This window comes from Brienomyrus brachyistius, chromosome 10 (assembly GCF_023856365.1).
Source record: "Brienomyrus brachyistius isolate T26 chromosome 10, BBRACH_0.4, whole genome shotgun sequence".
Classification (NCBI taxonomy): domain Eukaryota; kingdom Metazoa; phylum Chordata; class Actinopteri; order Osteoglossiformes; family Mormyridae; genus Brienomyrus; species Brienomyrus brachyistius.
In genome coordinates, this window is record NC_064542.1 from 28326276 (window position 1) to 28435226 (window position 108951).

Consider the following 108951-nt stretch of genomic DNA (forward strand, 5'->3'; position numbering starts at 1 on the left):
GAGCTAATTCTGGCAATCAGTTGTTTGCGGAGGAAACACAGTAGTTTAAAATCGACAGAGTAGCCGAGGACAGGAGGTTGCTTGCGTGCAGCTAGGGGAATGTCAGCCTGTTGCTTATACCAGGTACTAGAAGCTTTTATGATTAAGACCTTAATTTCTATTAAGATGTGAATGAAGTATTCCCTCCATTTTCTGAAACCGCTTGTCATATATCAGGAAATGGAACTGGAGATCCACGGGAAAAAAAATTTGTGAGGAACAGAATTAGAATCGAATTTGAATTTCTGGGAGATTTAAATTCCAACTCCAGTTCCATTTTCTGGCCCCAACCCTGTTAAACACATACGGTTCTCCCACAATACAGTTAAGGACACGTCCCTATGGCCCAAAACCAAATCTATAACCTTGTATATTACTATATTTTAATTGCAGAGATGAAAAAGAATGAATGAAACTGTCAGCCTCCGGAATACTGTGTGCAGCAAAATAAAATGGGCATTATCTGAGACAGGCAAAGGGCTGTCACACACTGTGAGAGGGTGAACTTGAACATCACATTCGCCTTCATTACATTACAATTCATTACATTAACCTTCATTACATTACCCTCTGCCTGCCCCTCCAGTCTCCGTGTGGGATTCCCCGCCGTCCTGTGTCACGCTCCGCATCGCCACGATCCTAATTGCGTAATTGGTGAAAACGCTCAGCTTGATGTTATGCTTTTAAATAACGCTCGTATCTAGAGTGGCTTGGTGGTATTTATTTTCGTAACAGATGCCTTCGTCCAGCACAGAGTGCAGAGTGAACGTTTTAACGTGTTTATACAGCTGGACGCCGTCTTAATGCGACACAAATGAAAGGGCTTCTGGTCTAGAGGATTCAATCTGGAGCCCGCAGAGAGATTCACAAATAAAAACCAATGAATACGCTCCCTGAAATAATTAAGCTATTTTCCCCCCAACAATAACGTCTACAGTACAGGGAGAGTAACAGATATTTGCCAAGGTAGCTTAAAACGCATGATACTTTGATGCGAAATGCTAGGGACTCGACTGAATACATCGTAAGGTTATTGTGCGCTTGAGTGTGTTGGGGGAAATGAGTCTCACGTCACTATATGATGGAAATCCTATAGCGCAAGAGCAGTCATAGAAAATAGACATGTAATGCCAGTGCCAATACAAAAACTCCATTGTAAGTGTGTGTCCACCAATCAGGCATCCCTTATGTCATACGGTTGACATGGAAACCAAATACAGTGTTTTGTAGAGAAGAAATAATCATCCAAGAAAAACATTGCGCAGGAAACGCTGTGTTTTACCTTCTTGCTGGTGCACTCAGGTGATGCAGACATGGTGTTTTTAGAAGTGGAGATAAATGAGACACATAAATGGGCAGAATGCCTGTTACATGCAGGGGCATCAGAAGAGCATGGATTTCTGGGGCCCAGTAATGGGGCCCCAAAGCCTGCTGAGATAAGACATAGCAGCAGCTAAAAGATTGCTGATAATGAGTATGAGAGACTTTTCCATTCTTTCTCAGAGTAGCAATGCTACTTCCTGTTAGCAATACTACTTCCTGTTAGCAATACTACTTCCTGTTCACTGAGCCCTGTCCCTTTTCAATTCTCATACAAAGTGTCTTATTGAAAGCATGTGGTCCTTCTGATTAAAACTCGCTGGAAAATTTCGCAGGAGGTTATTTCTGTGTTGCTTATAATCATGTGTTGCTTTCAAAATCCCAGATGTGGTCCTGAAGGCTAGAGACTCGAAATGAAATGAAACGATGACGGTCCACATTAATGCTTTAATTACCGTCATTTATTAGAGCTGTCACATAGCAACAGAAAAAGTCATACATATAGCTCCTTGAAAAAGAAGCTGTACATGAAATACTCATCTTATTCCAACAAATAAATACTGAGCACTTTACAAAAGTTCCTGTACAATTTCTTGGGTTTTTTTTTACAAGGCGTTAACGCTGTGGAATCTTGCCTTCTGGACCATGAGATTGGGGGGGGGGGTGCGGATCACGAGTGGGGTGAGGACGGACGGGCATGATGTCCATGGACAGGTCTGACCACGCTCACATTCATATCTGTGAACATGGCTGTGCTCACCAACCAAGACCAGCAACGTCTGAAGGGTCATGTCAGGCTGGCGAACACACCCTCCCACCTGCTCACGGCTCGACTGCATGGCTGCACTTTGTTGGTAACGACAGAAGAACCAGTTACCCACTGAAGTGTTATTTCACTTGCATTTTAGTGCGGAAAATGTTTGAGCTTTAATTTGAAAAGATCTGATTTCTACAGCAGTCTTCAGTTTCCCTTCTAAGCCTGTCTGCCATCTGGTACCCGGTTGTGGGGGTCTTCACCCAAAAGTACTACAGAAGACCCCCAGGATGGGGCACCGGAGGTACCCTGAGCTAAAGTCTGCATCCCGTTCAGCACGAGGGAAAAGATGCACCGTGAGAAACTTCTGAATATACTCTGGGTAACCACTGTCAGACCCCCCCACCCCCCGCAGATGCAATGGAGACAGGGGGCTGGTATGCCATAATCTGGAATTCCACAGAGCACAAGAAACAACAGTTTTACCAGATTCATTTAACTTGGCACAGCACAAAAAATACTGATTGGAAGGAGTGTGCGACGATGTGGCTTCTTCTGATCTGTTTTGGGATTTTTTTTTCAGAGAACAATTACTGCAAAAAAGTCAAGGAGAATAAGATAGCTCTGTGCAGCCACGGATTCAGCTCGCTGGAGTATATTGCATCGCATATTGTCGATATTTCTTATCATAATCCAGAAGGATGTTAAATGAACATAGTTGCTGGTTAAGATCTACTGATAAAACACAAGACTCATATTACTGCTTGGAATAAAAATATTTCAGTATGTACAGAGAAAATACCAACAATTCTTATATGGAGTACTTTGATTTTATACAGCATTAAAACAATTAAATGGCATATTGAAGGCTTTCAGTTCAAACGGACAGAAGTCAGTAAGGAAAGAAGTGATCGGAACATCTGGAAACCTTTGCATTTCTATGGTGTTCGCAGACAAAAGTGTGGCACTGTGTTGCCAGGGAAACACAAGCCTTTCTGCTGGCTTCTTTTGCCTCATCGGGCTGCGCTTATCACAGGAAGGAAAGTCCACGCTGTTTACAGAGGTCTACTGACAGGAGCGATCATGTGACCAGACCAATCTGAGCACTTCAGCTCGAATACCGGATGGGGGGGTGAGGCGTGGTGTCGTCTTGTCGGTCAAATCACAAATCAAATTGTAGGAAAAAAGTTCACAATTTGTACAGAGGAGTGTGGAATCCTCTGGCAAGTGCAATAAGTGAAGAGCCGCTAGAAAAGGCTTATCTGAATTGTGGGATTATGGTTTAAATGAAAGATCAACACAGACCAACAGATAAAAATAGAAAAATGGGATGGCTTCACAACATAAGATCAGGGCTTATGTTTAGGTATCAAACCAGGAATTGCAGTCGAGAATCACACAACACACCAAAAGCACCTACTTCCCAAAAGTCATTTTAATTATGAAATTAGACCCTTTGTCTAAAAATGCAGCTATGTTGGGACTAACAGCAACCTCTTATTTCCAGATCTCTGTCTCAGAAATGGAAACTATTCATTTTGCTTTAACTTAATAAGTCGGTTATTTGCATAACCTGCAAATATAAGTGGACTTATTATTAAGCAGTGAATTGTAATTAACCAGCTGGAGTTTATCCATAATTTTTAAATGGAAATGTTGGCAGGGGACGAGGACTTGAAAGCAGCCATGTCACACCAGCCTGTGTGATAAAGGAACGAGAAGATTAATGCTGAAGACCGCTGGCCCATACAGCAGATCTCAGCAAGCGGACATCATCTGCCCAGATTCCATGATTGTCCCTGAATTGTAGATTGATTTGACCCAAAATGATTAACTAATTATAATATTGACGCCAATTTCCCCACACAAATGTGTTCAGGAGAGGAATATAATGGGCCATCGATTATGCAAAAAAAAAATAAAAAATGAAGCCATGTGTAATTAAGTCTAATCACTGCTGAGAGAAACTGTGAAATTGCCTCAGAGTTGAAATTTGGTAACTATTTATGGTAAGCTGACAGTTAGCTCCCCGCGTTCGGGGGAAGTTCAAGCAGAGACTGCCGACAGACTGACAGCCCCGTGCTGCTCGCGTGCACGCAGTGAGCCAGGTCTGCCTGCAGGGGGCGCCCAGCGGGGCGCCTGCAGCTCTGCTGGCGTGTTCGCAGGTGGAACGGTCTCCCCAGAGAGGCGGCACACAGCCACTGATCATCCTCCATATGGCGCTGTGGGAAGGTGGGGGGGTGGCCGGGGGGGCTGCTATGTCAGACTCGGATTTGACTGACAGTAACACACATTGGGCCATTTCCAGAGAGTGCTCTTGTTTATTTGTTTGTCATTGTCTGGATGCTGCATGGAGTCCTTACTGGCACCATATTTCTGCCGCATTGATTATAAACAAAATCAGCCCTTTCACTCGGCTTTCTAACTGTCCTCCAAGCCGGCTGTCCCACAAGGCCACTGTCTCACTGGATTTCAGCATCACTTCAGTGTGAGATTTACCTTCCTTTGCTGCCAGCTGCTTTTTCGGAAAGAGATCCACAATATCGAGTACATCATCCCCCCCACCTCCCCCCCCCCCGCAGTTTCCATTGGCTCTATAGCTAATCTCTATCCGTCCTTCTGAATCTGAGCTCGTGTTTAAAGGGATCAAATGAAGTATTTCATAACTAAGGAGATGCGCTGAATCTTGGAAGAAGATGAGTTGGGCTGAGTTATGAGTTCAGTGAACAGCTCTTCCATAATATTGATTTTCTCTGGGCTTATATGAGATAAAAATGGTGGCATTTGCAGAGGGAGTTCAACCCGTAAGCCGTCATACTCTGCCGTAATAGCAGCTGGCTCTAGGTGATAATACCCGGCACCCACAGTGGGTGCTGTTTGAAGTGACAGTCACATGGGCTTCCCCTGTGGGTCACGTGACACGCGGAGGGATAACAGCTACCGCAGAGACCTGTGAGGCACCTAGCTGGGGAGTTCCGACTGAAGGAACAGCAGAGAGCATTAAGCTGCTGCAGGGCAAAGTGGGAGGATGTTCCCGTGGATGGGCAGCACCCAAATGCATGATGGGAAGGGCTCTTCCATTGTGCCGAGAGGGTCTGCAGAAGGAGGAGAATCAGCAGAGCCTCCTTTAAAAAGCCACACACACAGAAACATCATTTCACGGATATTAAAATACTGTAATACAGGAATGCGGGTCAGTATGGCATTATTTCCCTGAAACCTCCTGGAGATACATCCTGTCTGCTGAAATGGACCATGGCACATGGAATAAAAGGAACAAAACCAGGAAAAAGAAACAAAATAAGTCCCATAATTGTTCTGACACCGAGCTTCTTTGTAATATGAAATGCACCAGTACTTTTCTCCAGGAGCTGTTATCACATGTGACCTCCCACCTACCGGGCTATAGTCTGATCCCCCCCCCCCCTTCCCGGTTAGATCGATACACTCCTTCTTCACATATCTGAGGTTGAGTCATCTGAGATGCGAGGTGTCACACATCAGTCTGTCTGAGACAGCAGGAACTGAAATAGGCAAACCAATGGGCGTGGCTTCTGAGCGTCGCTCCAGACACGAGGGCCGCAGCAATGTCTCCCGGGGCCAGACGTGGCAGCCGTTCTGCCTTTGATCAGTTTGGCTCATTCGTGTCACGTGTCTTTTACTTGGTACTAGGTAGCGGTGGCTGGCTGGCTATGGGCAGAGGAAGTGACCCGTCCCCAGGTCTGCCCAGCTGGCCTCTCAGTCCAGCTTCCTTCATGAAGCAAATCTTTGTGCCTCACGAGCTGCCTGAGTCGCCTGAAAGTCGGCTTACAGGGGCGAGTAGCTTTGGCAACGTGACGCACCCTCCAGCTCAGATCTCCTCAGCGCTGGGCTGCCTCGTCCAGGGAGACATTTCTTTGGGGATGAGTGATGGTCCTGACCCGGTGTCCACTTCTCCAGGGTCAGAAGCAGGACTCCTGAGACTCTGTGTCATTCTGCACTGAAAGGCCCTCATGTTCTGGGTGGTTCCCATTGTGCAGGACAGAGTACCTGCAATCAGACACAGATAGGGAGGGGTCACACCTGCAAACATACAGAACAGAGACCCAGAATAAATTCTCCTTTCACCTACCCCACCTTGCTCTCCATGAGACACGCAGGCACATATACAGTTGAGAGCAAGTTTGGGGTCAGAGTACAGGGTCAGCCGGCATGCAGCTAGGGGGGTGTTAAAGGCATCTTCTAGTCCCAGGGACAAGCATGCAGGCTTAACCTGCTGAAGGACACACCACCCCCAATGTGCACCCAGAACACACTGCTCCAGAACACAGAGGAAGAACACACACCACCAGAACACAGATGAAGAACACGTACCTCCAGAACATGCACCTCCAGAACACAGACCTAGAACCCGCACCTCCAGAACACAGACCGAGAACTCGTACCTCCAGAACACAGACCGAGAACCTGTACCTCCAGAACACAGACTGAAAACACGCATCTCCAGAACACAAGCCAAGAACACGCACCTCCAGAACACAGACTGAAAACACGCATCTCTAGAACACAGGCCAAGAACATGCAACTCCAGAACACAGACCGAGAACACATACCTCCAGAACACAGACCGAGAACCTGTACCTCCAGAACACAGACCTAGAACACACACCTCCAGAACACAGACTGAAAACACGCATCTCCAGAACACAAGCCAAGAACACGCACCTCCAGAACACAGACTGAAAACACGCATCTCTAGAACACAGGCCAAGAACATGCAACTCCAGAACACAGACCGAGAACACATACCTCCAGAACACAGACCGAGAACCTGTACCTCCAGAACACAGACCTAGAACACACACCTCCAGAACACAGACTGAAAACACGCATCTCCAGAACACAAGCCAAGAACACGCACCTCCAGAACACAGACTGAAAACACGCATCTCTAGAACACAGGCCAAGAACATGCAACTCCAGAACACAGACCGAGAACACATACCTCCAGAACACAGACCTAGAACCTGCACCTCCAGAACATAGACCGAGAACTCGTACCTCCAGAACACAGACCGAGAACCTGTACCTCCAGAACACAGACTGAAAACACGCATCTCTAGAACACAGGCCAAGAACATGCAACTCCAGAACACAGACCGAAGACACGCATCTTTAGAACACAGACCTAGGACACTCACCTCCAGAACACAGACCTAGAACACGCACCTCCAGAACACAGACCTAAAACACTCACCTCCAGAACACAGACCTAGAACACTCACCACCAGAACACAGACCTAGAACACTCACCTCCAGAACACAGACCTAAAACACTTACCTCCAGAACATAGACCTAAAACACTCACCTCCAGAACACAGACCTAGAACACTCACCACCAGAACACAGACCTAGAACACGCACCTCCAGAACACAGACCTAAAACACTCTCCCTTTATCATGAACACTGAACTGTATCTCCAGCACAGACCTGGTTCTGCTTTCTCCCTCCACTTTCCTCCAGCCACCAAAGACTGAGGTGCTTCTCGGGGCTCCTGCCTGCTTCAGAAATTACATCAAAGCCCATAAAACATATAATTTCCGTTGATCTGCTGTCTACCTCTATAACATCTGTGCTTTCAATGGTACCTGGATGGGGGCCAAACAGCTCCGTGACACAGATTATAATACAGGCTGGGGGACCCATCCAGGCGCCTTCCGCAAGCAGCTCATTTCAACGGTAAAAGGCCCAGCACAGGCAGATGGTTTTCAAATGTTTTTCCCTGCAGAAATAAAATACCTGGCTATTATTCTTCCTAGGCACTGTTCTGCTTCAGTGGCGCCCCAGAAAATGGCCTGTTTTAGGCAGGAATTGTGCTTTATTTCATTTCTTGTTTCTTTAGGCTTCCTTTCCATCTTATAATCACCTAAGTTCAAATAAATAGTGTCAAAATGAGGCATTTGCAGATCAGAAGCTGCCCTCAGATATCTCAGACATCTCACCAGAGGTGCAAAGCCAGCATATAATTTGCTCTTTGATCGTTTTATCCATCTATACAGCCATGATATTCACCCAGGTAATTTAAGATATGTGCCCTTGTTCAAGGTGCAACTAAATTATAGCACAGAGATTAAATATAATTGGGCTTTTTGAGGACAGTGCATTGATTCTGGCAGATTGCTAACATCTTCCGTCCTTTCAAGAAGCTGAAAGAGGTCTCGGAGAAGCTCTGCTTAATGTTTCTTGGGGAGTTTCCTTACATGGACACTTAAGAAGAGATAAGCATGACTTAGAACACAGAAAGAGACTTACAGCCAGCAAAAGGCCCCTTGAAAATGAGACGAAGCAACAAGAAAGCTAAGCCGCCCGTTAAGAGTCCTGACACAAATATCTGAAACTCTATCTGTGAAGCCAAGCATTTTAAAAGCTTCAGACTGGACTGCATTTTCCAGCTACTGGGCTGATGAGGAAGAATTTAGCCAGTTATTATGCAGGCAGAGGATCGGGTGGCCGTCAGTTTCCACGTTGCCACACAGGGTCACTGACAGCCAGAGAGAGAAGACTGCCCCCTACAGGCCGAGGTTTCATGTCCATGAATCCGTAAGATTTACCTCTGTTTGGCAACACATGTTTAGTCTGCATTTAGTACACATGTTTTCTTTTCAGTCTGAGAGAAAGCTAAATACTGTTTTTGCTAGAAAACATTAAATGTCCACAGAGACGTTCATCCAGTTCTGCAAGCAGCAGACCAACATGTTCCGGGTCTTGCAGTTACTTTTCTGTAGGGTGGAAACATGGGCACCACAATTTCGGGACCCTGAAAACACTGGGTGCATCAGCATCTGCTGAACAGAGGTTCATGGGAACTCGCTACGGTAAAGTTCATTAAGAGAGCATGTGGAACGTGGTCTGCAGGCTTTAATTAGCCTGCACTGCAAAGCTGCTTTCTTCCAAGATTCTCACAAAGGGCAAATAAGAGATAAGGAACCAAATTAATCACATTTCATTGGACTCCGATGTGAGGAACCCGATGTGAACATAAAACACAGGGAGAATATGCAGCAGGGGATGAACATGCAACACAGGGAGAATATGCAGCAGGGGATGAACATGCAACACATGGAGAATATGCAGCAGGGGATGAACATGCAACACATGGAGAATATGCAGCAGGGGATGAACACGCAACACAGGGAGAATATGCAGCAGGGGATGAACATGCAACACAGGGAGAATATGCAGCAGGGGATGAACATGCAAGTCATACCCTCAGCCCTGTGATGCCACAGTGCTGAACTGTCAAATGACTGTCAAATTTACCTTAGAATAATGAAATACAAATTTAAAATACTTAAAAGACTCATTATATATATATTTATATATTTTTTTTTTGCAAATGATGAAATGGTAGCAGCTCTGATGTTTCTGATGTTGAATGTGATTAATTAAGAGACGAGCTGGAACTGCCCACCAGTTAGATTGCAGCTGTTTGGAGTTCATCCCTGTCTGATCCGACACCACATTCACCTGAGATAACAGCACATTATTAATAAGGCATTTAGAAGCAGAATGTGGGTAAAACACTGTTCAACCTTCCAATACATCACTATGAAAGGGAAGCAGAGCTCCCCGTGTGCTGGAAGAGCACTGGGGGCCCTCTGGAAGGTTCCGGCTGTCCAACCGCGAGCAGACCTGTTGATCCAGCCACGTACTAAAACCATTAAGACTGTTTACAAAAACAAGCAGAGCAAAGGAATTCCTGCCAGGAAATTGGCCTTGAAATTTACCCTGAGAAAAACACTAGGATCCGACATGGAGGGGGCAGAGGCGTGGAGTGGGGGGGTGATGGGGCACTGAGCCAAATTGGTGCCACATGGCAGTAAGTCTGAACAGTGTGGCTCTGGGACGGAGACCAGCTGTGTGTAATATACCCACTGTGAGGACCAAACTAAAGCTGCTGTGTGGACTATACCCACTGTGAGGAACAAACTAAACCTGCTGTGTGGACTATACCCACTGTGAGGACCAAACTAAACCTGCTGTGTGGACTATACCCACTGTGAGGACCAAACTAAACCTGCTGTGTGGACTATACCCACTGTGAGGACCAAACTAAACTTGCTGTGTGGAATATACCCACTGTGAGGACCAAACTAAACCTGCTGTGTGGGCTAAATTCACTGTATGGACTAAATACACCATTAGGTTTAAACCTGTCATAAAAACCAGACCTCTTTTGTTAATTTAATTATTTTCCAATAATTCATTGCTTTCCTGATCAAAAATTGTGAAAACATCTTTATTCCCTTAGGGCAGGGATGGGTAACCTGTTCCATGGGGGCTGGTATGGGTGCAGGTTTTTTGGATGGCATCTCAGTCAGCCAATCACGGATGGTCCCCAGGACTGGATAACCACTGTCTTATTATTGGCTGATTGAGAGGTCATCCCAAAAATGTACATCCACACCACCCTCCATGCAACAGGTTCCCCAGCCCTGTGTTAGTGCTACAGGGGGTCACTCAGGTCAACCTGTGGTCAGTATGTGCCATGCTCATGGACCCCTGCTATACATAGTTAGGCTTCATGCACATCCCATGCTGCCTCAACAAGATCGTCATGTGACCTCTCTGGCTGAAGCCGTGACCCAGCACCCCCTGGCCCCCAAAGCTCACTGTCTGCATGAACGCGAGTCCAAGGAGCCTAATTATCTCAAGGTATCAGTGACCCTCTTTGGTGGTTTGACCGCACAGGCATGACACAACCTTGTGGAGACACGAAACACATAACACAGCCAAACCCCGACCTAAGGGTCATCATCGAGGTGGACCCTCAGCAGAGCGGGGCAGCTCTTTGCCGGAAAAAAGCTGTAAAAATGGGGCATTTCACCAAAGATGCCACAGCGCTTCACGTTACAACAGCCAGCGAATTCGGCAGGGTCTCCCTTTATTCTGCTGCTGAACTGCCCTTGTATTCATTTCCAGCAAAAGTGTTGAAGTACAGAGATTTTAAACAAGCCCATCACAGCCACAATTAGGGCTTTTATGATGCTAAATAATATCTATGTCCTTCCTAATACCCTGCCTACCTCTACATCTTACCACAGTGACCCAAAATACTCTCCATCACAGGAAAAATATACAATTCATAATTCATACATTTTTCATGGATCGCCGGCTCACAAATTACTGTCATTGAAAAGTTCCACATCATTATGGGTCATGTGCACATTTCGGTTATGGGACAGAATCGCACGCGAGAACAGCAGTTCTGTCAGCACTTATCTGACGTTATTTTGTGAACGTCAGACCAAAAAGGCCCTGCCTGGCCCGACGGACTAAAGTGTGTCATTGTTCTATAAATGCACCAGTGCTTTCAGAAAACACATGTGTGCTGCCTGTGACATGGGAAAGCATTAATAACTGTCCGTCAGAACTGCAGAAGACACTGAAATCAATCCCTGAGACAAGCTCCGGAGCTCCTGAAGAGAGCTTCACGTGGAAGAAGAGGGTGAAAGAAGGACACATAGAGACAGCACCACATTGTCCTCTGTTTCACCGGCCGCTGGTGACCTGCCGCCTCCTTCAGCGTCTTTCACGCTTCTTAATAATTGCATCAAATCTCCTGAATCTGCAGCTTCATCAATGTGCCTGAGGGTTGCTGAGATGGTGAGGTCCCAACGCTGGTCCTTTGGGGTTCAGGCCACTCAGAATGAGCTGATAGTAATTTCTCAGTTTCCACGAGAGGAATAACCAGCCGGAAGGCGACGTCGCCCGACTCGAGCCTTTTCTGGATGGTTATCGATGGATCTTTGCTGTTGTACCACTAGGAAGACCCTAACATATGGGTTTGCTCAGCCCCTAAGCCCCGAACTCAGCTGTCAGGACTGGCAACGAGTCTCATTAACAGCCTATTTTTATCACTGCAAAGCTCCATCCATGGTCCTACCACGACTAAGAAAAGGACGGAGAGATACAGCAGAACAGCAGGTGGCGCTAGAGAGAGGAAGTCGCCTCAGTCCTGCCAACACCATTGGCGATTTCAGGCTGCTGTTGCTGAAGGCAGGTGTAATCTCAGAGGGGTCCTTCCCGGCAGGATGTGCAGGGGGCTTCTGGGTCGGCGTTTGGCTTCGCTGTGCCCACTGTAGGCCAGCTGCCCTAGAAGACTCAGCAATTAACCCGCAGGTGAAGCATCGCAGGGCAGCTTCAGAGAGCTGCGTTCATGCTTCACGTCTTCTGTGAATGACTGACAAACCTTCACTCCATATTATCAGTATAAGCTCATCCTACTCAGAGTTATTATACAGATCCAGTCAGTGTAGGTCGACAACAACGTGTCTTTGTTAGGCTGAGGGCTATTCCCCAGGAATTTTACACGCAGAAGGCCTCACATCCATCCCCAGGGACTTCTCTGATTTTTTTTCTTCCTTTAAATACTGTCTACAGGCTACAATAATTAAAAAAATCTATGTTTTGCACTACTTAATAAAATCTCTTAGATTTTTTATTTTTTTTTACCAGAAATAGGTATTGGAGGGAGTTGGAAGATATGCCAAGGATTTGTTGGGTCAAGCAATATCGCAGGTGGCGTGGGATGTCAATCTCAAACACATGGCCGAAGTTACAAGGGCTGGGCTCCATGGATGCCACGCAATGGAAGCAGGAATCCCATCATCACCTGCCCCATACATTCTGGGAGATACATCACTCAGGTTTCTTACGGTTTACACTCTTATGCTGTCATTGCACAATGCACTTAAACTTTATAACTGCATATTGCACATCTGTAAGTCTGTTTCAAATCATAAGTTCTATTTTATTTAATTATTTATTTTCATATCTCTTGTGACTGTATTCTTGCTTATTCCTTCTTAAATTATTCTGATGTTGCAGAGCGGTTCAGGATACATTTCACTGCATGTTGTCCCTGTATAGCTACGCGTGTGACAAATAAATGAATCTTGAATCTGAAGCAGAACGCTGAATGCACTGAATTTCACCAGGAATAACATGTATTCCCAATGGAAAAATAAAGATCAACTTTCTCTGTCACTTTCTTTGATCGGCAAAAACGTATTTCATTAGAGCTACATCACGCAACAAGCAAACCGCATGATTTAATGAAGATACTGTCATTTAAAATCTCAAAACTGACAGATGAGCCTGGCAAAAGATGATTAAGAGTGTGGAGTTCTTCCAGCACAGCCCCAAGCAATGTAAGGAAATGACCTAGACTACCCAGAATGCACCTGGAGGAAAGAGGCCACTTGTTACGTGTGCTGCGCCGTATTTATAAAGGCCCCGACAGAAGAAAACAAACAAGCCTGGATGCCCTGTTAGATGATCAAAGGCAGCGCACACCGTGGAGCGGAAACATCTGGAAAGGAGCTGCTTCAACGCCCGTGGTGCTGCTGCCCACCCCGATGGTACCTACAGAGGCTTTTGCTTATCCTTAGGCACTGCAAGGCTGTACAAAGGGCAGACATGCACTCAGAAGCTTCATAGATCTCCCCAGACCTACAAAAGAGCATCAAACCCAACAAGACTCTTCATGTTAAATCAATATAACACCTGAGCACCTGCTCTACTCACAGAAGGGACACATCCACAGCAGCTGAGGCTGTACAACCCCCCCCCCCCCCGCCCACAAAGACAAACTATAAAGAAGCACCTCAGTTTGTGGTAATAATAATTTGTTAAGGGCCCTTCTGTAACTAACCTGCTGCCGGAGAGCAGTGATGTGAGAGTGGCCCTTGTAAACATGTCTAATTTAGTTTCTGTTGTTATTTCCGATGGTCGGCAGCGGTGTGAATGTTAGCATTACGTTACAGCTTTACACTTTTCAAGTTCATGACATTCACCTTGAACTCGACTCCAAAGCATGAATAGGGCGAGAAGCACTGATGATACCGATCCACTGAGATCCCAGTCAGCCCACACTCAGAACTGAACAATGATCTCAGCAGTCACAATATGGCCCAGAGCAGGGCTGCCGGCTCTCACGCATCCGGCCTGACACTCAAGCTTTCAGACTCTCCCGTTCACGCAAGAAATCTTACGCCAAATCTATATTATTCCATTATAAACCTAAACTTAGCTACATGGAAAGCATTGGGGTGGTTTGCAAACCCTATACACTATTTATAAAGTAACAAAACTGTTACATACATGTAAAGGTGTGCACCCGCGTGTGCAGACTTGTCGCGAATTGAAAATCTCACTCCAGTCAGCTGACCAAAGTTGGCAACTCTGCCACAGATCGAACAGTCATTTTCCACAGAGCAAGACATGAGGAGACATCACTGCCCTAATTGTCCCCTGCCAGCTTGGCAACTTTCAGGGACGGCCGACTCCCTGGCCTCTGAGAAACATTCACCATGACGAGATCAGAATAACCGCAAAAAGGTGCTACAGGATTCTGATGCATCCGAAATGCAGAGAATTAACTTAAAATAGGCAGGGAAGAATGTAATTTAGTAACAGGCGGGTAGATGTGGGTGTATGTAGTTGGAGGGGGGGGGGATACTAGGAAATAAAATCCTGCAGGTGCCCCTGTTACAGAGTATCAATTCGATACTGAGTTAAATTCCACTAATTTTTATATTAAGATATTTAGTTAAGGTTTAATTCAGGATAAGCACCTTCCTAGTGTGGTCACCATTAATGGATGATCATTCTCTGTAGGAATACAGACAATAGCCTCTCCTGAGTGGCTGTTTGTGGACCTTCTTAAAAAGAGCAGATAAACGTTAACGTAACATAGCAGTGGTGGTGGGGAGGTCTGACCTTCAGTATCAGGTGGTTGGTAATCAGACTCATTTGGGATCAATGAAGCAGAAGAGAAATGGGGCATTTGTGGGCCTGAGAACCAAACTCGGTGACGCACTCGGGGGCGACCCGAACGCACGACTCCCGGCCGGGGTCAGTCAATCCTGGCTAATAATAGAGCTGGCATTCCGCGCTGGACTTTATGAGCCACCAAGTCCCTTTAAACAAACTTGTCAAGTTGCTTTATTGCATTTCCACTGCTGCATTTGTACCCTGTGGCCATGACAGACGAGTACAACTCAGAGGACCCTGCTTACTTCATGTTTACTAGTTATTTACATTTTATTTAGCTGATGCTTTTATCCAAGGCAATATACATTTTTGAAAAATCAGGGTTAGCCAGTCCCTCTACCAATTGGGAGTTAAGAGCCTTATTTAAGGGCCCAACAGTGTAAACACTCTGCTGACCCTGGGATTTGAACCGACTGATGTGATGCTGGGAATGAATGACTTGAGGGCAGGAGTTTTATTGAACTCGGCGGAACAAAGACTGGAAATAAATGAGGTCGGGAGGGATCAAAACGAGAGGACTGGGATGCTTCAACTTCAATGACTAGACTAACAAAGAGAGGACAAACAGGTACTTTTTTAAATAGACTAATAAGGGACAACAAGCATCAGGGCCCAGAAAGGGTGGAGACAGGAGGGTCAGGCGGACGTGGAGGACAGGATGTGGCGATGACTGCTTTCCGATCACAGACACAGCATCCTACCCCATCCATCCACATGTTTATTGAGGCAGACAATTTGTTTTCGGACAGAAAGGAATTTGCCCTTCCTAAGATTTAAACAAATGCCCATCCAGCTCCACGACCGCTATACTTCGCAGCGGCCCTGTTGCCACCGTGATGACCCTTTACGACCCGCGAAGACCGTCGTCCTGGAAACCCAGCTCGAGCTGGGAGCTGGGAGGCAGAGGCAGGCATCCGTGTGGAGGGTAGAACTTCAGCACGTACGGCAGTACCATTCAAAGAGCTATGACAACCATGATGCTTATAGCTCTGTAAATGGCGCTGCCATCTGTGCCACGGACGGTCCGGCGTGGAGTCGCTGGGGCCCGACTTTCCTTGGACTCATGTCCGGTGGAGCAATGGCTCATCCCATTTGTCACTGAGGGCTGACAGAGGTCTCTAGGAATGGGAAATTAGCCCTACAAGCAACCACCTGTCCCATCGAAGCAGAGAACCAATACAAAATGTCAAACCTTCACCTCATCGGCTCCATCCATCTTTCAATCTCTCCCACCACTGAAAATTCTAAATTGTCACCTCACCAAACCATTAAGGCATCATCACGAAAACCACCAATCCTTCCATCCTTCAACCCATCTGCCAACAACCCATCAAGGCATCAATTCCTCAACCGCTAAAACCACTTGTCGCCAATATAGGCAATTCATACATAGTCAAGACAACAGATGAAGTATTATGAATATTATTTTGAAGATTTGGTGCAGATACTTACAAGATAAAAACAAGATAATTCTTGTTTTCAATGTCAGAAAATATCAGACTAATGGTGAGATCAGGCAATACTGTCATCGATTACACTATAGATCATAATAAAAATTAATAATGCATAATGCAGTCCCTTTTAAGCAGCATTGCATGTGCAGGAGGTACCTAAAACCTTGGAGAAGCATGAAGATGTTTGCCATCCATTCCTCTTCTACTGTATTGTCAGTGTTGGGTATTTCAAGTCCAGAAGCTTGAAATCCAGACCAAGATTTTATTTCTACCAACCAGTTGAGCATAAACAGCCACAGTCACACAGTACTCAGCTGGTTGGTAGAAACAAAATCCTGGTCTGGATTTCAAGCTTTGGGACATGAAATGCCCAACAATGTGAATTGTTATCTTTTGTCATGCTGGACCTCACTGATGGCGTTGGGCGTCACCAACTTCATAACCCAACATGGGAAATGCTCCCTTCAGAAAGCACCACCGTAGACAGGTGGCTTATGACCTCAGTGGAAAAGTAAATATGGTAAGCAGGAGACAGACGAGAACCCAGCTTCAGCACCCAAGCTTCACGTCTGCTATGGTACTCAAAACAGTAATTCCAGGGATTCAATCCATGACAGCGCACATCGATGACAAAGGATACTTATATGTCAGGACAGGCTAAGGTCAGTCTGGACTCATTCACAGTCTGTCCCAAAATATTAAGCAGAGTCAAACACACTGACACTTTCACACTGAAGCAATACACAGGCTCACGCACAATCCTGGCCCAAGGGATAGGAGAACTAAGCAGCTGCTTATGCCCAAGCGGCCACCAGGGGGCCGCCATTAGATCAGCCAGTCCGGATGGGATGGAAGACAACACTAGCCAACTAAGTTAATCAAAATTTTGCTTCGGGCACTGAAAAGGGGTCGGTCGGCCTTGTGCCCTCAAACCCCCCAGGGCTCAAAGGGTGGGAATGGGGAGGACCCCAACCAAATGGAGGAGGCAGGAAAGGGGTCCGAACTCACTTGCAAGCCCCAAAGCAACACTAGACTGGAACCGGCCCGGTGTTGCAGAACCAGAGTAGGAGTTTGGAGACAGAGGAGCAGCCACTGGACCCAGGACCAAGGGAAGCAGGAGGAAGTAAGGATGGAGTAGCCAAAGAGGTCCAAAAGGGGGAAGGAAAGGGGGGGGGCAGGGACAACAAAGGAGAGGAGAGAAGAGAAGAAAGTTAATCCACTAATACACACACTGACTAATGCAAGACTCACTACATGTAGGCAGCTGATTTCAGGAGCAGGAGCTAAAAGCAGGAGAATATTCCAGAATGCATATTAATCACGGTTTGCACATTTCACTACATATATCTCAAAGCTGAGTTATTAATGCAATGAGTTACCCAGGCCATGCGGCCTCCACATGGATCACAGTGCAGGATGGCTGCAGGGGAGCACGCTGTCCATGCGTCAGGTGGCCAGATCCGCGCGTCACTCCGAAAGGGTGCTAAAGTTTCAGAGGCTAAAGGCGGCGCATGGGGCTGCGGCTGAACGCCGTGACGCACTCTGGCATTCTTACGGTCCCTTTGTCTGATCTTCTTTTGCGTAAAACCACACTTCTTTGTCTTTTTCCAGATGTCACGGCCAGTTCAGCAGAGGCTGATTCTGCAGCGGTTACTGGCACCCCCCACCCCCCCCCCCCCACCCCCAGCTGACTGATGGGTCTGTGGGAGCCACTGAGGCGTGATGCCCCAAGGCACCATGGGCAGACTGGCCCCCCCCATGTGATGGGACGCTGCACGACGTGTCTGCGAGTGTCTCTGACTGACTACTTTGCCAGACGAGTGGGGGGGGGGGGGGGGGGAGTGGGGGGGTGTAAACATGGCATCTGGAGCAGGTGCCAGCTCTGGGGAGGAAGGGTTAACCGGCACAATCTCTGCCCTATGTCTGAGAACAGGGTGTAGACAGGACGTGACACTCTTTTAATACCAATACATCCTATTACCCAACAGTGGATGGTGGGGGGGGGGGGGGGGCGTTCCACCCCAGCCTGCCCCCACGGACGGCTGCTGAGTCCCCCACCAGCTGTCCAGGCCAAATCCACAGTCTCGTCAACGAGATAAAGCGGGTATGATGCGAATTTACTGGGCTTTAATTAAGTACTAATGAATAAAATACCGAAATAAATAGGCAAATATATTCATGACTAAGCATGAAGATATAACATCGGACACAGGGCAGAGAATCTCATGATGCCCACTCGCCGTCCGCACTCAGCAGCACGCTGCTCCCCCCCCGGCACCGTACAGCGCGCCGCTGCCCCCCCGGCACCGTACAGCACGCTTCCTCATCGTATCTTATTGGTTGTTTGCTTATTTGTTCATTATCTATTGATATCTCTGGGGCCCGTCGTGCTGGGAGTTATTTATTTTTTTATGTGATTTGTTTTTAATGCCGTGCACATCCTTCTGTTTGAAAGAGGACTTATATAGATCATATAAAAATGAAGTCACCCACTGCGTATATATGTGCCATATTCAGTCTTTTGGCATCACATGAATGATGCAGGAGCATATATAGCTATTTAAGTCAGACTCAGAACCAGCTTTTACCCCAGAGCTGAGAGCTGATGCCAGACTGGACTCCAGGTGCTATCCCCCCCCTTCTACTGCACACTACACCTCCCCTCTACCCATTAACTCTGAAAGCTGCTGGACTGACTCACTTCTGCACTGCCACCACTGCGCTGTGCATCAATAGTGCAGTGCAGCCCTTCATATATACACCAAAAGTCACTGCCCAAACAAGTCAAACATATTTACAGTTACCGGGCAGAAGTCTCAGTTAAACAAGATGTTTAAAGCTATTTATATAGGTAGGAAGTGCATATTTGCTAAAAAAAAATGCTACATTAGGGCATATGTAAATGAAGAGTACCACAATAAAACCTAACACGAATTTATTCCACTCTCCAAAAAGTTGGACGACGAGAAGAACACTACTTCCATCCCCAAACCTCTCCCCAGGAGGACCTCAGCCATGCCAAGCAACTGAGAAATTTCACCACCATCTCAAGCAATTCACACAGTTAGTTAAATAGCTTGATTAGCCAAACGCTTCAGTGAACAGATACATTGATGTACTCCATGGCTGCTGCAAACACTGGAATGATTGTAGGAGACGTTTTATCTACGCCAGAACCCTGTGAGATACTCACTATCATACTTACATATCAACATGAAGATCATTCAAACAGCATAAGACGTTTGCAGCGTGTTATATATTCATATACTCTGATTGGTGAATCATATGTGTAAATATGTACATAGGAAAATTTCTATGTATGAAAGTTATTCATGTTCTGCAAGCTGCTAGTAAATTTCACTGTACTTGTATAACACACTTGCACAATGTCCAATAAAAATCCTGGATCCCTTTAGGTGAAGCGCAGATGCACAGACCCGTCAAACTGATAACGCGCGTTATCACACCCAAAACACGGCACTCCTTTATCTTTCGCTCTCTATACATTTTGGACAGCTTGATAGGACAGGAGTCCAGGAGTGTTAGGGCCCAGGAGATCCTGAGCACATCCTGCTTTCCCATTTATATGCCCTAAAGCAGTGTGTCCCAAACCCGACCCCCGGGGGCCCCCCAGACAGTCCACGTTTTTGCTCCCTCCCAGTTCACGGAGGGACTGGGTCAGGAAACGGTGGCCTTTACTAACCACATTCTCCACTTTCAGTTCAGAATGTCAGATTTCCCTTTTAAATTCAGTGCTGTTACATTCCTGCACCATCACGCGATTCGATGCAACTTAAACTCCGAGAACAGATGCGGCTCGATCCTTCAGCTCCAGTTTTTCGTGCCGCTACAGTGATCCTCGGGGAGCGAGCAGGGACACCACCCTAAAAATCCACCAGCGCGCCGGGCAGCTGACCCTGCAGCTGCTAGTTATCTCGGGCCCACATTTTAAGAGCCACTGGCCCTGACAGCTACAACGGACACCGTTTGCTGAATGCCATCGTGGCTGAAATGCTTTTTTAAATTAAAAGGTAAACAAGCAGAGGTCTTCTGTGGCACATCATACACACACACACACACACACACACACACACACGGCGAGTGCCTATACCTTCAGAGGATTTATTGTTAAGCGTCAGCGAAATGCCAGGCAGGCTTTGCTGAGTGCCCAATAAACCGTTTGTTATTCATTCCCGAGAAAGGAGGCCATTCGCAATTTCATCTCGGTCTAGTTCGCCTCACTGGTTATATAAGTGGTTCTTCCATTAAGATCCTGCTTTAGAGCGGGAGGGAAACCTGAAAAACTTTAAACATATATGTCTAAAAACATGCAGGCTTCGTGCCCGATACGGCCGACTCCACCAGGGTGTTTACTGAGAGCTTCATGGGGGTGAGACGGTAGCGGGGATGTGTGGGCGCGCACACACACACACACACACACACACACACACACACACGTCCTCACGCCCATAAAATATCCCATGTTTATTTTTTCCATTCCTTGCTGCGCCTCTTGCTCTGCCAGCAGCCCAGTTTCACACTGATGCTTTCCCACAATGCATTGTTGAATGCAGATGTCTCTGTAGCCCACTTCCTGCAAATATTTACCCGTCAGACAGACCTTGTTACCTGCGGCCCTTCCTGATTCTCCCCTCCTGTCACATGGCGAAGTGCCGGTGCTGTTTATTTGCTGGCTGGTGAAGGATTTTAATGATGGAAAGACAACAAAGTGGTCAGGACACATGTGCAGCATCAGATGGGGCATCCCGCAGACGGGTAAGGTTGGGCCGGGGGTGTCTGATTGGTACATGAACTGTAGCTCCGCACTGCACGTCTGTATCAGGTCAGCTTCAGCATGTATCACATGCTCCAGGAGAATCACCATTGTCATCCCACGTCGTCATAGCAGCCTTTGTTGCATCACAATTGTAGTACTGATCTTTTGGCAGAGACTCCCGATTGGTGAACCTGGAGACTATCTCAGAAAGCACGTTTGGCAGAGTGTCCATATGTTCTGCTGTGTACCTGTATATATTATCAGATTAAATATTTACATCACATAACCTTCGCACGCTATGCTGGCAGGGGCCATTTTCTATGATTTATGAGCCAAATTACCCCCGGACGGGACTGGGTGCTCGCTGACGGCTCTGTAGTTTTCCTCACTATTTGTTTGACTGAGGAGAACAGGCCACATTCCAGAAGATTCCCTTCGCCGTGGAAGCAGGGAAGGAAGATGCCCTTGAGTTCTCACACCTCTGCTTTTCATCTGCGTGTCCCCAACCCGCTTGCTCCACAGATTAGAGTGCATCATGCAATGTCTACCTGCGCATGGACCAGCGTAGGACCCTCTCAGCAGAGCTCTCAAGAGACGAAACTGAAGTTCTTCACAAACCCTGTAACCACGGGTGACTCACAGATGCCCAAGAAAAGTCCAACTGGTAACGCTTTACTCATTTTTTTTGCAGACACTTTTATCCAAAACTATGTAAATATTTTTGGATAAAGCATGTCAGCCAATCCCTGGGGAAACTGGGGTTAAAAGCCGTTGCCCAAAGGTGAAGTTACCCTGCTGAACTTGGGATTTGAACCGGTCCCCTTCTGATCACAAGCACTGAACCATACACCGTTCCCACAGATACTCGTGTGTTGGGAATGTAAAAATCCACCGTGAACAGTCCTCTTAAACACATCACCCCCTTCTGATGCGATGGCTGCTTTCCTGGGGGGCTCTCAGGCTGCCGTTTAAGCCTCGCTGGAGCATCGTGGTGGGAGGCGTCCGAGCCTGTCAAAGAACGTTAAACTGACCCCAGGGGGGCGTAGGGACCCTGTAAAAACACATCAGTAAGACACTCCATCTGCAAGGGCGATTAAAGAGCAAAATGCATTTTAAAGAAGAGGATCTCCTGCCAGGCAGCATGACGATGATACCCAGAGTCTTGGACAGAGAGAAGAAAGCAGAATTTGGGAGATGTGGGACTCCATGTTTGGGCAAAATCAACACTTCAAGTAAAAATGCTGATAAGTGCCACTGAGAGCTCGGTGGAGGAGCCCAGCAAACACGACCAACACAAACAATCCTTCCTGCAGATGGAGACATTAGCTAAGACCTGTGACTGGCCAATCACGCGTTGCTGGCCCTGTTGCCGGGAGATGCTTCCAGGGTCATGTGACCTGGGGCACTCCAGCAGGTAACAAGTTGCTTTGAGCGACCAAATGAAACGTCAGTGTCCCGGCTAGCCTTGGGGAGCTCAGGCGACTCTGGGATCTCCATTGATCGTTTGCAAATGGGTTTCACAATCTCCGAGTTTTGGCTCACGCGCGAGCGCAGCCGGGCGCTGTCCAAGCAGAAGGTCAAGTGGCACTTCAGAATCGAGATACGCAATCCGGCGCGATGCAGCGGCGGAGCGAAAGCGACTCGCACGTATTAACAAATGAGAGCAGCTCTGCTGGAGGAGCCCTTCCTGAGAGCAATCTGCAGAAGCGGCAAGGAGCCCGGCTGCCTCTCGGCCTTGTCACCAGGGGGCAGGCGGAGCGGAGCGTGGGAGGAGTCACCTTCATCTGTACAGAATAAGCCCATCACGTCTAAATATAAACCACAAAAAAATGAATGAATGACACTGACAAGAACAATGAGCTGCATGTATAAACGGACCTCGAGAGCCTGAGCTGTGTGCACGTCGCACGTGGACGTTACACGTGATGGCTGACCTCCCCGAGCCGGAGACGGCAAACCCCCCCCCCCCCCCCAGCTCCCCGGCCCCTCTGCATGTTTATGGAGGGTTTTCATGGAGGGACAGGGAGCATCCTGTCAGCTCTACTGCAAATAAATATACCTAAATGGGCCAGAATTCATCTGCATGTTTGGCTAAAGGAATGTGGCAGATGCTAAATATAAACCTCGCTGTGTTGCTATATTCAGCTGAACGCTGTTTTCTGAGGAGCAGTGAGGGTGAATCTGAAGAGCCCCACCCAGAGCAACCCCCCCCCCCCATATCAGGAGTTTGTGGCTCCATCAGGGTTATGCAAATAGAAGTGGATGGAAAAGTGCCCAAAGGGGAGGCCGAACCTAAAACAGGGGGTAGGTAAGGGAGGGGGGGGTTGCAGCCCTGGGGTCCAGAGCTACGCCACTCCCGCCCTCCTCTAACGTGGCTGGCTGTTGGCTAAAGGGCAGCAGAGCGTTCTAGGGCTGTCTGGGGGGGTCACGTCAGACCCACGCGATCCTGCAAAAGGAGACACGAGTGGCCCCGCCCACGCGCAGACCACTCACGACTGCAGGGGAGCACCAGGGTTCATCCGCTGCTATTTTCTTCACCACCTGCTGCTTTGGCGGGGATAGATTATTACTGCCTGACCTCCATCTTAACCCCAAGACCCATGCCAAGCGACCTGCTCATAGCAGAAGCCCGTCGTCCATTCTACATTGAAGCTCTTTGAGGGACAGGCGGTCCCTGGACTTTTAACCACTGGCTCTGCTCCTCCGTGCGGTAACCCATCACGCAGATGTTATGGGGGGTGAGTCGCTAACTAATAAGGAAGTAGTAGGAGTTGAGGGGGCTGAGACACAGCCCTCCCTCGCCTGCCCACCAGGTGGCAGCAACAGTGCTACTGGTCCCTGCCCCCATACACAACGCCTGTGTTAAACGGCCTCATTAGCAGCACTCAGGGTAGCTCTGGCTAAGGGGTCGTTTGGGGGACGTCATGGATCACCACTTCCTGTGCTGAATGGGCGGTTGGGCATTCTGAGTCCGGCTCACGGCCTCACTAGAATTTCCAATGGTTCTTCAAAACTTCACTATCAGCATCTGGATCCAGACCCTGCCATAGACCCAGGACATTGAGCTAATTATACTGCTAAAGTGATTACTGCAGAAATAACATTTACATTTTGTCTAGCAAATGCTTTTTTACCAAAATGACGCACAATTAAGACAGCAGGGACAGACGGTTAATGGAGTACCTGACAGTTAAGGGCCCTGCTCAGGGGCCCAACAGTGACATCAATCTGCCCGAAGGAACCAGTGACCATCTGATCCATAGTACAGTATCCGTATACAAAGCAGAACTGTGATTGGTTGGAAGGGATCTGTGGCCACGCCCTCCACCTCGCATGCCTAAAATCTCACTGTGGGGATCCAGCATCGTAATTCTTCATGGAGCAAATTATGTGAGAAGTGGCTGAAGTCTTTCAGGGACGGATGAGTCAGCCGCAGTGGATGGTGATACAGGCCGAGCCTGGAGCCGGGGTCCGCGGGTGGGCGGCCGTGCTGGCGGCGTGGGCCCAGGGTAATTAACGCCGCATCTTTACACGTGCGGTTAGTGCCAAGCACAGATATACCCTGATGACTGTTTACAGAGTAATGAGCTTGTGACGTTTTACCGGATGCCATTTCCTGATAGGGTTACTTACACTTTGCCAGTGTGGATCTGGCTAATATCAGAACGTTTCTGCTCACGTTGTTTCATTCAGTTGAGGTTGGGCAACATGCTGCTAAGGGAGGAAAGAACTCAAATTCAGATGTTTCTGCGAGCTTTTGTTTCAGTGTCAGTCCTCTGAGTTACATTCACATTGTTTTGTACTGTAATATAATTTGCTTGATATGATCATTTCGCTATGTTGTAATTTCGTTAATTAGTTTGGCATGAGAAGGTAGGCAGAGGCACTGACTGAGAGATAAAAGGGAAAAATACGATGAGACAATTTTGCGACGTGTTTCTCGGGGGATGTGCATCCCCCTGGGTTAGGGTTAGGGTCCGTCTGGAGATATCACCAGGTAACTTTGGGTTTGGTTTGTCCAGGTATCTTTGGTAGAACCTATATTGGTGTCTATGGACCATGTGCACGACCCAGCCCCTGTTCGTTTCCTGTGATGGATGAGTGTTCTGCCTTCTCAGTGCTGGGGGGGTCAGTGCTGGCCCTCCCAGTGCACTCAAGGCATCCATCCTGCTTGCAAATGCTCTGACACATGCACCCCCAGCATCCCTCTACCCCCAACCGGCTTCCCTCTCTGCCAGCAGCTGATTAGACAAGAAGACAGAAAGTGAGTTTAATGAATATTTAACTGCAGGTTTAAATAAAGCCGGCCAGAGACCCAGGGTTCAGTGTTTTGCCCCGACTTGGTTACACTGCAGGAAGGCACCTTAAAAAGAACCCAGCAGGAAAGGAGGCAGGGCTAATGGGCCACAATGGGCACATACCTAACAATGGGGGGAAGCTGAACCTGTTATAGATCAACAATGGGCATGTACCAACTAGCGGGGGGAAGCTGTCCCTGTTATAGGGCCACTGTGGGTACATACCAAACAATGGGGTGAAGCTTAACCTGCTATAGATCAACAATGGGCATGTACCAACTAGCGGGGGGAAGCTGTCCCTGTTATAGGGCCACTGTGGGTACATACCAGCCAGCGGGGGGAAGCTGTCTATGTTATTGGGCCACTATGGGTACATACCAAACAATGGGGGGGAAGCTGTACCCGTTATAGGGCGACTATGGGTATGTACTTGGTATTTGGTTTTCAAATAGCCGGTGAAGCTTGATAATAACACTCTTCCTTCGTCGGATCACACTGCCACCATAGGCTCTTTCTAAGAAACCCCCCCCACTGGAAGCTGAAGTTGGAGAGGTCCACAGACATCCTGGACCCGGTGGTGTCCTTTGAGCACCCACCTCTAGGAGGAGAGGCACAGAACGAGAGAGAAGAGAAGGAGGGGAGGAAGGATTCCTCAGCCAGGGAGCAAAATGTCCCCAAGCAGCCTCTAACCCAAATAGCTCCATTGAAACCATGAAACACATGAACCAAAGCAAAATGCAGACAAGGTAAAATGGGAGGGGACATCCAGGGTGGTAGGTAAATAAGCGCGTCAGTCATATCTGTAGATAGTATTAAATCACACGACCCCCGGAGGCCTCTGGAGATGCCAGCTTTCATTCCGGGCTGCGCCTCCGCTTCTGACATGATGTGCTGGTCGTGGGAGCGCAGTGAAATGTCACGTAAACCCGAGCGCACGCCCGGTGCGTCTCACTAACGAAGTGGGGCAGTAACGAGTCCCTGTAATAGACGAGCAACTTGTGACATTTCACGGTCAGTAAACGAGATGAAAAACTTTGGACGTAAGAGTTGCTGACTGCAGACATTTAGCCGAACTGGGGAAGCAGGGAATAATAACAGGATCTGTCTCCGTACCCGGACACGCCACACGCCCACGAGGCAGCCAGTCTCTCTCATCTATATAGAAACCTTCTCCCCTTCATTTCAGACCTTTTTGGTGATTGGGTGGGTGCAGCCCACATGTGACCGGCAACCGCCAATCGGGGGACACCTCAGGGCTCGACCGCACCTGATAGCCGTGGACATCAAGGGTGCATCTATGCTCCATTTGTTCTACCAGCATCTGAAGAGATGTTCAGCTTAAGCTTCTTTGAACACTCCGAGCTGGTCAGCAGGTTTCAGTCTGAAGTCCTGGAGGAGGACACTCCTCTGAATATGATTCAGGGTGATGTTTTCTACCAGTGGGGCAGATGACCCTCAAAGCTTAGGTTGTAATCTATTGTAGGTTTTTGTATGACAGATCATGGGAGGAACTGGCTTTTATCTGTTTTGGTGGGACACTTCCAAGACGCCTAGTGGTACTGCTTAGGATCATATAATATATGTATGGTTCTGGTCTTTTGCTTCATACCCAAATTCCCATGCCTCTACAAAAATCAATCAAACTCAAACAGACATCAGCTACGGCATTGGAGAGGAGGGACACTTACTTGAGCACATGCGTGGAACCGTTGATCTGGGTGGTGGCGCAGGGGGCCCCGGGCCCCATGATGGAGGGCCGGCGGTAGCGTCTGTGGCCACAGCAGAGGATGATGAGGAAGGCACGGCGGAAGGATTTGTTGAGGAAGGCGTAGAGGATGGGGTTGAGCATGGAGTTGATGTAGCCCAACCACAGGCAGGCGGCCCACAGCTTGTCCGGCACGGTGTAGTGGATGAAGGGATCCACCACGTTGGTGATGAAGAAGGGCGCCCAACAGAGGCAGAAGCAGCCCATGATGATGCACAGCGTCTTGGCCGCCTTGGTCTCCGTGCGCATTCGGTGGTCCCGCCGGGCGTCGGCGCTGTCTGAGGACGAGGAAGCGCCCGCCGCCATGCCGGCACCCCCCGCCCGCTGCAACATGTTGATCTGGCGCGCATGCTCCCGCGCCGTCACGTAGATGCGCTGGTAGGCCAGCACCATGAGGCCCAGAGGGATGTAGAAGGCCACCACAGAGCAGGTGAGCGCGTAGGGCTTGTTGACCATGAAGACGCACGCGGTCGTGTTGCTGTCGCCGCTGGACTTCCGCTGCTCTATCTGCAGGGTGGGGGAGGGGAAGCGGGACAAATACATGGGTGTCAGAGGAGGGTAAGGCAGCGTTTGTCATAGTTAGTATCCTCTGTCTGAAAGCCCTGCAGCCTCCACAGACCCATAATGTCATTTTCTCTTTTGGTATTAAAATCATCAGAGAGCCTTTCCCCCCAAATGGCATTTTACTAAATTATACGCTGATAGTTGCCTTCATTTTTTCCTCCCTCATTTGATTACGTTTGCCCAGGGTCTGCGCTCTAAAAAACAACCCCATTAATTCAGCAGTGCAGCATGCGGCCTGACATTGCCCGTGTACGCCATACTGCACATGACCCTCGGTCGATTCGCCCGGGCCGGCCAGCCGCCTGTCGGGCCTTGGCTTCCCGGCATGTGGGCTCTGGCTTGTTGCGCGGGTGTCAGCCTGGAGTGGCGATTATGTGCCTGCATGGGTCTAATGCTGTGACACAACGGCCTGTCGGTGGGAATCCACTATGCGCCACAGGGGGTGATCAGCACTACGCCAGGCCAGTGGTAACCATGGTTTCCTCACTGGTGGCCTCAAGAGGAGCCAATGGAATATAGCTGGCAACCGACGATCGCCCCAACCTGAGGGCGGGACAGCCTTCCCTGTGCCCTGAAGGAAATGGCGCCCTCTACCTGTAAGGGAGGGAATACTGAAGAATGACTGCCCTGAACGTACTGTCACCGTGTAACAGTCCCCCTTCTGTGTAGCATTTCCCCGTCACCTCAAAAAAATCTCAGCCTTTGAGGGGTTCTCATCTGCACCCTAGTCTCCCAAATCTCCTTGCCCTGCCACAACGCTAACATGTTAGCATCAGGCTAACTGCTCTCACCCCAAGCAGGACCTGCCCCAGTGAGGAACTGGGGGCAGCAGGATCCTGTCAGAGCACACTGGATTTTAAAGATCACTGCCGTTTGGGTCACTGCTGCAGTGGGGGCATATCGTGATATTTTTAAGGTTTATAACAGTCACATGCCATGCCTTGTTTATGGAAGGAGGACAGTTACGGAGATACACATAAATGAATAACCCTTAATTCCCGGCTTCCCCACACACCTTAGAGCCCAAATGATCTTCTGTGAACCTGGTGCATGTATCCTAGCTGTAGGTCCGCCCCAGGGCACGATGCCAGTAACAGTCTATGTTCTAACAGCTATCACCTGTGTTACATAAGACTTGAAGTCCGTTGGCCTTTTGCCAGAAATATTTCGTAATTAAGCCCAATGTTAATTTTCCGAGATTTACTGTAATGAGCGCATTCTGCTTTGTGTAGCTTAATTAATGAAAATACGTCTCAATTAATTCCCACAGTTACATTTTTCTTTTTCTGTATAGTATTTATTTAATACTAAGTTAATTTTATTTATGTGTATATATTTGTAGGAATGCATATGATTATGGTATTTATGTCATTACGGAGGCAGACACTAAATTTCACTGCCCACTTGCACAGTAACAAATTAAAAAATCCTTGATCCTTGATGCTGGGGAGGGAGTCGCCGGTTGGACATGGAGATGGACGATGCTGCCAGTGAGGGACCCCAGCATACGGAGCCGCCAGCCGTTTCAGTGGAAGAGGCTACTCCTTCAGCACTGAAAAGGAAAGGCAATTCCAGGCGCTACAAGGCTAAGCCAGTGTGACAGAACATCATTCTTCATTCTTGTCAGTAGGACGCGAAATAAATGAAGATTGTCTGACTGTCGGCTTCCATTTGTAGGCATTGCTTGCATGTAAAATTAGTGGTCATTTGCAGGGCCATGCAGAGAGTTTTCGTGATTGGGGAGGGGGGAGGGCACAGTAAAATTAAAATGATTCCACTGGGCTCCAGTTTGCTACGATGGTGATAAAGAAGGAGCAGCTTGGACCTCCAAAGGGAGGCATGCTCAATTGATTGGGCACGAAGGGCAGCTGCTTGCCCCGGCTCCTCCAGGCACCTACCCCCCCCCCCCCCCCCCCAATGTTCCTGGTCATTCATCTTTCACAAAAACATCGGACTTGGCCTCCTTTCTTAAGCCGTTGCTGGGTTTGCATTCTTTGCTGGGCTGGATCTCAGCAAGGTGATAATGTCATAAATGGGAGATCGACTTGTCACAGGTGCTCAGACAATGAGCTGAAGCGGAGATGGGGCTGAGCTTTTGGTGTGTGAAGCGTAGGGCTCTGGGTAGTGAGGTCAACCTCCGATTCATGGTCGTGGGGAATCCAGAGCCTATCCTGGAGGCTAGGGGCACAAGGTAGGGCGTAACCCAGGACAGCACGGTGTAGCAATAGGGAACACGCCATTGAAAGCATCTCCTCCACATCTGCCATGTTGGAATAATGTTTACTTCTATGTAGGGTGACCAGGTGACACAATCAGACAATCAGATGTAACTAGTGGCATCAAATCGGGGAAGGGTCACATGATGAGTCAATGGGGGACAATCAGGGGGCTTTTAGAGTCTCAAGAGTCTCCATTTTCGCAAATCCACACTGCAACGCTGAAACAGAATTTCAGAAGTATGCAGCACTGAGAGCATTGTCAAAAGATTTGGTTTTTTGGGGGCTGAAAACGCTGGGGTAGCGTGAAAATGAAGACGAATGTCCGTATTTTTAAAGGAAAATGTAGCAGCCTGCGCCAGGTGGAAAAAGAGAGGACCCCCCCAGGTAAATTGTGTTTTAAGTGTTTTACCTGGCTAGCTAACAGTAGATACTATGCAGGGATTTAGCAGCTGTTTGTTTTGGTTAGTCGTTTGAATGCATTTGTTTACTGTAATCTGCAATCTATCATGGCACTTTGATGGTACCCTGTAGGCAGGCAAAACAGGACTTTAGTAGTTAGATACATGCATTAACACATACGGTGAGCAAGATTCCTATAGATATTAGTAGCTTCTTTTCCAGTACTTACCAAATCATTTATTCCAATACTGTTCCAGCCCTGCATGATGGGCAGGAAGGAGATGAAGCTTGGAATGACCCAACATCCTCCCAACATGAGTGCAACTCGCAAGGGGGTCATTTTGTTCCTGTACACCAGGGGCTGGCAGCATATGGCATAGTATCTGAAAAAAAGCGTTGAAATGTCAGAGTGCTCCAGAGTGAGGCAGAGTGCTCCAGAGTGTGGTAGAGTGCTCCAGAGTGTGGTAGAGTGCTCCAGAGTGTGGTAGAGTGCTCCAGAGTGTGATAGAGTGCTCCAGAGTGAGGCAGAGTGCTCCAGAGTGTGGTAGAGTGCTCCAGAGTGTGGTAGAGTGCTCCAGAGTGTGATAGAGTGCTCCAGAGTGAGGCAGAGTGCTCCAGAGTGTGATAGAGTGCTCCAGAGTGTGGTAGAGTGCACAGTACTTGTGACTCAGGCCTGGGTGATGTAGGAAATCCAGCAGGAAATGACAGGACTACAATATAAAGGTCGAAATGGGTCTGTCAGTCAGTCAGGACTGGTGGTTATTAATCTTCTGATACTTCTGAACAACAAATACTCCTACCCATCCTATTTAATCATACTTCATACACTAATGGGCTGTAATACTTGCATTGCTCTGATTAAGTCACAAACGATACAGTCAGTTGGTGTGAGATCAGCAAGAAATCAGAAACATTTCCTGTTCCTGTCCAGTCTGCTGCACTGCCAAAGCCAGACTTTTACAGACATCAGTGACAAGACGTTGCTGGAAATCAGGCTGTAAAAGCTGTAGTCACTGTGAGCATCGTTGTTCTAGGGTCACTCTTCCATAAATGGGCAGTTTGTGCAGAACAGTCAAAGAATCGTTTGCATTGCCAGACCACTGGCTCCAAAATGTTTAACCCACAACCCCCAAAATAGTGCCACAGACTTGCAGCCTCCATTTTGACTGGGGTGGGAGGTGGGGGATGTAGGTCCCTCACAGCACGTCGTGACATTCTGCCGATCAGGGGGTGGGGTTCCCCTCGGTAGAATTATCTCAATCGATCAGCTGTGTGGAAACTGAAAGTTTTTTCAAATTTACGAAATTTTATTAACATATTGTAGAAATCATCTCACAACCCCCCCCATCAGTGTCTCATAACCGAGCTTGGCATTAAAATTATTACATTGTGCCCCCCCCCTTCCCCCCCCCCAATACCAAGCTCTCCCCTATGCCCTTGGCCGGGAGGTTCTTTTCCGGCATATCTCAGAATACCTGATCTCACCCTAACATTCATCTATATCGGCCATCATCTGCTGTTGTGCGTTACCCTAGTGAACAAAAAGGAGATTTGGTGCAGGGGGTGATCAGAAACTCCCGAGGTGTCGTCGTGGCTGCACAGCATATCCCAAGCATCTCACAATCCTTCAAACCCAATCTTCGAGCACTGCTGGGGACCTCAGGTTTCCATGACAATGTGACCATGGCAACAGGCAGGAGATGCTCAACCTAGTGTTAAAATTCTGATGGCATGTTCAGGCGTGTAATTAATGGGCTCAAGCATGCAATGCAATATTGGGAAATTTCAGCTTAAAAATCTTAATGATAGAAAAGAAATTTGAAAGCAGGGTTTGTAAAAGTTAATGTGATGACGAAAGCCTTTCATAAGGTTTTATGACAGTTTAATGGGTTTCAAAAATTCGAGATAATTATTATTCCTTTTGGGCTCCAAGCCCCTGTGACCCTGACCAGGATTAGTGGTTAGATGATGGATAGATTAGTCAATGTAAAATGTACAGGAGGCAGTGTTTGCTGTTACGTTATCTGTGTTTTATTTTGTTTTAAATGAACCGTCTCCAGTTTCAGAATAAATATCTTTCAGTAACATTAATCAAGAAATTGTAGTCAAAAGGACTAAACTTTATTTATTGATTGTTTATTCAGCAAACAAAATCACTAATGAATAAGTCATTATACGTTTAATTTGTCTTTACGTTTTAACAAAGATGACACTGGTGCAGATTAACTGTCCACCCAGGACTCCCTGGTGCAGAAATCCTCACACCCTACTACCTAAGCATGAGAGTAATTCATAAATCCAGTCTTACCCGACTGTGTGATGGATTCTCTGTACAGCTGTCCCACATACCCACCCCCCCCCCCCCACACACACACACACACACACACATACACACACACACACACACACACACACACATACACGCACACACAGGACCCCCAGGGCAGTGGTCCTGCCCCAAGACAAAGTACAGCTGGAAGCCTGGAAGCCACACTTAAAAACCGCAGCTGAATTAGTTTTCCGGAAGTTTTGCAACAGGCATCATTAAAGCCGGATGAGCCGACTGTCAAACAGAATCAGAGGTGGGCAGGGTGTTCGTGGAAGAAGAGAATCCCAAGTGAACATCCATGATTGAATAAGACATGCAACAATGTCGGCAATATTTCTTTCTCTAGGAAATAAAAAGCAGAGATGTGCATGTTACAGTGCTGAATTCATGAGCAGATTTGTTTTTATCTCCCCAGCCAGGTCAGACCTGGCAGTCCAGCTGACCTATCAAGAAATGGGTTACTGCACTCAAAGCACCCCTAGAGGTGCTTTGAAGAACTGCACACCTCCTATCTCCTGCTCACAATTGCAGATGTAAGAGGTCTCCTAGGATGTGAAGGTTATTTTTTTAGTCTCTAAAAATTATACAGAGTTAGTCTTTCAGAAACCCGTCCTTGCTGTTGCCTCTGGCTCCTCTAGCTAACACTATGGATGGGGATTGCCCCCCCACCACTGCTGAACACTGACACAGGACCCCCCATAAGAAAGGGGTTTGACAGGGAACAAAGTTGGAGGCATCCCTCAAAGAGATGGGCCATGCTAATGCTAGTACTGCTCTGTCAGTGTTTGCTGCTGGCTGGATAAGCACTTAAAAAGCCATAAAGGGGCGCGTTACTGTGGGATTCATTTCTGCGTAACTATCTCTGCTCCTGGGGCAATTTAGAGCTTAATCGAAGCCTGAATCTGCTTGCTAAGGCCAAGGATGCCTCCATAGGGTGGTAATGGATGTGCTGTGGAGCAGGTTTTATGCTTATCAGGCAGGAATGTGTCCTATATTTCTCTTACCAGTCAAAGAGCAAAATTTGCCTGGCTAAACAAAAGCTTTCACATGTGAGTTTCAACCGTTTTCTGGGTCGAGATGAACAGCCATCCTGGGGGGGTTTTGAGGGGGGGGGGGACGGTGGGGGGGGGGGCTGGGGGTTGATGCAGAGTGCTGTCAAATGCCCAAGGATGTAGCAAAGACGTATTTGCACATAGCTTGTATTGTAACACATTCCCCCAAGGGCAAATACACACCAAGAAGCTGCCATATCGCCTATCCACGGAAATGGCGATGACTGATGGGCCACTTAAGGAACTGTTGGTCCTGCATTCCTTTCTTTCCTCTCCTTCATCCGCTCAAAGGCACGGTGAGCAAACTTCACTCCCCATGTAAAAGAGCGTGGTCCTCTGCCCATCTGCCCCCCTCTAACTCCTGCCTGAGGGCACTGCCTCCTGCTAAGATCTGCCCACATCGCTCTGGAAGAAGCTCTTGTCCAGGTTATGAGTGATCAACTGCTCCTGGCATTCAGGAAATAACACAAAAAGTCCCAGATGGTGATTAACAGCTTCCTCACCCACCTGGATAGACTCTGACTCCCTGCCTCTGACATCAACCACGTGGAGCTGCTTCATGTTTGGGAAGAAGGTCGTCACATGATTGCTGAACGGAGGAACTGTCGCCTGCTTGTAACTGGCTGGTCACAGGATCACTAATATGCTCTTGTTCATCATTGCCCATTTACGAAGTTTAACTGCGGTGGTAGATGTTGAAAACTCCAGGGACTTCTGCTTAGTCACAACGCTATCTAAAGTCCTAATTAATGTCCTCATTATTATGCTGATAGCATGATATCTTCAGTAACATCCCATCGGGCATCATTACCGAAATTTACACAGCCTCCATCCAGCATCTAAGCGCCGGTGTAGGTCCTTCGCCACCGACCAGATGCTGAGAGCTCAGAGAGGCGGCTAGAGATTAATCTGCCTTTTAACTCAAGCTGGGATGTCTGGCTGCTTTTTACTTGATGCTGGAACACGAGAGGCTTCATGCTCAAGGTGACCTTTAAGTCTCAGATAGGAGCGGGGAGCTTATCTCACCCTGTGGATTTTGGTTCTATGCATTTCATTCATCGCTGGATTAGGCCAAGGCTCGCTGGGCCTTGGATTCTGATCCGACTTCTGATAGACTCGCGGTGCCGCAAATAGAACAGGTAAAGCTGACCTACAGGGAGCCAAAAGACAGCAGCAAATCTCACCTTCCTTTGATAGCAGAGAAATGTCTCTTGCATTATAACCGCCTCAAAATTGACATGACCAATCAGGATGCACCTGGTGATTTGATAGACAAGCACTATAGGAAAGCTATTTGACGTAGATGGGTTACTGAATATCTCTACTACACCTGCTCCACAATGTCAGCGAGGTTAAAAAATGAGGCACTCGTTCTTCTACGTCTGTTCTGGAGCGAAAGCGTGGAATGGGCTTTTGGTGTTAGAGGAACCGATAGCTAGAGGAAAGGCTAAACTGATTTAAGGGCTGGTCTTTAGCCATAAAACAACACTCAGGGCTTGATTGGGGGGGCGGGGGGGGGTAGCAGCATGCTTCAGGATGGGGGGGGGGGACACAGGATAACGCGGTGTTAAGTGCTTAAGGGTTTGCTGCACTGTCTGAAAGAGCTGCTTCCAGGGTTGCACAAAAAATGCTCTAAGGAGGGATAGAGGGAGGGGGCCAGCACATTCCATGAAGATTTGTGACGGGGGAGCTGGACATGGACCCCCCCCCCCCCCCCTTCTTCCAGGAAGCACCTGCCCTCCAGGTACCGACGCAGAGGCCATGTGCGAACTCAGGATTGTGCGACGGTGACAAATGATGGACTGATGTGGGAAAGACACAGAGCCGGGGGCCAAAAGCGACACGAGAAACAAAGGCCCTTCCTCCGGCTGTGCCGGTCAGCTTCCAGCTGGCTTGGCCAATCAGAGTGGCCAATTCGATTCCCAGCAGCCACAGGTGGTTACATACAAAAAGGCCCTCGATGGCTTTCGGCAGCACAGTGGGTGTCTCCCATCGCTGAAAGCTTCTCCCCCTGAACTGATTCAAACTGACCCCTCCTTCCCAAACATCTCTACCAGTTCAAGTAGGGCTACAGACGCTAATGCATATTTGCATCTCGTTATTACTGATTCAGTCACAGACTTTTGGAGGAATGTTTAAAACTTGAAGGCCCCTTGCAGAGATTACTTAAGTAGGTTACAGAGATCCACTTCTGACATGGAAATGTGACTGTAAGTATTTATTATGTGCGGGATACGTACAACTGCGGTTAAGTGCTGTTTAACCAGCATCAGGCATACAAACACACAACATTTGGGGTGATTATAGCCACATCAGACAAACGGACACCACGGGAAACGCTCACCTATCCAAGGAGATACAGCAGAGATGCAGGATGGAAGCTGTGGTCAGGAGAACGTCCAGCGAGGTGCGGACCAAGCAGAAGGTGTCTCCGTAGATCCAGTTCTGGTGGATGAGCTCAATGGCGCCGAACGGCATCACCAGCACCGACACGAGCAGGTCCGCAAAGGCCAGCGACACGATGAAGTAGTTGGTTTTGATTTTTCTGCCAAGAGTGGAGAGAGAAAAAAGTTCATTGTCACTACAGCCGGAGCAGGTGTGACCGGTCAGGTCACCGTGTTCCATCTGCCTGACAGGAAGGGGATCATGGTGAGGAAGACTTGGGTACAGTGAGAGACCTGGGGATTATCTGACACAGGAGACAGCGGCTTGTGATTAATACTACAGCTTCTCTCCAACATCAGAGGGAACTCCACAGCGGAAGTGAAGTCCCATAAATGCTTGTATCCTCCCCCTTGCTACCCACTCACTCCCCTGCTGGGAGACACGAAAGCCTGCTGGTCCCTTTCCTAGCTTGTGGCACCTCGGGAGGGTTGTGGGGGGAGAGGCACTAATGACCATGATAATTACCCAGCCATCCACACAGACGGAGCACGAATCCCCCACGACGCCCCTCTAACGGCGTGTGGTCAGTGCGTGGGAAGCAAGCGTGTCAGATTCGTTATTCGATTCAGTAGGTCGAGCCTGGATGCTTCCTTAAAGATAACATGCCACGATGAAAGATGCCTGCAGCCAGGAGTAAGAATCACGCAGATATTAACTGGCATTTTCTGTTGCGATCGCATCACTAATATCACTCCCTGGTGGATCCTGAGACGGGGTGATTTTAGGTAGACTGCAGATGCATTTTCCACTGCAAGGGGCAGAGATGTCATTACCCAGCAACCCTTGTGACTCACCTGAGCTGCCGATCCTTGCAGACGGCCACCATGACCAGAAGATTGCCCAGGACACTCATGAGCATGACGAGGGACAGGAAGGCAATGAGGGCCACTCGCTCCACCAGGGTGTAGCTGTGGAGGCCGTGGGGGGCCTGGTCCACGGGGAGGCTGTGGCGGGGGGGGGACCTTGTTAATGAGGTGAAACAGTGAAGTACTATGACATCACCTGGCATTAGGGTTAGGAAGGGGGAAGTGGGTGGGGTTACTGCACAGTGTCAGTCAGACCCTGGAACCAATACATTTACCCCATGAGGGTGGAGCCAGTCGGTGATTGACAGCACGAGATAATCCCTCCCACCAGTGCCATCATTAGCCATCTGCACCTGTTGCCTTTTAACTTATTCACTGTTATGTCAGTTTGTGTAAATCAGCCTAAAATGCTAAAGATGCTAAGTGTAAAATCTCCCGACGAGACGCAGCCCATGCTCACTCGTCTTTGCCTTTGCGCGCCATTAACGGTCTAATTATGCTGACGCACTGCAAGGTATGTGAAATTCCAAAAAGCCCCCACAGTGAGGGATAATGATCTGCCAGGTAAATGGTAAAACCCCGAATTTACGCTGCGATTCAGCCTGAACGGGATCACCTGCCCCCCCCCCCCCCCCCCCGTCCACCCCTCCAACCAACTCAGCCGCTCAGTGTGAAGTTGGCCTTAATATCATTCTTTTCTCTTTTTTAAAACCACTTCTCTTTGCTCCAACCAAGCATATAAATACAAACATATTGGATTTGCCTGTTTTCCCTTCAGTTTGCGGAAAATCCTATACACCATCAACAAATGTCTTTGCATGCAAATGCATTCATTAATAGCATCCTCACAAAGACACAAAGGAGGCACGAGGAAAGAGGTTACGGCAGTCTCTGTGGAAGAATGATCACATGATCACACATCTGTGGGAGCACGTTAGACTTGTGAGCAATTAGCAATCCTTAGTCTGCTTCTCGTTCCCAGGCTGGTGAGTGCTGGCGGCATCTTAGCCTGTTTGTTCATTTCCTCAAGCTTGTTTTGTTCGTTTCCTAAAAAAATGTCATTTTTGGGACATGTGGTAATTTCACACAATGCATGAAATCCGTTCTTTATAAGCAGCAGCTGATCGTTGAAGGGCTTCAGAGACCATAATGCCTCCTTCACACGAGGATTCTGGGAAAAGGGATGTGGATTGAGTCTGCGTGGTTTTGGAGCTCTCCCATGAAAGTAGCGCATTTTAACTCGCATGACTGTTAATCCCAACAACTCCAAACACAACAACACTTAGCATGATATGAACATGCTTTGGAACTCCTCTCAGTTTTTGGTTGGTTTCTGACTGAAATCACTGGGGAGCCTAAAAAAAAGCACAATTAGATGAAATCCCTGCTTTTGTTTGCTTCCTGTTCACTATCAGACTCAGCTTTTAACGGACCTTCTCGCCTGAGAGGAAGTGGGGGAAGGTCATGTGATCTCTTCTGAGCCACACCCCTCCTTGTCCGCCATCTTACCAATGGAGCAAGTCCATGGCCAATGAATGCTTAACACATCCAACATGCTAACTCATTTGAGACAACATGATTTGAGTGTGTGTGTGGAGCAGAGCAGACACAGATCCTGCAAGTTAGTCTCCCTGTGGTATTTAAGGCACTTTTTTACCAGGCTGAAAAATAACTTTAGGCTACTGGGGTGTTTATCACTACAGATATGTGGTCTTGCTTATAAAGAACAAGCGATTTACTTCACTATGAGTATTTTGATATTATAGTTGTGTGTTTTATTTATTTTTCATAATTGTTTTAACAGATTTGTTATTCAGACATTACCTTTGGATTGCAACTGTCTCTCACTGTTTGTGTTTGCAGTTTTAATAATAAATAATGTAGAAGTAAATTCCCTGCTGTGTCAAAATTGCACTGAACCATGAATCCAAAACCGAGGTCTGTATTGAACTGTGAGTGTTGTGTACCGTTACACCCCTACTAAATATACACTGGAAAAACACTTAATCGAAATCCTGTCTTGAACATGAGATCACATAGCCTAGGCAAACATAACCTGCATGCCCCCCCTACCATTTCACACTAGATATTACAGAAAGGTCACACTGCAGACTGTCAGTGATTGTTTTTTTATGCTACATTTAGGATGAACACAAAAATATGACTGTAACTATTTCTCATGCCACCAAAGGGAAGCAGCGGGATCTACTTCCTCATACCAGTCATCACTGGCCCAGCAAGCTTTGCACATCCAAACCTGAACACAAACACAAACCAGACAACGTGCATCGGCTTCGGAGTGAAATCTGCCATCCGGTCATTGGCAAAACAACTGCATACTGGGCCCTGGGGCAGAAATGAACCATGGTCCCCAGCCTAGGGCCTGCCTATGCCAGTTGTAAATGACGAAATTTAAGTAGCCACCAAATACCATACCCATCATGCACTGCAGTAGTTTGCAAATTCCACAAACAGGCTTTTTTCGTTAAATACACGCCTCGAAAACACAGTTTGTTTACAAAACATTACAAACTATTACATTTTAAGATCGTTTCAAGTATTAGGCCATATATTATTTGTGTTATGACTCCCACCATAATGAGATAGTATAGATCAAAATCAGAGATTTAAAAGTAGCACATCATGAGTATATATAATATACATTACATTATTGCTTTAGTCTGTTTCACATGCATGTTGAATATGCAGTTAGAAGGTTCATGGGCTTCAGTACAGCCACCCTGGCTGTCCCACCTACAGTTCTCCTCCTGCGTTTTACTGTCTAGATTCCCACTGACTGTTTCTTACCAACTAGCCATTAACATTTGTGTTTGGGTCAACTTGGGTTTGCTGTTCGAACGGTATATCTGTCGAGGCAGAAAATCGCCCTTGGAGAACTAGGCTGGCAGTATGGATATGGCTGGTCTATCTCGCTGACATCTTCTATTTTACCTGGATTTAGAGACGACTCAGAGTGGCTTAGGGGAGACCATCACCACTGAATCTTTATGATCAGACTCCCACAGTGATACATATAATTACTGGATTTTTGTTTTCTGAATGTGATGGCAGAATGTGTCAAGTTCCAAACAGAATGGGCTGAGAGCTCTGTTAGGGGGACTGTCAGGATGACCTTACAGGATGGAGGACTTTTAGAAGCATAAATTGCTCGCCATGGGAATCGACGCTGCCATCCGTCGTACTCTGACCTCGTCGTGGACTGATTCTGACAGCTTGTCTCAGTAACTCATATTGATCCATAATTATTTAATGTCTGCTTTTTCGCACAGAAACCACCTCACCGCTGCCCCCTGGCTCCGACCAGAACCATGTCACCTTTCTCTTGCTGGCAGACACCAGTGCTGAGATTGTAGCATGTACGTCCGCCTGTTTGTTGCCTGTCCTCTATACGTCGGGTGTAGTGAGCAGCAGGATATGCACTGGTGGCCCAATTTGCGGTGGTAAGCCTTAGGAAAGGCTGTCTGCTCCTGGCAAACAGTCCCAGGTGTCCGTACGAAAACAAAATAGCTCAAGGCTATTTTATTATCTCAGAAAGACCAAATATCGATTTTCCAACTCAACTAAGCATTTCTGTAGTCTGAACCATTTCTATTCAACTGATTTGTTCGAGAAATAAGCACCCTATAAATACAAATATTTTTAGATGTTGTAGTCAGAGTGGGACACATGTATGATCAGTGAAGGTCTGGAGAAGGAACCTTCTCAAAGCACCTTCAGGGATTCTATTTCTTAGATCCATCTTCAGCCTTCTGCTATGCCGACAAAGGTCATTTCTCAAGAGAAAAATCAGAGAAACGAAAGTTCGACCATTAAGTTGTATCTTTGATTTAGACACCCAGCCCAGGGCTTTTCAGCCTTTCTTCAGCCCCCAATGAAAACCACAGGGACCCTCTACCACTAATGCAATCAATTTCCGAGACTGTGGGCCCCGGGCTCCTTCTCTGCAATCCCCCAGGGGGTCGTAGACCCGGGCTAAATTCCCTGATCAGACGAAAGGGAAAAAATTAGCCACAGAACTCTACCAAGTATAGCAGAGTCGCAGAGGCACGAGGCAGTAAAATAAGTCAGTATAGGACCCAAATTCCCCTCAAAGATCATCAGCTTATCATGGTGAAGGGCTTTGTCTGCTTCAGTGATCAGAGAAGCCAGACAAACCGCCAGGCAGCAATGACTCCCAAGAAAGATAAGATAAAAGCCAGAATACCCAACTCGGTGTAGGTCATGGGAGATTTACTTACACAAAAATGTTTTGAGCAAAAAATGATTGGTTCTGAGAGATGACCAATCAGATTGTAGAGGAGGCGGCACCAACCAATTGGTCAGATGTCTCGGTCCTGCTTTTTCTAGTAGCTTGGACCCAACTCCTCTCACAATCTGATTGGTCATCTCTCTGAACCAATCGTTTTTCGTTCTACCATCAGAACATTTTTGTATAAGTAAAACTCCCACAAGAACTTGTACTACAGCTACTGGGACCCAAACTGAGAGGCTTGGGGATGGTGTTCATTAATGATTGCTTGTCTGAGACAGTCATGCAGTCCAGCTGGGTTCAGCCTGAAATGGCTATTTGGGGTTGGGGGTCAGATGTGGAGCCATTTGGGAGGCATGCATAAGTGGGAAGGACCCAGACGGATCAGATCTTGGCAATAGACTAGCTTTGGAGGCGTGGGGATGGCGGAGGACCCTGAATTAGTGTGGGAGATAGAAAGAGGGTGACTAAATATAGTGCGTCGTACCTCCATTTATAGTCTGGGCTCTGGATCGGGGGTGAAGTTGCACTCCTACTCTGGTGATCCTCATGATGAAAGACCTCAAGTGAGTGCAGGGATGCTCACAAGTCCCCGGCTGATGCCTGTGCAGTCGGCAGTTTCTCCCAGCAGAGAAGAAGCCTCAATGAGACTGTGAGTTGCGGAGACGAAGACTGCGTGTACGTGAGGGAGAGTGGAACTGACAGCCGGCTCAGCCCAGCGGCTGAGGCTCCCGGTGCAGGTCCATGGTGGGGAAGTGGGGTCAGAGTCCTTAGATGATGCTCACCTTTTACTGGCCAATGAATCTTTTATGAACACTGCTGTAGCGTTAGAAGTTCCTTCAGATAAAGGGCCTGCCCGTCACTGCTGGGTCACCACTGGAGGTTCATAAAGCCCAGTCACACACTCAGTTTGGTTTTACACCGAAAAATACGATGACTTTACTTGTATATCTCACCTAAGAAGTAACACTGAGAGGTGCAGGCTTCGCACCCACTCTCTGTGTGAAGTGTGCATATTCTCTGTGCTTCTGTGGGTGTCCTCCAATTTTATCCCTCAGTGTCCCACATCTAATGCCCTGTGATAGACTTGCATCTTGCCCTGAGTGTTCCCCGTTTAGTGCCCTGTGATGGACTGGCATCCTGTCCTCAGTGTCCCCCATTTAGTGCCCTATGATGGACTAGCATCCTCCCCTGAGTGTCCCACACCTAATGCCCTGTGATGGACTGGCCTCCTACCCAGGGTGTACCCCGTCAAGTGCCCTTTGACAGACTGGAATCCTGTTCAGGGTCTTCCTGCCTTGTGCTCTTTGACAGACTGGCATCCCGTCCAGAGTGTCCCTGTCTAATAGAGTATAATAACAGGGCATCACTGCAAGAAGCAGGTAAACTTTCTTCTACTCCGAAGAACTGAAAAGGCCACATGCCAGCAGTAATGTCAGAAAGACAAACTTTCATTCATGGCATGAAAGAAAAAAGGGTCTGAGAGCCAAACCACATCAGAGTTCAGAGGTGTATCGGGTGCTGCCACAGATACATGCAGGAAATGGTCGTCATGGAAATGGCTCCTTCCCTGCAGGAGGTCCCACGGGCTGGTGTGACTCACAGTAGAGCATCACATGACCTCTGAATGCGCCATTATAAATAACAGAACTGCTCTCCATCAAACTTTGAAATTAAGAATCCTTCCAATAATCCTCCCATTAATACACTCACCCCCCCTGTGGTGACATGACTCCACCAGACTCCCCATGCATTTTTAAAAATGGCCTCTGCGCTCCCCAGCAGATCTGAAGCAAAATAGAAGTTACGGTAGAGCGAAGAGGAGCGTGCGGACTGCAGCACTCGCACGGCAGGTCACATGATCCGCAGTTTGTTAAGGAAGCACACGGTGTCCAAACAATGACCGACACCACCTACTGTCAGGGCAGGACAGCGTAATCAAGACAGTTGAGAGCCCTTCTTCTGAGCTGGGCTGTGACCGCCTTCCTCCAGCTGGCCTTGCCGACATCTGCTGGAGAATCAGCAGGTGATCGCGAGGCCCGTCCATGTGACACTTCTGACAGCTGTCAGTCACATGTCTGAATAACACACGACACTCACTCTTATCGTCACAGACCGTGTGTCGCCAACAGAGACAATTTAAACTCTCCTACAGTTCAAGTTAGCGTTACAATACAGGGTAATAATACTTGCTCTGTTGAAGGAAATAAAAGTGGTTGCCGAGCAACAATCTTGTTTGAAGACACTGTAACGCTAACCTTATCAAAACGATGATCTGCTGTTTAAGAGCCAGGTCTTGCCAGAGCTTGGAAGATAAAGTGAACTTCGACCTTTTGCCCACAGAGCAGACGCTACTGGAGGTGCCTGGACTGCATGGGCTCTGTGGTCACTCTCGCACACCATTAGCCACCCAGAGCATCACCCAAGAGCTAAGGGGGGTCAGGTGGCAGGAAGCTGCCTTCAGTATGCTGGGAAGAGGCTGGGGGGGGAGGCAGCAAGGTAGCGGGAAATTACAGTGGAGAGCGCCTGACTGATGACTGTAGGACAGGGGATGATGAGAAAAAATGCCGGGACACAAAGTGCCAGGAATCCCAGACCCCCAGGAATCCAGCAGCTCTCAAAGGACAAATCCAACAGCTGATGGGGGAACAGGCCTACACCTCTCCCAGAGTGTGTTAGAGAGTGAGATCCCCAGACATGCTGAACTGGGGCAGCTGTGTGTCACTTCTGCGACATAATCACTCGGAGTTAGTCAGAGTCAGTTCCTCCCTCTCTCAGTCAACCAGAGTCTGTCCATCCCTCTCAGCCAATCAGAGTCAGCCTAATAATGACTGACACCAAAGCTGCGCTCCATGCACCTCGAAAGTTGGAAATTGGAGCAGGAAATGACATCACGCCCGAGTTAACCACGTTCAAGTATAATAAGCCGGTAAGTCATTTAGCAATACCAGGGACCCATTCAAAAATCAAGATTTCTTGCTTAGCTGGATAAATTGTTGGACTTAATTAATCCAAGTTTAAATGGCCTTTATCTTTGTTCATTTACATTTAGCCCAGACTACCTTAAATCCGAGAAGTTATCCGGTTAAGCAAGAAATCCTGCTTTCTGAACAAGCCCCAGTTCTAGCTAGGTTCATTGTTAGCCATCGTTACCAATATCAGTTGATAACTACACATTACATGGTATTTTGCATGTAAAAACAACGCAGCAACACGTCTGCAGGTAGCGGTTGCACAGTACTATGTGTACGACCGATTTAATGAGCCACAAATAAAGACATAAGTGCTAATAGACAGTATAAAACTACAGCTTTAACTTCTGTTGATAAAGGGTGCAGCCATCTTGAATTCTGAGCTCAGGGATGTGTAGATTCCTCCAACTTTCCCAGTAGGAATTCCGACTTCAGGAGGTATTCCAGTTGAAACTTCCGGCTTGGAACTTGGAATTTTCGAGTTACGAGTTCAAATGAAACGCAGCATTAGATTAAGTTCCTCCCTCTCAGCCAATCAGACTCTCAGATGGCTCTGACACTAATGTAAATGCCTTGGGTTCTAGGATTGTAGGTCCTGCAGCACATACTGGACAGTGAATAGCATATGGGCACCCATCCCCTGGGACTGTCACACTGGGTATGAGTATTAGCTTTTTAATTAGACAGGCAGCAGGTGCCGAAATTCACCTAGAATGTATTTCAAATGAACAATACATGAGAGGGATGGTAGTGAATTTTGCCACCCAGGAGACGCTGCTTAAGTAATGATTAAATACCGTTACTTTGAGTCACGTGATGTCAGGGCAGACCAGTTAGCTTGACCTTCCACATTTCCTGCCTGAGAGGGGCAACGGTTTTTATATGCTAGTGGCATCTCCCAGAACAAGATCTTATTTGAGGATGGTCTGGGTCGAGCACGCATGTCCATTAACACCGATCAAACAGTGACAGGCTTCAAAGCCGCATGCTTCTGGGCCTTGGCAGCCATTTTCACCTTTACTGCCGACTTGCCATATTTTTGATATCAAGATAATTAGCGTCAGGGTAAAGGGACCGGGAGTGAGTGGTAAACAAAGGCTATGAGCCAGATTAAACTGGAATGTAAGTCTGTGACCTGCGGGCGAAGATGGTGCAGGGAGTGAGAGGAAGAGAGGAGGCGATCAATGCGCACGGCACCGTCTGGGGAAACTCAGCAGCTTCGGCACAACTCAGCCTGTTTGGCAGCTAACGTGAAAAAGAGTGGAGAGGACTGGAGGGCGAAGTGGGCGGGGTTTCACAGGAAGCCGGTAAGAAACACGAACTCTTTATCCGACAGCTGCAGCGCGGGAGTGCGATGTCAGAGTGAGAGGCGGGCCCAAGTAATCCTGCAGAATCGCACACTGGCCTTTGTTGAAAGTCCTTTTCCTGAAACTTTGTTCCTTTAAAAAAATTCCATACTAAAAGGAAGAAATGTCTCCATTCAATAGGTTTGTGGGGAATGAGAGAGGTTCTGATGACATCTGTGAATTCAGTTACCCAGGTTTCTAGGACAAGGCCGTTAGCTCTGGCACCAGCAGAGATCCTGGGGAAAGCTCAAGGCGACATGCAGCATCTCATTCCATCAAATCTGACTTTTATCAATTAAAACTTCAGTTCCCTTATCAGAAACAGCTCAGGATCACTGACTGCAAAATAGCCACAAAGGTTACAATATTCTGTTCCGTGTACAAGAAGTAAGGAGACCAAGGGTCACAGACACAGACGGCAGGGTACAGGAAATAAGGAGATAAGATCACAGATGACTGGGTACAACAAGTAAACAAACTGAGAATCACAGACAGCTAAGTACAGGAAATCAGGAGACCAAGGATCACAGGTGGCTGGGTACAGGAAGTAGGGATACAGAGGATCACAGGTGGCAGTGTGCAGGAAGTAGGGATACAGAGGATCACAGACGGCTGGGTACAGGAAGTAGGGATACAGAGGATCACAGGTGGCTGGGTACAGGAAGTAGGGATACAGAGGATCACAGATGGCTGGGTACAGGAAGTAGGGATACAGAGGATCACAGGTGGCTGGGTACAGGAAGTAGGGATATAGAGGATCACAGGTGGCAGTGTGCAGGAAGTAGGGATACAGAGGATCACAGGTGGCAGTGTGCAGGAAGTAAGGATACAGAGGATCACAGGTGGCAGTGTGCAGGAAGTAGGGATACAGAGGATCACAGGTGGCAGTGTGCAGGAAGTAGGGATACAGAGGATCACAGGTGGCAGTGTGCAGGAAGTAGGGATACAGAGGATCACAGGTGGCAGTGTGCAGGAAGTAGGGATACAGAGGATCACAGGTGGCAGTGTGCAGGAAGTAGGGATACAGAGGATCACAGACGGCTGACACTGAAGGTTCAATAACTAATCCATGACGGTTTGTTAATTGTCAGCAATGAGGAAGAGAAACTTCAAACAAATTGTCACACATATGACTCCAATCCAAGGCACCTGATAAAACAGCACAGGGTCCAACGCTGCAGTGGGTAGATGTGAGCAAAGCAAACAGCTCCCTACATCACCTGTACAGGCACATAAATGACTTGCCATGCAGAAGGGGGCATGGGGGAGTGGACATGCCGTCAACCCACTAATCTGGGCCAAATGTACAAGAGCAGCTCTTCACTTGAACTTGAAGCACTGCTGCGATGAGGTCGGCTTGCTTACCTCTCATTGATTTCAGCTTGGTCCATTACAGGCAGCAGGTCTGGCTGTCCTACACTCATGTGCCCATGGACACGCTGGGTCCCTGAAAGCAAAGAGGATGATGAGTTACAATTGGTATGAGTATCTGCCCCACGGGGCTACAGCAGACAGGGAGGATCCACCCTGAGGGAATGCAGCAGACAGGGAGGATTCACCCTGAGGGAATACAGCAGACAGGGAGGAACCACCCTGAGGGAATGCAGCAGACAGGGAGGATCCACCCTGAGGGAATACAGCAGACATGGAGGATCCACCCTGAGGGAATGCAGCAGACAGGGAGGATCCACCCTGAGGGAATGCAGCAGACAGAGAGGATCCATCCTGAGGGAATACAGCAGACAGGGAGGACCTGTCTCAAGGGGGATGCAGCGAACAGGGAGTATTCTGTCCCAAGGGGGTATAGCAGCTAGGGAGGGTCTGCCCTGGGGGGTGCAGAAGACAGGGGGAATCTACCCCGAGGGGGGTACAGCGGGCAGGAAGGATTTGACCGGAAGGGGTGTAACAGACAGGAAGGATCTGTTCCAAGAGAGTGCAGCAGGCAGGGAGGATCTGCCCTGAGGAGGCACAGCAGATAGGGGGGATCTGCCCTGAGGAGGCACAGCAGATAGGGGGGATCTTCCCCGAGGAGGCACAGCAGATAGGGGGGATCTGCCCTGAGGAGGCACAGCAGATAGGGGGGATCTGCCCCAAGGAGGTACAGCAAACAGGGAGGATCTGCCCTGAGGAGGCACAGCAGATAGGGAGGATCTGCCCCGAGGAGGCACAGCAGATAGGGAGGATCTGCCCCGAGGAGGTACAGCAAACAGGGAGGATCTGCCCCGAGGAGGTATAGCAAACAGGGAGGATCTGCCCTGAGGAGGCACAGCAGATAGGGAGGATCTGCCCTGAGGAGGCACAGCAGATAGGGGGGATCTTCCCTGAGGAGGCACAGCAGATAGGGGGGATCTGCCTCGAGGAGGCACAGCAGACAGGGGGGATCTGCCCCGAGGAGGCACAGCAGACAGGGAGGATCTGCCCTGAGGAGGCACAGCAAACAGGGAGGATCTGCCCTGAGGAAGTATAGCAAACAGGGAGGATCTGCCCTGAGGAGGCACAGCAGATAGGGAGGATCTGCCCCAAGGAGGTACAGCAAACAGGGAGGATCTGCCCCAAGGAGGTACAGCAAACAGGGAGGATCTGCCCTGAGGAGGCACAGCAGATAGGGAGGATCTGCCCCAAGAGGGTACAGCAGGCAGGTACAGTAGAATCTGCCCCAAGGACGTGCAGCAGGCAGGGAGTATTCTTCCCCAAGAGGGTACAGCAGCTAGGGACGATCTGCCCTGGGGGGGTACAGCAAGGAGGGAGGATATGCCCCGGGGAGAGTAGCAGGCAGAGAGGATCTACCTCGAAGGTATGCAGCAGCCAGGGGGAATTCTGCCCCGGGGGGTAAGGGGGGGGGTACAAGGCTGCGTGGGGCAGCGTGTGGCTCTGTGGGCTAAGCCTGTGTGCCTGCAATCAGAAGGTCACAGGTTCAAACCCAGCCTCAGATCGCAGGTCCTTGAGCGAGGCCCTTAACCCCCAGCTCCCTGGGCGCCGCTACGGGTTGCAGCCCTTCGCAAACAACTTCCTCTATGAAAAAAGAGCAAGTTGTGGGAGGCGTGAAGACAATTTCCCTACGGGGATCAATAAAGTATCGATTATTATTATTATTATTATTATTATTACAACCAAGTAGGAAGATGGCAGCGTGTGGAAGAGGGGTGACTTAAGGAATTTCTCATGCTATCCTCTCAACGGAACAGCAAGAAAAAGCCTCTGTGTATGTCTGCGTATGTGTAAGCCTGAGCGAGGGTGTGAGTGTGCTTATGAAAGCGTGAAATTTGATTTATACAGAGAGAATCACCCAGAGATGAGGGATCTCCTCTACGAGCTCCACAGGCAGACACAGAGATGATCAGGTGGGACACCGCCACGTCTCACAGTGAAGGAAACCAATGGGGGCTAGTCAGCATAGCCTGCGGCCATCCTCAGGGATCACACACCGAAATACAACAGGCTTCGCTTTCCCATAGAGCATGCGAAGCTTATAGACGCAGGCATCTAATGGATCCTGGGAGAACTCAAATGCCAATGAGAGGTTGACTGCAGCAACGAGGAGGTTATGGAAAATGCCGGCAGACTTAGACAGAATGACTGTCTGGGGAATGAGCTGCCTGGAGTCAAATGTCCCTGTACAGCTGGACGGCAGATCTCCGGCCGTCCAGCCGGAGCAGAGGAACCCCAGATGGAGAGATGAGCTTGGACGTGCACTTCGTCCAGCTCCAGGTGCATTGCTGGCGACCCGCTGGGGTCTCAGGTAGGACATCCTGCTCACACCGTCTGCTCCCACAGAACTGGCACGCCTGCCGGCCGCTAAGGACGGCTAGAGACACTGGAACAGAGTGTCAGCAGTGTGACGACGGTCACTGGCCGGAAAAGCAGCACGTTTCCATGAGATATGTAAATCTCTTCCTCTCCTGGCAGGCGGTTCGCCTCTCCATCCATGCACAGCCTCTCACCCTCGGCTGCAGAATCTAACCAGACTCCCAGACCGAAGGAACCAGTCCCATCCCGGGGTCCGAGTCAGGCAGCAAGGGCAGTTCAGATACCTCAGGAAACAGGCCAGGAGGTGTGGTCATCTTTAGGCATCTCCTGTGTCACATGGCTAGCGGTGCTGTGCAAAATCTGGACTGTTTCTCTTTGGGACGATGTCTTATTATTGACAGGGAGCTTAACCCCGTTGAGCTAAAATTTATAGGATAAAATGTCAAGTTGGCTAGACAGCACATGATGAATGGACGCTAACCAGCACAGTCTTCCTGTCGCTCTTTGAGCCAGTCAGTTAGTCAGCAGTAAATCAATCTGTGTGAATTACCGAACAATGATTTCCCTCCTTCACACATTAAATACTGACAGTCTGACACTAATGTCGACCTTGCGATCAGGTATCAATCACAAAATGATATTTTTTATTCCTTCCTTTGAGTCCGTGTCACTGTGGACCATAGTATCATCATCCTTTTGCAAAATACTATATATAAAAGCCTTTTATAAGTTTTCCTTCTATGTACATGCGTGAAGACCTGGGGGGAGTCTTCAGTTCAGGCAGTGAACAGAAAGGCGTAAATATGCCTAAAATACCGCTACGGATCACACTGCTCTCAAAGAGACGGAAGTGCAGACTGCACCAGCCACTCCCGCTAAGAAATACAGGGGGGGTCCTGACCTTCACCAGAGGGGGGTGCGTCCGTCACTCAACAAAACCTGCCAATTGCTTGGCTTAGGGAAGGGGCCAGTATTACTGCAATCTACCAATCATCCAAGGGGACCCAGTAAAGTGACCAATGGGAAACAAGTCTAACAACTGAGTCAGAGCCAAATATAAATAATACTTATGTGTGACATCTAAACCATGTGCAATCTGACGTTAGGAATACAAACGACACAATGTCTGGACAGTGGCAGTGCTAATCAAAACCACCCAGCTGGCAAATCGATGTCGTACCTTATATCTGCTGCTCAGAAATGGAAAGTAAATTTAATTCCGACAAACGCTGTAAAACGATGAAGTCATTTCACAGTCTTGGTGATTTGATGGTGCCGCTGAGTAGGCAGCTCCGAACCTTTTAAAAGATTAACTAACAGGGAACGATCAAAATGTCATCAGCCGTTATTAGGAGGAGAAACGGAAGAGGAACCTAAAAGGGCTTTCAGAGGTTCAAGATGCACGTTATGCAACAGTGTAATTAGCAGTCACACCCCTGATATGAACGTTGGAGTCGGTTCATACAGAGAAACCCTGGCAGATACATCTCTTTCTGATTACGGCATGGAATGTCAAGGAATAAACGGACAAAGTTCACCCAGATGATCACGGCGCCCAAAAACAAAAACGAATGATTAAAACCTTCCGAACTCGACTGTTTAGAACATGCATCCCCAATTACTAAACCTTTTTTAGCACGTACTTCTCTCCTGGAAATGAAAGCTGAAAGAATTAATTTTGGTATTGGGCCTCTCTTCAGTGGAAAGGATGAAATGGACGCAGACACGGATATTGATTCGTCAGTGGAAAGCGCCGGCTGAACGTGCAGTGGGGAAAAAGATAATGTCACTGGCCAGCGGGGCAAATGCTTCAGCCGAAAGGGGAGAAGGAGCTGATGCTGCGTCGCCGGCCGCTGTTCCGCATGGCGAAGCACGACACCCACGGGACGGACGGGCTTTTAAACTTTGCCTCATCTAAGCGACAGGACCCGCTAATAGAGACGCAGCTGCTTAAACTCCAGCAGCACTGTCAGCCAGTGACTTCGCCTGAGGAAATCCGGAGCGCCAGTGATTCACTCCCACTGCCCCGCAGTCCCGCTAGGTCATAATTCTCCTGACAGCGGGAGCTGAAAAACATATGCAGACATCTCCCGCTATGAATGTTTGCGATGGGGGAACGTTGCGGATCCTCTTTCGGAAGCTGGGCATTAAGGACATGCGTTGTCTTTGAGGTGTGCTTAGAGTAACCTCAAAGGAAGGCCAGGGCACATGGGCACTACTAGTCACACAGACTAACAGGAAGCAGCTCTGTGTTACACTTGGCTTGTATTTTTATGATGTCTTGTTCACATCTCCTGAGATAATAATTATTCAAATCAGGCCATTAAAGCAGAGTCATGATGACACTGTGAATGAACTTCCTGACCTCATTTTCCCTTCACGTGTGTCTCTGCAACACCATTACACCACATCAACTACGTGTCGCTTGACAGTTGGCGTTTTGTCCATATTGAACATAAATATTCACATTATTAATTTCAACACATTCAGTTTTCCTTAATTCCTGTGCCATATAGTTCAGCAAGACAGGCAGCACCAAGGTTTACATTCCTGAGGAGAATAACTAAGAGTTAACGCTTTTTTCCTCTGCTTCAGTTGGAAAAATGTAAACTTGCGTCCAGTTTCCACTTCCCTGTGAGAGTATCTCGAGATTCCTGGAAACCGACATTGTGGCAGCAGCGTCCAGTCCCCAGTAGAGAAATGACCATCACCATGCAGCGACGGTGCACACAGTGCCCCACTGCCACCGCTTCCATTCGGCTGATGTGATTTGCACAAGAGCGCGATAGCCGGACAGAGGCGGCGTACCGCATGAGCGCTGAGTGACCCGCACGTCACAAGAGCGCGATAGCCGGACAGAGGCGGCGTACCGCATGAGCGCTGAGTGTCCCGCACGTCACAAGAGCGCGATAGCCGGACAGAGGCGGCGTACCGCATGAGCGCTGAGTGACCCGCACGTCACAAGAGCGCGATAGCCGGACAGAGGCGGCGTACCGCATGAGCGCTGAGTGTCTCGCACGTCACAAGAGCGCGATAGCCGGACAGAGGCGGCGTACCGCATGAGCGCTGAGTGACCCGCACGTCACAAGAGTTTGGCACCACTGAGACTGTGACTGACAGCAGAGCGGGGTTCACCTACGATTTATAAAGGCGCCAGATACAAGTCCTTCAATATGAAATACTTAAGGGCCGCCTAGGTGTGAAAAACAGAAGAGGCTGGATTGAGGAGGACACTTATGGACTTATTATGGGTTTATTATGGCATCCCAGAAGCAATCAATGTGGAAAAAACCTGGTTTGAAAGGTACAAAAATACTCAGCCAATGTGAGTGACTTTCTCCAGGTCCCTGACCTGCTCTGATCAGACGGAGATTTGCATGTTATCCTGCTGTTTTCCTCACGCTCACCATAGAGGACATCAGCGAAACATCAAACGTGCCACATTTTAATACACCCTGATTGGTTAAATCAGTGTATAACGAATCAAGGAGAAGATGATAAATCAAACTCAGCCAGGCGTAAAAGTGCAGAAGACGTCCAGCTCCCTGAAATAGCTACAAGATCTTGGGTGATGAGTGTTTAAGGAGCCGCATGTTGGTCCGCGCAAGCCAGTCGTGGTGCAATGCGTCAAAAACGCTTTAAGAAACTGGTGTCTGCCCGAACTTCGAGGGAACCCAAAAATTGCTGACGGGGAACCCAGGGTCACCAAGATTGAATGTCAAATTTATTTATGCCTTACTTTTCAAAGCAGGCTTTTGAGGGTGACGCCCCAGATGACCTTGGTCAGGTAACTGCAAGGGCAGATTAAACCACTCCTACAGATGGGAGTGACAGCAGGAGCAGCGGGTGAAAGGAGGTGCCCTGCTTACATCCATGGGCTCGTTTAAGCTTTACGGGAGTCAGAGGAATAAACGGTTATATTTGGGGGGAGAAGGAGGGGAGCCAGCTGAACATTTCTCATCAGGTCTGATATAAGTGTGGTGGCCCAGGGTGTAGGACCCCCACTGCCTAATGACTATTTTTGTACTGAGTCTTTAATTCTTCCCCTTAACCCTTTCACACAGCACAATGCTACCCACACACCCTTTAGGATCTCCTGGGGCAATGACACAATGGGGCAAACAACTGGGTGAGCTGGCACAGATTTATTTGGGGCTCGGTTACAGATACTCCAAACTCCCAGGCAACAACCACCTCCCTCCCACCAACAGGTAAATCACACTACCACTACAAGTGTTATTTCTCCTTCCCCAATACTACTCCAAAACAACCCCACAGCACTCACACCTCCCCCCAATATCCACTACAACTAATCACACAGTGTCACAGCACCCTTATATACAGCACACTTATGCAGCGGGGAGAGGAGGTCAGTTAACATAGGAGAGGACAAAACCGAAGGGTGACCTGCAAAGGTCCCCCCTACATAAACCTAACCCCCAAACAAAAATGTAATAATAATAACAATAATATTATTAATAATAATAATAATAATAAGAAACAAAAATGAAAAAAAAGAAACTAAAGACTCAGTCCTGGGCCGGCGCACTTCCCTCGTCCGGCCCACAAAAACAACAAAAAATAAAAAATAAAAAAAACAAAGCAAAACTTAACTATCCCTTTTTCAGCAATGCCGCTACCCTCCGGCCGCATCCACCTCCTCCCGGAGCTCTCTCGGTCCCGTGGGAGATAACCGAAACTCTTCCCTCTGTCCTTTTCTTAGCCTGGTAGCTCGTACGCCGCTCACCGCCTCAATCCGTTGGCAGCGATATGCACCGACCCGGTGCCTCCCAAGCCAGCCGACCCACGGCGGCGAGCTTAGACCTGTGGGGGAAACAAAGCCCAAAACAACCCCGGAACCACACCGTCCCGGCTATAACCCGAACGGATACGTCCTACACCCCACCGGTTAGGAACCTTCCCTTACTTCCGGGTTCTAAGCACAGTATCCCAGGCCACTCCCCCCACCGTCATCTGCGTCGCCTTCCCACTGCTCTTACCTCCCCAGACGCTATGGCTGCGCGCTCGCTATCCCTCTATCGATACCGCGGACCCGTGACTTGTAGCCTGGTACCTCAGCTCACTCACGTCCGCGGTCCTCTTGGGGAAAGCCCGCATCGCCCCACCGACGCCTCCTTAAAACAACCGCCGCGATTACCTTCCGTCCCCGGACCGCGCTCCCGTCCACTCTGATGTAGCCATCTTTAAACCCGATCAAGTCCACGCCTCCACCAACCAATCTAACAAGTCCCGCCCCTCAATTACCAATGAGGGACGGCGCAACCTCCCCAAGCTTTCGTGGCACTGCTGAAAGGAAAAGAAAAACAAAAAAGAGAATAAAAAAACAAACCATAAACAACCCATAAATTATAATTCCCCCTTCCCCTCCCAGGGGACACCACACTCCCCCCCACCAAATGGGGGCTCGCCCCGAGCACCTACTCCCTATACCGGGCTGGCCTTATCCCAAAGTTGGCTCGCTGGGATCGACGCACGGGCTCCACAACCTCCGGAACTGGCTCAACCTCCACAACCGGCTCCCCATCCTCCGCCGGTAGCCGCCTTTCTACTACCTGTTCAGCCGTCCCAGCCCATGGCTCTTCCCAATCACCAGGCCAACCCCTGGGACGAGACGGTCCTGGTCGAGGACAGACCCCAGCCCTCCGTAGCTCACCCCCCATCTCCGGTGTCACCGATATCCATCCTGGGGGGCATGGCCGCAGGTGCCGTCGATGGAGAGTCCGGAGAGGGCCCTCTCTTCCGTCCGGCCGCAGCTGGAACACTGGGCTCTCCAGATCCCGTTGTCGCACCACCACCCAAGGGTTAGTTTGCCAATATGGGCTCACCTTGCCTCCAGCTCGTCGACGGAAGTTCCTCACCAGAACACGATCCCCTGGGGCCAGCAACCATCTACGTTTCCCTACATTGTGATAGCGCCGATCCCCTTGCCGCCGGCGCTCTGTTCCCCTTTCCACTTCCTTGCAGGCTGCCCACATTCGTCTCCGATGCCCACGGACCCACTCCGACCCGGCCTCTCCTCCGGCCAGATCACAGGTCCCCCATCGCTGATCTATAGGTAACCGAGGTTGCCGCCCAAACAAAACCCAAAATGGGGACAAACCCGTACTGCTATGCGGGGTGCAATTATAGGCCTGCACCAGCTCCGGTAGATGTACCGCCCAACGACCCTGCTCTTGCACCGAGAGCGTGTTCAACAGACGTAGCAGCGTTTGGTTCCACCGCTCACAAGCCCCATTGCCCTGCGGGTGGTAAGGAGTAGTTCTCACTTTCCGGCACCCATACACTTCACACAGTTCTTTCACCAACTGCGACTCGAAGGCAGGCCCCTGGTCAGACAGCAGCCGCTCGGGGCAGCCATAACGCTGGATCACTTCCCCCCAGATCACTCTGGCCGCCGTCGCGGCTGTCTGATCCCTGGTCGGTACTGCAAAAGCGAACCTGGAAAACAGATCAATGGCGACCAGCACATATGGGTAAGTATCTCCGGGGCGCCCCATGGACAGGTAATCCACCGCCAACACCTCCCAGGGGTAGCTGGTATTAATCCCCCCTAGGGGCAGGGGCTCTCCCTTCCCCCGGCTCCCAATCAGGCACTCCTGGCAGCCACGCTGCCTCTGCTCCACATCCCTTCGCATGCCAGGCCAGTAGAACCTCTCTTGCAGGGCCAGGACCATCCGTCGCCCTCGGGCATGCCCCAATGCCCGATGATACTCCAACCACACTTGTTGGCGCTGTTTCTCCGGAACCACCACAGCCCAGCTCTCTTCACCTCCCACTGGGGATCTACGCCGCAACACCCCTTGATCCACTCTCAGTAGCTCCCAATCTTCCAACAGGCACCGGCCCATCCCTCCAACAGTTCGGCCAGCCATCACAGTTGGACGTTCCCCGGATAACACCCACTGCCGAATCTGGGCCACTGCCGAATCTTCACTCTGCCGCTCCGCCCAATCCTCTATGGATCCAATCTGTGCCACCACCGCCATACCTGATCGTCGCGACAGGGCATCCGCATTCTGGTGCTCCCGGCCAGGTTTATGCCTTAACTCATAGTCAAATGATGCCAGCTGACCCGCCCACCTTTGCTCCACAGCCCCCAATTTGGCAGTCTTCAAATGCAAGAGGGGGCGATGATCGGTGAATACTTCAAACCTAGCTCCCCACAAGTAGTCCTTAAACTTCTCTACTACTGCCCACTTTAAGGCCAATAGCTCCAGTTTAAAGGCACTATAGTTCTGATCATTGCGCTCCGCCTCATGGAGGCTCCGGCTGGCATAAGCAATCACCCTTTCCTGCCCCCCTTGCACCTGGGTCAAAACAGCCCCCAACCCCCGAAGACTAGCATCAGTATACAGGCGAAATGGCAAGGTATAGTCAGCATAAGCAAGTACCGGGGCTTCAAGTAGGGCCTCCTTCAGAGCCTGGAATGCTTCCTCACACTCCTTGGTCCATTCGATCTTCTGTCTTGACGAGGAGCCAGCACCTTTCAGCAGCCCATGGAGCGCAGCTGCTTTTTTAGCAAACCCCGGTACAAACCGCCGGTAGTACCCCACAAACCCCAGGAAAGACCGCACTTCCCGTACTGTTCCTGGGCGAGGCCACCCCCGTACTGCCTCCGTCTTCTCGGGGTCCGTGGTCACCCCCTCACGGCTGACTATATGACCCAGGTAGCGGACGGCCCGTTGGAACAGCCGACACTTCTCTGGCTGAAGCTTAAGACCGTGAGCCTCCAGCCGTGCAAACACCTTCTCCAAATGTTCCAGATGCCCCCCAAAATCGGGAGAATAAACAATCACATCGTCCAGATAAATCAGCAAGTAGTCATAAACCTGCTCACCCAGACACCGCTGCATCAGTCGCTGGAAGGTTGCTGGTGCATTGCACAGACCAAAGGGCATCCGTTCGAACTGGTAGAGGCCCATAGGTGTGGTGAAGGCAGTCTTTTCTTTATCGTTGGGGTGCACCTCCACCTGCCAGTATCCACTTGCCAGGTCCAGGGTGGAGTACCAGGCTGCCCCTTTCAACCCTGTCAATGACTCCTCGATCCGCGGGAGAGGGTAAGCATCCTTATGGGTCACAGCATTCAGTTTTCGGTAGTCTACACAAAACCTCCAGGAGCCATCCTTCTTACGGACTAACACTATCGGGGCAGCCCAGGGACTAGCACTCTCTGTAATGACTCCCCCCTCAAGCATGGATTTCAACAACTCCCGCAATTCTGGATACAGACTGGGGGGAACAGGCCGGTAACGTTCCCTCGAGGGAACCGCCACCCCCGTGGGGATGCAATGGTATACCACATCTGTACAACCATGGTCCTCCTCGTCCCGGGCAAACACCCTCTGCCACCGCTCCAACAGTTCCTGCAGCTGCCGACCCTCCTCACGGGTCAACCCCGTGCTGTCAGCCACCAGGGCGTGCAGTTGCTCAGGCAAAGCCCCGGCCACTGGCCGCACCTCCACGTCAACCACCCCCCCCTGTGGCTGGCGCAACACCAACTCCTTCTGAGGCTGCACACACCCAGCTGTGATCTTCTCCACTCGGGCCAGTGGACGTCGAGGAGGGAGTTCCACAGGATACTGATGGAGATTACAAATACGAAGTGGCACTCTCCCCTCACATACTCGTGCCACAGCTCGAGCCACACACCACTCCTGCTGGCCCCCTCGATAGTCTTCCACCAGGACCTGGTCCCCATCTCGCAAATGCCCCCGGGGCACGTCTGCCCAGATCAGCTTCTCCGTGGCGGGACTCAACACCCATGGCTTCTCGGTCCGCAATCTGGCAAGCTGTTCCACCACCGGTCCCCTCACCGCTGCTTCCAATCGCCGACATACAGTGAAAGCCTGATCCCAGGCTCGCCGGTCACTCTGTGGGAGGGCAGAACGAAACAAAGACACCTGGGCTCCCCCCCGTGTCTGCAATACCTCCCAACAATGCCTGATTACGTTCATCCCCAAAATCCCATATGGGGCCGGGAGGTGCTGGTCCTCCACGATCACCACCCCTCGCTGAGGAATCTCCACCCCAGCCACCGTGAAGTCCAGCACCACATAGCCCACATACGGGAGGGACAACCCATTCACTGCCTTAAGGGCTAGCCATGGGACTTCAGCCGCCCCCTTGACCTCAATACCCTTCACACACTGATTAAATATACTACGACTAAACAAAGTGACCTGCGAGCCAGTATCCAGAATACAGGGTACCAGCCTTCCAGCTGCCAGCACTTCCAGAACCGGGCTCTCCCCCACCAGCGCCTCCCGCAACCCAACAGGCGTCGTGGACATGCTGGCTTCCGGCTGCACCCCTCGACTATTCACCACCGTCGTTTCTCCCCGAGGGCAACTCCTTACCATATGTCCCGCCTCTCCACAGCGCAGACAAATGGGACGCCCCTGTTCATCCCAACGAGGTCCCCCCGAACTTGCATAAGTGCGGCCACGCCGACGAGAAGGGGGAACTACCAATGTGGTCCCAGGAGCACTCGCCTGCCCCTCTCGAACCTGACTCCATCCTTCCAAAACTTGCTTCAGCTCCCGTACTTGGTCACTCATCTCCCTCAAAAGGTCCTCCCTCAGGGATGACCGTAACGTTTCCAAATCAAGTGAAGGGGCAGTGGCGGGCTCTGTGGCTGCAGTAGGTAGGGGCAGAAACGTCCTCCGGGCATCCACACCTTCCATTACGGTGCCGGGCCCCTCCTCCTTCTCCATTTCTTTCACCTCCCGACATGCCTCCATAAATGTCAACCGGCTGGCTCGTCGAATAAGTCGCTGTAATTCCCTCTTAGTCGACCCCGCTAGGAGGCCAGTCACCAGTTGACTTCGAAGGGTAGCGTCGTCATCATCCTCATCCCGGACTGGTTCCTTCTTCCGCCATCTATAATGACACTCCCGGAGACGGAGGATGAACGAACCCACCCCTTCCCCAGACTGTTGTTGACAGGTAAAAAACTCAACCCTCAACTGGGCCAGCCCGGCACCCTCCCCATAAAGTCTATCCAATGCCTCCAATATCTTCTCAGCAGTATCCCGCTGATTTTCCCTCAATAATTCCACTTCTCGCCTCGCTTCCCCTTCCAAAGCACTAAGAACAAAATCCACCTGTTGGACTGCAGAGAGTGACTGCGCCCGGAGACCCACCCCGACTACCCGCCTCCATTCTTGATACGTCCCCTTAGCGGACCCATCGAAGCGGGTCATCCAAGCCCCCCCCAAAAACCATGGCCACCCACCTGACAACTCCTGTACCCCAGGTGCTGTCCCATCCATGTCGTGCTCGAGGAGATCCTGCCGACTGCGCCAAATTCAAGCAGTGTGGTGGCCCAGGGTGTAGGACCCCCACTGCCTAATGACTATTTTTGTACTGAGTCTTTAATTCTTCCCCTTAACCCTTTCACACAGCACAATGCTACCCACACACCCTTTAGGATCTCCTGGGGCAATGACACAATGGGGCAAACAACTGGGTGAGCTGGCACAGATTTATTTGGGGCTCGGTTACAGATACTCCAAACTCCCAGGCAACAACCACCTCCCTCCCACCAACAGGTAAATCACACTACCACTACAAGTGTTATTTCTCCTTCCCCAATACTACTCCAAAACAACCCCACAGCACTCACACCTCCCCCCAATATCCACTACAACTAATCACACAGTGTCACAGCACCCTTATATACAGCACACTTATGCAGCGGGGAGAGGAGGTCAGTTAACATAGGAGAGGACAAAACCGAAGGGTGACCTGCAAAGGTCCCCCCTACATAAACCTAACCCCCAAACAAAAATGTAATAATAATAACAATAATATTATTAATAATAATAATAATAATAATAAGAAACAAAAATGAAAAAAAAGAAACTAAAGACTCAGTCCTGGGCCGGCGCACTTCCCTCGTCCGGCCCACAAAAACAACAAAAAATAAAAAATAAAAAAACAAAGCAAAACTTAACTATCCCTTTTTCAGCAATGCCGCTACCCTCCGGCCGCATCCACCTCCTCCCGGAGCTCTCTCGGTCCCGTGGGAGATAACCGAAACTCTTCCCTCTGTCCTTTTCTTAGCCTGGTAGCTCGTACGCCGCTCACCGCCTCAATCCGTTGGCAGCGATATGCACCGACCCGGTGCCTCCCAAGCCAGCCGACCCACGGCGGCGAGCTTAGACCTGTGGGGGAAACAAAGCCCAAAACAACCCCGGAACCACACCGTCCCGGCTATAACCCGAACGGATACGTCCTACACCCCACCGGTTAGGAACCTTCCCTTACTTCCGGGTTCTAAGCACAGTATCCCAGGCCACTCCCCCCACCGTCATCTGCGTCGCCTTCCCACTGCTCTTACCTCCCCAGACGCTATGGCTGCGCGCTCGCTATCCCTCTATCGATACCGCGGACCCGTGACTTGTAGCCTGGTACCTCAGCTCACTCACGTCCGCGGTCCTCTTGGGGAAAGCCCGCATCGCCCCACCGACGCCTCCTTAAAACAACCGCCGCGATTACCTTCCGTCCCCGGACCGCGCTCCCGTCCACTCTGATGTAGCCATCTTTAAACCCGATCAAGTCCACGCCTCCACCAACCAATCTAACAAGTCCCGCCCCTCAATTACCAATGAGGGACGGCGCAACCTCCCCAAGCTTTCGTGGCACTGCTGAAAGGAAAAGAAAAACAAAAAAGAGAATAAAAAAACAAACCATAAACAACCCATAAATTATAATTCCCCCTTCCCCTCCCAGGGGACACCACATAAGCCCAACAGCAGCCCTCCGCTCGCCAGCCTCTCTGTCTCAAACGGTATCCCAAAGTTCCCAAAATGAGCTTTTCCCACTTCTCATAACAGAACTGGGATCCGAACATCTCCAGGGACCAGAAAGCCATTTGAGATGACTAAGAGTAACATTCTTGAAAGATTTCAAGGCAAGCCGAATGACGCAAAATAGCCACAGAAAAGGCTGGCTTGTTCTAGTAGAATCTGAGCAAAATTTAGCCACCAGAAATGATTTTCCTGCACTGTACACATATGCAAGTCTTCTGTCGATTATATGAACTTTTTCCTCTTGCCGCTAAATGGATCAAATTAATCCCGAGGCTCAGCTTAGCTGCAATTATTTCAGCCATTTGTAACTTGAAAAGCTTTTGACGTTTACTGTGCGAAAAACTGGAAGCTATTTTGTGCTCGCAGGTGCAGAGCTGGAAATATCATCTGTCTATAGGTGTGTACAAAAGCAAATTCTTTTCAATGGAGCAAAGGAAAAAATATTCTGAGATTCTCTTGGAAAAAAACGAGATGAAAGATAATTGAGCTGAGTGCTGAATGGGGAAATAAAGGGCTTTAAATGGCACACATTCTCCCATTCTGTTGGGATAGACTGTCACTCTCCGGAACAGCCCACGATCTGCTCCTCCCTCACATACAATGCATGGGAAATCTCCTGTTGCCATAATTCTTGTACAACTCTGCTGCTGGCGGGTGGGAAAGGGGGATATGATGACCCTGGGGGGTTCTCGGTGTTGGATATGACTGGTTCGAGTGGTGGGGAGCATGGACGCTAAACCTCTGTTGCGGGGGGGGGGGGGGGGGGGGGTTCAGACAGAAAGAAGAATTATGTGTCCTGAAGTCTGACTGCAGGGTGGTGAACTTTGCCTCGTTACAGATTTCCTCAGTAGACACACTGCGCATTCCTTTATATAAATTCCTCTCCTGCTGGACACTCTTTACGTCCATGTAGTGACTGCTGTCTCTATCCACTCTGCCACTGAATGACTGAATGTAGCATAACTAATGAAAACCTTTGTTTTAAGTTTGTTTTACACACTAAAGCCCAATCTGTATTAAAACTGAATAAGTGACACTGTAACCGAGGAAGAAGACACATTGAAACACTGTATCTGAAAAAAAAAACTAATAACACAGTAACTGAATGAATAAGTTACTACTGAAGCAGAAGTAACAACTAACAGTGTAACTAAGGAGGAAAACACTTTGAACCTGCAAGTTACATTGTAAGTGGCTGCATGAATCAAATTATGTCTGGGCAAAACTAAACCGAACACATCGGTGAGAACAATTTGTTGCATATTTTAAGCGAAACTAACTTGTTCATTGGTGTCACGGTACAACACTGGAAGGTGCAGAATGTTATCGACACAGTAGACCCACATGCAGAGTGGAAATAAACATATACTTATTTGCTATTTCAGGGAGTCTTCCTTCCATGGTATTCAGTTTATTTACTATTTATTATTTATTGTTCTTCTTCTTTGTAAATATTTCTATAATACTACAATATTCTGTTGTCAGGATACGCTGTGTGCAATTCTAGTTTGCACCACGTTTACTTGTTTGCACTATGCGTGCTGTCTTTGCACTATGCGTGCTGTCTTTGCACTATGCGTGCTGTCTTTGCACTATGCGTGCTGTCTTTGCACTATATGTATTTTTGCCTCCTCACTTGCTGCTGCACCAGAATTTCCTGCTGGGATAAAAAAAAAAAAAATCAATCTTAATCTTCATGATTGCAAAACCTTTTGCTTTTACTCCTGGAACATTACAGGGAACTAGTGATGCATGAGACTGTGTCTCTTGTGTAGCCAATTGTGGATAGTGGGTTGGATTAAAACAAACTAAAAAGTTTGCCTTGGGGGGTCCTAAACAGGTGGCACGCCAAAACAGTAATCAGCACAGTGGCCACTGCTCATATGATGCTCTGTTGCTAAAATGTCGTTTGAAGCATGTGGCCACCCTAACTTGCTAAAGCTGACAGCGTAATGGGCTCCTGCAGACAACCGTTCCGGGCTGTAAAAGCGGCGCTCAGAGAAAGGCTGCTTTCTGAATGCCTACAGAGAAATAAACTCACGTTCAATCTCTGCGCCGTGAGTCACTGGCTTTTAAACTCTGCCCAGCGCAGGCTGAATGGCTGCCTGCAATTTCTGGGCATGTAACGCACTGCCTGCTTGGGCTGAGAGCGTCCTAAAGAGCATATAAGGCTCTTCGCTGATCAGCTGAAGTTCTCTGTTCTCTCTTTGTGGATGCGGGGGGAGCCACTATCTGAACCTGTGGTCATTTGGCACAGGTAAAATGGGCAGTGAGGGTGCATAACTGGCCATTCACTAAGGCTGCTGAGTCACATTCTTTCTATTAACTGCTTCGGTCGGCGTCCAGGGAAGGAGCCAAACTGGACTCAGGCTCCTAGGGAAGAGACCAGAGGCTCTTCAGCAGGAGCTGCAGTGGGGGAGGCTGTGTGGCTCATTAGATTAGGACACTGTGCTTGAGAATAGAAGGTCAGCGGTACGAATCCCAGGGATGGCAGAGCGATTTCACCATTGGGCCCTTGAGCGAGGCCCTTAAGACCCAATTACTCCAGGAGGCATCTGACTTTGCTTTCACAAAATAAATGCAGTAGTAGCCCGGCGTTGTGCTTCCATCGAACCGATTGCGAGATGTTTCACATCGCTATGGAAATCTTACAGAAAAGCATGGACGAGGTCCATTTCACGAGGTGGTCCTCACAGCTTGATAAACTGCAGATTTGTTCGGGGTTACTTCTGATCTGACGGGAGGTGTGTGGCCTGTAAATACATTCGGCTTTCGCCGGGGAGACGTGTTTCCCCCCCGCAAATGATGCCCTCTCCCGTCTGACATTTCATGGACTGGCTGCCATATTTTTACAGTCCCGTGCCCTCTAGAATTTTACGACCCATCGCAGACTGTCTGAATGCCTTTCCCCTGTTAGCTCCAGGCATATTCCCACGATTTATTCACTTAACAAGCGTCTGCACACACACCGCTGCTTCCATTCACACGTCCCCAGAGTTCACAGTGATCAATATCTCATAAGGAAGACAAACACTCCCCAGGGACTAAAATTATTAATCTGTCACCGCAAAACAGGTCAGCCTCAAAATAGCCTCTTTCACAGAGGACATCTTCACCCTCAGAAATATCGTGTGGATTTTTTATTTATTTTTTTATAGTATGGAATGGAACTGAACTGGAACAGTGGCCAGATGCGGAAAAGCAGAGTGACAATGCGGTCGGACCGAGTTATTATCTACAATGCTCTCTTCAATACGTCTCTTAAGCATCATTTCCTCTGTATACAGAAATGGGTTAAAAATGGGAGGCCAGACTGACTCCCTGAAACTTAAAACGTCAGACAAGCGAATCAGTCGCTAGATTTGCAGAGGTGTCTGTATCGAGGGGGAAACACCAGCCTGAGTCTGAACGCATGCGACCGTGTTCTGGGAGACGACAGCTTCTCAGATTGAAACACGGGCTTACCTGTGTACGATTAAGATATGACAGAGAAGACTGCTTGGAGTAGATAAGATTAGATAACATAAGATAAGATAATATAAGATAAATATACACACAACCACACAGGCTATCCATAGAGGAGAGAGCACTCATGTCACAGCTGTCCTGGATACCCAAACATACACATGAACATAAGTCCTCAGTCTAAAGCATGAAGGTTCTTCTGCCAGTGAGGGTTATAATAAGTCAGATGGAGCCATCTGGCATGGCGGCACCCTGAAGCACCCTGAGGAGATCTTACTGCAGGTCCTTGCTGACGGACCATGTTAACTCTTGGTTCTTCACAGCTGGATCCCCATGCACAAACATGCCCAAACTTGGTCATGGTGGCCTGGGGACCAATCCTCCCTTATGATTGCCCTGGGTACTCCAGCCCTCGTGGTGGGTGTTAAAACACCCCATAATAACCCTCAATCTCCCCCGCCCCCATCCCACAGCAGAGTAACAGGAATGTAACACCATCCAATGCAGCTTCTAGAGAAAACAAAGACCAGCCACCAGACTAGACCACCAACATGGACCTAATCACGACCCAAAAGGCTGTCAAAAATCCAGTCGATTAAGCTGTTTTTTTCCCAAGCAAATATGGTTAAAGAAATCAAGAAAGTCAAATGCAAATCCAGAATGAGTAAAAAGAAGTGGGAGTGACCTCAGGGTACATCTCCTCTATATGAAGTTTTATCTTTCAAATAAAGCAGTCCTCACCATTTCACTATAAAAACACAGCCCAGAGAAGAGACTGAATTACTGTAGTGAGCTTCTGTTGAATAAGAGCCCACACTGTCCACTATATTAAAAATGATAAATATCCATAAATTCTGGTTTAACATACCCAGCTGGCATAATAGCAGGAGAAATTCAAGCTACATGAATACCTGGAAACTAAATAACATTGACATTAATAGGAGAAAGTGACAGAAATTTCAAAGGAAGCTACACAAATCAAAAAATACAGATATCGCACGAGCTTCCCAGTGACACAATGCAGAGACGTTCACCTAATATTAGAAAAGCATTTTAACTTGATAAGCTTCATGGTTATTGCTATTAACGTCATTACTGAGTTCAGTGTAAATCATCTATGGAAATGGAACTGGCCAGCGGCAGGCAAAGATCACCGAGCCCTGGATGGTCACTATGAATTGTGAGTACGGTGAAAGCCACTGAGGAAGCAGGCGTCCTATGTGGAGCAACGGATGCCTCTGGCCACTTGTGTAAGTCGCTGTGGCTAAGGGCATCTGCCAAATCCTGTAAATGTAATGTAAATGTAAACTTGCCCTGCTAACAGATCGGTCCTGGAAATGGGGTTGGTACCCCATGGTGTGGCGTCTCATGGTGTGGTACCTCATGATGTGGTACCTCGTGGTACGGCGTCTCGTGGTGTGGTACCTCATGATGTGGTACCTCGTGGTACGGCGTCTCATGGTGTGGTACCTCATGATGTGGTACCTCGTGGTACGGCGTCTCATGGTGTGGTACCTCGTGGTACGACGTCTCATGGTGTGGTACCTCGTGGTGTGGTACCTCATGGTGTGGTACCTCGTGGTGTGGTACCTCATGATGTGGTACCTCGGGGTACGGTGTCTTATGGTGTCGTACCTCATGCTGTGGTACCTCGTGGAGTGGTACCTCGTGTTGCGGCGTCTTATGGTGTGGTACCTCGTGGTCTGGTACCTCATGGTGTGGTACTTCGTGGTACGGCGTCTCATGGTGTGGTACCTCGTGGTACGGCGTCTCATGGTGTGGTATCTCGTGGTACGGCGTCTCATGGTGTGGTACCTCGTGGTACGGCGTCTCATGGTGTGGTACCTCGTGGTACGGCGTCTCATGCTGTGGTACCTCGTGGTACGGCATCTCATGGTGTGGTACCTCGTGGTACGGCGTCTCATGGTGTGGTACCTCGTGGTACGGCGTCTCATGGTGTGGTACCTCGGGGTACGGTGTCATATGGTGTGGTACCTCGTGGTACGGCGTCTTATGGTGTGATACCTCATGGTGTGGTACCTTGCGGTGTGGTACCTCATGGTGTGGTACCTCGTGGTACGGCGTCTTATGGTGTGGTACCTCATAGTCTGGTACCTCATGGTGTGGTACCTCGTGGTACGGCGTCTCATTATCTGGCACCTCGTGGTGTGGTACCTCGTGGTGTGGTACTTCGTGGTACGGCGTCTCATGGTGTGGTACCTCGTGGTACGGCGTCTCATGGTGTGGTACCTCGTGGTACGGCGTCTCATGGTGTGGTACCTCGGGGTACGGTGTCATATGGTGTGGTACCTCGTGGTACGGCGTCTTATGGTGTGATACCTCATGGTGTGGTACCTTGCGGTGTGGTACCTCATGGTGTGGTACCTCGTGGTACGGCGATTTATGGTGTAGTACCTCATAGTCTGGTGCCTCATGGTGTGGTACCTCGTGGTACGGCGTCTCATTATCTGGCACCTCGTGGTGTGGTACCTCGTGGTGTGGTACCTCGTGGTACGGCGTCTCATGGTGTGGCACCTCGTGGTGTGGAACCTCATGGTGTGGTACCTCGTGGTACGGCGTCTCATGGTGTGGCACCTCGTGGTGTGGAACCTCATGGTGTGGTACCTCGTGGTACGGCGTCTCATGGTGTGGCACCTCGTGGTACGGCGTCTCATGGTGTGGCACCTCGTGGTACGGCATCTTATGGTGTGGTACCTTCTGGTGTGGTACCTCGTGGTACGGCGTCTCATGGTGTGGCACCTCGTGGTGTGGTACCTCGTGGTACGCCGTCTCATGGTGTGGTACTTCATAGTACGGCATCTTATGGTGTGGTACCTTCTGGTGTGGTACCTCGTGGTACGGCGTCTTATGGTGTGGTACCTCATGGTGTGGTACCTCATGGTGTGGTACCTTGTGATGTGGTACCTCATGGTACATCGTCTCATGGTGTGGTACCTCGTGGTACGTCGTCTCATGGTGTGGTACATCGTGGTGTGGAACCTCATGGTGTGGCACCTCGTGGTGTGGTACTTCGTGGTGTGGTACCTTGTGGTGTGGTACCTTGTGGTGTGGAACCTCGTGGTGTGGTACCTCGTGGTGTGGTACCTTGCGGTACGGCGTCTCATGGTGTGGTACCTCATGGTGTGGTACCTTGTGATGTGGTACCTCATGGTGTGGTACCTCGTGGTACGTCGTCTCATGGTGTGGTACATCGTGGTGTGGTACCTTGTGGTGTGGAACCTCGTGGTGTGGCACCTTGTGGTGTGGTACCTCATGGTATAAGTAACGCAGGCGTTACTTATTATCGATCAAGTATACCAGAGCTGTTGAAGACTCAAAATCCTTCTGCAAAATCATGGCTCTAAATGCAGAGTCAATTAAGGGAGGTAATGAGAGCAGCTTCAACAAACATAAGAACGCAATAGCCTTCTCAGCCACCCAACGGCCAGCTTCCAGTTTGCACGAATCATTGGCTTTCCTTATCACTTATAGGTCCGACAAGCCATGAGTTTTTGTACCAAGCAGCTCATAGCAGAACCACGAGACCACGAGTGAACAAATAAAGCTGGGGAGGGCTTCACTCACAGCAAAAACACCCCGACAAACGTGCAGTTCTGAGGCACCTGACTCACATTCCTTAATCGCTCTTTCATTGACCACACAGAGCTGAGCTTCGGCGCGGATGGTCGTTTGCAAACGAGTATCTGCTCAGCATCACACAAGCGCTCTGCTGACAGCCTGCCCTTACCCCCCCCCATCTCATCCTACCCATAAGTCAAGACGGCGATGATGAAACAGACAGTCGACCCAAACATCCTAAGGGACTGTCCTTTCTGTGTCCTCCTGCGGCGTGGCACTCACTGATCACCTCCGATCACCTCTGAGCTCCGCTGCTTACCTCAGGCCAGCGACTCCCTCATGCTTCACATCCTACCCATCTGGGCTCGTCTGAGCCAGATCTGCCAGGTTGAGCAGCAGATTCTTACCTGAGGCTGTGAGGGCACTAAACACCCTGCTGTCCATCTTATCCCCTACCCAGTCCTGAGGTCACTCGCAACTTATCATCTTCATCACTATATTTATTCCGTTCCGTTATACCGTTACTTATTGTTTACAAACACATTGCACAGTGCATATGAACCTTTGGGTCTGCCCTCCCCCGTTTTGTACTGTCAGGTTTTGCACTCTAAGTACTGTGAAACCATCCCCCGCCCACTTGCTGTCTATATTTCACACCGTGGTCCTGGGGGAACGTTATTTTGTGCCACTATACAGCTGTTTATTGATGGTATGACAAAAACGGCCACTTGGCCGGACTTGAGAAGCTGAGTCCCGGTGACCTGATAGCATCTGGCGGGCTTCCTGACAGAACCTGATGGGATCCGATTCAAGCCGAATGGTGAAGACGGCATGATTCTGTGAGCTGTGCGCAGCAGGTAACCCATGTCACGCCAGGATGGAGCAGATACAAAATTTCTGAAAACAACTACACTTATCCTGACATCTGCCTTTGCCAAGATTAAGAAAAGCTATTTGACACGGGTGGTATAAAATCATTCACCATCAAGTCAGCCGACATTAGCTGAGCAGGTTAGGACACTATGTCTATGATCAGAAGGTCGCCAGTTCAAGTCCCAGGGTTGGCAGAATGATTTCACTGTCGGGTCTATAAAACTCTTAACCCCAAACCGCTGCATGGACAGGCTGCCCCCACTTTCTCAAACGAATGTACGTTGCTTTATCTGAATTAATGAAATATATTGGGTTTATTTCCTGGTCTTTAGTTGAACGCTGGTTCTAGCATTCTAGGTGTACCTGACAGGGTGAACTCATTGTTAGCCTCTCACTCAAGTGCATGAAGTAAACATTATGGGATGCCAAGACCATGACGACTACCCACGTAAAAGAAATCATGTGCACCGCTCGGGATGGTGCCCCATCCTTATCTCCTGAACATTCCTGCACTCTTTCTCTTGTTATGATTACATTGCTTAGCAAAGACCCAAAGACAGTTTAACTTCCAAATTTATGCTTCTTTACAGCTGAATAATTTGCCGAAGAGCACCTCCTGAGACTCGAACCAGAAATGATTCGCTAAAAAAAAACGCCACGGGGTTCTCCTGCTGCCATTTTGGTAATAAGGAGGAACGGACATTCAGGTTCAACGGGGACCAGGAGAGCGGCCGGCAGCCCAAAGGCTCCTACCCAAGTCATTGTCCCCGTGTCCAGTAAAAATGTCTAAAGATAGACCAAAGGCACCATCTGGACGTGCTCAGTGGTGCCGAACAGCTTGAAGGCCCCACATGCTGACCGCCGGCTCCTTCATTGCGAACGGTGAGAGCCTTCAAATAGATCACGCGTGGGGGAAAAAAACAGCAGCAGATGATGTACGGAGATGTGTCTCTAAAGATGTGCACCGACTGCACACCATTTACGGATGTTTATAATTACGGTTCAATGTTCTTTTGTGTCTTTTTATGCATGTCCACTGTTTCACAGTCTTGAGCCAGGCAACCATGCGTTTCACGGCGCATTGACTATAAATATGTATAGGACTATTGAATCTTTGATAGAGGGGCGTCACAGTGCTGCAGTGGTTAGTACTGTCGTCTCACACCACTAGGCCAGCGTTCGGCGTGTGTGAGGAGTTTGCATGCTCCCTGCGTTGTGGTGGGCTTTGCTCTGGGTTCTCCGGTTTCAGAATAGGACCCTGAACTGGACAAACGGTTTCAGAAAATGGATGGTTGGAAGTCGTTGATAGATTGACCTCAAGCTGAAGGCCTCAGGTATAATCAAGTGAAGAAGCGAGTTCCCGAAAACTCCTCCAATGCCCCAAAAAAAGTGTAATCAACCACTGAGACTTCAGAGTGGAGGCTGACTGGCATGTTGGGGCAGGGGGAGCGTCCGAGTCACAGACCGGGGATCCTGCAGTGAGGGACTTGTGTTTACCGCACAGCCGCTTCGTGATCAGGTGTGCGCTTCTCTGCTGCTCATAAATCTCCCAGCGCTGTCAGTGTCCCTGAGCCCATCTCCTGCTCTCCGGTACCATTCGCCTGCCACGGCGCACGGCGCTGCAAAGGCCTCGCCCTCCATTTACAGGACATAACTCAAGCAGGCAGGATGGGGGGCCCTGCTGGCTGTACCATCCCCAGCCAGAGGGAGGCAGCGCTCTCCTGGAGTACCTGCACAACAAGGCACAGCACAGGTCCTGCTGTGCCCCTAATATGTGTATTAAATGCCTCACAGCTTTTCAGATATAAAACAAGTTATATGATTCAGTTACTACAACATTTATGCATTCAGCAGATGCTTTTATACAAGAAAGACTGACTTGCAGCCATGTCAAATTCTGCACTTTTATTGTGGAAACTTGTGCTGCTGAACCCCTATTGGTAGATAACCAGTCCCTTAACCAGTAGTTACTTGTCAGCAGGCAGATGACCAGTCCCTTAACCAGCCGACTGCCTGGCAGTAGGTAACCAATTCTTTAACCTGTCAGCCACCCCTCAGTCAGTAACCCATCCATTAATCAGCCAGCTACCTGTTACTAGTTCATCAGTCTGTTAACCAGTCCGCTACCTGTTAGTAGGTGAATAGTCCCTTAAGCAACCCGACACCAGATATATATGAGGTTGTAATCATTGAATATTTATGTCTTTTCCTACCTATACAACTAAAATAATGGCAACTCTGAAAGGGAGAAGGACCAGCTCCCACTTTTCCATCGGAGGTTGTATATGAGTCATATTCTTTTAAAAAAACGCCTGATTCGTCCAACGCAATTAACGAGTGACTGTAAGCGAGTGTCTGAAGGCCCTGCAGGAAGGCGACGCTTCAGTCTGTGTCTGCGGGAGGCGGTCGGTACGCAGGAAAGAGCCACCAGCCGACCTAGCAAGTCCTCAGCGCCTGCACCCAGCCACCTCACTTCAGACAGTTACACTCACAGTTCCTTTTCACTGGGAAATCTCATGAGGTCTCGCATCCCATAATTATACACTGTTGCTTCCCATCCCTGACGACATCCCCCAGTGGATATGTATGCCAGCGGATAGTTTTTACCGTCTAGTGCGAGCGTTCTTGTCAGGAGGTAAAAGGGACGCCCCGACCACGGCAGTGATGTCGATCTGCTCCAGCCTACACCAGACCGAGGGCCCAAGCATGACTGAAGATGATGATATGGGGGGAGGATTTGGGGCCACTTTTATGGTGCTAGGACTATGTTCAGAGGTCAGAAAGTGGCCTAACCTTACTAGATATTTTGGTACTTTACCTTACAATGACATGCAAAATCAAAGGACCACAGACTGGAAACGTAATAAATATCTTCCTTGAAGAAATGAATTAATGTTCTTTTTCGGAACCAAACGTCTGTCTTATCTTTCCCGAATGAGGGGCCGACAAATTTCCCTCACAGGCTCCTCGCCTCCTACCCATCAAACCTCGAAGGGGCGTTTTTATCCCCAAACGTCGGCTCTCATTACGCATCAGAGCTGTCATCTTGGCGTGACGATGACCCGAGCCGGTTGAGGTCAGAGGTCGCGCGCGACCCATGGAAAAAAGCCACGGCTCTAGCCAAAGCATTGCGCGACATTACAGCAGATTTGGGAACGATTACTGCCCCCCCCCATTCTGATCATTTCTGTCATTAATCAGAAATAACACACAGCCGGAACATTATCGTAAGGATCACTTCTGTCATTAGAATAAAAACTCATTGCAAACATAATGCAAACTTCCGATTACGTCCCCACTAAGCCAATGAGTCAGGAGATCAACATTCATTAGTAAAAAAGAAAACACTGCCCAGACATAAAGATATCTTAAAATCAATCGACACCCCATGGGGCTCGATAAGGTAGGAAGGCGAAATTACTATACGTATCGCTAAAATAAATCACATTATTTTTAAAATCGATGACTCATCGAACCACAGTATCGCAATATAAAATGCGGCATTTCTGTAAGCACAACTGTCGAATTCATTTTAATTTGCAACTAGGAAAAACTACGGATTAACTTAATTTAATATACAATTTATAAATTAATTTGAGTAACTAATCTCAGCAAATCCCAGGTAGACACTACTGCTGCACCATTATAATTTACCAAACTCATCTCTTCCTGTAAAATACACTCCTTGGTTTATAAAAAAAAATTACATGATGCTACGACTGAACGCGAAGAAACATTTATAGCAGCCTATGAACGTGTCCGGTCATTTATAAGGCAGAAATAGTCATCAATCACGTATCGTAGCACCTGTTGAATTTTCTTTTCAGGAAAATCAGTTCTTTCATAAATTGTCCAACCGCATTACGGGAAGATCTAGAATACAGTTCATTTGCGTTAATATCTATATATATATTTTACTATAATCAATCATAATATATATTTCCTATAAAATTGAACTATTTATTAATAAAATGCATCATAATGGACCGTAAGTTTCAGAGAATTATTTGCAGGTCACCCATTAATACATTAGCTAATAATAATAATAATAATAATAATAATAATATGCATTGCAGTTATAAGTTAAATCAGGACTACATATATATTCAAGTATCCAGTTATATACACAAACAGAAATGTTCATGCATTATTAGGGATCTTTCAAAGTTACAACCTGCAGCTTCGTCTCTGAATATGCACCAAACACGGCCAAAGTCCGCGGCTCTCTCTCTCACCATCTCGAAGCGGCGATCCCAGCTTTCAGGACCATGTTACCGAGCGCACATCTCCGCAGCGCCCGTCGCGGAGGCTGGAGCTGCCCGCAGTCTCTGCGTGTCTTCAGCCCAGTTCCCGGCGCCCGGTCTGCGCGGCGGTCCGACCGCAATGGACCGGGTCGATCAGCGTCCCCGCAAGCCGCGCCTTCAAGTCCCTCCCCCGGAGGAGCGGGCAGCCGCACTGGGACGCGACGGCCAGGGGCTCCGTAGGAACGGACCGTATTCCCGGGAAAGCCGGGCTATCGCTCGCGTTTTCGGGCTTGTGGACTCACGTGTGTTTTCACACACGATCATTAATGTGATTAAATAAGGGTTAAATCAGGGTTAAACAGAAAACTGTCTGCGCCGCTCAATTACTACGGAGTTAGTTTGTGCGCATTTACAGCGTCCGGCAGCTCTTCCGCGGACAAGCCGGGCTCGTATCATTTTCAAAACCAGTAAAGTACATGATTAAGACAAAAAGCTCACTGCTAATGTCAGTGGAGATCGGATATTCTCCGCCTGAGCGTATACTTACTGCAAGGAACTTACGACTAGATACATCATTTAAAATCAAATGATTAAAATTACTTTTTAAAAGAACATGTATATGTAGCATATATGAAACATTTAAAATTATTTTGCAGATGTTTATGGTGTGTTGATGTCTTCACGTTTACTTAAGGTACAGCTTAGTTTTTAAAAATTTTTTATATTGCTGATATTGAATTTTCATGTGTGACTTTCCGTCCCGTGAAAATGATGGGAAACGAGTAAACGATCAAGCTGATCTGTAACTTGTTTGAAGAGCAATTCACATTAAATTAAATTTCGTTTCATTTAATATTAGTGAAAAATGTAAAGGGGCATCTACTTTAGGATTTTCTTTCCAAAAAAGCCGAACTGCCGTTTCTAAAGGGAGAGCCCCCCTCACCCCACACCGGCTCCCCATGCCTATAAGGTGACCTGTTTGGCTCCTGCGAAAGACTGGGACGGAGCAGGAAAACCTGCCGTGTCTGTGTGTCACACAATGTGTCTAATATCTGTAAAAAAAATACATGTAAAATATCTACCATAAGCCGCAACGTATAAGACAAAGAACAGATGCCAGGGGCGAGGTCACCATATGCTGCCACTCACAGTAGGTTTAATCCAATTCTTATTGGGTACTTCGCGAGATTCCATTGGGCGAAACGGCGCACAGAAACCGGAGGCGGCTCCTCACATCTCCCGTCTACGAAGTGGAAGATAAGGCCGTGTCGAAATCACACCGCGTCGTTTGTTACACAGCATTTAGCCAGCTTCCTGAAGACCTATGATCCCGCACTAAACAAATATAATTATGAAGCGCTGACTGAGAACACTGAGCAATAATCCCCCTAATTATGTGCGATCCATCAGATATATGTTCTTCGGGTGGAAATGTAAAGAAAAACGCATGATGACGTACAGTGGGGCATATTGGGGCTCCGAGTTTGGAATGAACTGTGGCGATTCCTTTGTGTTCGGACCAATTTCCCAGATTTCCCCTATTTCACATTCCGTCCCTTTTCATTTTCCAGCCCATTATTTTTTATATGTACTTGTTACTGGGAAGAAAATCCTACCAGCGTTTGAAGGCAATAAATGCCAATGTTCAGCCCACAAATGGATGCGCTGCTCGCTTGCTGACTTCTCCGTTATCTAGAACACCAGACCCCGCCAATAAACAGCGCACAGATAACACTGCATTGTTTTATATATTTTAATTTTGGTTTATAGACCTGTGTTCAATTCCACCACAAGATAAAAAAAACAGAAAGGAGAAACCTGTGATAAGACATGAATGCTGGTTTTTGTGCTGAAGAGGATAAACATGAAACAGAAAACTGTTCTGAGCCAGAGGGTCAGGTTTACCCATATGAAGTTTCTGGGATTGCGAAAGGCTCGATAATATAGAAATACTAATCTAGAAATTGTATATTAATGAGACACGTAAAGCAAATCACACATCGCCATTCCACATGAAAATGCAGCGTGTCCGTGACAGGAACATTTAGATATGATCTGAAAAGTTAATTATGATAATTATGACTATGCATAACATGCAAATAAACAGCGTATTGGAAATAAGTGGCACATTTCCCGCCGTTTTCACAAGTCATATAACCAGCAAGGCGTGGTGAGGGTGAGGGTGGGGGGGTAGGCATTACTCTGAGACTCTGACGTTTGTAGGGCTTTGACGGCTGTAACGTTCATGTCATGGGAGTAATGAGATCAGCCATCCTGCTATCGCTATAACTCAAACTTCCTCTGTTCTACATCCAGCCTGCCTTAACGAGCAGAACCCGAATTCACTAATTGGTCAATTGTAAATATTCTCTGGAAAACATTATGGCTGAATATATATTATACGCGTATATAAAGAATCCATTTTAAATAGAAGAATTACTCAGATTATTTTGTCTTTGAACATCAAGCTTATTTTATAATGCAGAAGAGGATAAGTAGTGTGGAAGTTGGATGGATGGATGGATGGATGGAATTTAAGTAATAACTGAGAAGTTTTATAAAGGTGCAGTCCATAATAATATACATAATCTTGGGAATTCATAATAATTAAATAATTATAATAATCAATTAATAACAATCATTAATACATAAACAGATAGTTCTATAGGGGGTGTTTGTGTTAGGGCTTTCACTGCAAAGCCAGCTGGGGAATCAATTAGCCAGTAGCACAAAAGAAGACCTCACAGTGTGTTAATGGGGCCCCATGTTTGTGGTCTGCAAAGCATCAGGTGTCACCCCAGAGCTGTGGTTGGGGCGTCTGTCCCTCTGCGATTTGGGGAGCATCGGAGCTGTAAATCACATTAAACTTTACTCATGCTTTACTCAGCAGGCTGCCAAGTAGTAAAGGGGTCCAGGCCTGACAGATTATCTGCTTGCTGATTTCCAAACCGCTTTTATTGTTTCTGTTATGACCTAATTTTGCCGAAATCTCACGGATGTATAAATATTTCTCGAATAGCCATCTCTCTGACTTGTGGGGTGTTTGACAGAAGCCGCGCCCCGTCCTGAAAACCCTGGGCTCCCGTTACGAGCCCGGCCGCTGCGGCAGACATCCAGGCTCCCGCCGGCCGCGTCTGCGACGCGCTGGAACATTCCGCCACAGCGAGTCCTATAATGGAAGCGCCTCACTTATCGTCCCGCCCCCGAACACTCCCTGCGCCTTTTATTACAGGGGATTACCGGATGGTTAGCAGAGGAAGGAGTCCACTCGCATCTGCGGTCGGTCGTCGTCCCACAAGCGCCCCCTAGGGTGCCACTGCGCTGCTGGTGCCATCGCTTGGCGCTGCAGTATGCATCTTCCTCTCTGCCTTTTATAGCTTCTGCTCCATTTCCAAAGTCGCTGCCTTGCTGGAATGTTCCGGTCCAAAGCCTGATTATGAAGCTCTCGGAGTGCCTGACGGCCAGGCTAAAATGTGATGCTGATCACCTGACCTTCGGCCAAGCTCAGGATGGCCGGTCCACGGCTCACGCCGAGTGCTGCTGCCCTCTTCAACGTGAACAGCGAGGATAATGAAATCTCCCAGGGAGCCTGGCACATGGCAGCTGACCCTCTGCAGGCCGTGACCCACCGCGGGACCCCTGGAGACAGCAGCACGGCGAGAGGATCTCCCCAGGACTCCCTCATAGCCCCCCCTGATACTAAGCCGCTGAGAGGCGACTGACTGAATAAGCAGCATATCCCAGTTCCCTCCCCCATTCAGTACCCAAACGGCTCCCAGCCATCGGATGCATTGTTATGACCTCACACACCTGTCTCTGTTTCTCTGTCCATCACACACGGATACACACACACACCACCTCCCACCACTGGGCTTCTCGTAGTATGAGTCCCAGGAGTAACTGTGCATGAATAGTGCACGTATGTGTTGTGGGAATAATCACGTAGGCATTGCAGAGCTACGCGTGTTTGCGTGTAGTGGCCGTTGCCTACGTGCTAATAGCATAAGGGACATGTAAGCAGGGGTGTGGATGCAGAGTGCAGCAGGAACCCAAGTCCTAACCCCTAACCCCTAACCCCCATGAGCCAGGAAAAGCGAATAGAAGACAGCATGATTGATGGATGGATGGATGGATGGATAGACGGATGGATGGGGTCAGATTAAAATGCAGGTGGACTGACTGGAACCTGCTTATTCATAGACCCCCCCCCCGCTGTTTACTATATTACATTTACTGCTGACTATTGTCCTTTTTCAGTTTTGGTATTAATAACGCGACCTTTAAGTGACAGCTGCCGCACTACAGCATCACACTGCCGGGAAAATGGGATTTGTGGAGTTTTAGTCCAGGCAGGATCCCCACGGCACGGCAAAGGAGCGGATGAAAGCCCAGCGAGGCGGGTCACCACCTCAGCGTGACCAGATGATTTTTATGTCATTGTAAAATACCACCCCGGTTTGCCAAGCCTGTCTCCTACCTGATTTCTGTGAAGCGAGTGCTGTGGATCCTTCTGGGGGGAGGGGATGCTGAACCTCTGGTGTTTGCTATACATGGTTCCACTGCATACATTTGACTCCTAGTGGCTGGGTAGCAGGACAGCATCCATTTGGCTTTCACTCAAGCTCAGCTCCCAGTTCATCTAAGACGTCAACAGTCAAAGTGTCTTTGTCATATTCAGTAGGGCTACATGATATCACATTGCAATATAATTGTAATTATATGGTGACTATGCAATAATCACCAGGGCTTTAGATGCTGGGCGTAAACATTTGTCCAGACGCCAGCTTTTCAGTACTATACGGACATTTACTTGCGCCCACAAGTTGGCAGGCAGATTAGTAATACGCATAAAACATTAATGAGAGGCGTACTGTGACACCCAAAACTCAGTAATCTGTTTGAGTTCAGCAAATCCCTATGTGTATTACATTTTGTTTAGGGGAAATGCTGAGTTTATACAGGGCAGAGCTCGAGCCCCCGCCTTGGCTTCATGTGTGTGGAGTACCCCCCCCCCCGTGTTGCCGTGGCATTTCCTCCAGTTTTCCCCCCACAGTCCTAAAATGTGCTAAGGTGGACTGTATTGTCTGTAAGTGTGCTTGTGTGAGTGAATAGTGTGTGATCGTGCCCTGCGATGGGTTGGTGCCCCATACTGGGTTGTTCCCTCTGGGGTAGGTCCCGGACCCCCCGCAACTCAAAAAGTGGTTACAGGAAATGGATGGATGGATGGATGGATGGATGAATGGATGGATGGATGGATGGATCATGTACTGAAATGAAACATCCATCTCAGTGCAAAGGAACAGCATATATATATATATATATATATACATATATATATATATACATATATATATATACATATATATATATATATATATATATATATATATATATATATATATATATATATAAAATGAATGAATAACAAGACATATTAAGACAGAGAAGACATTCAAACATGGACATAGACAAAAGGCAGTTAAATGCCTGACTGAAAGATGCAAATGCCTGTTAATTAAGTGAACAGGAATGTGCAATAATTAATAAGGTAGTTTCTTCACCTGATATTTTAGACATTCACCAACCCAAAATGTAAATGTTTCCTCTAAAGGTCTCTGGGCTCATTTATATTCCTAGAGCTGATATTGCTGGTCTGCCATCACGGTCCCTTCCAGACTGTCTGTGAGATGACCTCTGAAGGCTCCGTGGAGCAGAAGGCCCGTACGTTTAGCCCAAACTGGTCCTGATGAACTAAACCAGCGTTTCCTAACCTGGTCCTCGGGGACCCCCAGACAGTCCACATTTGTGCTCCCGCCCAGCTTCCAGTAGGGAGCAAAAATGTGGAGTGACTGACAGGGAGCAAAAACTAAATACTAGGACTATCTGGGGCTTCCCGAAAACACTGATCTAAACCCCCCAACATCAGATCGACAAGTAGAGGCCCTGACGTGGGAGGGGGCTGCCAGTTCCTGACCTACCTACTATCATGGCAGAGCTTTGTGTTGCATGCCTGTGTGCGGGTTCTGCTGTCGTGATGGGGGCTGACATCCCTCACCTGAAATCAATGCCTATGATTCCCTTCTTGCATTTGTACTGCGTCGGTGGAATAGCTGAAGCCACAGGACAGACAAACATGCCATGTTGTGAGAATATAGATCCTTTCAGTATAAAAACAGACAAACCAGGACATCCATGTTTAGATTCCGTCAGCCCCCCCCCCCCTTCAGCTATAAAATATTAATTTATTATTTATTCTTCATATTATTATTATAGATTTCAACCGCTCAGGCATATTTCATGTTCACACAGTCTGCTCACTGTATATTTACTTCAGAGCCGTTACTATGGAATTCCATGCAATATTTTCTCTGACATTTTCTGCACTGTTACCTTTTAAGATCTATTATTTATTGTTATTGACCATTAATGTCATTTTGTTACCGTCTAAATGTGTGGGTTGTGTTACTGTAAACCGGAAATTTCCTTTGGGACTAATAAAGTATCTAATAATAATAACTTATAACTTAGAGACATAATATGTTACGGAACTGTGTAACACTGCATCACTGATCAGCCCTCAGGCTGCATGGCTTCTCGAGACCCCGATCGACAAACTGAGTCTCTCACACGTTCCTCAGACGCCCATCTGCCATAACTGCTTACCCAGCACAGGGCACCGCGAGCCTGGAGCCCGGCCCAGGAAGCACTGGGCGCAGGGCGGGCGGCTCCTGATGGGATCGCCGGGCACACGGTGCTCAGTACCGCCTTACAGTATGTTTTTGGACTGGGGGGGTGGGCGAGACTGAAGTGCCTGGAGGAAATCCTCACAAACACCGCTCACGCAGAGCCGGAGATGGGATTCAGGAGCATAACCCCGGAAGCACGAGGTCGCGGGGCGACCCACAGAGCCACGGCTATTCTCAAAGAGGCAAAGCCCTTTAATTACGAAGGCCTTAGCTAAATGAATCGTTAAAACAAAAACACAGTGAGTCAGAGCGACTGTCACGGGCTCTCCTGATACCTCCCGAAAGTGGAGAGCCGCGAGTGCGACCGGCCCGGTCCTTATGGATCACCCAGCTCCCTCATGGCAGTCAGAGGCTTTGGTGAGAGCCTGGGGGCGCTTCACAGCCATTTGGACACAACAGCACAGACCAAAAGATGTGCGTAAACAGGAGCTAGAAAGAGCTGCACATTACCAGGGCAGCACGCCATGAACTTTGGACACCTCGGCAATAATGTAGCGCTCCATAACTAGATAAATGGAAACCGGAGGGGGGGGGGGCTGAACACACATCTTGTAAAATCATTTCACAGATACTGAAGGTGGCTCACATTCCAGATGACCCGTCCTAATTGCAGGTAGCGTCACATACAGGAAACACTTCATTTCGCTTTTATTCAAAGTGACGTACTTTGGGAAAAGCAGAATCGGACAGTTCCTGGCTAAGAGGCTTGTTCCATCTCTCTGCCAAGCGTGGGATTCGAACCAGCGACTTTCGGATCACAGGAACAGTTCTAACCCAGGGAGTCGCACATCAGCTCCACAGCCCCCTCCCTCTCTGTGTTCTGTGGCTTTTAAATGAGTCCACATTCATGTAGTCTTGCTGCAGATAATTCCTCTTGCGAATGCAATTAGAGATCACTCTTCATTAATGCAGACATTACAGCTGATTGTGGGCTTATTGGATGCTCTTTTGGCCCAGCGGTTCCTCGTCTGCTAATTAAGCGTCACAGTCACGTTAGAAGAACTTTACTGTGTGTGTGTGTGTCTGACAGGATTTGGCTGGAATTGTGCCTTGCGAGGACCCTCCTCTCCAATCACCTCCACCGTCCTTCGTACAGCTTTTATGTCGACTGGGGCTCAGCATCACGACGGGAGAAATGAGGGGGTCACAATGCGTGGACACTGTTGTCACGGAGACAAGAAACTTGCAAGTGGGGTTCCAGTCATGGTGTCTATTACCAAGAGCCAATTTGCAATCCGAAATCAGAGCTGAGGGCAGAGTGACCATGTCAGGAGGGACACTAAGAACTACTTCTGGTTTTACAAACTACTCTAAAACTGAAAGACTCTCGTGCTCTGCTAAATTGTTTAGTTTCTCTTGTGCTTTTACTGGTTTGTTTCCTTGATTGAGAGACTCATCCAGCTGTTTCACATTAACATCAGTGACACGTGCATGATTACAGCAGACTGACCAATCGGCACACAGCAAGAACTCAGTGCTGAAGTGAAATACAGGTCATTTTAATTGAAATGGTAGCTTACAAACCCTGTCCTTGATCATACTGTCATAGATTAGATGGTCAGCCTAGGTGAGGATCAAACAGGGCAATGAGGAAAATGCAGAATCGTGAAATACGAAATCAATTAAAAACAAGGGAACCTAGAATCAAATCAAGTGCTTACAGTGGAACTCTAAGGAGACTTTGCACTGCAGTTTAAGTACATACAGTACATTCCACTGTATTAACCTGTGACCAATAAGGAATCGTCTAATCAGTATTCTGGCAAGAGCGGTTCCCGGCGAGACCTTGGGGGGGGGGGGGGGGGGGGGGGGTTGGGTCCAGAAAATTGTGCAGAATTGTGCAAGTGCAGTGTTCCAGTGGGGCGCAGTGTTCCACTCAGCACAACATCAACCGTGAGAGACATCCAGACCAAATGAAACATTCAGGGAGCATTAAAAGAAAACACTCCTGAGATATTAATGGATACTTTTCGAAGGTCCTTTTAAGGGCAAATATTGAGCTGAGTAGGCAGCAGCCCACAGCACAGCCTGGTGATAATAAGCATATTACCCCCGTTGTTGCTGATGACCTGTGACCTGTGTTGACGAGCTGGAAGAACATAGCAGCCTCTCAGGGGCATTTTATTAGAGCCTTACTTCTGAGACTTCTGCATAGCTCTTGTTTTTTCATTTTTTGGCTGTTATGAATTATTACATCTGCACATATATTCATCACTGTAATTGCCTTCCATTTGTGCTTGTAGTGATTATGTTCTCAATTATTAACGAGGCACAGCGTGCAGTTTTTAAGTGTTAAATCATCCATCCTTCATCATTAACCAGACTTAACGTTCTTCCTGAACACAGAAACTACACTTGATGTAACTGCTTCTGAAATGAGCTGCCATTAAGCCACACATTGTGTGCTTACTGAAGTCTTGCTCTGTTGTTACTACTGCAAAGGGAGGGCAGAAGGTCATGTGATCACTGTCCAGCCAATCCGGGCACACTGCTGTGACTAGGCGCTATGGTCAGGTGACATGGGGCAGGAAAGTGGCACGGATGACATGAAGTGAACATTTTCTATTTGATTGAGTTTGGCTGCCAAAACACTGGCAAATGCAAATTTGCTCCCTGCTGAAAAAACAGCATAGACCAGTATAGCTGGTTACCAGCATGACCAGTATAATGCATTATGTTGTGTTTTGGTACTGGTGGACCAACAACATTAACGAAATATTGCTGGTGGACCAGATTCATGTGCAGGCAGACCAGCACAGTTACGCTAGTCCACCAGCTACACCAGCACCAAATCAGCACTTAACCAGCATAGACCAGTATGGAAACCAGTCATGTTATTTTTTTCTGTCTTACTGTAATTTCATATTAACAGGGGAAACATTTTAAAAACAATGAAAAAAAAAATATTACACTGCAGTGAAAAGGCCTGAATAGGCAGTAATATCTATCTGCAGTCATGTAACAGAGACGCACGCAAAGCATCCCTCCCCAGCCACACTAATCAAAAACCTCACACTGTGCCTGATCAGTTACACCTACTGGCCCTTTCTGCTGGAGCGGCTGATTGGAGGATGCAGAGCTGTGATGCCCTCTGTGTTTACGAGCAGCCGGGCTGCAGGCAAGACCCCCCGCCTTTGATCATGGCTCCCGAGCGATCGTGCCCCTTCCCAGTCACGGCCTCACTGCGGCCAGGGCACCCAGTTCAAAGTAGAGGAAACATCAGAAGTCTTCCTTCAAAAAGCTGCCCCCTCCCACCCCCAGCCCTCTGTGCTCGATGCCTCACCTGCCTGTAGCAGCCTCATTCGTGCTTTTCTTGCCATTTGTCCCAAACTGCCAGTTATTCTGCGATTAATACACATTTAAAAAAAAAAATCCAACTATTCTGAATATCTGCACTGAAAGGAAACTGCACCCCTCAGTCTTTGTCTGAATAATGGCATCACTCTTATTTGTTCAGTTATAAATGTTTTTTTGTTGTTGTTTAAATTATAACGCTTTCCTGGAGATAGTTTTGACACTAAACAAGCAAATATCATTTTTGTAGTAGCAGATTTTGAAGAGAATCATTCTGGGGCCTAGACATGAGGTCATTATACCTACCGTTTCTACCATCTGGCTCACACGTCGCCACGTCATTGAGCTCTGAAATACCAAGTGCACTGGTACAAAAGCTCATTTAACTTAGCTCTTTTCGCCAGGGCCAGGGTCTGTGCCACAGAGAGGCAGCAGATGATGGTCTGTTGGAATGACAGTTCATTCAATCTGGATTTTCCAGATGCAAAAATCCAGTTAACTTACAAACTGCCCCTTGCAGACACCAACCAGTTCTGCTGCCTCATTCACACAAAGCCTTCATCCAGTAATCACATCAGACCACTTAGAAGCCAACAATAATCTCAGCAGGACTCGTGCCTGCATTGTGACCAAACAGGCTGGAAGTGGCGGACATTCCCAAAGAACCTCTACCTGTCTCCCTGACCCTAATCTCCCTCCTCTTAAGGTGCACAGCTCCCTGATTAGCCCTGATTTGCGTGGCAAGCAGCACGCAATAACAATATAAAAAGAAAACAACCGCGACGACATAGCTTTGCTGCTGCAAGGAGGACGTTCCTCTGGGTGTTGTTGTTCATAATTACCCGTCATTCCCGAGACACCAGCCAGAGGACCCCGTTTTAAAGCTAACACTTCATGTGCACAGCACGCCAGCTCAAAGCTGAGGCTCAGTCATGTGCCCCTGGTGCAGAGGTAGACCCAACTTCGGCCGAGAGGTTCAGATATGGAGATAGACGTGGACGTTGCCACTGAAAAGGAGTATGGCTCTGGGGGGGTGGCACCACTTAGAGCACTTTAAGGAGCACGTGGCTGAAATATTAATGAGACTGATCCATTAGGGTAATGCGTCCAGTCCCTAGAAACCTTGGCTTTTGCACTCAGGCCACCTGAAGACCATCTCTACACTCCAGGATCTCCTAACCCTTTCCGGCACAACTGGTAATTAATCAGATGCGCTTGTTAAATCTTTAGCGCTGGAGTAAAATAATCCAAATGACGATGCTTTATTATTCCACGGAGAGGGTGGGGCCAAAGCTGACGATCCTGCGCTGCTGATCCTCCCCCGTGCAGCAGCAATGCTCGTCGCAGGAAACGCGCATGAATATGGGTCTCATTGGACAGCATCGCTCATGTCTCAAAGGAGAGCAAGACGGCATACGTCAATAAACCGGTTAGTGGGTAAAACACAGGATTAGTGGTTTTGTTCAAACAACTGCTCTAGAGGTATCTTCCTGCTGAGAGCTTAGTTAGCACATTGCTAAACGTCTCAAGCAATGGCTTCAGACAACCATGGGAAATAAAAAATCTCTGTAGGACAGAAAGCCATGTGCCGACTGCTACTCCCAGTGGAGGTTTTATTTATCGGCGGTCACAAATGCTGCTTCTCTGACATAATTACCATCCATTTACATGCTAGAGCAGATCACTCTCAATCAGTCATCCCTCACCAATCTCTCATGCGGAATCATGTTGTTTTGTTACATACTTCCGCTGCCGGGAACAGATTGGTGGAAGGCTGGCACTGGGCTCAGCTAAATGACAGCATGTGACCCGGGTCGGCCAATGAACAATGGGAGCACCCTGCAATTACCGGCCCAGCTCTCGTCGGCAAACGAGAAAGCTGAAGCCGCAGCATCAACGCTTCCTTAGATATTTATGCGCTTTTCAGAATGATAAGGGGAGGGACACAAAAAAAATGAAGAGAAGTGAGGAAACAGACTCTGGGAGCTGCTTCCTCCCAGGGAGACACAGAGAGAGCCTGCTTGCACAAAAGCAGGCCTGCAAGAAGGCCTGACAGATGCTCTCTTAATACAGCCTTAACTGAGAGAGGTACGGCAACTATTCTTAGCAGTTTTATGAACCTGCTGGGAATACAGCAGAAACTCGGGAAACAAACTGGTTGTTTCATGCAGCTCCTCTTACTTCTTATTTGACCTCCGACTTATGCATAATGTTGACATTGAGCAGGCAAATGCTACAACGCCGTCAGCTAAACGTTGACCGGACTTGGCATGGCGGAAGGCACCCTTCTCAATTTTCGTCTTTTCTGGGAAGCTGCCTTTGTCCTTGGTGTCCCAGCCTGCCTCAGGAGATCATGACATCCTGGCAGTTCTAAGTGGGACAGGTCTCTCCGGCCTTCAGCTTGGGCCTGCTCCGTCCTGCTTTGCCAGCTTCTCTGACTGGAAACAAACGCAGGTTGAGCTGGACTCTGCAAGCAAATCGCCAGGCTCTCCTTCGGTTACCCCCCTATGATCACACACCATCGGTGCCCTTGCCTTCAGTGCTACATGGCCTGTGGTACACACCCACACTGGCCATAGTGTGTCTGTATCAGTATAGTGAAGGTCTCAGTGTCACAGAGAAACTGTGAATTATTCTTTATTTTCAACTCCCCCAAACCCACCATTTTGCCTGTTGATCAGTGCATATAATTACACACTATACAACCCCTATCTAATCCATTATTCCTCACCTTCAACCCTCTCACAAACCATTTTTGAGCTTCTCACCAACAACCTTCTTCATTCTTTCTAGTCTGGCTTCAGAGCTAGAATGAGGCTTCCTTCTTGGCAATGGTGGATGGAGAGCTGCAAGATCTGCAGGTCCATCGTCTGTTCTGATCTTGATAAACCTCTTTACAGTATGTGACATAATGAACGACCAGATCCTCCTGGCTGCCTCTCCCAACTTGGCATTGTGGGGACTTCTCTTTGACACTTTACCTCTCAGGCGGATGATTCCAAGTATCTCTGGATGCAGAGGAGCCAGAGTTCCATCAGGTAACAAGTAGTGTCCCCCAAGGCTCAGTCCTTGGTCCCCTTCTCTTCTCTCTGTACATCACATCTTTAGGTCCAGGCATCTAGTCACATAGCTTCTCCTGCCACTACTATGCCTAAGACATCCAGGCATACCTGGTCTTCCCTCCTGACGACAGCACTCTCGGATAAGTGCATTCCTTGCCAACATTGCAGCCTGGATGAGCGATCTTGTCAGCTGAACCTCTCTAAAACTGAGCTTCTTCTTTTCTGATGTACATCATGCTTAGATTGCCTCCACCAAGGTCTGCCAGGACCTTAAAGTAATGCTAAATAACCAGCCATCCTTTGCTTTGAGATCTCCTGGTCTTGCAGAGTCACCCTATATAACCCAGAAAGATCATGCCTTATTCCTCAGGGTATGCAGCCAAGAACTTCACAACTCATAACTAAACTAATGCAACTTGCTGACAAGGCTATCACACTATGCGTGTTGAACCGGGGCAAATTATCAAAGTCACATCAGGTATACATAGTCATAAAGTAATTACATATTCGCGTTCACCACATTACCCATAATCCTGTGTGGGTTTACTGATGTGACGGGATGAGTGAGTAGACAAAAGAGAAGGATGGAGGTGTTGCCATCCAGCTGACATTTACTCGAAGTCTATGTTTGAGACGAAGTAAAGGGATTTGAAAGGTCAGTTCTGTTTCTCTCTTGTGACTCAGACGATGGTTAAAAACTACCGCAACATCTTCATTGGCTCACCATAGGTTCTCATATCAAGAATTTGTATGCGTGGGGTGGCTCTAGCACCCTTGCTAACTTGTATCAGTCATTCAATAGAAGCTCAGGAAGCTGAACGCATGCCTAGCCTGCTGCTTGATGGCTGCCTGTTTGTAGTGTAATCTACCTTACTTTTGTCACTTTGGACAAAAGCTTCTGCCAAGTAAAACAAGGCTGTGGGGTACTCATCAGTGAAGTACCTCGACGCTGCTTCGTCAGCAATGATACCCAGAAACACCTGTAGCTGCTATCTTCAGGTACAGGGTATATATTCTAAAACCATTCAATAGGTTCATCCGTACTTCAGAAAAAGCTACATGCTCACTGCAGAGTTACTGCGGTAACTGGGGCATGGATAGGCGAGTCGAACTGTTTTGGAGGAATGTGTGTAAACACATTGGGCAAAATGGGATTCTGGTCTTTCTTTCTTGTACTGGATAATTGATACCATTAAAGACTAAAAACATTTTCTTGTCGTTCCCAGTGGGGGATGACTGTGCATCAGTCACCAGCTGGCTCAGCCCGGCTTGGTGCTCGTTTGTTACGGTTAAAGCAGCCCGTGATTGGCAGAGCACGATACCCCTACCTCCCCCCATTGCATCTTCATCAGCACCACCACCTCGCTGTACTAGGCCCCCCGCAGGCAGCTGCTGTCACACATAAACAAACTGACATCTTGATCTCATGGAATAGAAGTATGAAGAGCTAAGACCACCCGACCTACATGCCTCCACGACCTCAGGGGCTCTGTCAGCTTTAACATAAAGAGACACTCGCTTTACCGGAGTAAAAGTATGGCATCAAGCTCCTGGGTCCACATCATTCGCTACTAAGCTACCTGCAGATGTTTATATGTATGTTTTTGGTCATAGGAGACCAAGCTGTGTACTGCGAACTCAACTGCTCCTCCTCTCGTTTTCCGAACACGTAGCAGGTAGCCACTGCTCCTCACGATGAAGCAAGCCTATCCCCAGGAAGGTGGCATCCTTCTCCAGGCTGACTTTAACGTGCCAAAGAGCTCATTTGACATTTACTGTTTAAATTCCCAGGAAGCACGAGGAAAATCACACTCAGCGAGACATGGTCCGAGAGGAATCTTAAATGTCAAGTGTCTCATATGAACAAGTGCTGATGCATCTGTGTGATAAAGCACAAACATGAATGCACACGCACACGCACACACACACAGGCATTAGGTATATAGGTCTTTGTGGGGACTCCCCATTAATTTCTATTGATAAATCCCTAATACCAGCCATGACGACCCAAATCTTAACCACAAGTAACCAAACAAAACATAAGACTTTTGGCGTTTTTACTTTTTTGATTGCAGTCACATGTTTTGATAAAATTTTTCATAAAACTGATGTTGTAGGGACCAAAAATGTGGTCTGTACAATATCTAAATTACAGGTTTTTATCACATTGTGGGGATGTTTGGGCCCCGCAATGTCATATATTCTATTTATTTTTATGCAATACCTTTCACAACAGTGTTGCCCCAAGGCGCGCACACACACACACACACACACACACACACACACACACACACACACTTCAGAGTATAACAAAATATTTATTTTATGAACTGGATGGGGGCCCTCATGGGAAGCTCAGGGTAAAGCAGAACCACTAATGCACTAATGTGTTTGGAGGGTCAGTACAAGTGAAATAAGATTCCTTCAGAGGACCAAAAATAACACCAGCCTTCAAGGAGCCTGAAGCTGCCCTAGGGATAGGACAGTAACCCCAGACCCGATCAGTCCATTCACGTTACCGCCCATGTGAAAATGGCCGCCCATGACCACAGGAGAGGTTGTGTAGCACATCACTCGGGCGGCGAGAGGAGCGACTGGCGTGTCAGGAAGCCCGTGGTCCAGCCGCCTCATACTTCCTCATACGATTAGCGCAGGAACGCCTCCGTGATGCACTGACACAGAAGATGGGAGAGCTGGGTGATCCAAATGTGGGCCGTGTACAACAAACCACACTAAGTACGGTAAGACATGCCGTCACTGCCATTCAAGACTTTTACAGCCTCATTCATAGAAATCAGAGGAAGGAAACAAGCCCCCATCTTCTCAGATACCAGGACTATCTGCAGTCAAGGAAGCATCCGTCTTCCGTTTATCCTGGATGGGGTTGCTGGGGAGTCTATCCCAGAAAGCATAAGGTGGGGTACAAGCCAACACACTACCGGCAATTTGGAGATGCCAGTTAGCGAACTGCAGGCCTTTGGACTGCAGGAGGGAACTGGAGCACATGGAGGAATCCCACACGATATGGGGGAGAACATGCAAACTGCGGCGTCGGAGCATGTGAGGCTACAGTGCTGCTCCACATGCGGTCCAGAGATACGGCCGAAACCATCTCCTTATGCTCACATTCCTCACAGAGAGAAAGTAAAACAAGTAAGCAAGCTCCTGTCAGCTACATGAAATAATCATCATGCCAGATATTAAGTTTTATCCAAAGCTCTGCATAACCCTGATATAATGGCACAAGGATTTGACAAATTCTGCAGACATTGTAGCTCAAAATCTAAAAACATCAACTGTAGCTGCTCCCAAAGTCCTCAGATGCGTAGATCAGTATTCAGATGTCCTCAGATCAATACAGGTTGGTACCAGAGATGGTATAGGAGATGATATAGGCTGGTACAAGAGATGGTACAGGAGCTGGTATATACTGGCATGGGAGCTGGAATAGGCTGATTCAGGAGATGGTACATGTTTGGTACTAGAGATAGGACAGAACATGGTATGAGAGCTGGTACAGGTCCTGGTATATGCTGGTACAGGTACAGGGACTGGTACAGGCCTCACTTGGTCAGCAGGAATTCGGCAGGCCCGTTACCAGTGTAGCCAACAGGTAACCAGAATATTTAATTTCCCATTGGCCTTCTGAACTCCACTGACGCGGCTGAGACTGGGAAGTGTGCTCGGCTCATAGAGGCGCTCAGAAAAATTCCCCTCACTTTCATTAGGGTGCAAGATAGCATGACTATGCTTTTCGGTGGAGCTGCAGGATCAAACGAGCAGACGGAGCCCCCTCATATCCCTGGGGTTAAGCCCACTTCTGATCATAGTCTGTTAGATGTCTCAAGCATTGCAGCAATCTCTTACTCAATAAGAAAAGTATTTAGTGAATTCGGGAGGAATCTGTTTCTGGCATTAATATTTCTTTTGAAGCGTAATTCTCTTACTTCACCAGTGACCCGTGTGAGATGATAGAGGGAAAGCCTGTACTTCCCTCACAGTACATAAGTCAGCTTAAAAAAAATCCGCAGGATTCACGAAGCTCACCTCTTCATCTCAGTTCACATCAAGCAAGCTGGGATTCGGAAGGCTCTTTGCTGATGCGTCCGATTCCAATTCCTGTTCTGAATAAGTAAATGTAACCTTTCTATGGAATATCAAAACACTCCTGTCAAACATCGCGGCACCAGAGAAACTGTCCCTGTCATAAGGAGAAATCCCGTCGTGCTTTTCAAAGTTGTCCTTTGACTGTCTGACACTTCATACCCTGGAGAAAATTACAAAGCGGTGGTTGTTCCATGTGATCTAAAAAGCCCATTTACAGGAAACGACCCACTTGGGCTCCATAATTTTCTGAGGTGCTGTTTCCACATTGAGAATTTCCATACGCCATACGCTGTGGCCTCTCCGACGCTGAGCCATTCCACTACCTTCTCCTGTCAAATAAAGGCGTTATTCGGCTCGGAGATGTTTACAACGACAGGGATCGTCTCGCTTACAGGCTTGTCATTTTTCTGCAAAGACATCAGAGTTCCCCTCTAAGCTCCGAGCGACTTCATGTTCACAGCATCCAGATGAAGACAGGAACCCCGTAAAGATCTACCTTACAGAACGGCGTCAGATATGCACGATACCTGAAGATCACTGAAAGACTTCAGCAAACAGGATGTGGAAGTAAGAGAATTTTTTATCATCTATTAACCACTTAATTATCTTTAAACTTATTTATAAAGGTTATGGCTAATGCTACTGGTCTTGAAAATGCAATATGGGGCCAGTTACCTCCCCTAGCTGTTACTAAATGTAATAATGTTAAGGTTGCAGAGATGCACTTTTTCCCACCAGCCATATATTTCTGATTTCAGCTTTGATGTCCCAATATTTATCCCCCAAATTTATGCTTCACTTCATCAAACTACTTTATCCACAGTGAAAAGATGACTTTAGGTCCATGAGAGTTAACAGAAGGACACTGCCTGTCCCATTCTTAGAGGGCAGCATCGTCGACTCGGCCAGCGTGGGAACCTGGCCTGTGTGTGACTACCCCCCCCCCCCCCCCCCCGAGGATGTATGACCCTACCTGTATAAGGGGGCTGGGGCAGGGTGTGGCTAAGTGGATTAAGACACCATGCCTATAATCAAAAGGTTGCAGGTTTAAATTCCTGAGTTGGCACAGTGACCTCATGTTGGTCCCTTAAGCAAGACCTTTAATCCCCAGTTGCTCCAGGAATTAGTTGACCCTATTTATTTAAACCTACCACACCAAGAGGTCCTCAGTGTTTCTCAATCATCTCTTACACATTCTGATTCCAGACAGTGGGAGATTAGAGTGATTACAGCAGACCTGCTTCTCAGCCCCTGAAGTCCTGCTCTACACACGTGCAGAGATAAACGGCCACTTGTGCAGGAGACAGACGGGCCGCCGTGTGCTGGGCATCACAGCAGTGCAGCTCTGCGATTGAAGGTTAATGAGCCGGATCGGACAGAGTCAGGAAGCAAACAAGCGCGGGATCCACGTCACAGGATTCCCGTAAAGGCCACCGCAGAAATGCTGCTCTGTTTGTCTGCCCCTGTTACACTCAGTGGGCTGTGACTGTTTCTGGAGCCGGATCGGTACCGACTTGGGGAGGGCAGCCACCACACATGCACACAGAGAACATCCTCCCCTGTGAGGGATGTTGGTGATGGGGGGGTCAGAGTGACTGGGGGGAGCACAGTTCGGCTTTATAGACTGTTAAGTATCAGCGATTCAGCCCGGGTTAATCAGGCAGAAATTCAGAGAAACCGTTGAGGAGAGAGAGGATCCGCAGGCCGACAGAGATCACCCCATACGTGTGCCCCCCCCTCCCCCCATCTGAGACCTCTCCATGGGTTGTTACATACATCACGGTGTAGCCTTTCATATGAAGACCTGAATCATAAGCAGAACTGCCTGTTTAGAAAGAGCTCTGTGTGTGTCAATATCGATTGTTGTTACCATTCAAATGCATCGGCACACTTCCACAGCTCACATTCTAGCCCCAGCGCCTCTCGTGTGTGGAGCCTGTCATGTCTTTGCTGCAGTTCCACAGCCCCAGCCCATGATCACAGGGCCCCCTACAGAACTGGTGCCCCCTACAGGAATTGCATGTCCCTACATCACACACCTCCTGGGATTCACTCTAAATCAGTCACACCCAGTTGTACATGTGGTTAATTCCCCCCCCCCCCCCCGTGCGTTGTCATGTGGAGGGGTCAAGGAAGGCAAATGGTGTCAGCCAGCCAAACCAGCCAGGCCTTAACTGATTGTTTCAATAAATGTGTCAAATTTAATGTGTTATTTTATTTATATGAAGGATCGCGCGTATGTTTGACTTAGATTTCAGGAGAATTGGTGCTTACATAAATACTATTTTACAGAAAGTGTCAAAAACCATTAAATAGCAGGAGAGGTATTAATGTGTTTAAAATAAGAAGGTGTGAACCCCCCCCCCCCCATATGACAGAACAGCCCAGTGTGCCCCGTGTTAGGAACAGCGATGTTGAGGGGGCCCCTCCACGGCTTCCCCTCTTCATCGGGAGGGTGGTGGTGTTCCAGACCCAGTGGCCTGGCTGTCAGCCATCAGCCGCTCGAACTGGAGAGACTGCTGCAAGTGACGGGGGCCACGTGTCTGCGCCCCTTCCCGGGAATTTCCTGCACAGCCCGCAGATGCCGGGGTCCTGCACGCTGTCTGCGACGGACGGCACTTGAGCTACAGACGCGATCCAGAGTTCATGGCATCCGTCTCATCAAATTCACAGCCTTTGGCCGGAGCCCGGCTCTTTCGCACCTGCTGCCAGAGTCTCTGTTTGTATCTCAGGGAGCCACAATAGGGCTTTGTGCAGCCCCCCCCCTTAGCCTGGCCTGTCACACTGCTGCCCCCGCAGGGCAGGAACAGCACCGCTCACCGCTACACTAACTTTAAGTCTCTCTCTCTCACATGGGCGCCAATCCTCAGACGCCGTTTAATTAGCCCCTGCCAAATCTGCTAATTAAATCCCCGTCTCTCTGCTGCGGCTGAGGGCTGAACAGTGGAGGCTTCCTGGAGGCAGGTGTCCACACGCTGCGAACTCCTGAACCGCGCCGACACGCTACATAAGCGCAGCAGGTCCAGGATTACACTCAAACCAGGGCGAGGAGACGGTGGGCACCCACACCTCGATGCCCGGTCCCGTCTGAAAGACCACAAATGTCTTGGCTCACCGGCGAAGCGAAGCGCAGCTTCAAGCCGTTCGTTTAGGACGGAGCTAGATTGAAATCGGGCGGCGAGCGGGGATTTGCGTCAGACGCCCGTGGGAATCCCGGCCGCTGAGATCCTGGAGGTGTGAGCATCTCATCCACATCATCAAGCCCTCAAGCCAGGCCTCCGTGATCCGTGTGCACAACATGTGATTGGAAGCATATTGCTGTTATTACAGCCCGGGGGGGGGGGGGGCCACTGCAAACGTTACATAAACAAACTTTCTACATAAAGAAGCTGGGGAAGAAGAGGACAGAGTCTTTGCTTCAGAGTCCGAGGGTCATCAGAGATGAGGAGGGGCATCGACATCATCCAAAAGGCCAGCTGCAGGTTGGTGACCATTTCTTGGGTTAGATCAGGGGCTGGAAATCTTACCCACAAAGGGCTGCTGCATATCCAGGTTTCTCCTCCCTGATTAGATTACTAATTAGAGGACTAATTGACTGAGGAGTCCTCACACCTGGGCTTGATCAGCTGACCTAATGGTTATCCCAACAACCCGCATACACACCGGCGCTTTGTGGATAAGATTGGCCACCCCTGGCCTTCATGGACCAAAGTGGACGTAAAATGTTAAAGGCGAGACAGCTGAGGATACTAATGACATATTACACTGTGCTGTCAGTCACACCAGCATCCATTTGCCCATCCTGGCCTCTCAGGTGGGCTGCAGCGTTTGAAAGCCCGGAAAACAGGAACGGAAGGATGTCTAAGTAGGTGCAATTCAGAGGGAGACAGGCAGGGGGAGCCCTAGCAACCAAAGGCCAGCAGTTGTTTTTCTAACACTCACCTTCATGTCCATTTTAGGCAGTGCCAGTCAACCCAAAGGGCTTCACCACCACTGTACCTCCCCCCCCCCCCCCCCCCAGCAAAGCTTGCTTAGGGCTCCATCTGATCTTCAACCGGCACTGATCTTACAGAACGTTATTGCTGTGGTGACAACATCTGCTGTTACTTTCGTGTGATACATATACTTTCTTCCCTGCTTGGGTTTCAACGGTACCCAGAAACACTAACAGAGCCCATCTGTCTGTTTCCCATGCCTGTGATGAGCCTGGAGCTCTGGATAGGATTGGCAGTCCACACAAATCCACCTAATCCCAAAGCCAGAGATACCATCAGTCCACAGCCCCCAGATTAAATTAATATCAAAATTGTCCGACGTGTAATTCCCTCACTCTGGAGCAGCAGTGATTTTGGTGAAGGTGATAAATGCTTCCCAATCTGTCCTTTGCTCTGACCGGCTCACACCTGTCAGATAATGAAAATTTACTCCAGGTTTTCTGGGTACGGTTTTTGCTTTCGGGACACTTTCCCGACTTCCCCGCATCCAGATCCAGATGTTTCTTCGCTTCACACGAGAGACTGATGGCACCCGTCACACCCTAAGGGGGGAGGGAACTTGGTGCAGCCTGCAGGACAGTTTATCTTAATCAAGTGGCCCATATGGTAGGAAGACAGGATGCATTTATAAGCGGAAAGGCACTGGGTATAAACACAGAGAGAGTGGCCCGTCCAACATCATCGCATAGGAGCTGCGAGATCTCAGGGCCTGCAGCGAGCGGTGACGGACACACTGCGGGACATCGCCAGGAAGGCGTCGAGGTGGGGGCGGGGGGGACGGGGCAGGGGGGCTGCTGCCCACACCGGACCGGCCTTACAGTTCCGAGAGCACTTCATCATGCGAATGTACCAAAAACCTGCTGCATAACTTCAAAAGGGAGACCGTTTACCTGAAGAAATGTCGGACTGGTTCTGTGCAGCTGGATCTTCATGTGATTCTGGAGCACAGAGTCAGGTCTGGTCAAATGAAAACGATGCATCATAAGGTCCTGCTGAGGTCCTCCCCGCCAGACACATTTCGGTTTTTATTTAAAGCCTTTTGATCAGACACAATGCACAACTCTGTGACTAACCAGCAGGAGTATTTCTGGGGTAGAGACATAAAAATAGAGAATAAAAACCATCACTCAGTCAGACATGCAGGAAATGACCACAGATCGCTGTTTCTCCTCGACCTGGGCCCACCCTCCTGTCACAGGCCTGTATGGGGCTTTTCCACGAAGGCTCGTTTTCCCACGGAGAGCTCAGCAGACAGCTACAGCCCTCGGAGCATCACCGCAATCTGCCTGCGGAGCACAGACCTGAACCCCAGTCCTGACCAGCGCTCATTTTCCGTCTGGTACTGGCATCCTGGTGGCCCTTAGCACTGGACGAGCCAATTATTTCCTGTGTCGGGCCGAGTCTGTGCTTTATCGCCTCGGCGGGGGCCATTATTAATGTCCCGTGAAAACTACAATAATGAACATTTTACTCGTCCATTCTGTGAACATAAATGCAGTAATAAACAGAATGCATTTTTCTTATTTATACTCACAGTATTTAAATAAAAAAATTTATTTAAAAAAAAAGATTAAAAGTTATTACATTCTTTTTCCAATTTTAATGATTGTGTGGATCTGTAAAAATAGCCCCTAGGGCAGCTTGTGTCCAGGTCTATGGGTGTTTCTGTGGTGACGGCGGACAAAAGCGATAAACAAACGCGCGTCATCGGAACAGTCCGACATCCCACGCCGAGCAGCAGAGTGATGTCACTGCTCCAGCCTGGGTCCCCCTTTAAGCCCCTGCCACAGTTTCCTGCCTGCCTGATGCGCCGACCTGCATAGCACTAATTAGCGCTGCATTGTGTGAGGCGCGCTCTGATTGGACGGCGGCAGACACGCCCACGCCCACCCCCGCCCCCGCGCCGCACAGCGTGGGGCCGCGTTCCAGCACGGCGGAGGTGAAAACACCATTCATTCCTCTGATTCATGCTTGTTGCCATGGAGGCTTGTATTAGCACATGAGTCAGTGCTGCTCCTTTTAATAAAGAATAAAAAAAAGAGAGAGAGATTTAGAGGAGAAGCTGGTGGATTGGCCCCCGACAGAGAGAGGCACCATCCGCGTTCCAGCCCAGAGCCTCTGTGGCCTACAGCTGCTCATTTAAAAGAAATATGAACTATTATCTTACTTTATAGGGGGGAGGCGGGTTAATTCTGTTTGTGTTTCCATCAAAGCCCCCACCCTGCCTGGATGGGAAATGCTGTTCATTTCTCTACGCAGTCAGGAATGGGGACAGCAGCGGATAAATAAGAAAAATACAAGCAGCACATATTCTATACTTCAGGCCATAATGTCCTGTTCGTGTGCAAGTGTGGAAAAAATCAGAGGGAAAGATGTTCTGCTACTTTCTCCATCTTCATTCCGTCCGCATCATCATGCTGGTGCGCTGCTCTCCATCTGCAGCAGCAGCCACTCCCCGTCACCACATTCCTCACCCGGTCAGAAGCAGATCCCAGGAACGCTGCAGGGAAGCCCTCGTTTTAGTCACTTGTGCTAATCGCCCACAGCTTGTCACAGAGATGCAGGGGGACTGGAGCACTGCAAGTCACACAGAGACAAGCTTTGGGGGGTGGGGGTGGGGGGTCACAGCACGGGGGCAGCCACCATGCAGTGCCCCAGAAGCTGGGGGTCATCAAGCTGCCGACCCCTGGAAACCCAAGGGGGTGAGACACACCCCCTGCCCCTAATGCTTAGTTGGCTTGAGATCCATGCAATATGGAGCCTATTTAAATTATTTTAAAATGATTATCACCATCATGTGCTTAGTTCCCCATTACATGGATAGTATCATCTTTTTGGAGCCATTGGACCGCTATACAGTGCAGTATACACGAGACCACAACCCTCACTGGGCAGAACCAGTACTTATGAAAAGGGAGGATGGGTTACCCCACCATTATACCGGGTATATTGTTATTGTAATAGCTATACTTCACAAAGGATGACAGATTAAAAGAAGGTGAGGGGGCTGCCGGTCGGACTGCTGTGCCATTTCTGAGTTACAGCCAGAAGCGTAACATTTCATTAAAATTTCCTTATTTCATTAACTTTGTGTCACACAGCTTGACCACACCGGCAAATTTCAACACGACCTGCAACAGACTCCTTCTCTCTACGTTCAAAGGGAATCACCCGGGTCATCGGTTCACAAATGTAGCCATCTTCAGCTTTCCTCCAGAGCGGCGTCCACGTAGCTACCAAAGGAACGGGCCGTGGAGAACATACTGTGACATCCCTCAGGTGGTGAGCGAGATATCCGATCCTGGACGTCTACCTCAGATGATCCCGAGTGCCCAAACCTCCTCTGTCTGGCAAACATCAGTCCATTGACGGCACATAGTGAGCAGTCCAGGCTGACAAGCCTTACACAGTAGATTCTACCCCCCCCCCTCAGGGGGTCTACCCTTGGGCTAGTCGTCATACTGAAGACCCCCCCCCCCACCCCTGGCTGCTGTATTATAGCATTCTGAAAGGGGGGCTCTTAAAGTCTCCAGACATTTCCATGCTTCGGGTTGCTTCTATAACATCAGCTGGATTCATCACAGGGAAGGAACACACAGGTCAGAGCAGAAGCTATAATAAGCAGACTTCATAGCATGCTTTGGCATTATGGTATGGCTCATACCGGTAATCATCTGCTGTCTGCCTGTTGGCTAGGAGCCAAGAAAATGGCCGTCATCATTCAGGTGTGCTTTCCCAGAGTGCCTCAGCGCCATTGTTATTTGCATCATTAGATCCCACTGCTGCCCGGGATAATTACACCCTGTCGTCCGTGCGGCTCGCTCTCCGCGGTGGGGCTACGCAGGCTGACTAAAGCGGTCAGCCGGGCCACCCACCTGCCTGTTACATCGGCTGCAAGCAGATCTAAAAGAAGCCCCTGCCTTTTCAGGAACATCTTCCAGTTCATCCATCTTTAAGCTGCGCACTGAAACAGGGTTAGACACACCAAGACACGCCAACAGTTCAGATGGACTTCAGCAACAAGAGACATAAAATCAGCCGCAGCTCCAGAGATTGCTACCTTCAGATCGATTGTGTGCAGCCCTACTTTACACCGAGTGCAATATATGATCTCAAATTTCTCTCAAGTAGCATATCACATGTAGAAGGGTGTGGAAAGGCAAGACAAGGTCTCCTCAAAACAGTAGACAATTATAAGATCTCATATTTAGTGACCTTTAACTCAAAACACACCAACCAGGAAGTATCCCTGCCTGACATACGAGGGGTAACTCCACAATAGAAGTGGCACTGACCTTCTGACAATCACATATCCCAGAGTAGGACCATATCCAATGACAATGACTACAGTTTTTTAGACACTAAACTAAAACCCAGGCTTCTGAAACGGCCCGATCGGATTGCTGCATTGATACCCTAATGCCGCCCTAAGGCTTAAAATAGACATCCTCAAAATGTGCTGAAAAAAACTCTGAAATTTGAACCAAGACTCACATCCTTGCTCACGTGTGACACAGTAGCAAAAGATCCCAGTTACATTTATTTTTCAGACACTCTCTTCCAAATCGACATATATTTGAGAAAGCTGGGTCCCCTAGTCCCAAGAGCAATTTGGGTTAAGGGCCTCGCTCAGGGGCCCAACAGCAAAAATCACCCTGCAGGCCATATGATTGGACCAGCAACCTTCCAATCACATAGAGTGTCTAACCTGCTGAGCCACGCGCTGCACCCAAGACGCGGTAAAACCTCTTGAGACGGCAGCAGTCCGAGGGTGACGCCTAAAGCCCAAACAGAGCTTGATCAGGGAAGCAGAGAGACCAGTTGTGGGCTTTCGGGGGGCCACAGGTGTCCATTTCTCTGCAACACTCTGTGGTGACTGATCCTCAGGCGTGAAACTCCACCGCTCTGTCATTTCAGGTGCGAGACATGGATGAAGAGCCAGTTCATAACCCCCAACCCTCAGGCAGGCTGCGGGAAGAGATTTTGGCAAAAGGAGCACAGACTGCAGCCACAGACCTTCGGCGGTTGTATCGCAGTTTTACCCCATTATTTTCCCTTTGTACTGGACACACTACCAGACACAGAGTTTTAGATATAAGGGCATCTTAATGTTTTATTCTAGGAACTGAAAATGTTTTGTGTGAAAGGACTGATTGCATCCATTCGTTCATCAATCCTCCAACCACTTGTCCAGTATAGGTGACTACATTGATTTAAATATTACTCTGCAAAGATGAAACAGGCAGAGAGGCTCTTCACTGAGGCACACATGCACCAAAGTCCCCGTTTCATTTGATTAATGGAGCTGGAATAATACCCAAGTAAACAATAAGGGGGGAGTTTTTAATACTGATGGAATAAACCAGTGGACCAATTGGAAATAGGGCAGCTGACGACAGTAGTAAGGAAGGTGAAGCTGATTGGCCGAGAGAGTGGCGGACTGAGCACGAACCCAGAGCAATGTTCACTTCTCATGAAAAACTGGCACAGGAGTCACAGTGACAGTGGTGAAATGCAGTGAGACTGTAACTGGGACAGCTTCACTAAGACTATATGGCTGCTATTGTTACAAGACTATATAACCTACTTCACAAATCTACAAAGGAAATGCTTATTTATTGGATTTGTTTCATTGTCACTAATTAGTCTATTGTTTTGATGTTGTAACACTGTAACACTTTAAATTTCATTGCAATGGAAACAACAATGACGACAAGGCACCTGAATCCCAATCTGATTGGATAAAGAAACAGAGTTAAAAGAGTGAAAATCCTAAAAGGTGAAAAGTATGATTTATCTAGCAGAATCCGCAGCTGCTGTCTCCGGGCCTGATCACGTTGGTCAGGTTCGTCTGTCCCCCAGGTGTCATTTTAGATATTTACATACCGGTTCAAAGCCTGACATTGGGTCTTCAGTAAATTTCAAAATGTAATACTTAGTTTTAATCTGCCTGATCTTTTTAAAACATTTGCTTGTACTGGTTTTAGAATCAGTCAGAAGCCATGAATATTTAATTTGCATATGATTAACAGACGGATCACGGGGCTGTGAATATTTAAAGAGCATATAATTAGCATAATTCAAATAGTAATTCTTGACTTCACACGTTCTCCACCTGATAGCTGTAGACACACTAACACAGCATGTTTTAACACATTTGAACCTTCCCCCTATTTTAAATGTTATACACATGCACGTATCATATTTCAGACAGTTCCGGTAGAAATTCAGCGACGTAATCGTCACGCCACACTCTGGAAAACATGCAAGTCATGTGGTGTGGTCACATGACAGTGGTTTAACCATGCTTGAGATGCTTTTCCTACAGTTTCAGCATGTTTGATCTGTTACAGGAGGGCTGCAGTCTGTCCACTCTGACGGCTTATTGTTTCCGTTGCTGACTGAGCCTAAACACAACTTAGACAAATTTCCTCCAAAACACTCCAGGTTCATTTCTAGTTGTTCCTTTGGCTAGAATATCCGTCACATGTGGGTGGGGAGCGGATTAAGGCTGCATCTCTCCTTCTGTTTGGGGACAGCAGCTACTCACAGTCCTCATCTCTCAGATGCCTTCTGAAGATACTGTTGAAGTTACTTTTGGAGATTAACCATGCCACTTAGGGGGAAGCTCATCCTCGCCTCACCTCTGCAGACGGCCCAGAGCATGCGTGTTCCCGGCGCGCCTGTCCAGGTGTGTGTGTGCTGACCAGTGGCTAAACCAGTCAGCGCTGCATCCTGAACATTTGCTGGTACAGGGGGCCTGAGAGTATGCCCAGAAATCGTGGGCTGTGACACGGCCTCGTTTTCAGCTCTCCGGGGCCCCGTAATTTCCAGCGATGCTTGGAGATGATTACAGCCCAACAGGCACCTTGCCCTGGGTAATTTGCCCTCCCCCGCACATCTTCACTGTGACGAGCAGCTGGTGCCCAGGGTCACCGCAATGGCAACTGCGGGCAGGACCACATGCTGTCCCACGGCCCCCGGCATCCTCACGTTGCTCACATCCATTTAACGCCCGGGTGTGAGGTCAGGTTAACGCTGAGCCTCTTCGGCCACGGCCGGCATCTAGACGACGAGTTATCACCATGCAGGCGTTAGTTCATTTTAAAACCCCACTGTAGCACGATCAGACCGGCCAATAGGCTGCTGAGGTTCTCAGAATAAAGCATGTTAAGGGGACAGGCCAGGGATGGTGCGTACAGCCCGATGGGGCAGGCCGGGGATGGGGCAGGCCGGGGATGGGGCAGGCCGGGGATGGGGCTGAGAGCCAAGCAGGGCAGGCAAGGACGGAGCCGAGAGCCTTTCTGCAAAGGAGAACAAATCTCTTAAAGGAAGTTCAGATTAAATATGGAAATTTCGTGCGTTGGGATCAATAGAGTAAAGGATACACAGTCAGAGAATAAGGTGCATGTGAGCCAGAACTCCAGATGGAGTGATGATTCAGCAAACCCCACACACACACACACACACACACCACACACACCACACACAACCTTGTTAGGCTGATTTAGAAGAAGTCGGATCATGCCAGGAGAAAGTGGAGAGAACACACACACACACACACAAGACCGTGAGGAAGCTGGACCCACAAGCCGGCCTGTAAGTAAGAGGGAACAGCTATGTAGGAGATAAGAGTAACAGAAGCCACTCAAATTGTTAACAATGTCTCCCCCCCCCCCCAACACACAGGGAGCCAGTTTGAGAACTCAAATAAAATCTTCTTAATTCTTCCTAAAAACAAGCTATTTTTGAAAAGCCAACGAGATTCAGGCCCCTGCACTCGAGGCGTCCCTCCTGATTGCCTGTTTCACATTGAACAGCTGGGCTGCGACGCGGTAGGTCAGGGTCCCACAAAAGCAAGGGACCATCGCCGGGGGCCGATCGCCGGGGGCCGATCGGGTACACGCTGCCTCTAATGCCACAGCCCACTTACAATAATCCCACATCCCCTCCCACACAAACTACATAACAATACTACACAACAGGTCAGCCCTCATTACAATACGGCACTTCGGATTCATTAATTTTCATGACAAATGTGGTTACAAAGAACAGACCTTTTGAACTAGGGGGAAATTACACTGCAGCAAATAAGAATTTGACTCTGAAGTAGGAATTTTGACGGTGTCATCATTATAGCGCTTACAACACTGCTGGGGAAGAATAGGGTTAAGGTGACAGGCCTGATCAGTGACAAAGGAATCATTTTACCTTCTAATGGGAGGTTGGTCTCACTGGGCGAAGGACACCTCCAAAGGAGCAGTGAGATGCCCCCACACACCGTCTGGCAGATACGCCGGGGTCGAAGACACACCTCGCTGGCTCTCTACGTGGCTTGGGGGGGTCACTGGAAAGGTTCTTATCTGGGACTTTCGTCTTCTCATTTCACTGTATTTAAAATCCATTAAACAAAAAGAAAAAAAAAAAAAATTATCCACAAAACCAGTAATAGTATTTTAGGCATTTCATCGATCTGGGATCTACTTAATCACAGAAAGTTTGTTAAATTAGTGTAGAAGTGATTGTAATGCAGTTGGCAGCAGTTTCCTCACACCCCCTTGGCTGGTGGGCGGGCAGTGGGGTTCCAGTAAATTAAAACAACCTTGAAGATGACAGTATGGGCGGTTTTGGTACAGGACGTCCCCGCCATCATCTCTGTAATAAATGGTCTCTCAGAAATGGGAGTGAACAGTCACCAAGACAACTCGCCATTACCGGCCCCCCTGGGTGGAACTAATTTCATAGCAAAATCTCTAAACGAACCTTTAATGCTGGCAGGCATGTGAAAGCCCAAATAACTGACTCACAGCACCGATCGGAGGCGATCTGCACTTTCTGACACCAGTACCGAGGCATTCGGCTCCGTGGGCCTCAGACACAGCAGAGAGCAAACAGTCTTTTGGCTCGGTTCTGATCCAACACAGAAATGCCCAAAGCAAAACAAACCATTATCCCCACATTTCTCAAATGCAGATGTTTCTCCCTCCTGCAGCTAATAGTAAACAGACACAGACGAGACAAACAAACGGCTCGGTGCCGGTGGGGGTCCGAAGCAGCCCATCCATCATGCTCTTAATTACTCGTTCTGGGGGCTTCGTTAGCCAGGCCCCATTAGCAGAGCAGCTCAGAAGTCATGTCAGACGTGCATGATCCATATCCAAGCTGCAGTTTCCCAGAATCCGACGATGGTCTGACAGGAGGCCAGCGTACAGCCCCACCGGAGGGAGGGGGACAGACTGGCAGAGACCATCAGGGTCACAAAGACCCTGACAGCCCACCCCCCCCAGTAAAGGGGACCACAGACACACCACACACCGTCCAGCCCGTGATAAAGACAGATGGAGCCTCATGCTAACATCAGCGATGCTCAGGATACCCACCTCACCAACCTCAGCTGGAAGCTCTCTAGCCTTATGCCTTCATCAGAATAGGCCTCGGTAGCTATGGCAACAGCCCAAACCATCCCAGATGATTACAGTGCAACACAAATCACTCAGGTCTGGACGCACATGTTTCTCCACAGGTGGGTGAGGCATTGTAGACTTGGTTATGATATTTGCTGTCGCCCCCTTTACATTTTTTCCTCTCACAACAGGACAGAAGGGGACATCATGTGACACGAAAAGGACAGTGTGAAAACACAACGCGAAAAACAGGACAGCAGAGCAGTCGAGACGCAGGACTCTCGCGGCTTCGAGCAGCTCCTGGACAAGCGACATGTGCCTCAATGTGACCCACTGCGGGTACAGCAATCTGCCCAGAAACACACACACACACACACCGGCCTCATGTGGACCCCCGAGCTCCAGAGCTGTCCCTGTGTCCACCAAAGCTCAGGGACTGCCACACCGCACAGACTGCAGGCGTCCGCAGACACGCTGAACCGCCACGAACACAAGTGGGAAAAGCAAACCGATAGATAGATTCTTCGTCGTTAAAAAGCCACGTCGCTCTCGCCCAGAGGCTAACAAATACCGCGGTGCATTTTTTCACCCCCATGTTTTCCTCAAAATAATTGCTTTTGTAGCTGCTGGTGGTTAAAACAGCTCGTTTTAATGGTCTAACTACTTCCCATACCACCAAGGCCTGAAAGGGCAATATGTATAAAATAAGCTTAATTGTAGTGAACAATATTAAATTAGCTGTATCACATCCATGCATATAAACAGACCCTTTTCGGAGAGCAGGCGAGCCTCAGTGGGCTGCTGCCAGTGTGGTCATTTCCCAGGGCATCGTGTTCAGGGCTGCTCTGCTCCCCCCTCCCCCATAGCACTGAAAAGTGTCAGTGATAAAAATCCTCCCCTACCCCCCCTAAGAGCCAGAGCTGCCCTTATTTGACAAAGCAGAATAATAATTATGGGAAAAGCCTTTTTAGTATAAAACTGTGATGCCATCAAAGTCAGGTAACACAGGGATGCTGAGTGATTAATGGACAGGGGGGGGTTTTAAGCGGCTGGACAGGCTAAGACTAATGCCCTCGCCGCGGGTTGCCATGACCCCAACACAACAACACCCCTGTAGCCTTTTCTAAAAGTCAAGGGGCAAGAGTGACTCAGGGCTTCCCATCATGCACTGCATCAGGACATCAGCGAAACGGGTTTTTGAAAACGCCTTTTGGCGGACCCTGTTAAAACCAGCCGTGGTGACATGGATGTCAAGTTCTTATCATGGGCCCCTGGCGATAAGAATCACACTGACCCCAGCAGATGGTTAAACACCCACACAGCACAGGCATGACTTCTCACGAATGCCGTAAAAGCACTTTATGTAGCCATAAATATAGCAAGTCTGCCCTGGAAGGCTCCAATTGAACCTGCACCTCGTCAAACCAATAGGAGCACATGCTTTATAAGGATGGAAATGCTTTGGCAGCAAAAGCAGTCAGAGTTACAGTCAAAAGGCATTCAGAATATACCACATAGGGACCCACTCTTTAAATAAAATCCAGGCAGATTTAGGACCAACACAACCAGTGATCCACCTCTAGACACACGCAGGATAAATGGAGGTAAGATGGTGCAGAGTATCAGGCCAACAGTAAGCAAGAACTGCACAGACTAAGCAGACTGGCATCAGATGGGACACCTTGCCTGGGGGGAACAGCGCCTCCAGCAGGTGCGGAGGGCAAATAGCCAGCCCTCCAGATCCCAGCTGGCTAAGTAGACATGCAGCCTTCCAACTGGGAGAGTGTGGGTACAGGGCCCTGCACCTGTCATTGGCACCATCCTAATCAGTGGACAGTCCTACAGTCAGCTCCCCTAATGGGAGTAATACTCTGCTTTGACCTCCAGCAGGTGACCCAGTGCATACACCTAAAATAGCTATCAAGTGTAAGAAAACCAGGTAAGCAGCAAAATTAATGACCACAGCAATGCTAATATTAAACGCGCACAGACCGAAAATGTTAGAAACTCAAGTGTGGGGGGGGGGGGGTAAGTGTCCAGCAGAGCGCTGTATTCCCAGTGCCCCCCAGGCCTGACAGGACGTCCTGCAGCCTGTCAGCAGTTCGGAAAGCAGCTCATTATGACCAATGCACCATCGTCCTGTGAAAGCTGCCCTAATTAAAGCATGTCTGCCCATCCGCTCTGCATTCATGCTGCACACGGTAATCAAACCGCAGCAGTGTCTCTCGCTCAGGGATCCGCAGCCATGGACTCGGCCTCTGAGAGGGGCCATGTTCAGACCAAGCATCAGCGCAGGCCTCAGGGAGAAACAACCGCAGGGGGACGGGCCACTGGGGGGGCGCTTGGCTCCAATACAACGTCATTTTTATTTTCTGTGAAGAACTTTTATTACAAAGATAGTTAACACTGGGTTGGACAGGTATCAACAGAGACTGTCAACACAAAACAATACCATGAACTCCATCTTGACCATGACCATCATCATCATCGCAAAGGGACAACAGAGGTTGATACAAGTATTCTGTCATAAAGTAAATTATAGTGTTATATATTTGTTATACACTGTCATAATTGTAATCTTACTTATTAAATTACCGTAAACCTCTTCATTTGTATTTTGTGTGCACCAGAGCCTAGAGGGGAAAACAGTAAGTTTTTCATTGTATAGTGTGACTGGTTGCTTACTGTGCATATGACAATAAACTCTTGAATCCTTAATCCCCCCCTCCAACTGGCCAGATGGGGGTTTAACCACCACCGTACCGCCAAGCCCAAGAGGCCCGGACAGCTTCACCTCCCGCGCCGAGACGGCCAAACACTCAATCGCCTCAAGCCCACTGAGGCCAAAAAATAAACAGGAAGGTCTATTTCAATGGCCGGTTCCGTGCAGCCAGCTGCTTCACAGCCATGTGGGCACTTCAGGAGAACCAGCGTGACCCACCTCAACATCCTCAGCAATACTGAGGCTACAGCATTTCATGGTGGGTTTTCCATAAGAATCCTTTCCTTTTAGAGAACTTACACTAAAAATAACATTTTAGCTGCAGAGATTTCACCTCCAGCAAAGAAAAATCCCTTTATCCACAAAGACAAGCGTTTTGTTACAGTTCGACCTGGTTTTGCCTTTTGCCATTTCAACCCACAAGCCTACAATTCCAGAGCCTCCAGTGATCAGCCTTGGTATAAATTGTGGACTTTAGCATGAATTTCAAACATGGTAACCATGGCTGACAGTGCTGTTCTCTGAGGAGAGCTTCTCAAAGCTTTCAACCGCCATGCCAACTCTCAGAACACCACGAGCGAGCAAAAGCGGGCTCACTTCCTCTTAGAAATGGTTTGGAAATTGCCTCCTTTACCTCATTACTATAAAATTAGCCTACAATCGACAGTGAACTTGTAAATCACACCTGAACATTGGAAAATGTAAACAAGACCCATTCTCGGTGGACAGGTGAGGCACCACACACTGAAACAAGGATAAAACAAATTTCTCCTGACAAAGGAATCCCGACAGCTTCACTCCTCACTCTCAAGATACCTTACGGCATTTTATCATCTGGTGTAACGGTGTTTAAGTTAAGCAGATCAGAGTGATAAAATGTTATCAAAATACCCCCAATGTCTTCAGCCTATGGTACACTCATTCTTTCTCGCTTTGCGTTACATACCAAAGATTCGGGGAAAATCCCACGCACTGTGAGGTGTGATGATGATTTAAAAAATCTATTTAAAAAAAAAATCATGCGATCCTGCTTTATACGTGTGTGTCTAATTACAGCAGGTGCAGGCGTCACGCCGGAACAATAGTAGTGATGACACCCCCCCCCCCCCCCATTACCTGGCAGCACCCTGGCGCCCCTCATTCAGCAGCCGCCTCGCTTCAGTTCAGATCTGCCGAGAAGATCCAGGAGCCGCTGCTTATCCTTCTCCAGGCCTTGCTGATTGGCAGTGGAGACTCGAAGCCTTTCAGACAATCACTCATTAATTGCATAACGGCTCTTGATGGAAATGATACACCTGGGGAGCAAATTGCGGCGTCGTTGTCGCGTCTCCCAGAAACATCTCAAAATATAAAAATAATTTAATGAACCGGAGCAGTGACACATCGGCGAGTTTCTCCTGTCCAGGGGTTTCTGAGAAATGGAGATCGGGGCAATCCGTCAGCCCCCCCGGGAACCGCTGGCCAAATTACTTTTGCAGATACAGAGGACAGGCAGCTTTGGGGACCGGCGCACGCTGCTTTTGTTTATTCCTTTGATATAAATTAGACTGTGACATAATGTGCATAAACCCAGAACTACGATGTATATTCTTGAGACTGAAGTACCTTCGTTAACTTTAGGGACGATGTCTCCACTAAACGCGTGTAAAGGCACACTTTTCGGAAAGTGGTGTAGTGTTAATCGGCGCTTCAAGTGTGAAAAAACAGTTTCCGGTACTCACATAGTTATTCACTACTGGTACATTAAGAGTGGTGCCAGTATACAAGAAAAGTTTCCTGTACTCTTTAGAGAAAACTAAGAGGTACCGGTACTACGGACTAGTGAATACCGGCCCACTTTATGCATTGGTGCTATCCGATTTATCAAACTGGGATTCTGCGCTGCCGGTTGGGATAGAAAGCCGCTGCACGCAGGACCTCCCAACGCTTGCGGACCTTCTTTAATGATCTTTTCAATATTCATGAAATGCTACAACTTATCCGGTAATAATGATTAGCAGTAGTAAGCACTGTTGCTTCACACATCTGGGACCAGGGTTTGAGCGTCCGCTATGGCTCCACGTGTGTCTGGAGCTTGCATGTTCTCCCCATGTCGTCGTGGGGTTTCCTCCGAGTACTCAGGTTTCCCCCCACAATCCAAAAACATGCTGAGGTTAATTTTAATTGCCGAATTATCTGTAGGTGTGTTTATGTAAGTGAACGGTGTGCGAGTGTGTCTTGTGATGGATTGTTCCTTGCCTTGCGCCTGTAGC

The 108951-nt window shown here is 48.5% G+C and overlaps 2 protein-coding genes and 1 long non-coding RNA gene across 5 annotated transcripts; 1 reads left to right on the forward strand and 2 right to left on the reverse strand.

Moving 5' to 3' along the window:
• Positions 1-4683: 4683 nt before the first annotated feature.
• htr4 (5-hydroxytryptamine receptor 4) lies at positions 4684-73692 on the reverse strand. 3 transcript variants are annotated; one of them, XM_049029460.1, is made up of 8 exons: positions 73361-73692; positions 46993-47074; positions 37028-37177; positions 36133-36333; positions 30637-30790; positions 27149-27732; positions 17394-17477; positions 4684-6142 (listed from the first exon to the last, which is right to left on the reverse strand). In XM_049029460.1, exons 2-7 carry the CDS (start codon positions 47049-47051, stop codon positions 17414-17416), a joined length of 1212 nt encoding a protein of 403 aa, XP_048885417.1. In that variant the 5' UTR covers positions 47052-47074; positions 73361-73692; the 3' UTR covers positions 4684-6142; positions 17394-17413. The 3 variants fall into 3 exon arrangements, with proteins under 3 accessions (XP_048885417.1, XP_048885416.1, XP_048885418.1); XM_049029461.1 differs by having other exon boundaries at positions 6102-6175; XM_049029459.1 differs by lacking the exon at positions 17394-17477.
• Positions 66027-67185, forward strand: LOC125750252 (uncharacterized). Its single transcript, XM_049027737.1, is given in 3 exon segments — positions 66027-66289; positions 66333-66690; positions 66693-67185. Coding segments are annotated over 3 exon segments (939 nt in total). The 3' UTR covers positions 67011-67185.
• Positions 73693-100702: 27010 nt separating the features above from the next.
• On the reverse strand, positions 100703-107982 carry LOC125750674 (uncharacterized). The gene is made up of 3 exons (XR_007400395.1): positions 107816-107982; positions 102785-102961; positions 100703-101877 (listed from the first exon to the last, which is right to left on the reverse strand). It is a non-coding gene; the product is annotated as an uncharacterized LOC125750674 (long non-coding RNA).
• Between the last annotated feature and the right edge of the window lie 969 nt (positions 107983-108951).

Bases quoted from the DNA above. Each gene is read 5' to 3' on its own strand.
- htr4 (XM_049029459.1), bottom strand. From the start codon at position 47,051: ATGAGTGTAGGACAGCCAGACCTGCTGCCTGTAATGGACCAAGCTGAA. The intron at 36,334-37,027 runs GTGAGTCACAAG...CACTCTTGGCAG, and splicing joins TGCAAGGATCGGCAGCTCAG to AAAAATCAAAACCAACTACT. The intron at 30,791-36,132 runs GTGAGCGTTTCC...GCTTTTTTTCAG, and splicing joins TGCTGTATCTCCTTGGATAG to ATACTATGCCATATGCTGCC.